This window comes from Cyrtonyx montezumae, unplaced genomic scaffold (assembly GCF_038088225.1).
Source record: "Cyrtonyx montezumae isolate F1298 unplaced genomic scaffold, pur_monq_1.0 scaffold_61, whole genome shotgun sequence".
Taxonomy (NCBI): domain Eukaryota; kingdom Metazoa; phylum Chordata; class Aves; order Galliformes; family Odontophoridae; genus Cyrtonyx; species Cyrtonyx montezumae.
The window spans coordinates 930,965-1,059,962 of NW_027072069.1; the positions used below are offsets into that span (position 1 = coordinate 930,965).

At 60.4% G+C, this 128,998-nt stretch overlaps 8 protein-coding genes across 9 annotated transcripts; 4 read left to right on the top strand and 4 right to left on the bottom strand.

The window, feature by feature from the left end:
- The first annotated feature begins 47,498 nt into the window (after positions 1-47,498).
- On the top strand, positions 47,499-50,464 carry DLX4 (distal-less homeobox 4). The gene is made up of 3 exons (XM_065749972.1): positions 47,499-47,902; positions 48,957-49,150; positions 49,914-50,464. Exons 1-3 carry the CDS (start codon positions 47,620-47,622, stop codon positions 50,163-50,165), a joined length of 729 nt encoding a protein of 242 aa, XP_065606044.1. The 5' UTR covers positions 47,499-47,619; the 3' UTR covers positions 50,166-50,464.
- A 3,826-nt stretch (positions 50,465-54,290) lies between these two features.
- DLX3 (distal-less homeobox 3) lies at positions 54,291-57,752 on the bottom strand. The gene is given in 4 exon segments (XM_065749954.1): positions 54,291-54,553; positions 54,555-54,632; positions 56,323-56,513; positions 57,200-57,752. Coding segments are annotated over 4 exon segments (837 nt in total). The 5' UTR covers positions 57,519-57,752; the 3' UTR covers positions 54,291-54,304.
- Positions 57,753-61,691: 3,939 nt separating this feature from the next.
- Positions 61,692-74,114, top strand: ITGA3 (integrin subunit alpha 3). The gene is given in 40 exon segments (XM_065749973.1): positions 61,692-61,864; positions 65,419-65,540; positions 65,666-65,691; positions 65,693-65,749; positions 66,500-66,749; positions 67,153-67,236; positions 67,390-67,504; positions 67,506-67,577; positions 68,331-68,469; positions 68,471-68,525; positions 68,863-68,879; positions 68,881-68,954; positions 69,044-69,122; positions 69,124-69,160; positions 69,254-69,312; positions 69,314-69,372; positions 69,486-69,498; positions 69,500-69,532; positions 69,534-69,555; positions 69,795-69,820; positions 69,822-69,872; positions 69,874-69,933; positions 70,076-70,222; positions 70,302-70,399; positions 70,890-71,055; positions 71,149-71,217; positions 71,306-71,385; positions 71,916-71,993; positions 72,110-72,212; positions 72,309-72,494; positions 72,594-72,635; positions 72,637-72,699; positions 73,157-73,213; positions 73,215-73,271; positions 73,366-73,431; positions 73,433-73,465; positions 73,540-73,575; positions 73,577-73,666; positions 73,963-73,968; positions 73,970-74,114. Coding segments are annotated over 40 exon segments (3,105 nt in total). The 3' UTR covers positions 74,075-74,114.
- A 1,796-nt stretch (positions 74,115-75,910) lies between these two features.
- On the top strand, positions 75,911-81,787 carry PDK2 (pyruvate dehydrogenase kinase 2). The gene is made up of 11 exons (XM_065749968.1): positions 75,911-76,031; positions 77,073-77,214; positions 77,902-77,973; positions 78,165-78,349; positions 78,909-78,998; positions 79,291-79,368; positions 79,496-79,572; positions 80,033-80,131; positions 80,242-80,364; positions 81,369-81,482; positions 81,582-81,787. The coding sequence occupies exons 1-11, from the start codon at positions 75,914-75,916 to the stop codon at positions 81,720-81,722; spliced, it is 1,239 nt and encodes a 412-aa protein (XP_065606040.1). The 5' UTR covers positions 75,911-75,913; the 3' UTR covers positions 81,723-81,787.
- A 583-nt stretch (positions 81,788-82,370) lies between these two features.
- On the bottom strand, positions 82,371-87,947 carry SAMD14 (sterile alpha motif domain containing 14). Of its 2 annotated transcripts, none has more exons than XM_065749971.1 (10): positions 87,854-87,947; positions 87,447-87,498; positions 85,899-86,056; positions 85,414-85,513; positions 85,236-85,323; positions 84,843-84,917; positions 84,597-84,753; positions 83,920-84,033; positions 83,680-83,835; positions 82,371-83,034 (listed from the first exon to the last, which is right to left on the bottom strand). In XM_065749971.1, the coding sequence occupies exons 2-10, from the start codon at positions 87,484-87,486 to the stop codon at positions 82,879-82,881; spliced, it is 1,044 nt and encodes a 347-aa protein (XP_065606043.1). In that variant the 5' UTR covers positions 87,487-87,498; positions 87,854-87,947; the 3' UTR covers positions 82,371-82,878. The 2 variants fall into 2 exon arrangements, with proteins under 2 accessions (XP_065606043.1, XP_065606041.1); XM_065749969.1 differs by having other exon boundaries at positions 85,414-85,705.
- A 1,902-nt stretch (positions 87,948-89,849) lies between these two features.
- Positions 89,850-98,079, bottom strand: PPP1R9B (protein phosphatase 1 regulatory subunit 9B). The gene is made up of 10 exons (XM_065749967.1): positions 96,514-98,079; positions 94,186-94,318; positions 93,946-94,066; positions 93,708-93,812; positions 93,282-93,417; positions 92,989-93,141; positions 92,846-92,899; positions 92,286-92,515; positions 91,334-91,430; positions 89,850-90,304 (listed from the first exon to the last, which is right to left on the bottom strand). Exons 1-10 carry the CDS (start codon positions 97,801-97,803, stop codon positions 90,251-90,253), a joined length of 2,373 nt encoding a protein of 790 aa, XP_065606039.1. The 5' UTR covers positions 97,804-98,079; the 3' UTR covers positions 89,850-90,250.
- Positions 98,080-99,961: 1,882 nt separating this feature from the next.
- SGCA (sarcoglycan alpha) lies at positions 99,962-103,683 on the top strand. The gene is made up of 10 exons (XM_065749943.1): positions 99,962-100,010; positions 100,392-100,547; positions 101,279-101,424; positions 101,544-101,616; positions 101,705-101,903; positions 101,988-102,150; positions 102,347-102,552; positions 102,716-102,742; positions 103,177-103,374; positions 103,632-103,683. Exons 1-10 carry the CDS (start codon positions 99,971-99,973, stop codon positions 103,633-103,635), a joined length of 1,212 nt encoding a protein of 403 aa, XP_065606015.1. The 5' UTR covers positions 99,962-99,970; the 3' UTR covers positions 103,636-103,683.
- A 2,937-nt stretch (positions 103,684-106,620) lies between these two features.
- Positions 106,621-121,637, bottom strand: COL1A1 (collagen type I alpha 1 chain). Its single transcript, XM_065749963.1, is given in 56 exon segments — positions 106,621-106,986; positions 107,838-108,080; positions 108,162-108,352; positions 108,976-109,258; positions 109,339-109,446; positions 109,557-109,610; positions 109,697-109,804; positions 109,909-109,962; positions 110,143-110,250; positions 110,345-110,398; positions 110,540-110,647; positions 110,763-110,870; positions 110,983-111,144; positions 111,348-111,401; positions 111,751-111,804; positions 111,888-111,995; positions 112,078-112,131; positions 112,284-112,337; positions 112,414-112,521; positions 112,802-112,909; positions 113,053-113,151; positions 113,238-113,282; positions 113,365-113,418; positions 113,513-113,566; positions 113,661-113,714; positions 114,225-114,278; positions 114,472-114,570; positions 114,662-114,715; positions 114,806-114,904; positions 114,990-115,043; positions 115,287-115,394; positions 115,478-115,531; positions 115,796-115,894; positions 115,980-116,024; positions 116,128-116,226; positions 116,417-116,449; positions 116,451-116,471; positions 116,611-116,655; positions 116,751-116,804; positions 117,028-117,072; positions 117,180-117,233; positions 117,386-117,439; positions 117,554-117,607; positions 117,726-117,779; positions 117,899-117,952; positions 118,243-118,354; positions 119,125-119,192; positions 119,295-119,387; positions 119,485-119,520; positions 119,642-119,676; positions 119,779-119,833; positions 119,836-119,889; positions 119,891-119,911; positions 119,913-119,969; positions 119,971-119,976; positions 121,450-121,637. Coding segments are annotated over 56 exon segments (4,425 nt in total). The 5' UTR covers positions 121,531-121,637; the 3' UTR covers positions 106,621-106,839.
- Positions 121,638-128,998: the final 7,361 nt, after the last annotated feature.

The window sequence follows — 128,998 nt, forward strand, 5'->3', positions numbered from 1 at the left end:
TACTCCATTTCCATTTCTGTACCCCAAACCAGATGCTGAGCTTTCTGCTGTGTCCTCTCAGCAGTGGACGTGCACACGGCCGAGATGAGCTCTGCTGCTGCTGGTTAGCAGCAGCCAACACCCCTCTCCCACATCTTTCCAATAGCAGTAATGATTGGGATGCTTCGGAGATGCCTTCAGGCCCCTGAGTCTGCACTGACACAGAGGACAGAACCGTGCAATCTGTGTTCTGAATTGGGGTTCTGAATTGGAGCAGTCTCACATAACACGAGGCGATCGGGGGGGATATGTAGGAGAGTGCCTGGCACCTTTTCATTAACCTCAAAGCAGGTAACGTTAAGAAATATTCAATTTTTAGTGTAGAAAATCACCATGGACTCTCACACTGGTACCTTTCTCTTTGCTTCTGTCCATGTCACTGTGATGCCGATGGGACCAGAGACAAAGAATGCTCCCCAACATGTTCCCACGGCGCTCCTGAAAGCTTCAGCACCCATCTAACTCCACCTGTTGGGGAATTGTTATTATATAGATATATTTGGGATCTAGCATCTCAGTATTTCTTGCCAGCATCTTACTGGGGTGGCTGTTTCTTGCTGGCACAGCTGCTGGATGCAGTCTGTGGGTGGAGAAAGGAAAACACACGGTGCCTTGGTGCTGTCCCGATGGAGTCTGGATGCTGAGCCCCCTTTGTAGCCCCCTCCTATCCGTTCTCCATTGCCATTATGAGGAGATAAGGGCTCAGTGTAGTGTCCCATCGGTCACGGGAGGGGAATTTTGCAGGGTGACTGAGTGCAGGGGAAGGCAGCACTGCGGGAGGGCATCCCTTGGCCTCGTGTGTTTTCCAGCTGAGTTGTCTATCCTCAGCGCCTGAACAGCTCCGAGTCCTCATCCCATGTCTATCTCTTCCAGATCCAGCTTCTGTCTTGCCCCACCAGCAAGGAAGGGTGCGAGGTCCTCAAGCATTGCAGACCCCGACCCCAACACCAGACCCCGATTGCCGCTATTTACCCCATCAGCATCATTTCTCCCCGCGGGCAGCATGTCCATTCCCCCAGCCAGGATGCACTGCCCCGACCGACGGTTCTGCTCCCACCTCCCGGGGCCCCGGGGAAGGTTTTCCGTCCCATAGCGACGTCGAGATGCGGTTCACCGCCAGATGGCCCCGTTCCGCCGCGCTGAGAACCGGGACACTGCCGTGTTCCGCGGGGATGGATGGGGTGGGGGGTGGGAGATGGGATAGGGAGGGATGAGGAGAGACAGGGAGGGGGACGAAGGGGGTGGGGTGCAGTGGAATGCTGTTGGATGCGATGGGAGGCAGTGGGATGCAGTGGGATGCAGTGGGATGCGATGGGATGCAATGGGACGCAATGAGATGTGATGAGATGAAATGGGACACAGTGGGACGTAATGGGATGCAATGGGCTGAGGAGCTGCAGCCAGATGAGGGAGATCTTGTTCGGTTTGCATGGAATTAGGGTCAAAATATCTCAAGGGCTTCCTCAAGATCTCTCTGGCATCCACCTTCACCTGCTGCTAAGCCCCTCAGTGGGCTGCAGCCTTCTCCAGAGCTGTGCACCCGCTGGCACCAGGCTGGGGTTCCTTTCAAAAGACTTTTCTGAGGCCTCAGAGCAAGCTCCTTGCTGGAGGATCCCACTGCCCTGGGTACCTTTGCATCTCCTTACGTGCCCAAGAAGCTGCAGAAGATCCCACCCAGACTAAAATCATTCCGCAGGAGGGTCTCAGTGCCTTGAGATCCGAGGGTCCCTGCCCTGTCCCCAAGGAAGGTACACTTTGATGGGTGGCTCCAGTACCTGTAGTTCTGCAATCCCAGAGGCAAGAGCCAGGACAGGGGACAGAGAAGGCAAAACAAATAGGCAAAACAAACCTCTCCCATCATCACTGCAAGCCAAAAAAGCCATGAATGTGGAGTTTTCATCCCCCTGGCAAAGCAGCACCCACCTGAGTTTACTGCGCAGCCCTAAAGCAGCTCCTGCACCGTTCCCATATGTCACTGCTGCACGCAGAGCTCAGACCCCAGAGCTTCTCAAGGGACAGAGCCTGGCTGGGTGAAAAGGACACAGGGCATGCTGCCATGAGGCTGTGTCATTTGCCTGGCTCCAGCCACGCTCATGTGGGTGGGTGGCAGAAGGAGGAGGTGTGCAGCTGGCAGGGGGAGCAGGGGGGAGGGTCAGCTTGGATCCCACTAATTAGGTCCTTGGGGACAATGGGCAGCATAACGTTATCTGGCAGGAGGCAGTGGTCGGTTCAGCAGGTGCCACCTCTGCTGAGAGTGCCTGCAAGTGAGGAAAGTGACTTTGGTTTTGCTGCTCCTCTGCCAGCAACCAGAGAGACCAGGTCCATCTCAGTTCTGTGCTCACTTGTGAGCTGAACATCAATGAATGTGACCAGAGTGCAGCTGAAGGATGTGGATGAGGGCCCTCGTGTCTCAGGGTTTTTGGTCACCCTTGCTTCAGGAGAAGTCTGCAAGCAAACTGTGTTTGTTTCCGTTTTTCCACCTTGGCTTTAAGCCTCTCCATGGAGAAGAGCCATTGAGAAATAAATCCAAAACTGGAGATGATGACCTTTGCAATCCCAGTTTGGATGTCAGCCCTTGCTCTGCAGCACTCAGCTGGGGATGGACACAGAGAAGCTTTCTGGCTCAGAGATATTGCATCCCACAGGAGCACTCATCCCCTGCAAGTTGCAGCTGTTGGGATGGGGGATCTGTTTTGCTCTTTTTTCCTCTTGCTGGGGAGGGTTTCCTGTTTTCTCTTTGGGATAAGCATTTGCCAGCCCTTCTCCTTCCTACAGAAAGGTGTGGTCAGAGCTGTCTCTCTGTCCCCTTGCAGGCTCTGCCTGAGTAGCTGTGTTCCTGGGACAGCAGTGGAGACGGTGGTGAGCAGGGACATGGGAATGATGGGCATCCCAGGACTTAACCCTTCACGGAGCCATGACAGCAGAGCTGCTGCTGTTTGTCACACCACTCCACTACAGAGATCCACAGGCACATCAGCAGTGTCAGAATTAGCTTCATTGTGGGTGGCTGTGAATACACACAGAGTGACATTTCTGCTCCATCCCTGAAGGCTCCAGAGCTCTTCTGGATGCTTTGGGAGGTTGGGGATGAGCACAGGTTTCGTGGTTCCCCAAGCTGGCACCTTCCTCTGCCCATCCAAGAGCTGTGTTCCTCTATTGGCTTCATGGGGCAGCCTCAGGCAGCTTCACCACCCCATTTCTGGGTCATCCTGACTCCATCTCAGCTCCAGCACAGCACCACTCATCAACAGGCTTCAGAGCAACTCCAGGATGCCAAAGCATTGCAAAGGAAGAGGTGATGCACTCAGGGACAACACAAGCAGCAGTGGAAGTGCTGAAGCCAACACTAGGCTGTAACCATTGAGTGACACTGTCACAGTGTTTGTTCCCTGCGTGCCTCAGTTTCCCCCATGTGACACAGACCCCTTGGAGGGAGCTCCTTTGGGAACAGATCCTCCCAGCCTCTGAGACAAGGGGATGCAAGCAGAGGGTGCAGCTCCGTCTGGAGTGATGTTTGCATCCCTGCACGGTGGGAAAACCTCAATAGGTGGCCCCGCTGGGGTGGAGAGGTGCTGGAGAGGTGAGAGGTGCTGAGAGCTCCCAGCAGCAGAGCAAGGAAGTGTGAGCAAACACCGTGCTGGGGAGAGGAGCCAGGGAAAACGCTCTGATGGCTGCATGTTAAAGCCGCGTGGTGCCGAAACCCTTATTAGCACATACAATCCTAATTGTGTTGTTTGCATGTGCTGTTCTGTACTTGCCTTTCTAACAACAAGGGAACTGACAGGAAAAGCAATAGGGATGCCCACGGCAGTCTGGGCTTGGATCAGCTGCAGAGATTTTGATTTCTGATAAGGTGGAGCCGGGGTGATTTATACCCCCTCCACTTCCTTCCTTGTGGGATGAAGACATCCCGGAGGAGCCCTCTTCTTCCCAGGACATTCTTGGGTGATCTCATCTCGCTCTGCCCGTGCCTGTGCCGGCACCAGCAGAACCAATGCATGTGTTTTGCACATGTGCCCATCTCAGTGGTGGCAGGGAAACTGAGTCACAACAAAGTTACCCCAGGTATCCCTCGGGGGTATGTCCGAGGGACCTGAGCCACCGTGAGCTGAGCTCCACGCAAGCTGAGCATGGTGACTTTGGAAGGCTTCAGATGGGGTATTTGGGCAACCTTTCTGGCCCACGTTGTGCAGCAGGAGACAGAGGACTTCCCTTCGGCTCGTGGCATCCATGCAGCTCAGCGCAGCCACAACACTTGGGATCTGAGCACAGGCTGAAGGTGGGAGCCCTCCGTGACCCCAGGCACTTCCCCCCTGCTCTGCTCCTCAAAGTGGGGGTGAAGGGGATAATAATATTCCCTTTGTGTAGCCAGGCTGGAAGCCCTGCAGGGCTGGGCTCTCTCTGAGCATGTCTGTGCAGTGCTGAGCGCAGTGGGGCTTGGAGCTGGGTGAGGGCCCCCAGGGCGCTATCCTCATATAAATAATAATGAAACATGGCAAGAGATAAAGTTGAATCAAGAACACACCGGGGTGAAAACAATGCACGGGGCTCATTAGGAGGCAGTGGAGCCCCGGAGAAGATGAGATTGAGAACGATCTTCCTGATTTCTGACTCATCTTAAAATAGTGAGGGTTTCTTCAGCTCCACAAAACTCCGTGATCTCTGCTTTGCATCACTGCTTGAATGTTTTTCCTGGGATATATCACTCCAGTGTTGTCTGCCCATCTTTGCCAAATTCCCTCTGAGTGCTTCTCTGACGGATGCGCCTCTGTCTGGAGATAGACAGGATCAAAACCCACGATCAAACTCCTCCAGAAGTCCTTACATCATTTGTTTTCTTATGAATTTCGATCACTCCAACTCTGCTGCTGTACCACCACCGTTTGGGGACTTCGTGCTACACTGTCCCTATAAGAGCCACCCTGGTGCTCTGAATAGCATTGGGATGTCAGAGCTCTGAAAGCAGTCCCAGCTGGCCATGGTATCGTGGTATCACAACATCCACTGCACAGAATCAGCTGCTTGGCTGAGTATGTGTGGTCTTCTACCAATGTCAGCAGCCCAGCACTGGACCAGCTAACTTTGCTGAGCTTTGGGCTGGATGCAGGGATGCATGGCCCCTGTTATTTGCTCGTCAGTATGGGGATGAGCATGCCATGTCTCTCTGGATGTAGGGCATGACAGTCCCCACCAGCTCCGTGTGTCAGAGCAAGTTGTACGCGGGGAAATGCTGTTGGTAACATCAGGATCTCTGGCAGAGATATTTCTTGAGAACCAAACAAAACCTTTTTGGTGAAAGCGAATGATGTTGCAGGGCATGACGATCAGAAGAGAGACCAAAACTGCTCATGAATTTGGATTGAATTTGGCAGTTTCGTTTGGAGAAGGCAGGAGGGGAAATCTGGAGGAAGTTCAAATGTTTCCTTTGCTTCAAAAAGATCAGAAATGAAATTAAACTTTGGGGAGGGGAGGCAGGAGAAGGGGTTCAAAGCAGTATTATGATTTCAAAATATTTCTTCTTTTTTTTTCAAGGAGAACGAGACAATAAAACAGCTTCAAATGAAGGTTATGCTCCAACACAGAGAGTGTTTCCTTTTTGTTCAGCCAGCAAGCACACAAATCCGGTGCATGGACTGAGCTGCAGGAAAGCGGAGGGGGCACATGGCCATCTTCTGCTCAAAGTTAATGCAAGAAACTACCAATGCCTCTGCAAACAGCAGGAGCTGAGGCCGTAGGATTTCATAGTGCTTGAGCTGGGAGCCTCATGGCACAGCCAATCACGTTGTATTTGAATATCCAGCCAACATAGAAGTGGTTGAGTCATAGACTCATTAAGATAGGAAAAGACCACCAAGAACATCTAGCCCAACCACGTCCATTTGGGTGAGAGGAGGAGCTGGGGGAGGTGTGTTTGGGGACATAGAGCAGCTGGAAGGACTTGCGAAGGAGGCAGCTGCCTCACCTGGAGCTCCATAGACAACTTGTGTTGTACCAAAGGGTTGTCCTCCCAACATCTTGGTCCATCTGTGCTCTTGGTTTATCTGTGCATCCTACAGGAGATAGAGAAAGGTTCTCCTTGGTTGACAGTTTTGAGATGTTGTCCTTGGTTGATACCAAGTGTTTGTTGCTGAAGTCTTAGGGCTGGGGAGTGGGTCCAGAGCCGGGCTCAGTCCTTCTACCAATCTTATCCACTACTAACCACTCAGAAACTTGACTTCATGCCTCCAAGCATGCCAGCCACAAAGCCACCTCCATCCTAAAAGCCTTGCTAGTGAGTTAGCATGATCTCAAGACACAGTAAATGCAGCCAGGTGGGTTAACCTGGGCTTAATCCTGCGCTGTCATCTCAGAGTACGCGTGCTGTGCACCAGACCCTTTGCATCCTCCCCCATTCCTTGGTTCATCCCAACCCTATGCTGTCTGGGGAAGGGCTGTGCTTGGAGCTCCTCCACTGGTCCCCATGCTCCCCCCTCCTCCTCTCTCACATCCTCTCCTCTTTCCCAACCTCTGGGCTGGCTGTTCTCTGCTCCTCGCCCCAGCAGCCCGTCCCCATGCTCCCATTCCGGCAGCCCCGACCTGTTCTTCCAACCCACATCGCTCTGGCACCTTTGGGATTTAGGAGTGGTCTGGCCCGAGGCCTTCCCACTTCACAGGGCATCTTGTGCCCTGGAATGTGGCTCAGCTGGCTCTCAGCTCCCTATGAGCCCAGGGCTGAGCTCCCTTCCCTGCTCAACTGAGGCATCTACAAGAGACGCTGAGCCCCGAGCTGGGAGCCAGGGGCACCTCGTTACTCTCCCCGTCCTATTTCCACAGGAATGAGGTCCAGAGGTTGGGGCTCAATGGGAGATGGGAGTCCCAGGCTCATGAGTGCTGATGGAGCAGCACTGTGCTGCAGCCCCAGGGAGTGCTGAGTACTGGTTGCTGCACTAATCCTGTCCCCATTGTGCTGCCATGCTCCATTAGGGTTGGTGTGTGTACAAGGGAAAGGCAGTTTCTGCGTGATCACATCAGCAGAACACCAGCAGCCCTTGTAGGTAGAAAGGTCTGAGCTGTAGCATGGATCAGGTCAGCACGTGGGGTTGATTTATTGCTCCCAACAAGGCGCTGCAGAGACATTCCCCAATGCTGATGCAAGGTCAGGTCATGGAAACTTGAGTGACTTTTCATCCTGCTGGAATGAGAAGCAGCATGTCAGCTCCCCCAGGCCAGGGTGGACACCAGGGGCTGCGGACACGGGGTGCTGTGGGCACAGGGTTATGTGGGAATGGGATGCTGGTATAGCTCAGTGTAGGGCAAAGGGTTATGGAGGTCCCCACAGGGATGTGGCACCTCTGAGGTGAACGATGAATGCCTCTTGCAGAGCCTGGAGGGTGGTTTGGGTGGTACAGAGCCCAGCTGGTGGAGGGATGGAGAGTTGTTGGTGCTGTCCTGTAAAGCATCGGAGCAATGAATAAGGGCACAGCCCAGCCCTTACGTGTGGTTTCCACTGGGGAAATGGGGACACAATGAGGCATGGTGTTTCCGTCACAAACATCCACCTGCAAACAAAAGGATTGGGATGTTGGATGTGAGGAGGAAATCCTTTGCACAGAGGGTGGTGAGGTGCAGGAATTGCTGCCCAGAGCTGGGGGTGCCCTATCCCTGGAGGTGCCTACAGCCATGAATGGGACCCTGGGCTGCCTGAGCTGGTGGAGGGCACCACGGCAGAAGGTTGGAGCTTGATGATATTTAAGATCCCTTCCAATCCAACCATTCCAAGATTCTATGATCTGCAAATTCAACTGCAAATCCTGGTTGTCAGCAGTGACAGGGTCTGCAGGGATCAGACCTGTTTTTCGCTCTGCTCTCACTCACCCTTCAGCACTTTACCACAGTATCAGCAGCAGGAACCACCAGATCCTGGCTGATAAAGATCTCCTCTCCTAATTACTCAGCAGACCACAAATCCAGCCTCAGCAAAGCCCCTGAGAAGTACTCTGGACTACCTCTACCTGCCCTCCAACCCCTCCTCCTTGCTTAGGTGGGCAGATGGGGCTGAGCTCAGGGTTTTGGGTCAGTAATGCCATTTCCCAAACACCATCAGTACAGAGATTCTGTGCTGCAATCTATGAGCTCGGGGTGCAGCCAAGGGAAAAGACCACAGGGTGAGAACTTCCCTGTTCCTTAAGGGATAGACAGGGTGGAGAGGCTTGGGAAGGAGGGTTTGGGGTCCCGAGGGGTGCACTGTGTGCCTGGCTGGGGGCTTACACACACCAGCATTACACAGGTGTGCAAAGCACTTCACGCATTGACTGCAAAGGGTTGATGGGGGTGGGACCTGAGCAGGGGTCAGCAGCAGCCGTGTGCTGTGAAAGCAGCCCCAGGGCAGCTGAGAAGGAGCAGCCTTGGTCCACTTTCAGCTCAGCTTTGGCAGAGCTCTGTCGGTGCTCCGGTTTCAGCTCCGATCCGACACTGGCGGCTGCCGTTCCCCTCCTGGGATTCCTTCTGTGCAGCCTGAAAGGGAAAGGTAATGTGCGGGCAATTAATGGCATTAGCTGCTGAATGCGGAGCTATTATTTGTGTGTGGGGTTAAGTACACACTGGCGCAAAATCACCGCGAAGCTCCGTGCATGGGAAGCAGCTTGGCGTTGAGCCCGGGTTGGATGTGCAACGGACTCAGCCCCGGACATTGCTTTCCTTCTCTGATGGAGAAAGGATCCGGGGGTTGGGGGGCTGAGGATCCAGGGGGGATCCCCACTCCGTTGGCCCCATGAGTCAGCCACGGGAACAAACCACGGGAGAGGTTCAGCATCAGAAATGTCCCTCGCGTGGCTCCTGGCTCAACCATGGGTCCTATGGGATGGATTTTGTTTTGTAAGGACTGCAGCTTACCGGACAAATGTCCCAGGAGAAGATTTTTCTTCTCGAAAGTGTGCAGGGCTGAATGTTTGACGCCGCTGCCCCATCCTTGGTGAACAGATGATGTCCCTGCAGGGGACAACCCAGCACCTCGGTCCCGTGGGCTGCAGCCCTCTGGAGTCCTACAGCTTCTGCAGCCCCCCCTGAATTGCAGCTACAGAGATGCAGTCAGAGCTGGAGCTGCAGCGTGGACATATCTGAGAGAGCACTGCAAACGAGGGCTTGGTCCCCGTCCAGATCAGAACTCTCCATCGGTTCTGTTGGTGGACTCTAATTCCATCTTTGCTTCCTATCACAAGGTTTGCCTACCTGGGGACATCGGGGAAGGTTCATCTGCATTCACTTTGAAAGCGGGTAAATTAAACCACATTAAACACGCTCACGGTGAATTAAAATCGCTTTCATGTGGTTTCGTTTAATTTACTTTGAGAGTGCGTTGAACTAGATTAAATTAAAACCATTTTAATTCTGAAATCTGAATCATGAGTTTAACGGGCTTTAACTGATCGACTTCAAATTCATCCTTTTAATTAATTTGAGTTAATTTTCCCTGAGCAGCTCCAGGTCAGCAAGCCTGGTGGCAATGGGGAAACTTCAGAGACACGGCTGGGCACCACAGAACAGCAGTCTCTATCGGTGGGGACATTGATGGAGCAGCAAAGAGGCACTGCCAGTGGTCTTCCACCACTTACTTCCCATTTTCCCATCATCATCTTCATCATGGAGGCTTTGGGCTGAACTGGAGCTGTTTTTTTTCCCCAGTTTGGGAAGCTTTCATTTCTTGTTAGGCCGCGATGAGCAACTTTCTATCTCAGTGCACTCTAATCCAAAGCGATATAGGAGGAATGTGAGGAAGGAGTCCTTGCTTCTGATGGGTGCAAAGAGAGAAACGAGGCTGCTCACACACCAAGCAAGGCTGAAATGGGAAGTTTAAGTGCTAGCACTCATCGATTCCTTTTGCTAAACAGATATATTGCTCCTTAAACTAATACATGGATCCCCAGTGCTGAACAAACCAGCCTGCATCACCTGGAGGAGCGTGAAGATAAACAGTTAGATGGGCAGTGTAAGAGTTAATTGATGTTTGATTGGTCCTTCAGGCTGATAAAACAACCAGATAATAATTAAGGATGATGATAACCCAGTTTTCCTTAGTGTTGGTTATGTCTCCGTGCTATTTCTCGGTGTTCCAGGTAGAATTTAGCACTGGAACAAAGGGCAGGAAACCAAAGGTCATTCCCCGCTCTGCTCAGCTTTTCCAGCATGGATGGAAACCCCTGGGACAGGAAAACTGAGGCTGGGAAAACCCCTTACCCCTGGGACTTAGTCACTAGGGCCTTGTTTGGGTTGACGGCAGAGTTAGCACAGCGTGGACATCTGGGACTGAGAAGCAGTACCCAGAGGAGCAGTGCTATTATTTCCTGGTTCTGAAGGAGGAGATCTAGGTTCCATCAACATCATCATAAGGCCCTCCTCCGCCTCCTCCTCCTCATCCTTCTGCTCAGAGGTATTTGCTCAACGCCTGGCTCACAGTGACCTTTGTTTTCAGTGTCCCAATCCTCCCCATCTCGGTCCTTTTGTCAATCTCTGTGTTCTCCCTTTGCCTCATTTGGATGACAAGGCCTTCCAGGCAGGAACAGTATCCTCCTTAATCTCTCTGAAACACCAGCCATTAGTTACAACGCTAGATAAATATTTAATGATAATAATTGAACTCGGCAGTAACAATACTCAGCCACACTTGCATTTTCTAAGCCCTTTCAGACACCGGCTAATTAATTAATTGCAAATTTACAAACAAGATAATTAGAGGATGCCCCAGCTGAGCAAGAAAACATGCTGAAAGCAGCACAGGGCTGTTGGAGGGATCACCATAAATCACAGAAGGGAACGGTGCAAAGGGTGCACCCTTCTCCCAGAGCTGCATTAAAGCCATGGAGGAGGAGGTCCGAGGATATTTGGTTCACAAAACAGGATCCAGCTCATGATCCTACCCCTCTCCCGTGTGTAGTTGCATCACTCATCCTCCCTCCCCTAAGGGAGAGTCAATTAAAATAGTTGGGCTTGATTCTTATTTTTTTTTTCTTTTCTTCTTTGAAAGGCATCTCGTGCCCTCGATTTGATGTAAAAGTTGTCTTCATTGGAACAGCAGAAATGAGCTCCTCTCATCGGAGCAGCTCCCAGAGTTCTGCCATGGGGGGACCCTCGTGGAGGAGCTCGCTGGGCCGTGTGAGTGGTGGGGAGCATCCACACCGTGGCCAGAAATCTCATCCTTTCGTTGCATCTTGCCATTGCAATGCCTTTCCTTCTTCACCCACTCAGCGTTTTCCACCTCATTTCTCAGGCTTCTCTGCCTGGGTTGGATGCCCCCAAGACAAACGGGAAACCTTCTGCCTTGGGACCACCCGTACCCATCCCCTTTCCATAGCCTCCCCTGCAGGATGTGTTGAAAATTCAGCCCCCAGCAATTGCTGCACCACTCAAACCAAACCCTATTCACCCATCTATTAACAAATACAAGAAACAAAAGCAGCTCTCACTGAACGCCGGGATCATTGTGTTGTTGTTTCTCGCTCGGATTTGGATGTCAATCAGATATTTATGCAGATGTTCATCATCTGTGTCATTTTTCTCTCATTTCAATGCTAGCGTTTATTCACTTGAAAATATATTTCCGGAAAGTAATGGGGGAAAGTGAGTTGCCCAGGGCCACTCTCAGAGTCAGCAGCAGAGCCAGGAACATATCTCTCACTTCCCGCTCCTGTGTTTTAACCACAAGATAATCTTAATGAATAATAATAATTCATGTAAACACTCGGCCAACTCCAAACTGGGAGCAGCTCTGGTGCAGCAATTGGCGTTGTATCAGAAGAGAAGCGAGCTGGTGCGTGGATGCTCACCCTGCCTCCTACACAGGAGGAAGGAGGTGAGTGTTTGTGGTGGATTTCCTCCTCTGTCCTCCTCCCTCTGTCCCAGTTCGTGGGGATGAGTGAGGCCCAGGCAGGGTGGATGGGATGGAGCTCCCAGCCAAGCCACTCCCACGTCAGCTGCTCTGAGCCTGCACTAATTATTATTTATCGTTTGTGTTGGGGCAGCAAGAGGAAGGCTCAGCCACTGAGTGGGGTCACGTTGCTCCATGTGCCACGTGGGTCTGACGTGGGCATCCTGGAGAGTGCTCAATGGGAGCTGGAGGTGACAGAGGGTGATGGATGGTGGGAGCATCCGCGTGGCAGCATCCACACTGCCACCAGGAGCTGACTGCAGCTCCACTCATGTCAATGAGTGCTGCTCAGTGCGTGGTGGTATCACCATCCCTGGAGGTGTTCCTGAATTGAGGAGATGTGACATCGAGGAACATGCTTAGAGGGCACGGTGGGATGGGTTGGGGTTGGACGTGGGGATCTGAGAGGGCTTTTCCCAACATAAGGATTCTGTGATGCCATGGCACTGAGATGGCACTGGGGGAAGGATTAAGCCAACATGATGCCTGCTGCAGCTGATCACTGAATTTGGTGGCCCAAGAGGTCTGTTCTCACGTGCCCTCCCACCCTGTGGTTTGCTCATGGGACTCTTCCCTCTGCCTCCACCGGGATGTTTTCTCCTCGTATCTGCCTGAGGGATCATTCTAGCCGGGAAGGCAAGATTCCCCATGGCACCAATGCGTGTGTCTCCCCCTTCTTATTAAAATCCTGAGGGACCTACAGGAGATTGAGAAGCCCTGCACCGGGCAGGGTTGTGTAAGCCTCTTGCAGAACATGTTCCCTGGCTCCTCCTTCGCCCACCCCAACGCTCCCATTCCCTCTCCACAGCACTGCTCTGCACCACTGCAGTTGAGGTGTTGGTGTGGGTGATTTCAACTCCATTGTCCTACTGTGGTCTGCACGTAAACAGAAGCAAAGCTGCATGGAGAATGTCATTGCACGAGTGCCAAAGTGGCCCTGGTGGCCTCCACGTAGGGCTGGTCCATGCAACAGCAACAGGGAGCTGCAGGACCATGCTGTGTATGGTGGCCCTGAGCTTCTCCCTTTGATCCAAGCTTACACTGACATGTATGAAATGCTCCATGGAAGCAGCAGTAGCTGCTGTAGGATTTCTCTGATCTCCTCCAAGACCCATGCAACTCCAGGGCCACATGCTTCTGCTTGAGGGCCCAGCACGATGGAGATGGGGTGGGAGCAGTGCCTGTCTGCATCGTGCAAGCAGCACCAGGAGCTCTGCAAACCCTTTCCCACTGCAGCAATCAGGCACAAATCCGGCTCTTCAGCCGGCCGTGTTTCAGCCCAACCTTCCCTTACCTCTTTGCCATGCCTGGGTGAACACCTGGACTGCAGGATCAGGCCCTGGGGCAGTGCAGCATGTGCTCAATGCAGCCCAGCCCGGAGCTGCTATCAGGGCACCGGACCAGGATCCAAAGTGCTGCTCCTGGGGTGAGACAGCCACAGCAACACCGCACAGGGCCAAGTTTTGCAGACCTAATGGAAAAAGCAGGGCACTCTATGAGAGTCTTTCTGTGAGTGTTGATGCACCCTGGGCCAGGCCTTTGATTCCGGAGCTAGCCCCAGACTTATCCAGCTTTTTCAGGTGTTTGCAGCTGGTATTTGGTTTCAGCTCTGCTTCCAGCCTGATTCATTTGGGTAGGCACCTCCATCTGCACTATGCTGAGCTCAGGCTTCCACCCTCTGCAGCAAGTGCTCAGCACCTGCAGGGAAGCAGCGTCCCCTGCTTCCCCTATGGCCCAACCTGTCCCAGAGTGTCCGGCACTGAGCTTTTTTCAGTGAAAAAGGGAATTGCAGGCATGTTGGGACACACGCTTATGCATGAACTCGCCTCCTGAGGATGCGCATTAGCTGAGCGCTGCTGCTGAACAACAATGATTAAGGGCTCAGAGGAAAAGCTGAGTCACCCCAAGGGCATGCTGCTACTCCTTACCAGCGAGGGAGCTGCGTGGGGAATTTGCCTGGCACCGGTGCACACAGTGCTTGAACTTCCATCCTCATGTGACACCGTATGGCAAGCAGCGTGCTGCTTCCTAGGTCCCTGACCCAGACCAAAGGAGATGGCAAGAGACCCCAGGTGCCCCTCTCTGGGGTCACACAGAGCTCTGCATCCTCAGATAAGTCCACGAGATCCTGCTCTGAATCCCAAGAGACCAGAAAATCCACCCGCTGCAGGGCCTTGGTTTAAAGTCCTCCTGACTGTGTCCGAACGCTGCTGTAGCCCCAGTGCACGTGTTCTCAGGTTGGAATGGACACCAGTCCCCACGTGCTGCACAGTGCCCAGCATTGCTCCTCGCGGTAGAGCTGAGGCTCCATCCTGGTAAATCCACATTGCTGCAGCAGCTCCCATAGCGTGCATGCCCTGCTCCATCGCAGCACCACGGAGCAGCAAACAGAGGTGGAGGAGAGGGGGCAGGGAGGCAGAATTTATGTAATTACCTGCAGGAACCTTTCTGCCTCTGCACTCAATGGAGAAACCAGAACACAGCCAAGGTTTCTGCAAGCTGGGCAAACATCCCGACCAGAGAAGGCTTTCTTGAAACTCCACTCTTCCAGGCGGTGCCTTTCTTGGCTGTTGCTTTGGCAGCACCCGGCCAGAATGTCTGGAGGCTGTTACAGGGCAGGACTGCTGCCTCCTCTGTTTTCTTATGAAATACACCCACAAAGCAACCTGCAGAGGCTCCAGTCTGCCAAATCAAAGGGATCGCAGTTGTCCCAGGGCTACACACTCAGCAGCATTCCAAGCAAAGCTACATTTCTAAAACCTGGGCTGCAGAAATTAAAGGCGCAGGCAACCTTTCCTTCCCCCATCACCACTGACTGCATCCTGTCCCACCTTCCCTCTGCTTCCCCTTTTCCCCACGTTGACAAGAACGGAACAGATGAACTTTTCCAGCCCACATCCACGTCCCAGACCCCGTAGCACAGTGGCTATCCAACCTTTGGCACCGGCTTCCTCGTGATTATGCTCTCCCACACCGTGACGTTCATCCTGTCTCTTCTCCAATTCCAGACTGATGGATGTGAATATTCATTTCTTATTATTTTTTAGTGCATCTCTCTCTTCCCCTTGAGATCATCCTGTATCACCTCCGCTGGCCAAGGGACAGGAGGGTGTCCCTTCTAGGGCCAGCAGAGATGGGGATGTTGCAGCACTGTTCTCTGAGCCCCACTGAATCCCTTATGTGAACAGGCAGACACCTCTCCCTAAGCCAAAGAACCAGGAGAGAGTGGGGAAGTGCTCTCACATGGGATCCACGTGCAGGCTGGGCCCATTGCTCCCTGCTTTTATTTGTGCAGACAGCTTTCTAGCTGAAAAAGGGCACCTTCTGAGCATCGAACACTGTATACCCACTCCTGGACACCAGAAGAAGCATTTCTCACTACATGGGACAGCTCTCAGGCTTTCTCCTTCTCCTGTCGAGGTCTGCAGGCTAAGAGCCCCGGGGCTGCTGCTCCACCACCATTTCTGACCATTTTAGTAGGGCTGGGCTGTGCCATTCTGCCCCACAAATCTTCCCTTTCCTTCACCTCTGCAACAATAGCACTTTTCAGCCTCTGCGCCCAAGGCCAGCTGGCAGTTTCTGGCATGAGGACACACAGAATCTTTCCTTGTACACTGTGCTCTCTTAATCCCCTTTGTTGTTTGTGTTGTCTTTTCAGATTCACTTATACAGTCTCTTAAACTGCACTGCCCAGAAGTGGAGGCACGAAAAGTGTACACTTGCTCAAAATCAGTCTTTGTTGAGGAAAAAAGACCACTTCTGAGGGAAATGCATCACCTGGAGGGGCTTTACCAGTACAAAAAGTTGACTTTCTGTTACTTTAATATCTGACACAGTGAGAGATTTCTCCAATGAGATCTGCCACACTACGATGGCTGTTGCAGAATGACAGAGGCATTGCAACGATGCTGATCTCCAAGCAGATCCCACCACACTGAGAAGACCCAAGCTGACCATGGCTCGAGTTTAAAGCAGATAAAGCAACAGGAAGCTCATGTTGCCAAAAAAAGCCCAAAGGACGCAGAGTATTCACCCCATATTGACCCAGATGGTTCCAGCTCTCTTGTTTGGAGTGGCACTGGTGGAGTATCCAACCATTTGCTAGTTAACAAGGAAGTTAAAAAAAAAAAAGCCCAAAAGAGAAACCTTTCAGTGCCTTAAAGCAGCCACGAGCACTGCATATCCCGGGAGAGCTGGGCTGTAATTCCTGCTAGCTCAGCATCAAAGGATGCTCCGAAACTTTACCTTCCTGGTGACGTCTCTTCTTCCCAATGAAAGATGACCCAGGTGACCTCTGATTGAATTTCTCGATAGTCCAGAAGGCAGGGAGCAAGATAATTAGAGCCACAGCTCTGATCACAGGAGGGAGGTGAAGCTCAGGTAGGGGCTGAACAAAGCTCCTTTCAATAGTGGGTGTGACGGCGGCGATGGTCACAGAGGGGCTGGGGAGGGGGCAGGAGTGGGCTTTAAAGGGGGGTTAAGGAGCTTATTTTTGAATAAAGGGTGCAGGAAGCTGGTTGTTATCTTCCTAGTGCCATTCAGGTTGCAGGTGTGACTTAATCTCCTGGCTGGGTGCTGTGGGCGTCCACATCGTCCAGAGCTCACTGCTCACCTTGCACACGCTTCTCACACCACTGTGGGCATTCAGAAACCCCTACATCTTTTACTTCTCCACATCTTTGGGGCTCGTGGTACTTTCACAGCATGATCAAGCTTCGGAGATCCTCCTCTCAGCAGAATGACATGAGATTCATAACCCAATGTCAAGAGATAGCAGCAATCTGCCCTGTGCTCACTGTCCCAGCACTGATTTCCCACAGACATTCTTCCACCCTTCCTCCTTAAAACTCATCTTCCTCCATAGTTCCTCTGACAGTTCCCACTTCTCCAGCTCCCATGGAGCTCTCATGGGCAGCACAGCGTATTTGCAATGCTGGATCAAGGCTGCTATTAGCCCTCACCTGGACCCTCACTATCTCATTCATTCACATCCAATCTCTTTAGATCCTTGTTTCCCTCTCCCAGACAAGGAGCATTAAGGAGAAAAATGATGAAAAGCCACAGCCATCCAACTCAAAGCTCCCGCTTCCTCTCCGCTGCTTCTTTTCCCCAATTTTTTTGCCAGAGCCCCAGGAAGCACCCACACAAGTGTAAAATTGTTTCCATGCCGGGCTCTGCTCACGTTAAAGCCCTATGACTGCTGGTGCACAAGTCCCTACACAGCTCTTGAACAAATTGGACCAATTTGGAGCGATTAGAGAAGAATTCACATATGGTGCCCAGCCAGCACCGAGGACTGATCGCCTCCTGCAGCCCATTAAGAGCCATTTATGGTGATGGGCCCATTTGTCTTTGTTGTTAGTTCTGGCATGGCCGGTGACAGCTCTTTGGCTGGCCACTGAGCCAACCTCTCCCTGACATCGTCTCGGGGGTAGGAGGGCAAAGCTGAGACACACATTGAAGCTGACACCGGCTGATGGATGTCCCCAGCAGCCATGCCAGGCAGGAGCAGCAGGAGGAACTACCAGTTGGGGTTGTGCGTTGGGTCCAGTGGCCATGCAGAGGACGAAGCTGTGTTTATATGCAATGGTTGAACTGAGATGATGGCACCAATTGGGTGACGTGGACAGAGTGCTGTCCATCCCCTGGGGAAATGCTTATGGACTTCCAGCAGAAAGCTTGTATAGAAAGCTTCACGTCTTCCAACCATCGTTCAAACAAAGTTGAAGCCCACGGGAATTGAAGGCCAAAGAGTGGATGCTGGGGACAAAATAAACTGGGCACAACTCTGAGTTTCCTGCAGCTCCAGAAAGAATGGGAAAAGAAAGAATCAGCAAAGGAGACACTGATGTGTGCCCTTGAAACATATTTTACAACGGCCGGAGTTGAGCGGTGCCCTTGAAATGTAATTCTTTGGGGCTGGAGTAAGACATTTGCCCAGGTGAATGTGGATTCACTTCCAGTAGCAAAAAGATGCCTTCTGCTGCCATCATTCTTCTGGCAAAGCAAGGTGAATAGGATGAGGTATGTTTACATCGGTGTAATGATAACCAGACCGGTGATTATGCATACATGACTACAGAGCAAAAAAATTCATACCCTGTAACTGACACAGGTGTCACAGCTCAGAATTGTCAGCAGGGCTGGGGAGCACATCCAGCCCCAGGTTAAGTGTGGGCACATATTTAAGATCAGGCTGTGGAGATGTAGGATAGGTGACAGCCAACGTGGAGATGCCGCTCGTAATTCGGCTTTGCCAAAGCATGGTGTTCTCACTCTGTTCGAGGACTTCATTTGAGTGCTTTGGATTGACCCAAAGAGCAATTTTAGAGGGATGAAAGTGGGAAGCAAAAGGTGCCATGTGACTCTTTACTTTGGAAAATGAAGATTTTGAGGAGTTTGAAATTCGAAATCTCTGTTTCAAAATCAGTCCTTTAATGGCGCGTGAGATTAGATGGGAAGAAAACAAGTGGGGGACTTCAGTATCATAAATGAAATATTTCCATTCTTTGAACTACTATTCTGACCAAAGAATCACCCATAATAGCCATAAAATCCTATAATTGACCAAAATTTACAGTTCTTGGTAAAAAAAAAATAACAGAAAAAAAGACAAATTCAAACAAGTATTTTTGCCTCTTTTTGGCTCAGGCCCTCTTTGAAATGGCATTTATGAATCCTGACCTGTTTTTAACCTTCCAATAAAGGAAAAAACAGATCAACACGATCCCCCTCCCCAGCAGTCAACTTTCTCTGGTGGAGCTGAGCAGTATTTTAACACTTCAGTCCCTTTGACAACACCATCCTATGGGCTGCCGTGTGCTGACAGCCCCCATTGTGTCCGTCCGTGGTAATTAAGAATTTGATCCAGAGCTTTTAAGCCTCTTGGGCTGACAGATACTCTCTGGAGCAAGGCACTGTCACTCTTCGGGGTGCTAAAAGGTTTCTGTCCCAGGCCATGGCTCGCTGGGACACCTGGGTCCATTTCTGAGCTATTTAGCCATCTCCTTGTCAACTGGGGCTATTTGGGGAATTGGGGTCAATTATAACCAGCCCTCACCTGTCTTGCTTCTATGGAGAACTGGAGCCAGATGGCAATGCATAGGGTTGGCCTCTCCCTTTGTGCAGTGCTCAGCTCCTCTCATTCCCAGCAGGGAGATGGACGTGGAGCAAACCACCTCACAGCTTTGCTTTAAGTGTGGTGCTAGAGAATGAGTGGAAAAGGAGATGCTACTTCTGCTCCAAGTCTGTCATCTGCTGAACGTCTGACACAGCAGCGACCTCGGTGTATATTGGGAGGATGAAGCCAAGCATCCTCAAATCCACTCTCCTAAATCCCAAAGGCAGTGAGTTTCTGAGATCTTGGCAGGAATTTCATGATCACTTTGAGATTAAATCTGAAGTAAATCCTGTCACGTCCAACCTGCAGCTTCACAGAGGGTTTCCCAGATGCACAAGTGGATTTAGGGGCTTGGAGATGTGACTTAGACTCTGAACTGGCATTTCGGCCTTTGATAATCCCCCTGGCAGACTTCATCAGTGCATCTGTGTCTTGCCCACCTTCCATTATGTGATGTCGTCTTTTTCCTTATTGTTGTTCTGATTAATAATGTTTTTGGCATTGCATGAGAGAGTATGGTGAGACTCTCCTTCACTTCAGTGTCCTCTCTTTATTCACATGGGCATTTGGGGTGATGTTGGTCCAGAGTTAGTGCGTTAGGGCTTTCAGCCTTTTGTCAGTAATTTCAGAAAAAAAAATAAAGCACAAAATTTCAGCCATGTGTCTGATTTTCTCCTGCCCTCCTGCGTTGTCACCGCGCTCTTTGCGAATCTCCTTAACATGAGAAACGTTCGAAACGTCATGTCCACTTTTTCCCTGCTGCCAGAAGTGACGTGAGATGCAGCAGCCTTTGATGAATCCTCTGGGATTTGTCAGCTGCTGCCGGGGTGATTCAGCAACAGATCACACACTCATGGTGCCCTTCCAAAGTGATGCGCACAACAAATCAACAAAGCAAGCGAAACCAGCCATGCAAATAAAGATGTGCTCCCTGCTGAGGACCCGACCTACTCTTCCAACATGAGTGTGCAATGCACCTTCCCCGTGTCATCCAACCCAACAACCATTCTCCATTGCCTAAGAACACTGGAGTGGAAGAGGTGAAATGAGCACCTTCTTGCTCGCTGGATGTCCCGGTTGCAGTGGCACTGTTTGGACCCAGAGAAACTGTCTCTAATTTCTGGTCAAAAAAATGCAAGATGTTTGTTAGCTGATGGTTTTATATATGTCTTGGTTTGGGGGAAAATCTTTCAGCTTCTCTGTGTGAAGAAGCTTTTCCTGGCCCTTGAGTGCGTTGGTTGCCCCTTCTGTAACTCCACGTCTTGAAACACAGTGGCTGGAATGACACATAAAGTCAAAGAATTGCTCATGTTGGTAAAGACCTTCCAGATCATTAAGTCCAACCGCAACCAAACGATGCTGCCCTAAACAACTCACTGCTAAAACACGTCCCTGAGCACCACATCCAAGTGGATGATACCCCAAACTCGAGCGCACCAAGGTTTTATGGAGCAGCACAACGTTCCCCTCTGCATTCTCCTCAGTGTCCTTCAGGAGATATCCAGTTCTGTTGGCTGCTTTGGCTGTCACCACACATTAAGACAACAATATAGTAGGACTGCCAGTGGTGGCTCCAAGATCTCTTCCCTGAACTGTACCCACTTCTGAGTTCAGCACTGTGCAGGTGTGATTTTCGTTACCTTTTCCTCTATGTATTAATTACACTTGAGACAACTTGCCTGATTTTTGCCCACTCATTCAGTTGTGTGAGTGCCTTCTGGAGCCTCTCATTCCTGATGTAGTGTCTGTGCATCCACCAAAGCCCTCAAGCTCTCTGAATGAAGCACTTTGTTAAACAAGCATCAGTTTACTATTTTATTCCATGTTGTTATAAATTCTTCAGGTTTTTTGCCATCATTCCCTTTAGGAAGACAATTTATTTGTTCTTTTTTTTATTATTTTTATTTTTTGGTATCACTGTTTTCCATTAAACCAGGGAAAAAAAAAACCCAAACAACAAAACCACCAAACGGCCGTGCTGTGCTCTCCTTGTAAGGGTCTTGACATGATTCAACAGCAACAGATTTGGGGGTGAAGTTTCATTTTGGAATGCTTCCATTTTTCTTGTCATGTCTACACTGATCAGGAATGGGGAATTGAGGCATAAAAGGGAAGGGCTCGTGCTCTTCGGGCTGCTTCCCAGCAAACGATGTAATTTATGAGCATGGGGCCAGTCTTGCTCTCCTTGACAGTGTCCAGACCTCACCAGGAATCACAGGTGGAGTTAAAAAGTAATTGGATAAAACTACCCTATGGTCCCTGTGAGTCCCTTTGGCAAGGCGTTTTCCCTGAACGTGAATGAACTGAGGTCTGAAAGGAGAAGGGAAGCCAGAGGGGATACACGTTGCTGTGTTTGATGGGAAAAGCTGGAATCTGGGCTGGGATCCCCTCTGTCTGCCCAGGCTGCAGCAATGAGATGAAAGTGAGATGTCAGCTGGGTCCGCTGTTGGAGGGAGGATCACGGTGTTGGTGCAGGGTGGTGAAAGCTGTTTGTGCTGCCTTGTGCAAAACCACGTGGAGCAGATCTCCCCACCTGTGACAGCAGAAGACACTGTGTGGTCGGGAGGTCACCAGCCAAGGATATCTGACAGAGAGGATGAGGACTGTGGCACTTCTCTGCATGCAGAGCACGTACAAGGAAGGTCATTCGTCTCAGATCAGGACAGAACGTCTTCTGTGAGACCTAGACCTCAAACCAGTTGAGCAGTCCGAGAGCCACGTCTCTGCTGGGGTCCCTGTAGCCTTTGTTTCACCATGTCTTGGAATTCCCCATGGAGCCACCTTGGGTTTGGGACAGACTTCAGCATTTTTTGGGAGACATGGGCTGGTGGGCAGAGGTGGTGGGCTGATAGTTGGACTAGGTGATTTTAGAAGGCTTTTCCAACTCTAATGAATCTGTGATTCTATGATTCGAGAGTGATTGCTCCCTCCATTCCTCAGTGGATGTAGGCAGAGCAAACACGTCTGATGTGATGGGAGGAGACCTTGGCTTGCTGGCACCAGACCCCTCACATGGCAACGGGTCCTTGTGCTCCTGCAGGGCCAGGGTTCAGCATCCCCACTGCCAGGACCAGATGGTTTGAACCAGGACTGAACCAGATGGGTGCACTAATTGGCCTTAGTGACCCCAGGCAGCTGTACCTGAGGTCCCCACCCCTCAGCCCATAGGCCCAGAAGTTCCATTTGACCTCAGACCTTGGGCTGTGATCTGGCTGCTCTTCTTCCTCAGCGTTCCCCTTGTGATGAATGGTATTCAAGGAAGAGAAATGCTGCAGCAGTGAGTGGAGCTGCAGTGCTGGAGGGTCTGGTGCTCTAGTCTTGCATCTCTGATGGAGAAGATTGTAAAGATCTGAATGATCCACTGCTCCACGGATAGGATCTGCACTTCTTCTGTTATGCTGAGGAAAAGGAAGAATCAACTTCTGGTACTGAAGCAGTTATGAGAAAATTTGGAGGACCAAACCAGATTAGGAGTGCTTTTTGTCATCCAGTTCTGACTCTGAATATCTTATGAGTTTAAATAGATAAGAGAGACAAAAGGCAGGAAGGGGAAGTGTGCTCTGCTTGTCATCTGTATAAATCAAAGCATTTTAATCCACAGAAACTGACAACAGATTCACTACTTATGGAAGAAACTGAAACAAAACACGTTTTAAGACAATGTATGGAGGACTGTGAGTGATCAAATTACTGCAGTTGTTCCTATTTTGCATTCTAATGAACTGAGCTATCGTGGCACCACTGGTGATCAGTAACTCATTAAGCTGCACTAACAAGAGCATGGACCAGCATCCATCCATACCCTTAAAATATCATGGTTTGACCTTGGGATTCTTAATAGGATCAGCAAGATTCACATGGGTTTGTGTGCCCTGAGTGTGTTCTGCACCTGCAGCTGGGATGCACTGAGTGCTGGTGCTTGGGAGCAGAACTCTGGCAAAAGCACGGTGCTGCAGGGGTCTGGAGATGGGAGTCTCCAGGCTTTGCCAGGGCAGTGGTTCAGAGCCAGCTTTGTGGTTTCGATGAATGAGCAAACAGAAGGTGAGGACAGAGAGCTGGATGGATACCAGAGGGCGGGCAGTCCAGCCCTGGTCATTCCCAGGGCTGATGGAAACCATCTGGTGCTGCCTGTGTCTGCCCTAGAGCACCCACCGTGTGGTTCTGATGTCCTCACCAGCTGAGCTGCCTTCTTAACCCATGAGCCCATGGCCGTGAGCTGCTGCTGGCTCTAGCAGCAGTGGCTCCTGCTGTCCTCTCAGCTGGACCCTGTCTTTGAACCCAGGCAAGTGGCCTGAGAGCAGTGACTCTCCCACTTGGCTTCTCTTTGCAAACAGCGCCAGAAATGCTTCTGCTAAGCAAAAGTGAGGACTGATGTCATCCCAAGTCCCTGCGAGCCAGGGATCTGAGCAAAGGCCCTGGGTGCCTGTATCTTAATCCAGCTGCGGTTGTTCCTGCTTTCAAGCCCTTATTACCTGCCTAATTCTGAGCTAGGATATTGCTCAGACATCTAAGGAGATGCAAGCTGGCAATTTCAATGCGCTCCTCAACATCTCCAGCAAAACACCTGCCGGTGCCAAGCCCTCAGCTCCTCAGCCCATTTCTCCTAAGTAAGGAGATTTCCAGGGCGAGTCTGCCCTGGCCCTGCAGGAGGCACCTTCTTGCTGCCAGGGCTCTCTGGCTGTCGCTCAGGGAGCAGGAATGCAGGCGAGGCTGCCCTGTGGTTAGGAGGGCTCCACCCCACAGACAGAGGCAGGCGCCCAGGTACCAGCACAGAGACTTGGGGCACTTCCAGGGCTGCTGATGACAAGCACTGATCTGTTCCTTAACTCTTTGCGTGCTTGCTGGGTGCTGCTCCCATGTCCCCGCTGAGCTGGGGCAGCGGTTGCTGTGGGAGCAGCTGTTGGGTGGGAGATCTGTGATGGAAAGCTGGTGGGATTCAACCTCTCACCTCTGTTTTCTGGTACTGAAGGATGAGCCCCAGATGTGAAGAGGAAGAGAGGTTCCTCTGCTGTTGTCTTCCTGGAAGGCTTCGTGGTGATCACAAGCTCTTTTTTCACTTGAGCTCTGGGGTTTGGGTTGTATGACAGTGCTCTGCTGATGTCTCCTTGGAAGGCTGGAGTCAAGACAGAGCGTTATCCTCAGAGTACTGCACTTCAGAGGAATTAATTCTATGACTCTCATGTGTGCCTTCCTCCTTGGTAAGAGTTCTGGCCAGGAGTGTTGGGCAGCCTGACTTCCATAGCTCAGTAGTTTCTGAGTCTCAGCTCTCCACCTGCAAAGCAGCAATAGCTTCTGACTGCCCACTCAGTGCTAAGTACCAATACAAGCCCTCAGCTGGGACCTGGGGTCTCCACTGCTATCTGCACCCCACCAGTTGTGTTTCATCAACTTTTGTAGCTTCTGCCTGGAAGGATGGAGTTCATATACCTCTGTGCAAAGCAAAGCAGGACAGGTTTCCTGCTTGGTTCTCCCACTGAGTGCCTGCAAGCTGAATTCTGGGCTTTGGTCTGTTTTCCTGTTACTCTCTTTACGTGTTTGCTTAAGGTATCTATTGCTGGGAGATCAGGATCCTTGCAGGTGCCTCTGAGGACTGTTTCTTGGGACTGGCGTGGCTGGGGCAGGCTGAGGTGAGGCTGGAGCTGGACTCGATGATCCTCAGGGGTCCCCTCCAACTACATACTATGACTCAGGGAGATATGGCAGCAGCTCTCCTGCAGCTCTGCCCTTTTGGTCAATTGCTGCCTTCCCAGCAGTGCCCATGGGATGTTTCCCATCTGCTGAATCACTTTGCTTAGAACCCAGTGGGAATCTCTTGGAGCACAAATCTCCTTTTATTATTATTACTATTATTTTATGAAAATACCACTTTCATGAGTTTGTGGAGGAAGGTTGGAGGGTTTCTCCATGCTCAGTGTGGTTAGCAAGCATCTTATCAGCTTGCTGATCTGTGAGGGACTATATTGCAAAGAAAAGGACAGAAAAATAAAACCAACAAAGAGACCATCAACACAACAGGCCAAATCCTGGCCATTAGAAATAATAAAATAAGACTCTGGGGAGGTTCCAGCTCTTGGGAAGGTTGTTAAGAGCTTTATCTTCTTCATCCTGGCTTTCCACCGCTACCTCCTGCTGTGGCTCATGTTGAGGAAGAACAAGAGGTGATGCGCTGGATGTGGGCGAGAAGAGACAATGGGCACGAGCCAGTGACCTCAGGTCTGGGGCTGTAGGCATGTGGCTTCCCAAGGAAGCAGTCTGCGTGGGGCAGTCGATGTTGGCCACGTTCAGATGGGTGCTGAGCCATCCTGCTCCTCCCGCCACGCACCGTTGGGGTGCTGACCCTTACCCAGGGCTGCATGGACCAGTTCTGGTGCCTACGTTGCAATTTCCATCTCTTGTGGCATGACCTGCAGCATGGGTCTGGGTGATGCCACGGAGGCCGTTGCGATGTCGCCTCGTGCTGCAACACGCTTCTGCTGACACAGCCCGACGTCACGCGGGCACACAGGGATGAGTGCTCTGCCCTCAGCTGTGTGATGTCAGACAAGGTCCTGCCAGTGCCACCGGGGGCAGCGGAGCTGCATTTGGTCAGGCACTGGAGCAGATCCAGGGAGGTCCCATCCCTGAAGGTGTTCAGGATCTGGTGGAGATGTGGTTAGTGGGCATGGTGATCCATGGTATTCTCCAACCTTAAGGATTCTGTGATTCATGGAATGTTTGGCTTGGGAGGGGTCTTAGAAGCCTATTTAATTCCAATCCCCCTCCATAGGCTTGGACAACCCCCCAGCTCAGGCAGCCCAGGGCCCATCCACGGCCTTAGGCACCTCCAGAGATGGATACCCCCAGCTCTGGCATCACCGCCTCTGGGTAAAGAATGTCCTCTTCACATCTGATCTAAATTTCCCCTCTTTTAGCTTAAAGCCATCCTCCCTTGTCCTGTCACTATCTGCTCATTACAGGCAATTATCTGCCAATAATTACTATGTTGAACAATTCCAGAAAGTGTTTATTTAACATAAACATTTAGAAAATGAATTACTATGGATAAAATGCAGCCCGAGGGTGGGGGACCTCTGGGCTATATTTCCAGCCTTGCCATTGAGCTGTATGACCATGGCGTGGAACAGAGGCGACTGCTGTATTTTGACTTTAAAGGAAGGAGCCTCGCTCTCTTCCATCAAATTAGCCAAAATTATGTCAAGAAAAAGGAGGTGAGCCCTCAGTGAAGATAATCCTTGCCTTGGATGCTGCCTGGACCTAAAGGAAAACCTCATGGCTGCATATATCCCGCCTCCAAACTCTTGAGGTCCCCAGGATCGCTGCTAGAGGGGGGCGGTATGTTTTAACCAGGAGCAAAATCACAGAGAATCACTGAGGTTTGGAAAATATCTCTCAGATCCCAAGCCCACCCCACTGTCCCCACGGACCACCTTCCTCAGTGCCACATCTCCACATTCTGGGACACCTCCAGCCATGGGGGACTCCACCACCTCCCGGGGCAGCCTGTGTCAATGCATCACTGCTCTTCAGAGAAGAGATTGCTCCTAATATCCAACCTGAGCTCTGGTCTCTGCTGCTGGAGCCTTTTGGAGCAGCAAAGCAAAACCCCAAATCCCATATCACAAAGATGAGCTGGTGTGGGGTGTAGGGGTGCATCCTTACTGATGGGCAGTGGGAGTGACAGCAGCACAAGCTGCCCCCACATGCGATCACATGGCATCCTTGCATCCCCAGGCCCTTTCCTCCCCGGATCACATCACATCCACCAGCTGCTGTGCAGCGATTCCTCTGCATCAGGGACTGGGGGGAGGAGCAGGCTCAGAGCAGGGCAGCTCCCTCGTGGTGGCCTCTGGGGTGGGGCAGGTTGCAGCAGCGTGCCAGGAGATGGGGCTGTCCTTGGATACGTTGAACTTCCCATCATCTCAGCACTGGGAGCACTCAAATCGCCCTTCAGCGGTTGGGCACAGAAGGAGAAAGATCATTAGCATACAAAGGGCTCCTCTTTCAACACCAGCGTTGCAAACTTTCGTGATGTTTCTGCCTCGGCGCATTCATTCTGTGTTGCGCTATAGTTCTTTATAATTTTTTTCTTCAAAAATAAAAAGAGAAAAGTGCTCTTTCTTGCAATTGGGCGAACACTCCGCAATCTCAGTTTTTGGTAAAGGTTCCTGATGACTACAGAGGAAAACAAGAGCTCCTAAAAGCCCCAGAAATGGTGGCCCAGCACAAGGACTGCACCTTCTCTATTTATTTCTGACTCTTGCAGTATTCAAGCCCATTTTTTAAGGGGGAGATCAGAGGAAAGTCGCTGCTCTGGATGCTTGGTGCCGGCAGATGGAATGGTGCTGGGGCTGCTCTGCTTGTTGCAGAAGGGGATGCCCACCTCAGCAACATGGGGAGGAATGAGAAGTGCAACATCCCGAGGCCCAGCACTTGGCTTTTGCTCCTGGGAGCACAGATTGGGGGCAGTTTGGGGAACTGCTGCCCCTCTTGGTTCACACAGAGCAAATGCTTCCCGAGGTGTGAGATGATTTCCCTGTGGGTGGGATCTGTTCATTGCAGGGGCAAGTGGTGGGAGCTTGAATCTCGTGCTGGCATTCAGGCAGTGAAATTGAAGGTCCTGATATGGTCCCATTGCTCATTTCTGGATGTGACCCACTTGCAATGGGGTGAGCTGTGGGTATGGCTGAAGCTATTCGGGTTAAAGACCTCTGTTGGTTCTCCAGGCTGCTCTGACTATGGGCCTCGGGGGAAATAGGTCAGGCGCTTTGTGATCTGTGTCACTGTGTTGGCTTCAAGCATTCCTCAGTGCTGTCTGCGAGGAGATGCCATAACTCTGACCCATGGCCTGCTGGCACTGCAGCCTTCTCCTTCGGGTGCTTTGTGTTCTTCCTCAGCAAAACAGTGCTGAGTTCTTCTACGACACAGGAGCACCTCCCCCTTCTCTTTTCCCTTACATAAATTGTAGTTTTCGTGGGGCGGGGTGAAAGGATGGTTGTCACGCTCTTCTCTTTGATGCCCGTCTCTGATAGACTCCTTGCACCCTGATCTGCCTTTGATATCCATTAAAAATAGCCGTTTTCTACAAAGAGGATGGATTGTGATTGAAATACGTAACAAGCCAGACACAACAAACCCAGTATTTCTTTGATCTCACCTGAACCCAAACATTTTAGCACCAATACTCATTGCCTCTCTTCTGTCCCCCCTTCCTTGTGTGGTTATGCACCATCTCAGTGATGACATGAAAACTGGTTTAAAAAAATAACACCAAAACCTTAAAAACAGAGGCGTGAGAATTTTGAGTCGATTTTCTGAGCAGAAATTTAGAGAGAATGCCCTTACGTTTGGCTCTGCTCTTTTAACCAGAGCCTGGAAGCAGAAGATCCATCCAGGCAGGGAGTGCAGGTGAGTCCCGTGGCTCTCCTCCCACGTGGACCTGCATGGTGTGCTGCTCCCTGTCTCCACACAGGGTCTCCCTCTCCTCGGACAAGGCAGTGACTGGGAGACGTGAGTTAATCCCAGTTCAGACCTGGTGCTTTGGCTTTGGTGGGTGGGATTGGGATATAACCGTGTGGGAATCCGATGGCTCGCAGTGTATGTGCTCATGGAGGTGCTTAATTCCATAGCAATGGATCATTAGAATCATAAAATCACCAAGGTTGGAAAAGACCTCTAAGATCATCCAGTCCCACCTTCCACTTACCACCAATATTTCCCACTGAACCACGTCCCTCGTTACAAGTAAGATCTCAGATATCCCAGCCATCTTTGGGCTGGACAGGGCTGCGAGCACCTGGAGGAGCTGTGGGTGTGCCCATTCATTGCAGGGGTGTTGGACCAGGTGGCCTCTAAGGGTCCCTTCCAACTCAAACCATTCCATGTTTCTATGATAAATCAGGAGAAATATGAGTGCCAGCACTGGGGTCCTGCAACCATGAGATTGTCCAGGGCTCGGGTCCACTCAGGAGCCCACTGACCCAGCTCTCCAGGAGGAGCACCCACTTCTTCCGCAGTGCTTGGGGTCCACATGGGAACAGCTCTCCAGGGGATCTGGTCATCGTGGGGACATGAGTTGGAGCTAAGCTGACCTTATGCTCCAGTCTTGGGAAGATGGAAAGGGAGACTGGGGAGAGCAATGAAGCATGCCAAGTCATTCCTGAAGGAATTTGCCTCTCCTTCAGTGAGGGGTTTGAAGAAAACCAACTCTTTCAGGGGATCAGTGCCATGTGCACCTCTTTGGGAGCAGGAAACATGTGCTTCCCATTTTTCTTGTTTGTTCCAAAGGGGTCTGTTTCCCATTGACTCCTGACCCACGAGAATAGAGGGAAAACCAACAGAAATATCTGACCAACCTGGTCCATGGCATAAGTCCCACCAGCTTCAATAAGGCCACGGTTCAACCTAAAGAAATAAAAAATAATAATTAAATTCTAACATGAAAAATACCACCTTGTTCTGGGGGACTGTTGAGACTGGAGGTCACTGCTTTCCCAGTTATCACAGAGCTGGATCAGACCCACTGCTGTGAGGCAGTGGGATAAATTCCTCTCCCAGTCTTTCTCTTGGGACGTATGCTCAGTGCCTGGTGCAACAGGCCGGGTGTTGAGGAGGTCCTCAGTGGGGCACGGGTTTTCTCTCCGAATAATACTCTGAGATTTAAAAATAAGTACATAAATAAAATCAAAAACCTTTTGTTGTTGAAACAAAACTGCAGGAAGGGAAATCGGACCAGCAGAAAGTGGTCTTCATTCAATACGTTGGAAGGGTTTAATTTGGGGTGATCTTCTTTGTTATGAATGAACGACCAAATGAGAAACTGTCAAAAGGAGAGAAAAGAAAAGAAAACCAACGCTTTTTATCTCCCATTTGGGACATTCTTTTGTGATCAATCCATTGCATCGTTTTCGGTCTCCTCTGAAAGGAGCGTAAGTGTTGAAGGGTTGATCTCCATTTCTTCTCAGCAGAGAAGCTCCCTGCGACCTGCACCTTTCTTTGGCCCAACATCCTACCTCGCTGCGATGAAATAACTGCCTCCAAGTTGAGCACTGTTGCCCTTTGTGCCCTGCTGACCCTTTGTGCAGGGTTGTATGGCACCTCCCACCCCACTCGCTGTGCTCTAGGTGGGATTGTCCATGTTCCCTTTGCCTGGAGTTTGTGGTTTTTATCAAAGCTTTCTGGTGAGTCTGGCTCCATCCTCCCCTTCTGTGTTTTATTCCAATTTCCATTTCTTACTCTTTTATTATTATTATTACTCTGACATAGGATAATATTTACCTCCATCCATGGGTTTTCTGAGGCACGAGTTGCAATCTGAACACTGCTTCAGTCTCCATACAGCCACTTAGGTTTTCCCCTTCACAGTGTTGATTTAGCATTATCCTTACTGGTGTAAATTACAGAATTTATTAGGAATAAGCCCCAGATTTGTGATCTCTAATCCTCCTTATACCGCGATCCCACATCTTCTCTCCAAATCCCCACCCTTCCCCACCTCCTGAGCAGAATTTCCTCCCAGCAAGGTGTAGAACTCTACTTATTCCTAAAACACTTCTTTGGGATGGCTGGGCAGGGTTACCGAAGCTGCTCAAAGCCTTTTCCCTGCTCGTTTCCACACTTCTCCCCATAAGAAAACACGAGTTCCATCCCTTCAGAGCACACAACAGCGACAGCCTAAGAGAGGAGACCTCTTCCTTCCCAAAATGCCAGCTTGCATGGCTGTAGCCATAGCCGGCTCCTTCCCCCGTCACTGTGCTGGGTGAGTGGGTGCATGCCGGTGTCAGGCGGACCACGCGCTGCTCTGTGCCCGGTTCTGCTGATGCCAGGTGACTCAGTGCCTCAAGGCTCGCGAGGCATCCAGAGAGCAGCATCTGATGAAAGAGCCCAGTGGAGAGAGGTGTGAGGGGAGAGAGGAAAGGAGAAACCTTGCGGGATGTGATGGAAGTGAGTCATCTGACAGGTACAGCCACCGGGCCAGCCTGTAATTAAATCCAACCTACCCCAGTGTCTCCACCAGAGCATATGCCAATCATTCCCCGTGGCATTTTCACACTTCTTATCTGTCAGCCCCGAAATTACTTTTTTAGATCAACTTTGAAGGCTTAATTCTGGCAGGGAGACGCAGGGGGACAGACTGTCTGTGCTGCCGCAGTGCTGCACGAGGGGAGAAGCCGTGCTGCTTTGTGAGGACCAGATTTTCAGGAGATGGGAGCTGGTTTTTCAAGATGGGGCCAGGTTTTCCAAAGAGCTTGGGTCCTGGCAACTCCCAGCGTGTTTTTCAACATGTATCTGATGGATTGTGGCTGCTGCTTCAAAACGTCAGCGGGAGACACTTCCTAAAAATGTTGGGACCCCCTAGAATGTGCAGAAAGAAATGATGGTGAGAACATAGGTGTAAAATCTGTCCCTCACCAACTGGTGCTGAGTCCTCAGACCCAGTTAGATCTCACGTTTTCTGGTAAACCAACTTCTGCAGGCAGCTTTGCCCATCAGCAGAGGGGTCACAATTTGTGCCAATGCAAACAAAGCCAGTTAGTGAGACTTGTAATCCATTAGGACAGCAGTTGTTGGATTGGGTTCTTCTCTTTTGCGGTATCCAGGGGATGCACCTTCGATAACACCATTGGGAATCCTGGCGTGAGTTAGGGATCAAATTGAGGTCCTTATGACTCTGAAATTGGAACTGAGTGACCGTCTCCTACATCTCCAAAGCCTCCTAGGTGCTGTTAACTTTATGAAATGGGAGTTTTCTCTGATTTCCCACAGGAGGGGCTGTAGGAGAACATGCTAGCAAGTTCATGCTCCCATCCCCTGCGTATTCTGGGACAGAGCAGGATAAGGTGCCCTTTTCCATCTCATCCCAAGGTGAGAGGGCATCGTGCATCCCCCGGAGCCGCATGCAGCCCGTGCTCACCCATTGCTTGCTGCCATGTGCCCCACACCAACGTGTGGGGCTCCGTGCTGGCACCCAGCGCTCCCCCACACAGAGTGCCCTCTTCCAGAGCTTTGTGTGAGCAGCCCATGACTCCGTGCCCAGGAATGCTGCCGCCGGCCGCCCGCTGGGGATTGCATCAAGCCCATAAACTCGTTCCACACAGGATGGGGCAGCTTGGTGACACCTGCTTGTGTGCAATGTGGCACTTCTGGGGACGCCCGCTCGCTGTGGGCTCAGGAAGAGGGAGGGGAGGGCTGGTGCCTCATCCTGGAGCCAGGTGGCACGGAGTGCCCACGGCCTCACTGCGGCTTTCGGGACCTCTTCTGCTCCCATGCAAGCTTCCCATGTCTCAATTCTGCAGTTTTCCAAATTTGCAAGTTTTTTTTTCCAGTTCTCCAGCCAGGAAGAATCCCAGCTGTAAAGAAGACAGTTCTGTGCTAATGGCAACCTGCACCCTTCAGGTTTCTTGTCCTTACTACTCCAAGCCCTTATTTTTTTGCCTTAAAAACCAAAGGGGGTTCTCCGTATCCTCCTCAGCATCACCAGGCCGTGTTCCCACTTGGTTTGTGCCTCTGGGCCTTTCTCCCTAGAGGCAAGTGAAGGGATAGGGCTGTGCCTTCCTCTCTGCTGCTGTGGGGTACCAGGGCTCACCTCTCCCTGCACGGCGCCTGCATTAGGCTGGGTGCATTACTGGAGCCATCTCTCCATGGACTGTAGACAGAGCCCCAGGTGCTCTGCTCTCTGATGCAGACATCTTCACTCTGAACATCTGAAGCTGGGCGAAACAAACACCACCCTTGACGTTTCTCACATACATTAAAGGCTGAGTGGCTGATAAGGAACCTGCTGGTTTCTAGCCTAAATTTATTAATGTCCATTGTATATAAACTCATCCTTGTCGTCACATTGTCTGTCCTTCAAGTCCACGTTGCCTTTCCACCTCATGAGTATTTAGGCAGAGCCTCTCCTTAGGCAGAACAAGACTGTACCCATACACCTGGAAGAGACAAGCTCTTGTAGCCTCCTCTAGTTTCCCTCGTGGTGCTGCTTCTCGATGGAAATAGTGCACTGTATTCCAGGTGAGATTCCATGAAGCCATGAACAAGGAATACCCAATTTCTGCTGGAAACGCTGAGGAGAACGATCCTAGGATTGTATAACCCATACTCATGCATTCTGCCACATCCCATCGGCAGCTCATGGTCATCCCAGGGCTCTGTAACACACTCGGGTGTTTCTCTCTGCTGGAGGCAATCACTGTCTGACCCAATCTGAAATGTTCAATCTTTCTGACTGAAGCCATGTGCCCAGACAACTTCTCTCTTCAGGTGGAAAGCCTTATCTCAAGAGTTACTCAACGAGGTGAGGGAAATCAATAGGATTCATCCAGCTCCAGGTCTTCCTGGGGAAGAAACTCGCGATGCAAAATGTGTTGAGAAGCTGGAAAGAAATAATATCTTTTCAAAACCTTATGACCTCTGAGATGAAGTCATTCCAGAACAGAAAATGGGGCAGCGTAGATGGAGGCGGGCAGTGAATTTGGGCAAACTTTGAACCAAAATATTTGGGCAGCCCTTGAGTTTCTGGGCTCCCCATGGGGTTGGGAACAAGACCCTCTTCTCTTCTGTTCATCCAACTTTGGATGGTGGGAAACATCGACATCACTTTTTGTTTTCTTCCTTTTCTGAAAGAGTTGGAAATTTCAAAATCCTGAAACTCTTCCCAAAATGAAACAGCTGGTGGTTGCTCAACGCTCTCTGTTCCTACCTCCGCCCTCCCGATGAGTTACACGGAGGGTGTGACATCTGGGATCACGCTGATCCCCAGGTGCTGGAAGGAGCCACTTCCAGCAGCTTCTCCCTAAGTAGGGCTCAGTCCCTGTCAGCTGGTAAACCCATCCCAGCCATAAGGAACGGCCCATTCCCTTGGCTCACCTCTGTCCCAGCACCACGCGGGGCAGCATCGCAGGATGCCACAGCTTCTCCTCATCCCACGTTGTTTTCCTCCGTGGATCTCCATGGGGAAATCTATTGCTTCTCGTTTAAATGAGAGCCAGATCAAGCTATGAGAGTCTCGCACTTCAAGCATTAGGGCTTTCTCTGTACTCATGGAAAAGGCTGGAGTTATTACCGGAGAGGTGAAAATTAGTTAATAGCTGATGTCTCAAGGGTGCCAGCCATCCTGGTCCGGAGCGATTCTTAGTTCCGAGTGCATCATAATTCCCCAGTGACTGCTGGCTGGAGCCTGGTGTCTTACTTGCATTTATGGGCTGCGAGTGGATGATTATAGAAAATGCAGTAATTAAATAAGTACTTTGGCTGAATAGGTTTGGCCTGGGAAAGAGTAAAATTAGACAAGGCAGCATGAGCTGTTCCAAATCGTGAACTCCGATTAATTTCACTTTCTTTTCTTGTGATGTGTGCAGTAATATGCAGGAGGAGGAGCTGTCACCCGTGGAATTCTTCAGCTGGTGAATTAGAGCCAATAATCCAAAACACCCCCATGTTATCGCAATGCATGGCAGTCCCATTCTGCACAGGGCAGTGCAAGGAGACCTGCGAGCTTTGGGTCCGTGGGAAAGCCACAAGGAGACTTCAGCTCTCTGGTCTCCATCAGCTGGGTGATGCTGCCCTTCCTGTTGCCTGCTGTCTTGCTTAGGTATCTGCATGGGCTCGAGAGGGAAGGTGATTTTGGGGCCACCTGCTTACAATATTTTCATGATAGCATCTCCAGTGGAAGCTCTCAGCTCTTCCCCCTGCGCTTTGCATGCAGTGCTCCTCTCCAGCACAACAACTTCCAGCAGAGCTGAGGCAGGGGTTGAACTGGCTCCAGCCACGCAGCAACCTGCAATTACCCAAGCATCTCTGGGATGCCATCAACACAGGATTCCCTTTGATGAAGCGTCGTATCCAGGTAACCTGTTCCTAATCAAACAAGACACCTGGGTGCACAGGAAAGGGCACTGCCGGCCATTCCAGGAGAGCTGTGGGCAGAGCAAACAGGAAACCGAGGGCCGGAGCACGGCGGGCACTCCACCTTGGCCCAGGGGTGTTGGGCAGGTGACGAGTCACCTAGAGCAGGTCCCTCTCCTGCTCCAGGAGTGACGCATTGTTTTGAATGAGAAATTCCAGGAGCGTTGATAGTGCTTTTGCTTGAAGGATGGCAGCATAGCTTGAGGTTTTTGGGGTTAAATCCACAAAGGTGCTGACCTTCCTCGCTCTCCAGAGCCCTACGGGATCTGGGGCCAGGGCTCAACCCAACGAGGAGGTGCCAAGGGAAGGATGGTCACCACTTCAGGGTGAGTTTGGAGTGCTGGATGTGCCAAGGTGGGGATGGTCACCTCTTGAGCAAATGGAGAGCAGCCATTCCAAGCCATAACTCACTGTGCTAGGTTATGAAGCACACTCCTTGGTGGAGGCCACTCTCCCTCTTTCCTCATCCTGTAGAGGGAGCTGGTGGTGCTTTGAATTGTTTGCCATTAAATCTGGTCCTGGTGCTTGCATAAGAGTGAGATGCCGAAATACCCACATGGCTTGGGCTGCTGGAGCCACCCATGGGGCCTTCGGCCTTTCCGTGCCACGTGGCTCTTGCAGCATCTCCTGGTGCTGGAGCTGGAGGTTGGATAGGGTAACTCAAGAAGGTGTTAAAGAGAGTGCCTGCAGTAGACACTCTCTGGAGTTCCTTTGTCTCTTTGGGTTGCCTTCCTCTTCTTCCCCATCAGATCAAAAGATGAATTCTTGACTGAACCTTTCAGAGCTTTTCAGTCTAGGGAGAAGAGGTCTTCCAGATCCCGTGAGTGGATAGATATCTGAATCCCATCGCTGCTGGAGTGTGGATAGATTCCCTTCAGACACGTAGCCACTGAAAGTGCTCAAGTTGAGGCACAAGGCTGCAACCTTAGGAGCATTTCCAACAGATCTCCTCTTGGGCCAGCACACAGGGAACAGAGCTGGGGCCCACCAGGGCTGAGCCGAGCAGCCACGGCCCCTTCTGGGGGCAATGGGCTCTGCAGCACTGACAGCAACCAAGGTCTTCCATGGACTCCTCAGGGAACGCTGCTCTGGGCCTCTTTCACTCGTCGATGCTTTGCTGTTCTCAGCGACTTGTGAGGGAAGGGCAGACATCAAAAGCTTGATGGGAGCATCCAAAAGTTCATCTGAAGCACGCAGACCTTTAGCATTTGTAACGGGAAGTTGGAGAGATTTCAAGCACTCTCATCCCACCTCCTGGCGCTTCTGTTTCTGGTTAGGGCCAGACATAACCACAAGAACAAGCTTTCTCACGGTGTTTCAGCACATTTCCTATTGGTCCTGGAAGAAAACTGGAAGAACGTTTGAAATTAAGAGGACATCCAGCCTTTGTAGAACCACAGGCTGTTTTGGAAACAGGCACAGGCTCTGAGTGTTGATGGGTTGAGCAAATTTACTCTCTTGAACTGGTTTGCGCCATCCCAGCTAATAAGTATCCCCCCAGACGAGAAGAGCTGACTTTTTTTGTCTCATAGAGCAACGAGTCATGGTTCTGCAGTGGGATCCTGGGGTTCTCCAGGAGACTGGGAAGGACTGGTTCACCCCTTGGCCCCAACAGCCCATGGAGAATCCTTCCAATAGGAAGAGACCAAGAAGTCCCAGTGCCTTGCTGCCACCGTGGGAGATAAAGCTTTGTCCGTGTAGATATTCAACCACATATTTCTCATTGCATCGAGTGCATGCTGCGCGTCAGGGTTTAGCTGGGGATCGTGAATTGCTTTTAGCCATTTTCCATGTATTTTGTTTGGGATTCGAGTCCTCATGGTCAAACAGTTTTCTATCTGTTTTGAAGATTCAAAAGCACCATGACAGGAAGAAGCAGCCAGCTGGAGAGTGCTGGGGCATATCGGGAGAAGGGTGAAAACCACAGAGCTGCACCTGCCTTTGGCATTGGCTCCCTGTGAAGCGCAGTTAGAGTTTACTTTCCCTGTTTTATCTTCGCTAAGCCTTAATCATGGAGTTGCTGCAACTCCTTCCATAAGGTTAACTCAGAGGAAATCCCCAGATCAGTTCATCCTCTGCACTCAGGCCCTTGTTGTCCAACCAGAGGTCCCTTCCAACCTCTGTTCCAACCTCCCATGTTTGAATGTGGCTAAATCCAGACATAAGTGCACTGATATCTACCAAGACAGGGGGACAGGTAAGGGAACTTGACCAAGACCACACAGCAGCCTTGCTTGGAGCACATCCCAAATCCCCAGGCAGGCTTGCCACCCATGGGGCCGTGCTACCTCCCTGGGCAACAGGAAGTTTCCTGGGACAACCCTTTCTTCTCGTCAGCCTTTTTTTTTTTTTTTTTTAATTAAATTTTGGTAGCATCTTTATTTTATTCTTCTTCTTCTGTACCTTAGGCATTGCTCTGAGTCCACTGGGGCACGTTGCATGCCCGCTCCTCCCCTCCTCTCCTCGGCCACCCTACAGCTACGCTGCCGTCAACGTGCCTCGGTTTCATCAATCCCCAAGCTGCACATCAAAGGCTGCATTTGCTTAGCTGCGCGCTTCCCTGGCAGGCTTCAGGGATTAATCACACCCAGCCCTGCGTGAAAAGCGTGACCATGTCACGGTTGTTTGTCTCAGATGGGTGCTCTCCTGGTTATCACACAGCAGTGCCACCTTTCGCCGCCATGGATGCGCCGTTTCCATCTTTATTTCTTTGGGTTGGTTGGAGGCGTACAACAGAAGTGCCAGCACGTGTCGTTAATGGACAGGTTGGATATTAGGAGCAATTTCTTCTTAGAAAGAGTGCTCAGGCACAGGCTGCCCAGGGAGGTGGGAGAGTCACCATCCCCAGAGGTGTTCCAGAACCATGGGGATGTGGCACTTGGGGACATGGTCACTGGGCATGGTGGGGATGGGGTTGGGCTTGGGGATCTGAGGGGTCTATTCCAGCCTTCGTGATTCGATGGCATCCTTGATTTATTCAGGTTGGCGATGCAGTCAGGAGTCCCTGGTGCAAAGCTGCATCCTGCCATGCTGGGTGCCGTGCAAGCAGCAATTATTTCTGCCCCTAGAGCTTCGTCGTTTGGTAGAAAATGAGAAAAATTAGTGGATAACTCCAAGGGAGACTGAAAAAAAACACCCATGGGACAATACCATGATTGCTGTCTGTCCCCATCCACTCCCAGTTGGGAGCTGCCAGTTTTGGAGGCCACCACGAGAAGATTCAAAGCAGCCTTGGGAGGAGAGGACAGGCTCCACTGGCATCCAGAGTGGACACTGGGGAATTGCTGGTGAGCTGGTGACTGCTTCACATGGGCTGTGCTTGTCCCCTCAGAGAATGAGGGTCAGGAGCCAAAGCTGAGTCTGGATGGGACTGGGGATTGCTCACGGGCTTCAGCTGCTGATTGGGTGTGCACTGAGCTCTGGGAGCTGCGTGCCAAGGGATCTTTCACAGCTTTCTGGGATAGAAGACATGAGGTTATAGGGTGGGGAAATCTCAGCTTCGCTCAGCGTGTGCCGTTCGGTCAGAGCTTTCCTGGAGTTGGATTCTGTGCAAGCAGAAGTACTCGTGGATCAGCAATGCAATCCTGGCTGGAGTGGGATCGTAGCTCAGATCCTGGAATTTTGGGCGCTATCGCCAACAAAAGCTCGCATTGGCAGAAAGAAGCTGCGGGAGAGAGCAGCGCTATTGAGAAACAGGCGCTGCCCCGAGGAGCTTGCAAAAAAAGCTGGGAGGGGAAGTAAACAGAACAGGGCAGGATTGCAGCACCCTGCCCTGGCCCTGTCCAGCAGCCTACATGCCCTGCGCTCTGCTGCCGTCACACCCAGCACTGCCCTGCTGCACCACGGCCCAGGGATGCAGTGGGAAGAGAGGATGCCACACTGCGTTGCAGCTAAGGGACATGTGGCACCTTCACATGGAGAGCACCTGGAACTCCAGGGGTTGGGGTTGACAGCACTGATGGGGAGGGCAATTGTGGGGTGGAGTGTGGGGCAGTGCAGCTGTAGGGTCCCCAGGAGGATGCCCTGGTATGCAGGCAAGGGATGGCTGCAGCAGACGATGCGATACCGAAGGCTGTGCAGGGATGATCTTGTTCCCCCCCACTAACTTGAGGATCTCAGCTTCAATCCTTCGCATTCACCTTCCTCTTTCCCTTGGCAAGATAAGGATCCTGGGCACTCGGGGGTGAACACCCTGCGTTGCATCCTCTTCCACAATCAGTGAGTGTCACCACCCGCTGCACGCCACGGGAACGGGGAGGTGGCAGGGGACAGGGGAGGTGGCTGCCTTCCTGTGGGTGTGTTTTCCAGAGCGGGAGAGAAACCCGGAGGATCCGACGGCAGCCAAACAAGGTGACTCCGTGGTGAGGAATGCAGGCACAGGCTCCGTGCATGTGAGATGCAGAGAGCAGATAGAAAGGCAGCTGCAAAAAGCTTTGGCTTCGGAGCTTTTGCCAGCACAGCCACAACACTGGCAGCTGGGGGGGAGGAAGGGTCGGTCCCAGCATCTCTGAACGGGGTGTAGTGGTGTGGATGTGGTGCTCAGTTAATGGGCAAAGTTCATTGCCACGAGATTATTGCTGCTGGTGGCTTGGCAAGAGCAGTAACGCTCACAGGGAGGCACTGAGACAGTGAGAGTTTTAAAAGAAGTTGTTTTAAAATGATAAAGGTGAGCGGGTGCAGAGAAAATCTTAACGCTTGTGAGTGTGAGAAGACAAACGCACAAAGCAGGAGCTCACTGCAGGGACAGGCAATCCCCAGACCACTGCCTTTGGGGTTTCCAGGAATTGAGGGAATCACAAAGCCAAGCACTCATGCTCCCAGTGTGCAGGGCCATCGGGGTGGTGGTGGCCCTGTGACAAGCAGAGCTTTGCGTCTGGGTACCAGGCCTGCCCTGCTTCTCCTCTCTCACGCTTCTGGAGTGCAAATGGCACGGGCAGAGCCACAGGTGATGCGACGTGGAGAGGTGGTGGGAACAGGAAACGGTTCTCCCCTGATGTGGTGGCTCCATGGGACCCTGTGCTGGAAAAACAGGGAAAGATCTGTGCCCTGCTGGGATGAGGATGCTGGGAAAGCTCTCTGCATGAACACAGCACATCACTGCATCCCTCATTACGTGGGTATTTTTGCCCCCGTGCATGCAGCCACGCTCTGGCTGGGGGCTGCTGGGACCCTCCTGCACTGAGTTCCAGCACGGGGCCGAGCCGCACACGTACTCAGCCCCATCCACCTTTGATCTTAAGCCCTGTCAAGAAGGATGCTGCACAGGAATCTCACCCATCAGGTACCATCCAGAGGCGGCTGCTATGTCACCGCTGTGACCAAGCCCTGACAGCTCCGGGTGCGGAGCTCCACCTTCTGCCCCCGGGCTGGAGGCAGCGAGCGAGGGCTCCGGGTTCTGCTCCCCATCCATGGGCATCAGCTGGCACAGCTGCCCCGTGGCTGCGTGTTGGAGCTGCCATGCGCTCCAAGTTTGATGGGTAGAGAGGCTGGAGGTGGTCCGTCACATCCCCCGGTGGTGCCCACGGTACGGCGGGGGCATCACTGGGTGCCACCCGGTGCCAACGCTGCTGCTTGGCCTTTTCCATCCTTCTCCGCCCGAATATCCCGAGCTCCTCATCCCGGCTCGAGGTGGGGAAGCCACTAGATGGCAACGTTACCTGCAGCCCGGCCGCGCTGCTTGGGGACGGAGCCCCTGCAGCCTGAAAAGCTCTGAACGGATTTCTCAGGTGATGCCCGAAGTGACGCATCCTAAGAGGGGTCCCGCGGCAGTGTGGTCCCTCCTCCGCTCATCACAGTTTCTGCACGTGTCCATCTCACTGCTGGTCGCACTGAGGCTCTCACACGGAGCCTGGCTCTGACCCAGCAGGAGCACACTGGGAAACACTCATGCCTTCCTCTCTGCCTTTGGTTATCGGCTCTGCCCGTGTGGTCGAACCCTGTTACGTGAAATGCTAAACCCAGCACAGACCCCACGTGGCCCTAAAATAAGGAGGAGGATGCGGGAAGGTGGCAGCACGCTTCTCCAAGGCATGGAAATGCTGTTGGATTCGCTATCACGTCGGGGACATGATGTGCAAGGAGGTGAAACTACAGCAGAAACAGGATGTACTGCACACCCAGGGAGAGATTGATGGGAGCCTCACGCTGGAGGTGCAGCAGTGCAACCAGTGAAATAACAAAGAGAGGACAGTGCAGATCCTGGGGATGATGGAGTGTAGTGAGGAGGCTCAGCCCTGCCGATGGCTTTGCCCTCAAACCCTCCCCTCCCTGGTGTCTCCAGGTGCTCGGTTTTATTTTTCTTGCTGTTTTTAGGGCTTCTGTGCCTCCCCACCCACAGCCCTTTGAGCTTGGAAAGCAGCCTTTGTCCCCACACGGCCCGCAAACCTCTGCCCTGTGTGCCCCAAAGTTGAAGGGACACAGAGGAGTCCCCAGGGTGGGATGACACACACTGAGTGGTGCCACCAGCACACTGCGGGCAGAATCAGCGGGCAAGACATAGAGACCACCAAGGGACCCTCCAGGACATGAGATTGAGGGCTGGAGGTCCCGAGTCCCATCTTTCCCCTTGTATCTCCTCTGTGGCACGGAGCACGATGGCTCCGGGCCGAGGCGTGCTGCCTGCCCTGGCAGTGGGGCTGCAGGTCTTTCCAGCCTTCCCGCCTCCCTCCATGACTAACGGGGCTGGCTGGCTCCCAGCAGTGTAAGGACGGGACCCTGAACCACGCCGGGTGGCCAAGAGGAACAGGAGAGCCCAGCGTTGCCTTCCTCATCCCCCTCCTCCTCCTCCTCATCTCTTGCCAGGGCCAAGGGTGGCCGTGGTGGCCCCATCCCCGTTGGCCCGGACAGGACGGCCGCTCCCTATTACTCATGGGGATGATGTGGGGGGATGCAGGGGCGGAAAGTCGGAGCGAATGGAAAGTGGGCATCGGCCGCCGGCCTCGGTGTCCCATGGCTGCAGCTGGGCTGAGCTCAGCCCCACGCCACGGCCACCCTGCAGCGAGGGGACACAGCTCGTCCTACCCAACCCCAGGGCTCCCCATGAGCGGGTTGGAGCAGAGCGTAGGCTCCTTGGTCGTGTGTTTTTACAGAAAAAGGGTATTTCGAGAAAAACCTTCCAACGTGAAGGATCTGTGCTGGTTACGACTCCGAGAGCACGCAGGATGGGGACCCTCACCCATTTCCAGACTCATTTTCTGCATCGTCTCCATCCGAATCACTCCGCACGCGGACCGTTATCTCCACGACCCAACGCTGTCCGCAGGGCCGGCTCCTCACTCCTGTGCCACGCATCCAGGCAGCCCCGCGTCCTTTCCTCCACCACTCGGCCTCTGAGGTCATGGAAAGAAGGTGTGGGTGAGCACTGGGAGCTCTGGCACTGGAGGAGCCCACGGGCAGCGCTTCCCCGGCCCATGTGGCCATGAGCTCATCTCCATTGGCCCTGGGATGCGGTCCACTGGGGCAGGGGGGTGAAGACGAATGCAAAGTGTGGCTGCTGCTCCAGCACGCTCCCAGATGCAGTGGGATGAGCTGTGAGAAGCGGAGCAAACCCCACAGCTCCAACGCGCCCCAACTGGTAGTTATTATGGGATGGATGGGCGCATCTCTGCGATGTTTTAATGAGAAATTCTGCCCGGGTCAAAGCGAGAAGAGACGAAAGAAATCATTCTTTCCAATGAATCAACATTTTCCTCTGAAAAAAAAAAAACAACCAAACCACCACAGTTCCAAAATCTCCCTCAGTCCCTTTTAATGTTCAGCGCTGAGCAGCTCCAACCCAGCAGCACTTCTGCTCTCCCAAATGGGACTTTGGGAACACCCAACCGCAACCAGGTGGGATTTCCCAAACAAAGGCTCCGCTGGGAGCAGAGGGCAGTGAGACCCCAGCTGTGCAGCACGGGGTGATGCCTGGCTTTGTGTAGGGTGGGATTGGGTTACGGGGCTCCGGCTGGGAAAGCTCATCCGCAGGGCACAGGTGGATTAAGGAATTCCAGTCCCCATTCAGCGCCCGGTGAAGCACGACTAATGGGGAGATGCAAAGAACTGGGGTGGCTCGGGATGGGAGGGTGGTGTGAGCAGTGGGGTTTCTCACCAGCACTGGCCTCAAACTGTGTGGTCCCACCTTTGGATTAGGGTCAGGTTGGTTTATGGGGCAGTGTCGGCACAGCTGAGGGCAGGGGAATGTTGTGCGTCAACTTCGGAATGGGGACACTTCCAGTGGGAGAGGAAATAATCCTCCTGGGTTGCTGAGCCAGGTCAAAGCCTGGGGGTGGGTACGGGATGGGGGTGGAGAAGGATGGGATGGGATGGAATAGTGATAGAAGGGGATGAGATGGGGATGGGGTGGGATGGGGTGGGATGGGATGGGATGGGATGGGATGGGATGGGATGGGATGGGATGGGATGGGATGGGATGGGATGGGATGTCACGGATGCCATGGGATGGGATATCATGGGATGGGATGGGACAGAATGGGATGGAATGGGATGGGATGAGATTCCATGGGATGGAATGGGATTGGGATGGGACAATCCTCCCGCACCAGAGCCTGGCTTGGGATTACACAGCATCACAGAGACCCCAGCAATGCCACATTCCCCAGGGGAACCCCCCCTGGCTGTTCCTGGGGACATTTTTGCACCTGAAAGCCATCGGGGAAGCAGCGATCCCGTCCACCCTGCTCCCTCAGAGACTCGTAGACGCCTTTTAATGGGACTTTAATTATACATTTACTGTCACCATTTTTTTTTCTCCTTCTGTCTCTCTTCAGAGCTCAGCTCCTCAACGATGTAAATACTCCATGTGTGCCGTGGGGACCATCAGCTCCACTAATGACCACCTACGAGCCTGCCGGTGGCGTGGGGACACACGGGTGACACCACCCCGTCTGGCTCAGCAGTGTCCCCAAGCCCGGGGCAGCAGCTCTTCCTCCAGCCCCCAGGGAGATGCTGTCAGACGAGCAGAGCCCATGTCCTGCACGAGGACCACGATGCTGGGCTGGTGCTCTGCAGCAGGATGATGACATGAGGTGGCTGCTAGCCCGAAGCAGGCAGCAGACATCCCCAGCAGAGCATCCTACATGCCTGAGGTGATGCCTGATGCTCACGGTCAGGTTGCATCCCAAAGCTGTGCATCCTTCCCTTGGAGCCCGGGCCGAGCTGAACACTGTTCAGCATCACTGTGCCCATGAGGGTCACGGCTCTGTACGCTGCAGGCGCAGCTCGGGGTGCTACCCCAAGCAAACCAGAATCAGCCCTATGGGAAGAACCATCCCCATGACCACTCATTTTGTCTCTGTTGCTTAAGAAGAGTACGAGGTCACCCACCAGAATGCTGCCAGTGCCTCTCCAAACCCACACGTCCCATTGGGGCCATGGAGCGACCACACAGTGCAGAGCATCAGTGGGTCCTGACCTCCAGGTCCTGCATGGGAAGTGCAGAGCACCGGGACCCCATCACTGCCCCTCTCGGGGTGGGCAGAGCATGCAGGTGATGGCTTTGCATGGGGCACGGCCTGATGTCTGCTCCTGCTGCAGCTCATAGGAAAGCAGCTGTCAGCACAGGGATCCTCATCGCCGTGGGAATATGGGGCCAGGGATTGGGATGCAATGGCTCTGGCACTGGGGGTGCTCCGTGCCCCCCAGTGTAATGCTGCAGAGATGGGCTGAGACCCTCACCTCCCTGCTGGGTGTGTGTGCGTGTCACGCTGATATGTGTAACCCTACCCCCCAATTACTCCCAGGCACTTCATTAATGGCACTGGGTCTCCCTTACCCAGAGGTGGACAGGGGGTGGGGGGGGCTTTGAAATTTTAGGGAAAAAAACTCTCGTTTTCAGCATTGTGGGCGTCTGTGTGGCATGTCTGCAGATGTGTCCTGCTGGGGGGAGATGAGCACCGCTGCTGCCAAGCCTCCAAATCCACTGCAAGGATCTGTCATGGGAAAAAGGGGCACGCACTGAAAGCAGACATCCCCTTCCCTGTGCAACTGTGTCCCCCTGCCCCCATATTCCCATGTCCCTGTGTCCCCATGTCTCCGTGTCCCCATATCCCCATGTCCTTGTGTCCCTATGCCCCCATGTTCCTGTGTCTCTGTGCCCTCATGTCCTTGTGTTGCTATGTCCCCATGTCTCTGTGTGCCCATGTTCTGTTTCCTGTGTTCCCATGTCCCCCTGTCCTCATGTCCCCATATCCCCACATCCCAGCCAGGTGTGATATCCCCCCCCAGCAAATCCCCCCACATCCCCTTCCACCCCAACCCTCACCAAACACCCCCCCACCCCCCCATCCCCATAAGTCCTCCTATTGCATCCCCCTCAAAAAAACCCACACAACCACCCAAATTAAATCCAAAGTCGAGCCCGGATCGGCGCGGCAATGCCTTCGGAGGGCACAGGGCCCGAGGTTCATTAGCACGGCGTTCGTTAGCACGGCGGCAGGGCAGCATGGCGTGTGGGAGGGCAGACGCCAGGCTGTCTGCTCCCACTCGGTTCGGCGTGTTATTAACTTCTCCCCGGGCTGCTGCTCACCCGCAGCTCCTGCGCTTGGCTTCGGGCTTTCCCCGCGCCGCTCTATCTGCAGCGCCGTAATTACAGCTGCTGGGATCTCCCTTTATCTGGGAGATCTTGGAGGTTTGTTACCTGGCACATGCTCTTCTCCCCACCCCCCCACCCCCCCTCTTCCATCCTCATACACACATACCCCTCCCTCCCTGCACCCCTTTAATCCTTCCTGCTTTCATCAGCTACAAACCCGAACTCCGCGCTTCTCCTTGGAAGGGTATTCCAGGGAAGGTCGGCCCTCATCCCAAAGGTCAGCAGAGCCCCTCCCAGAGTTGACGGGACCACACGGGGACGTGGCCGTGCTCTCCCTGCCACCGTGCGGGTCCTGGCGTGTGTCAGCACTTCCCAACCCCGACACCGAGGTTTGGAATTGGCCCCGAGCGCGGCTGTGATTTATTTTTTTAATTTAATCTGAGTTGACTTGATGTATTTGCTTTGGCACCGGGCTCTCCTAAAACCCCAAACCCCGCTCAGGAGGTGTGTGCTGCACCTCGCCGTCCCAGTGGAGGGGATGGGGCTGCCCCCACGTGCCCGCTGCAGGTGTCGGAGCCACCGGGGCTGTGGGGTTTTGGGGGGGATGTTGGTCTCCATCCCAAAGGGGGAGCAGACAGACCGCAGAGTTTGGGTGGGCAGCTGTGGGTGCCTGACCCCAAATCCTGTTTGTGTGATACTGGGTTCTGCACCCACTGTGCCTTGGTGCTGTCCCACTGGGACACCCCAGACTTGGGGGACCCATAGGGCGCAGTGGGGCTGGTCACCACTGTGGCATCCTCGCCCGAGGGAGGACTTGGCTCTCCTTCCACCCTAAGCTCCAAAACACACATGGGGATGCCAGCACCCAGCACAGGGTGCAGCCGTGCCGGGCACTTCTTGTCCCCCAAGGGGAGAAAATGCCACCAGGGCCCCTTTGACCCAAACTGTCCCTAAAACATGCAAGCAGAGAGGTGGCTACGGCCCATGGGAGCCTTCATCCTTTGGAGCCCCCACCCAACCAAGCAGCCCACCCTGAGGGCTCACGTGTGGGCCCGAGCCCACCCTTCCCCTGGGCACTGCATCCGGGTCCACGCTCCTTATAGAGAACCCAGAGCCTGTGTCAGTGGGGCTGCACTATGGGTCCAGCTGTGCTGAGCACAGTCCTGAGCTCGGGATGGGGGCGGATGGCAGAAGGCCAGAGGAGGATGGGAGGGGGGCAGGAGCTGTTTGGTTCGGAGCCTGGGGCAGCAGTGGGGTCCCAGCACACCCGGGGCTCAGCGAGGAGCTCAGCTATTTATATCGGAGCTGCTGAGTGACTCAGAGCCGTCGCGATGGCGAGATGGAAACATGTTTTGTAGATGGTCTAATGGGAGGGTGGGGATGGGGGGACCCTCCCTGCCAGCATCCCCGGCCGCTGCCACCTCCTCCCAGGCAAAAAGCCCTCGTGGGGCGGTGCTGAGACCGGGAGCACTCGTGGCTGATGTGAACCACCCAGCTCTGTGCTGCGATGTCCCCAAACGCATCGCTGTGGTGCACGGGGGTGCTCAGTGGTGCCTGAGATGTGAGATCCCTGTCCGTCCCTCCACCCGGTGTCTGTCCATCCTGAGCCCACCTCTCTACCTTCTCCCATCTGTGCTGTGTCCCCACGTCCCCAAACCGGTGACCCCAGCTGCTCTTTGTCCTTCCATGCCCAGGGCCAAGGGGCCGCGTCCACTCGTGCGCTGCACCCCTCTAAGGAGGAGGAGGCCCCCGTACAAAGCAGCGCCCCATATTGAGGACAAGACCCCCCCCACCCCGGGGAGGTCCAGGACCCAGGGGGTGGTCACAGTGTCCCCCGTTCCCATCTCCCCGCCTGGGGCGCACACCCGGTCCGGCGGACCCCGCGCTGGGAGGGGGCACGGAGGGGATACCCTCGAGGAGAGGGCATCCAGGGGGCTGCCCCCAGAGGGTGGGGGGTGGGAGTGACGTCCCGGGGCGGGGCTCAGGGGGCGGGGCGGGGCGGGCAGGGGATCCCCCGGGCTCGGGTCCGCGGTGCGGCAGCGCGGAGCCCGGCGGGGGGGGCTGCGGGGCGCGGTGCTGCGGGCTCCGAGGGCTGCCCGGCCCGGCCCGGCCCGGCTCGGCCCGGCCATGACCATGAGCTCCGTCACCGAGAGCTTATTGGGCTCCGACCCATCCAAAACTTCTTTCCTGGAGCTCGGCCACCCCTCTCCTCCGCACTACCCGCTGCACGGCCTCCACCCCGCCGGCCACCCCCAGCACGACCCGTCGCCCTTCGCCTCCTACAGCCGGCCCGGTTCCTATCCTTACTCCGGCGGTCCCCCCCCGCCGCCCCACGGCGGCCCCTACCTGCCCTACCCGCCCCAGCATCCCCCGGCCGGGCTGGCCCACGGCGCCGGGCTGCAGGACGCAGGTAAGGCGGCCGCGGGGGATCCGGTCCCGGCTCCATCGCTGTTTCCGTCGCTGTCCCGTCCCGTCCCGCCCCGTCGAGGCACCGCGGCGCCGCCGCTCCCCGCCCCGCAGCCGTCGGAAGCGCTCCGGGACTGTCCGTGGGCAGCGCGGCCGGGCGGGGGTTCGGACATCTGTTGGGAGGGGGATCCCTAAAAGGGGGGGCAGGCACGGCGATGGGTGGGTGTGAGGCTGCGGGAAGCCCCCGGGGGGGTGCAGAGCCCCGGCCCCGCAGCTCCTGCCCTCGGTCCTGCTGCACGCATCCCAATTGTTGTCTGTTTTCCCCCAAAGCTGAAAGCTGAGCCCCACGCGCTCCATTCCCACACCCCCCGCACCCCCACAGGACTCACAGCAGAGGGGACCCCCGCACTCAGCTGAGCCCTTCCCCACGGACACGGGGCTGTGCACTCACTTCTGGTTCCCAGTGTCTCTCTGAGAGCAGGGACTGTGCTGTCACCATCATCTGCCCCCACCTTGCCCCGTGTCCCCAAAAGACCTTCGGATGCTCAGAGCCACCACCGGGGTAGGAGGTGATCTGGAGGTGGCACAGACCCCACAGCACGGGTCAGCCCAGGAGATTGGGGTCTCACTGCCCTCCATCACCTCACAGGGCCCCCCCACACACATCCCCCCCCCCCACACACACACACAGTGTGCGTGGCACGGGGTCCTGTCACCTTCCCACTGTGGGGATTGAACAGCAATGAATGAACGGCCCCGTTCCTCCACCTCATTCATTTTGCTTTATTTATGTCTTTATTTCTGAATGAAGCAGCAGAGCAGACACAGATCCCTTCACAGAGCACCTCCACGAGCAGAGCCCAGTGATGGGACACCCCCAGGGACAGCATAACCCCCAGCGACGGGGCAGGGCAGCCCCCAGGGCCACCACAGCCCCCATTAACCACAGCGCAGCCCCCAGCGACGGGACAGCACAGCCCTCAGGGACAGCACAGCCACAGCACTGAGGTTCCCCTCCTGCCCCCACTGACTCTCCTCTCCTTTTCCCCCCCCCCAAGAACCCAACAAACCCCCACCAGTGGCCAACGGTGAGCTGCGCCTCAACGGCAAGGGCAAGAAGCTGCGCAAACCCCGCACCATTTACTCCAGCCTGCAGCTGCAGGCCCTCAACCAGCGCTTCCAGCAGACCCAGTACCTGGCACTGCCCGAGCGCGCCGAGCTGGCCGCCCAGCTGGGGCTCACCCAGACCCAGGTAGGGCTGAGCCCCCCCCCTCCCCAAAACCCAGAGCGTCCCCACGGTGCGGGGGGGACGTGTGTGGCCCATTCGGGATCGGGGCGCGGTGGAGCGCAGCCGGCGCCGTTGGGGCCCCGCGGGTGGGATTTGGGGTGCCCCTACTCGCACCTCCCAGAGGCAGAGGGACTTTCCCAGCCCCGGAGCCTGGCTGCTGGCCCAGCCGTGCCCGGCGTTGGGCGGCCCCGCGCCGTGGGACGGGGTGAGTGGGTTTTTGAAGGCGATGGGGGAGAGACAGGCAGGCGGCAGCGGTGCAGCCCGGAGCCAGGGGCGAAGCGAGCTCATAAAGACGGGGAAGAGGAGGCAAGTGGGAACCTGCCGGCAGCGCGGGGGGGGGGGGGGGGGGGGCTGCAGGGAGGAATGAGTGGGGCCACCACCCCGAGCAGAGCACTGCGGGCCCCACCGCACCGCGCCCCAGCGATGCTCCGCTGCCCAGGTTGGGCTGCAGAGGGCACAGCTGGGGGGGACATATGGGGACACGTGGGGACGCACAGGGACGGAGGCTCTTTGAGTTGCTCTCTCTGTTTCCCTTTCTGTCTCCTCCTCCAGCTCCCTGTAGAGGATTCTCTAGGGTTGGGTCCATCCCGTGGACCCTCACGCGGGTGTACTCGTATGAGGATGAAAGGGCTGCAAAATAACGGCACCTGGGGGGGCCATCGTGGGACACTGCCCACCCGGTGCCACCCTCCCCGTGTCCCCTACTCACCCCCACTCTCCCCTGCAGGTCAAGATCTGGTTCCAGAACAAGCGCTCCAAGTACAAGAAGATCATGAAGCAAGGCACGAGCGTGCCCGACGGGGAGCACCTGCACACCTCCTCCTCGCTGTCCCCCTGCTCCCCCAGCATCCCCCCGCTCTGGGACATCCCTGTGCCGAGCAAAGGGCCCCCACTGCCCCCCAGCAACTACATCAGCAGCTTCGGAGCCTGGTACCAGCCGCACCCGCAGGACGCCGTGTCCCGTGGTCCCATGATGTGACACCACTGTGGCTGCAGCACCCAGAGGCTCTGGGAGGGCCAGTGAGGGGGGGGGGGACACCCGCCGAGCCCTGAGGAGCAGTGCCATGGGGGACCCCAGCCAATGGAGGATGAGGAAGAGGAGGAGGAAGGTGACCGCTGTCTGCAGGGACCCCCATTGAGGGCTGAAGTGAGATGTCTCCAGCATGGAGCCCCGCTGTGGATGGGACAGGACTTGGCCAAGCTGCAGCCCCAGCTCCATGGGCACAGAGGGGTTTGGAGGGGACCCCAGGCCCCCCAACCCCCCGGACTTGGCTGTATTTATAACCCCCCTGTTATAAATAGGCTGTACAATTGTAAAGTAAAGACTGCTCCTCGGTACCTGCTGCCACGTGCTGAGGGTCTCCGCGGGCTGGGGAGGATGCTCCCGTGGGGTGGGGGACCCCCCCCCAACCCAACATCTGCGCAGGACCCACCGCTATTTTCAGACCCGCCTCTATTTTCAGATCCACCGCTCCCAAATGGAGGCACAATTACCGTAATTGTGGGAGCCGGGCTCCTCGGTGAGGGGCTTCTCGCCACCTCCTCGGGGTAATTACGGGCAATTTGCGGCTGTTGAAGACATCTCTCTTAATAGGGGCGGGGGGGGGGAGGGGTTGGAGACCCCTGGCCCGAGCAGTTGGCACTGGGGGGGGTCATATCCTGCACTTGAGATCCGTGCTCTGTCCCACTGTGCACAGAGTGGAGGTGATCCCTTCGGTGGTAAAACGTTGCTCTCGTGTTGTGCTGCAGAGAAGGGGATGGGGCTTTGCACCCTGAGGCGGGGGGGGGGGGGGGGGGGGGAGGGGGGAGTTGGGGGCTCTGCTGCCCTTTCTGCTGCAGCACAACCCAATTTTCCTGCTCTGAGCCAGGAGAAGGGCTGCACCTCCAGCCCCACATCGCTGCAGCTGCTCCGTGCTCCTCTCCATGGGTCGGGAGCATCCTCTGTGGGGCCGGGGACCCTCAGACAGCCCGCTCCGGTCGGGATTAACCCGAGGGAGGGGGAGGAAATCCGCTCTGGATGTCCTTCCCCGGGATCTGTTGGTGTCTCCCCCTTCCTCCGCCAGCACCGGCCCTCTACGCAGTGACAAAGCAGCTTAGGCATCCCGAGCTGCCCCCCCCCCAATCACAACGGGGCACGCAGCGAGCTGAGATGTCCCCATCCATCCCATATCCCACCCCACAGCACTGCTCTCTGCACTGACAGTGGCTGCAGCAACAACGTGTTGCAGTGGGGCAGGGAGGAGGATCTGGGGGGGGGGGGGCTGCACGCTGGGGCTTGTGCAGGGGTTTGTGCCGTGCCCCCCCCCCCCTCACACCTATGGGGTTGGGGAACATCCCCGTCCCGGTGCCATGGGGTGGTGGTGGAGGATATTGGGGTGCAGCACTGTTATGTCCGTCTGTGGTGTGAGGAAGGGGGGTTATTCTATTCCCAGGATGGGTGAGGGGTGAGGGGGGGGACAGGCAATGGGGGGGCTCACCCCACGCTGCGCCGTCCCATCTGTGGAAGATGGAAGAGGGGGAGAAAGGGGGAGGGTTACCCAGGTCCTCCTGGGAGCTCTGGGGGTCTCGGGCACCTCCAGGCCCTGCACTGCTGGGGCTGCAGGTGGAGGGGGAGGGGGGAGGGCAGCCAGGAGGTGTCACCTGCTGCTCCCATGAACCCCCCCCCCATCCCCCCGGACCCACAGGGATCCTCCAGGACGGAGCAGTGGGGCAGGAGGGACCACAACAGCACAGTGTTTCTCTGTGCACAGCCCCAGGGCCGTGGGGGCAGAGGAGGGGGGGGAAAGGGAGGGGGGGGGGGGGGGGGGGGGTTGCTCAGTGCCGGGCAGGGATGCACCCCCAGCATTTATATAACCTACAGAGAGACGTCATCTTCCTTCTCTTTCTTTTTCTTCTAAACTGACAAAGAAAACAACACCAACCACCCCAAAGTGCCGGCAGCCTGCGGCACGCTGCTCCCTTCCCCCCTGCTCCCCCTTTCCCCCCTCCTCCATCCCCCCCCACCCCCCCCCCCCCCCTCCACCTCCGCCCCACTCCTGGCAGCCTCTCCCCCCCCACACACAGCGCTGTGTCTCCAGCATGTCTGCCCGCTGCGGTGTGCACGCAGCCCCAACCCAACCCCCAAACCCAACCCCAAGCGCTGGGGGCAGGGGGCTGGCAGCTCCCCTTAACCCTTTGCAGCCACCGGGGGTGGATGTGGTGGGGGGTTGTGTGTGTGGGGGGGGGGGGGAGGGGGGGGATGGGCGCGTTTGGGACGTTCCCGTTGTCCCCACGCGTATCGTTGAGTGGGGACAGCGGTGTGCACTGACCCACGGGCAGAGGGACAGTGGGGCGCAGGTGAGGGGCTGCGTGGGGGGACCCCCATCGTGGAGGTGGCCGGGGAGGGGTGTGGGGGGGTGCATTTGGGGTTTGTTCCCCAGGTGGTGGGGTCAGAATGCAGTCAGTGAGCAGGAACTCAACCCCCTCCTCCTGCCCCCCCCCCCAAAATCCCTCCCTACAAACCGACACTCTCAAAGAGTCCACGTCTGTGTGCATCCATCCCCAACACCCCCTCCCCCCCTCCCCCCAGGTCCCCAAATTCCCCTCCATCAAACGAGGGCTGGGAGGTCAGGCCCTTCCCTCCCCCCACCCCACAGACAGCGGTGGGGCACCCACAATAAAAGCTCAAAGTACTTTTATTCTGCCCCCCCCCCCCCCCCCCCCCACCCCAAAAAGCAGCAGAAGGGGCTGAGAAGAACCCCAACAAACAGGGAAGGAAATCACAAAGCAGAACAGAGCACTTCGGGTTTGATCAGCTTTATACAAACGAACCTTTATGTACACCCCTCCCCCCCCTCCCCCCCCCACACACCCCCTATATATATATACGCATTTATATATATATATATAAGGCAACATAAATAAGGTCCTCGGGGCTGTACAACGCAGAGGGACACATCTTTAAAACGGCACTTCTGTTAAAAAAATAGCGTCGCTCTCTTAAAAAATAGTAAAGAGGATTTGGGGGGGAGCGGGGGGGGGGTGTTTTTTGTCACTGGGGGTGTGTGTGTGTGTGTGTGTGTGTGTGTGTGTGTGTGTGTGTGTGTGTGTGTTAAATGCACTGAAACGACCCCGGCGGAGGCGTTCCTCGGGCACGGACACTTCGCACCATTTCTCTTTGGAAAATAACTTATATGCCATCCCCGAATGCTTTAAATATTAAAATATTTTTTTTCTCCCCGCCCCCACCCCCTTTTTTATTTTATTTTTTGTATTTAATTATTATTATTATTTCATTATTATTATTATTTGTTAAATAACCGCCTCTTTGTCTGAGCATCGTCCCCAGGGTTGGGGGTCTTGTGAAGCTGCCCGTGGCCCCATGGAGCATCCGCGGCCCTGTGGAACATTTGCAGCCCATGGAGAAACCATGGAGAACCCATGGAGCACCCACGGCCCCATGGAAAACCCACGAAGAACCCACAGCCCCATGGAGCACCCACGGCCCCATGGAGCACCCACGGCCCCATGGAGCACCCATGGAGAATCCACGACCCCAAGGAGTACCCACGGAGATCCCATGGTCCCACGGAGCTCCCACAGCCCCATGGAGAACCCATGGAGAACCCACACCCCACGGAGATCCCATCATCCGCAGACCACTCTTGGTCCCTGCACGGTGCCGTGGATTTTGGGTGCCACGAGGGGCGTCCCCCGCTCCTGGTGGGCATGGCACCCTGCTCCTGGCTTTGGTCCACGTGTCTCCATCCCACGCTGCGTCCCACGGGCTCCACGGCGACCCCAACATGGGGTGACAGTCGCCCAAATGTCTCTCCTGTAGGGACACAGCCGGCGGGCGGGGGGGGGGGCACAACGTCTTTGGGGGTTGGGTGGTGGGGAGTGGCGGTGTCCCCCGGGGCGCAGAGCTCACGAGTTTAACCCTTTGCAGTCCTGTTGTTCCTGAGATGAGCTGGGAGAGGATCTAGAAGTGGCTATATAGGGGGTGTGTGTGTACATGAGCGTCCTGGGACACTTTAAAAAATAATGGAAGAGGTTGTGGGGGGGGATGGTGGGGGGAAAGAGGGGGGAGGAGAAAGGGAAAGGGAGAAAGAGTCCCGCACTGTCTCTGTCCCATGGCGGTTAATAGACGGAGCCCGGGTTGGGGGGCGGCCCCGGCGAGGTGTGGTGCATGGTGGTGGGCGCCTGGTGGGGGGCGGCGAGGTTCTGCGGGTGGTACCAGGGGCTGTGCTCCTCCAGGAAGGCGGGTGAGGGGCTGTAGGGCAGCGGTTGTGGGAGCGGGGTCCGGCCCGGTGCGCTGCCGTGCGAGGCACTGTCCCAGACGGCGGGCGACGGCGGGGAGTTGCACGCCATGGAGTCGCTGTTGTTTGGGGCTGTGCTCCAGAGGCACCTCGCCGTTCTTGTAGAGCTTCTTGAACTTGGAGCGGCGGTTCTGGAACCAGATCTTCACCTGGAGGGGGGAGGGGAGAGGGTGAGGGGATGGTGGGCGGAGTGGGTGGGGAGGGACAGTGGGATTTGGGGTGCGGGGAATGAGGGAAGGGAACTGTGGTGCGGGGCTGGGGGTGTCACGGGGACCCTGGACCCCATGGGAAGCCACCTGTGATACAGGTGCCACGGGGATCCTACACGTGCCACGTGCTGTAGGGTGCCACCTATGATATGGGAGTCATGGAGACGCCAGACCCCATGGGAAGCCACCCGTGATGTAGGTGCCATGGGGACCCCAGACCCCATGGGGAAGCCATGTATGATGTGGACAGCATGGGGACCCCACACCTCATGAGGAGCCACATGTGATGTGGGTGCCATGGGGACCCAGCACACACCACGTGCCATAAAGGAGGTCACCCATGATGTCCGTGATGTGGCACCACCGGGGACCCCACATGGCACCGCACACCACGGGAAGTCAGCGCTGCTAATCACATTTCGGACACCCCAGGGGAAGCAATCTATGGCACCCATGTTGTAGGGCCCTCAAAGACACCGCACGCCACGGGAAGTCAACCATATAACGTGGGTGTTTCGGAGACCCCCCAACACACCCCACGCACTGGAGGGCCCATGGTAGGGGTGTCACGGGGTCCCTATGGGGCCAGCACTGGATGTCACCAACGCTGTGGGTGCCACGGGGTCCCTGGCCCTGCCTCCGGGCCCACGGGTGTTGCGTGCAGCCGTCACGCCACGCATCACGGGACGCTGGCCCGGCACGTCGGGAGCGTCCTCGGCGTTGGGTGAGGCCGTGCGCCTTTGGGGACGGGGCACGGGGAGTGGCGGTGTCACCCAAACAGGATGTCCCTCTGGGAGCGGGTGACGCGCTCCGTCAGCCCTTTGCCGAGTGTCCCCGATTGCTTCATCGCCCAAGGGAGGAGGAGGAAGGCTGCGCTGGGGAGCGCCCGCCAAGGGCGGCACAAGGGCGCCGGCGCCGGCCCGCAGGCAGGGAGGGCACCGGGACGGGATGGGGCGGGTTTTGGGGCGGCTGTCACGCCAGTATGGTCGGGTTTGTCTCCGTGGACGGAAAGCCCCAAAAGCGAGGCTTTTGTCCCCAAAGCTTGGAGGAAGATCTGGAAGCGTGGGGAAGGGGAAACTCAATCTTTGCGGCGTTCAACCCGAGGCGGGTTGTCCCGAATTCCTGATTCTGAGCTTGGAGGCAGGCAGCAAGCCAGGAGGGCAGACATGGGAAGCTCGGTCGGGAGGAGTGGGGCCGGGGGCAACAGAGCTGAGGTGGGGGGGAGTCCAGAGAGCGCTGTCTGCAGCCCCCAGCCCACCTGCAGCACCCCCATCCCTCATGGGGCTGCGTGTGGGTGCTGAGCGGGGTGAGGGACGGAGCTGGCTCAGAGGGGCGGAGGGGTGAAGCCCCACACATCCCCACACTGCACACAGGGGCACAGTCTGTCCCCTCCCTCAGCACCACAGATCAGCTCTGCACGGGGCAACCTGGGGGTCCCCGCACCCTACAAGCAGCAGACACCCACCCCAGGGTCCCCCCCATCCCTGTGGTCCCCTAAACCCTCCCAGCTGCCACCCAATGGATTTTTAACCGAGACGCATTGACCCCACACCGACACGGGGCTCACGCAGCCCCGACCCCAACCCCGCTGCCCCCCAGGTGGGATCGGGGAGGGGGGGCTCGGCCCTACCTGGGTCTGGGTGAGCCCCAGCTGGGCCGCCAGCTCGGCGCGCTCGGGCAGTGCCAGGTACTGGGCTTTCTGGAAGCGGCGTTGTAGGGCGGCCAGTTGGTAACTGGAGTAGATGGTGCGGGGTTTGCGGATCTTCTTGGGTTTCCCGTTGACCATCCGCACCTCGGGCTCTGGCTCTTCCTTCACCGACACTGCACACAGAGCGGGAGGGTGAGGACGGGGCAGGCAAAGGGTCCCCACGTGGCCCCCACCCCACGGCAAACCGGGGTCACCCCACAGCACAGCTGGAGAGACCTGGCCCTAAACCTGATACATTGGGATCCCTACAGAAACACGTTGGGATTCGGTACAAAAATACATTGGGATCCCTACGACGACACATTGGGATTCTTACAACAAAACGTCGGGATGCCCTATGATAATGAGTTGGGATTCCCTGTGACCATCCACTGTGATCCCTAAAAAATAACCACGCTGGGATCTGCACGAAAATATATTAGGATCCCTATGAAAATACGTTGGGATCTGTATGACAATACATCGGGATCACTATGACAATACGTTGGGAACCCTATGACAACAAGTTGGGATCCCTGCGACGATCCCTCTAACTATATGCTGGGATTCCCTACAGAAAATGAATCGAGATCCCCCACAACACGAAACTGGGGACCCTACAACCACACACTGGGATCCCCACGACAGCGCGTTGCGATCCTACAACGATCCATTGGGAGAATCACCGCTGTGATCGCTCCATCCCCCAACTTCTGTCACTGAATGGGGCGGGAGGGGGGGGAGGAGGGGGTCGCAGCTTTTCCCATCCGCTCTCAAGGGGTGGGGGGAGGGGGATCCAACACTGCGGCCAGCCCCATACCTGCATCCTGCGCCGGGAGCTGCTGGTCCCTGAAGTGTCCGTACTGGCGGTAGGACGGGCTGTAGGAATAGTCGGATTTGGGGGAGTAGGTCCCGCCGGCGCCGATGGCGTTGAGGTTGAATTGGGGGTAGGGGTAGTGGGCGACGGGCTGCCCGTAGGACTGGCCCGGGTAGTAGTCGTGCTGGCCGCTGTAGTAGCCCAGGTCGGTGACGGAGGACTCGGGCAGCGTCGGAGAGTCCTTGGAGGCGGCATGGCAGCTGAGCGAGCCCGACAGGTCGGTGAGGATGCTGGAGAGCTTCTTGTCGAAAGAGCCGCTCATCGCTGCCACGCGGGGGGCTGCCGCCCGCCCGGGACCCCCCCCCACTACCCACAGCGTACCCCGATCTGCTCCTGCTGAGCAGCGACCCAGAGTGTGTGCCCAGAGCTGCGGGCGGCCCTGCTCCAAAGCCTTTAATTAGGGAGCGGGGCAGGGTGGGTGCGCATTCCGATTGGCTCCAGAAATATTGCCTGGGAGGCAAAACAGGCTCCTGCCTCCTGGTTTGGGGTTTGGCTTCTCTCTCTCTCTCTCTCTCTCTCTTTTTTTTTTTTTCCCTCTCTCAAGAAACAACAAAGAGTGGGTGAAGGAGAGACGGAAGGGATAGGAGCTGATGGGGGGGTGTGGGGGGACACCGTGGGGCCGCGTGGTTGCAGCAGCTCAGTGTATGGGGGTCGGTCGGTGGTCCCCGGGGGGTGAGCTGGGAGGTGTTTGCTGGGGGTCACAGTGGGAGAAGGGTTGGGGTCAGGGAGGGGGCTGCTTTATTCTCTTCTCCCAGCAGTTCCCAGTGTCCCCATCCATCCCCAGAGCACGGGGTGAACCCTACCCCCACACCCCACAACTTGACACCCCCTTCCCTCCAGCACATTGCCCCCCAGCCCTAAACCCATGGCCCATCACAGCAACGAGGAGATGGAAGGGACTTGGGGGGAGGGGGGGGGGGGACGACGACTTGTATTTCGGTTGGGGGGAGGGGTCTCCCCTCTGCTGGCAGATCCTTGTCCCTGAGAGGTGCTAGGGGGCTCGAGCACCGGTGGGCAGATGTTTGAGCCCCGCTGCGGCTTTTTAGGGGTTTAAAAGAAATGTTGTGTGTGCCCCCCACACTACCCCCCCCCCCCGGCTCACAAGTTGTGCCCTCCCGCCGCGGTGCGGTGCAATGGCGCCACCTGGCGGCCGCTATGGGATACTGCGAGAGCAGAGAGACGCGGGTTCGAGTCCCGGCGCTGCCAGCAGCGAGCTGCGATGGGGTGGGATGGGGTGGGATGGGATGGGATGGGATGGGATGGGATGGGATGGGATGGGATGGGATGGGATGGGATGGGATGGGATGGGATGGGATGGGATGGGATGGGATGGGATGGGATGGGATGGGATGGGATGGGATGGGATGGGATGGGATGGGATGGGATGGGATGGGATGGGTCCCATGAGCTCTGTTTTGAACGGTGCAGCCATTCATGGAGATACAGGTGTGACCCAGATGCTGCTCGCGAGGCCCAAGCTCATCTCCCCACATGGGAACTGCAATTTGAGCTGGGGGAATTAATTCCTTGGGGACTGAGGTGCCTGGGTGCTGCCCAGCCCCGCCGTCTGCCCTCCCCGGGGGGGGTTCCCAAGGTCCTGAGGAGCCGCTGGGACACCCCCCCAGGTCCGGTCCTGTCCGTCGGTCCGGCCGGGCTGCCGGCGGGGCTGGGTGCCGCTGCGGGACGGATCCTGCAGCAGGAAAAGCCGGTCCGGGAGCTGCGTGCTGAGCGCGGTGCGGGGCGCCAGCAGGAGCGAGTCTGTGCAGTGCTGAACCAGTTTAGGACTGGGACGTACTGGTGCCTGCGGACCGGGCTGAAGCCCCGAAGTGAGGAGCCCGTGGGGAGGGCTGGGGGGGTCGGGGGGGGTCCAGTTGGGGGTTCTCTGTGCTGACGTGGGGCACCCGGGGGTCGTCCTCACTGCCCCCCCCCAGCACCCCCAGCCCGGAGCATCCTTTATCAGATGGCGCCATCTAGCGGCTATTCGGGGCATGACCGCCCCCCATACACCACCACGACCCCCCCCCAAGTTAACACGCCTTCCCACCCCCACCCCCCCGGGGTTGGGAGCGATAATATCAACCCCCGACGGTAATGCCCCCACCCCCCAACCTGGTTGTAAGCATCCCTCCTTTGGGTGCAAACCCCTTTCTTTCGGGGGGGGGGGGGGGGTGTTAAATACCTTTCCTGCAGTGCACCACGCGGGGGGGGACCCCGGGCATAAAGGGGGGGTGTGCCCGGGGGGAGGAGGACACGGGTGGGGGCTGCGCTGGCAGTTCTGCGCGTGGGATTGTCCCCTGCTGCCGTCACACGTTCCGGTGACATCGTGCAGTGCCGGGGGAGCGGGTGACAGCAGTGCGGGGGGGGGCGGGGGGGGGGGGAGGAGGACATCCTGCGCCCTTTTCCCGTTGGAGGGATGGGTTTCCTGGCGCACGGGTGGGAGCGAGGGCTCCCGGTGACATCTGTGTGTGGTTGGGGGACCAGGTGACACGGACACCGGGTGGGAGGGACGCTGTGTCCCTGTCCCCACCCCCACTATGTCCCCATCCCCAGAGTGACCCTATCCCTAGAGTGACCCCATTTCCAGTGTGTCCCCATTCCCACTGCGTCCCCATCCCCACCGTGTCCCCGTCCCGACTCTGTCCCCCATCCTCAGAGTGACCCCATTGTCACTGTGTCCCCATTGCCACTGTGTCCCCAACCCCACAGCGTCCCCACCCCCTCTGTGTCCCCACCCCTGCTCTTCCATCAGGGTTCGGGACCGACCCCTGCCCTCACCGTGTGTGTGTGTGGGGGGGGGGGGGGGGGCGTCTCCGTCTGTCCCTTTGCTCCGTCCGTCCCGTGCCCACCCCCCGCCCAAATCCCCCCCCCCCCCCCGCAGCACGCAGCCCCCACGCGTGGGCTCCGGGCGGCTCCGAGCAATTCCCGGGGCTGGAATTTGGCTCCCGCAGCACAAACAAACCTCGAGGCCCCGTGCAGCCACGGGGGGAGGGGGGGGGGGGAAGGAGGGGGAAATTAGGACCGAGTGGGGGGGTGACACCGAGCACCCCATGATCCTCAGGACCTACGGAAACAGCGGGGATGAGGGACGATGGGGGGAACGGGGAGGGGGGCAGTGGGGGAAGTTCTGAGGTGCCCCCCCCCGCGTGGGTGGGGGCTCGCGGGGGCCGCTGTCGGGCAGAGAGCCCACGGGATGGGAGCCGGCACCGGGCACGCAGCCGACACATTCCCGGCGTTCCGCCGTGGGAGGCCGGGGATTTTCTGCACCCCCCCACCCCCCACCCCCCACCCCCATCCCGGTCCCAGCAGCTCCGACCCCCCCCGCAGCGGCCGAGCTCCGCTCCCTCGTGCCTCAGTTTCCCCCGCACACAGCAGCGGGGCCCTGGGACACCCCTCAGGGTGCCCCCCCCCCCGCCCCATAGCTCGCCAAGCTCGTGGCTATGGGGGGGTCCTGCTGCTGGGGGAGGGGGGGGGGGGTCTAACGCGGGTGGTCCTATCCCTGCCTGGAGGGGTTATGCGTGGGGGGGCGTGCCGTGGAGGTCCGGGTTTGGACGTCGCGCGTTGGGAGTGTCGTCCCGGGGGTCCCAAAGGGGAGGGGCGCGCACTGCTGCAAGGGAGCGCGCAGCGCGTGGCCGCGTCTGTACCTCTTCCTGTGTGTGTGCACGGCGGGGGGGGGGGGGAGGATCGGCCGTGCAGCAGCGTGCACGCGCCTGCGGTGTGCGCACAGCTGGGGGACTGCACAAGCGCGTGCACGCCCAGGTGGGTGCTTGCGCGGGAGTGCGCGTGTACAGGTGTACAGTGCACGGGTCTGTGCACACCCAGGTGCGTGTTCGTACGCGAGGGCGCCTGCACGGGAGCGCGCACACCCAAGTGTGTGCTTGCACAGCCATCACACGCACAGGTGTGCGCTTGCACGGTCGCGTGCACGCCGAGGGCGATGCTCGTACGGCTCGCACAGGTGCGCGCACGCAAAGGTGCGTTCGAGCTTGCGCGTGTGCTCGCACGAGAGCGTGCACGCGCAAGTATGCAGCCCCCGTGCGCACGCACACCCAAGCATACGCGTGCACGGCGGGCTGCTTGCACGGGCGCGCGCGCTTGCCAGCCACCTCCTTGCGCGCTCAGGTTTTGTGCTTGTGCGCGTGCACACCCAGGTGTGCGCGCCAGCCCACGTACCCACCCTAGCGCACGCTTCCACGCTTCCACGCCCGCTCCCTCACCCCCACCCACGCGCATGCGCACACCGCCCCCTCCGCAGGTACGGGCGGGGGAAGGTGCGGGCGCGCGGCCCCTTTAAGGGGAGTGCCCGGAAGCGCGCGCCCCTCCCGGCCCCGCCCCTCTCCATACCCCGCGCGCACCGCGGGGCGCGTCCGCACCGCACCGGGACCGCGCTGTCCCGCAGCGGGAGGGGCGGGGGGGGGTGGGGGGGGTCGGCCCGGCCATGGCGCGGCGGTGCGCGGTGCTGCTGCTGCTGATGTGCGCGGGGCTCCGCTCCGCTGCCGCCTTTAACGTGGACACCGCGTTCCCCGTGCTCAAGGAGGGCTCCGCCCCGCGCGGCTTCTTCGGTTTCTCCGTAGCGCTGCACCGGCAGAGCGAGCGGGGGGAGCGGTACCTGTACGTGGGGGGGGGTGGGGGGGGGGGAGGGTGTCTGGAGGGGTTTGATGTGGGGGGGGTATCGGTGCTTGCATGTGGAGGAGGTACTGGGGTGTGGGGGTCGGTGGATGGGGGGGCTTGGGGTGTGTTTTCTTGCACTTGGGGGGGGTTGAGGGGTGAGGTTTGGGGTTTAGGTGCATGGGGTGGGGGGGTCCGGTGCTCGGAGCTTAGGGCGGGGTGTGGGGTTGTCCTAAAATCACCTCCGCTCTCGGGGGGGGGGGGGGCTGTCTGCTCTGCTCTGTGCCTCTTTGGTGAGTTGGGGGGGGGTCCCGCTCGGCTGCGTCCCAGCAGAGTGCTGACCCGGGGTGCTGGTTGTCCCCTCATCATCACCCCTCCGTGTGCCCCCCCCCCTCCAGCGGCCGTTCCCCATTGCTCCCTATGAACGGTCTCCAAATCCCTTCTGTTGTCCCCAAATCCCCTCTGCTTCTGTCCTGGGGGGGCGCCGGATGTTCCCACGGGGACGCGGTGGTGACAGCGGCTGTCACTGTGTCCCTATAGGTTTCATACTGGGTGGGGGTTGGCTCTGTGAGCCCCCACCTTTGGGATGGGAAGCCCCAGGGGTTGTGTGCTCTGTTCCGATCCCCCCACTGCCCTTGGGGGGGGGGGCCTGGAAGTCCCCCCACCCCCCTCATCCCGTTGGTGGGGGGCATTTTTCCGTTGGGATTTTTGGGGCGGGGGGGCTGCATGCCCTGCTTCCCTGCAGAGTTTGTGTGGGGGGTGGCAATGCTATGGGGCAGGATGGGGGGGGGAAGGAAGCAGGGCGAGTTGCAGACAGGTTTGGGGAGGAATCTGTATTTTGAGCAAAATCCTCAAACCCTGAGCACCTCCCCCACAATCCTCCCCCGGGGGGGGGGGGGTGTCCCATGGTTACCTCTTGCCCCCTGCTTCTTTTTAGGGGGGGGGGAGGGGGGTACATGCAGTGGGACCCCCCACCTCCTCCTGCAGCCCTGTGGTTGCAGTGATGGCCCCCATCCCCCCCTCCCCGTACACGCACAGTGCTGCAGCCCCGTAGCGGAGGGGGGGGGGGGGGGCTCCTGCTGTGTGGCCCCCACTGCTGTGCATCGCCGGGGTGTGGGCTCCTGCCCCGCAGCCTTTGCTCAGCGCCGGCTCCAAAGGGCAGGTGCAGAGGGTGGGGACAGCAAGGGAACTCTTCCTGACCCCATCCTCCCCGTGCAATGGGGTATTTCAGATCGGGGTGCTTACACCATCCTCCCCGTCACTGGGTGAGGGTGCCCAGAGCGTGCCCCTCTTCCCCCCCCCCCCCCACCCCTTACCCTCCCATCCCCCTCTCCCCAGTCCTTAATTTGGGGACACAGCCCTATTTCCAGGTGTCCCCGTGGCTGTGGGGTGGTTGTTCCCAGCTCAGGTCTGTTTGCTCGCTGCGTGCCTGCGGCCTTATCGGTGTTAGCCAGGAGATTAGGGAGCTGCTTTGGCCAGGGAGTGACGTGGGTGCCCCCCCTCTCCCCCCCCCCCCCCCAATCACTGTGCCTCAGTTTCCCCTTTGGGGGCTGTTTCACTCCAGCTCAGGGCTCCCTGTGTGCTCCCCCCCCCTTTCCTCCCCTGCTCAGTGCCAGAGCCATATGGTTCCTCTCATATGGGAGCTGTGCTGCGGGGGGGGGGGGGCAGCACTTGGCAGGGCTGCAGTGCTTCTGGCGGGGGCTGTGCCCAGGGATGATGCTCTGGGAGCTGCCCCCCCCCCCCCTTCATGTCTGCATCAGCACACTCAGCTGCTGGGGGCTGTATGGGGAGGGGTATAAGTCCTCATTGCAAGTGTGGCAATCCTTTAGGTTTAAGGGGTGTTGAAGACAGCCCCCCCCCCCCTCCCCTTACTGACCCAGACAGACAGATTAGTTTGGGGCACAGCTCCTGCATTCCTCACCCCCCCCCCACCCCCCCCACCATTTCCCAGCCTCCCCCTCCTTGGCCATCCCTGCTCCCTCGGCTGGAAAGGCCGAGCACGAGGCCTTGGCTCAGCCCCATTGCGGCCCCCGCCTGCACTGGGACCCCCCCCCCCCTCCAACTTATTGCCTGGAGCTGTGCCACAGCTGACCCTGACCCCCCCCCCCCATCCCCAGCTCTGTGTGTGCCCTTCCAAAGTGGTCTGCTGTGGGTTACAGCACTGGAGACAGTGAGGTGGGGTGGGTGCTTTGCCCCCCCTTTCCCCCCCCCTTCAGTTTCCCAAGGTGGGGGTGTATCAGTGGTACCCCCAGGGCTCGGCAGTGACAGCATCTTCCTGCCCCCCCCCCCCCGGAGTCACCACCCAACACACTGAATCACTTCTGTGGAGGTGCCCTGTGCCCCCCCCCCTCCCCCCAAATATCCTTCCCCAAAATAGAGGCAGTGGGGCCGGAATTAGGTGCCCCCCTCTCCTTGGAGCCGAGCATCCCCATGCGCCCTCAGGTGATGTGACCCCCCTCCAGCCCTCATTTTGGGGGCTGTCCCTCAGCCAGCCAGCTCTGCCCCCCCCCCCCCCCAGCATCCCGCTGGCTCCCTGCCTGTCCCAGCGTGCCGGGGCCGGGGCCGCCTGGGGCTCCACATTCCTCCTGTGTTTGGGCTTTGAGTCAGCACACAGCCTGGGTGCGCCCGCACTGCACTGCCAGTCTGGGGGGGGGTGGAATTGGGGGGGGGGGGGGGGGGGGGGAGAAGACAGCAGCTGTGCTCCCATTGTGTGTCCCCCGTGCCACTCCCTGTCCCGGGATGTGCGGGGCTGCAGAGGACGGTGTAGCTCATTGCGTGAGTGCTTGGGGGGGGGGGAGGGGAGGGGCGGGGGGGGGGGGGTGGCACCTGTGTGCTGCTGTCACCCCCGTGCCGTCCCCACCCTCGGGGACACCGCTTCCTGCACTGGCACTGCGTGGCTGTGCCTCCTCCTCACCCATTGTCCTCAGCACTTCCCAGCGGAAGGGCTGCCCTTCCGCAGGCCCCCCCCCTTCCCCCCACCCCCCCCCCTCCCCAAAATTAGGGCTGGGTGCTGCACCCCACCCATCCCCTCCTTGCGGTGGGCTCTGATTCTGCTTTATTGCTACGGCACCTGGGGGAGCGTGTTGCATACCAATGTGCCCCCCCCCCCCCCCCTTGTGTGGCATCACTGTGACTCAGCTGTGATGCTTGAGAGCCGGGAGGGGGGCCTGACTCACCCCCCAAGTGCCCCCCCCAGGAGCTCTCCGTGGGGTGAGGGAATAATGGCAGAGGGGGGGGTTGGCACAGCCTGTGGGATGGCACACAGCTGTGATGCTTGAGAACCGGGGGGGGGGGGGAGGTGCTGAATCACCCCAAAGTGCCCCCCAGCCAGGAGCTGTCGATGGGGTGGGGGCTGATGGGAGTGTGGGGGTGGGGATGGCACACAGCTGTGGCTGAGTTTGGCGGGGGGGGGGGGGGGGGGTTGGTCTGTGCCCCTCTGGGATCTCCCAGTGCACACAAAGTGAAGCAGGGAGCATCAGGGTCAGGCGAACCCCCCCTCCCTGATCCCGCATCATTACTACCCACCCCTTTTCCTTCTGCCCCCCCCCCCCCCCCAGGCTGCTGGTGGGGGCCCCCCAGGATGAGGAGCCCCAGAACGGCACGAGGACGGGGGCTGTCTACGCCTGTCCCCTCTCCTCCTCCACAAACGACTGCGAGCGGCTCGACCTCGGGCTCAGAAGTATGTGAGCCCCCTCCCTGCACCCCCCAGGATGTGCCCCCCCCCCCCCCCCCACATCGACCTCCCCTGCCCTGGGGGGGGGGGGGGGGGTGGCGGGGGTCCTCACGCTGTGCCTTGCTCTCAAGGTGAGCCTGACAAGTTCATCATCGAGGGACATGTGGCTGGGGGTGACGGTGGCCAGCCAGCGGCAGCCGGCCGGCAGGGTGCTGGTGAGTGCACGCGCACACGGCTCCTTGCACGTCTGCACCGTGCCTGCTCACCTGTATGCACCACAGCTCCTCGCACGTACACACCGTGGCTCCTTGCACGCTTGCAGTGCAGCTCCTTGCACTTATGCACCTTGGCTTCTTGCCCCGTGGCTCCTTGCACGTGCACTGTGGCTCCTTGCACGCTTGGCTCTGCAGTTCCTTGCAGATGTGTATTGTGTCTCCTTACACACCTGCACCACAGCTCCTTGTGTGCACCACAGCTCCTTGCACACCTGCACCACGGTTCTCGGTGTGCGTGCTTCCTGTGGTGGGAAATGGGGTGAGAGCTGGGGAGGCCTCTGACTCACTGGTTCCGGGGAGGGAGGGGGTGGGGGGTGGAAAAGAGGAAGAGCTACGGTCCCCCAAGCTGGGGGAGGGGGTGCTGGGGAGGGGGGGGTGCTGGGGAGGGGGGGGGGAGGGTCACTGTGCTTGGGTGCTGGGAGGAGGGAGGGGCTATCGTGCACTGCCGCCCTTGGCTGCTGTTGCATTGAAGGGGTTGGGGGAGCTGGGCTCAAACTACAGCCCCCAGCATGCATTGCGGGTGGGAGGGGCTTGGGGGCTGCTGCAGCGGTGCATGCTGGGAGTTGTAGTCTGCAAAGACGATGGTGACAGCGCGCAGACTTTCATCTGCAAGAGCCAGGACCTCCCCCCCCCCCCCAGCTGTGGGTTGGGGGGGGGGGAACCCTCCATATTGTGCGGGTGTCCCTGCAGGCGTGTGCGCACCGTTACACCAAGGTGCTGTGGTCGGGCAGTGAGGATCAGCGCCGCATGGTCGGCCGCTGCTACGTGCGGGGGAACGACCTGAGCCTCGACCTGAACGACGAGTGGCAGACGTACCACAACGAGATGTGCAACTCCAACATGGACGCTGAGGAGACGGGCATGTGCCAGATGGGCGCCAGCGCCGGCTTCACCGCCAACATCATCTACTTCGGGGCGCCCGGGGCCTACAACTGGCAGGGTGCGTATGGGGGGCGGGGGGGGTCCGAAGCCCCCTCTGTGTGTGTGTGCGTGTGTGTGTGTGTGCCCCGGGTGGTGTTGCTGTGTGGGGTCCTGCGCGTGTGTTCTGCGGCGTGGGGTGTTGCTGTGCGCGTGTGGCTCTGCGCAGGAGTGGGAAGGTCTCGTGCAAATAAGTGTGTTCTGGTGCACCCGTGGGGGGAGGTGCACGGCCTGCTGCCTTCCTGCACTTCTGCGTGCCGTGTCAGTGCGTGAGCACGCAGGTTGTGAGCGCGTTCTGGTGCGCAGTTGCACCTCTGCGCAGTGACTGCTCGCGTCGTGGTGCACGTGCACGCTTGCACACTGGATACGGGCGTGCAAGGGCGGCTGGGGGGAGGGGGCAGGCAGCGAGCTGAGCGCCGTTGCAGGTACCAACTACATGCTGCGGCGGGAGACGTGGGACCTGCACGACTTCTACTACCCCAACGAGAGGAACGGCAACACCTACATAGGTGGGGGCAGCCCCCAGTGCTTGGAGAGGGGGGGAGGGGAGGGGGTGGTGTGCACAGGGGCTGTGGGACCCCTCCCCGGGGCTGGCAGGAGGGGGATGGGGGGGTCGGGGGGGGGGGCCTTAGGGGGATGTGGCAGCGGTGCTTTGGCCGCAGGGTATGCGGCGGAGGTGGGCAGCGGCGTGCTGCAGAAGGAGGCGGTGACGGTGGTGGCGGGGGCCCCGCGGTACCAGCACACCGGGGCCGTGTACCTGCTCCTGCAGAGGAGCGGGCTGCTGCGCGGGCCGCCAGGTCGGCTCCTACTTCGGCAGCGCCGTGGCCCTGGCGGACCTCAATAGTGATGGGTGAGAGTTGGGGGGTGTTGGGGGGGGAGGGGGAGGGGGGTGGTGGCTTGGGGTATGCTACGGTGTAGGGGGGATTCTGTGGGTCCACAGTGTGGGGGGAGACTTGGAAGTATGGGGGTCAGTCTTAGGGAGCCCCCAGCTCAAAGGGGTCTCTGTGGGTTACAGTGTGGGTGGGGGGTCAGTCTTGGGGAATCCTCAGCTCAGAGGGGTCTTTTGTGGGTCACAAAGTGGGGGGGGGTCAGTCCTTGAGGAACCCCAGCTCAGAGGGGTCTCTGTGGGTCACAGTGTTGGGTGGGGGGGGGGGTCAGTCCTAGGGAAGTCCCAGAGCAGAGGGGCTTCTGTGGGTCACAGCATAGGGAGAGTTGAGGGGGGATCAGTCCTAGGGAACCCCCAGCACAGAGGGGTCTCTGGGTCACAGCGTGGGGGTGTCAGTCTTGGGGAACCCCCAGACCTGGTAGTATTGTGGGGTTAGTTTTCGGGAGCCCTCAGATCAGGGGAGGTCTCTGTGTGTGTGTGTGTGTGGGGGAGGGGGTTGGGGGGTCAGTCCTGGGGCACCCACAGCTCAGAGCAGTCACAGTGTCAAGGAGGTTTGCAGCTTTGGGTACTGGGGGGTCTTCCAGCCTGCTTTTTTTGGGGGGGGGGAGGAGAGAGGGGTTATTTTCTTAAGGCTGGTGGGAGTTTCTCAGCTCTTCTGGGGAGGGGTCTTCTTCCCCTTGGGGTGCTGGCCTGCGTCGCAGCCCCTTGTCCCCGCAGGTGGCAGGACCTGGTGGTGGGAGCCCCCTACTACTTCAAGCGGAAGCAGGAGGTGGGGGGGGCTGTCTACGTGTACATGAATGAGGCGGGGGGCTTCCAGCCCGAGCCCAGCCTGGAGCTCACTGGGCCCAGCTACTCCCGCCTTCGGCTTTGCCATCGCCAGCATTGGGGACATCAACCAGGACGGCTTCCAGGGTGAGGGGGGGGGGGAGATAAGACCATGGGTGGGGGGTCAGCTGGGTCTGGGGGCACACTTTTGCGTTGTGGGGGGGAGTTTGGTTGGGAGGGGGACTTTGGTTTTAAGGGCTATCTCGGGTTTGGGGGTCACCATAGGTGGGAGCACTGTGGTTGGGGTGGGGGGGGGGTGTTTGAGGAGGGGCTGGGTGCAGATTGGATGGGGGGTTGGGGGGTTAAATGGGGCAAATTGGGTGTGGTGTTGGAGTTAAAGAGGGGGGGTGAGGAGATGAGGCAGCTCCCTCCCCATCCCTGTGGGGCTGACCCCTGTGCACCCTCCCCCCCCCCCCCCCCCCAGACATCGCCGTGGGGGCCCCCTTTTGAGGGGCCGGGCAAGGTGTACATCTACCACAGCAGCGCCGAAGGACTGCAGCGCACCCCCAGCCAGGTGTGAACCCCCCCCCGACCCCCCCAGCAGAAAGGTACATGGGCTGGAGACCCACTTCCATGGGGCTGACACTCACACCCCCCCCCCCCAGGTGATCAGTGGGGGCAGAGCTGGGCCCCGCCAGCATGCAGACCTTCGGGTACGCGCTGAGTGGGGGGCTGGACGTGGATGGCAAACTCCTACCCCGACCTGCTGGTGGGCAGCCTGGGCTGAGCGCGTGGTGCTGCTCCGGTACGGGGACACTGCAACCCCCCCCCCTCCCCCCCCATGGGGACAGCTCTGCTGCTGCAGTGATGCTCAGCCCCCCCCCCCCTCCACCCCCCAACCCTTCAGGCTCGCCCCGTCATCAACATCCTCGACAAAAACCTTCACCGTCACCCCCAGCAAAGTGGACCCCGCGCGTTGCACGCCCGACTCCTGGTGAGCAGCGTGCGTGGGGGGGGGGGGTCCTAGTGTTGCAGCGTGGATTCACAAGTCCACTCAGTGCCCCCACCCTCTCTGACCCCTTATTCCCCCCCCCTCACACCCATCAGCATCACTGTGGACCGTCTGCTTCGCCTACAACCAGAGCGCTGGTGACCCCCGAGTACAAGGAGAGGATCAGTGAGTGTGCACGTGGGGGTGTTGGTGCAAGGGGAGCGTGCACGGTGGGGGAGGGGGGAGGGATAAGGGGTTGGGGGAGGGTACGTGTGCATCGTTGACCTCCAATGGGTGGGGGGAATCTGTGTGTGTGCAGATGGATGGGGGGCATTGATGCGTGTGCAAAGAGTGTGTGTGTTTTTTGGGGGGGGGGGGGGGCACGTGAGCGTGCTGCACATGCATTGCTGTGCCCCCCCCCCCAGCTCTGGAGTACACCCTGGAGGCGGATAAGGGAGCGGCACCCCCCCAGGGTGAGGTTTTTGGGGACACACTCGGCCACGTTTTCGTGGCTCCTTCCCCATGCCCGACACGCGCTGCGAGAGCAAGGAGCTGCTGCTGCTGGTGAGCGCACGAGCGCGTGCACACCGTGTTGCACCAGGGGACCCAGAGCTCCGGCTGCAATTGGGGACAGTTGTGCATCGATGCTGTGGGGGGGGGTTTTGGCTGCAATTTGCCCCCCCCCCCCCCCCCGACCCTGCTGCAGGATAACATCCGTGATAAGCTGCACCCCATCGTGCTCTCCATGAACTACTCGCTGCTGGAGCAGCCCCGCAGCTTCCAGCTCGGCCCACGCTCCCTCAACGCCTTCCCTGTCCTCAACCAGGACCAGTCCCACCAGAACGAGACCAAGGTGGTACGGGAGGAGGGGGGGTGAGGATAGGGGGGGGGAGGGTGTGGGGAGGGTGTGACCGGGGTTGTCCCCATCTCAGGTGGAGTTCCAGAAGGAGTGTGGCTCTGACAACAAGTGCTACAGCAACCTGCAGCTGCAGAGCGCCTTCGTCACCGAGCAGAACCAGCCCCTGCCCAGGTGCTCTGCCCCCCCCCCTCCCCCCCCCCCAGCCCTCATCTGTGCCACACCATGAACTGGACTCAGTGGTCCCTAAGGGTTTTTTTTCCAACTTGGGATGTTGTATGATCCCGCGATGTTGGGGTTGTGCTGAGCCGTGCTCATGCTGTGCCATCCCAAATCCGTGCCACCCCATCTGTACTGTGCCAGGAGCTGATCCTTACGAACCCTTTCCAGTTTATGGGGTTCTGTGATTACACAATGCCAGGCTTGTGCTTTGCCATCCCCTACCTGTGCTGCCCTGTCCTGTTTCCCATCCCATGTTTCCATCCCTCCCCATTCTCCCTTCCCCCACCCACCCTCTGCTGTTCTACCCCATTCCCACACTGTACCCCCTCTTGGCCACAGCATTCCGATCCTGCCCCACTCTGTCCCCACAGTGTTGACCCCACACAGGCCCCACCCTGCTGAGCAATCCCCCCTCTTTCCCCCCCCCCCCCCTTCCCCACAGGTTGAACGGCACTCAGGTGCTGCACTACAGCCGGGACACACGCAAGCTGCACCTGAGCATCAACATCACCAACGTGCCCACCTCTGCTTCCAATGGGGAGGATGCCCACGAGGCTCTGCTCAACGTCACGGTGCCCAGCAGCCTCCTGCCCTCCTCTGTGCGCCCTGTGAGTGCTGTCCCCCCACCCTGTTTGGAAGGGGGGGATCTGGGGGGGGACACTGAGCCCCTTTCCTCATGCTCCCCCCATCCGTCTCTGCAGAGCGGTGCGTGCACCTTTGCGGAGACGGTGCTGTGTGAGCTGGGCAACCCCTTCAAGAGGAACCAGAGGGTGAGTGCTGCCCTGGGAGGGGGGGGGGAAGGGGGCTTTGGGGGTTGTCCTGCAGTGCCCCACACCTAAAGAGGGGGCGGTGTTGCAGGCAGAGCTGATCATCACCTTCGAGGCCATTGGCATCACGCTGGACACGCGGGAGGTGGCAGTGTGGCTGGACCTGTCCACGTGAGTTTTCAGGATGGGGGGGGGAGAGGATGGGGCAAATGGTGCTGGGGGGGGGGGGGGGGCTCTGGGGAATCCTGCTCTTGGTGGAGGGGTGTTGGTGTTGAATCCGTCAGCTGGGAGGGGCTCAGTGCAGTGGGGGTTGTGAGCAGAGTGAGGTACACAGAGGGTGGGGACATGGCTGGGTGGGGGGGGGGTGGGGTGCAACGGGATGGGGAAAGTAGCACTGGGGGGGGGGGACAGTGGGGTCTCCTGCACTTGGTGGAAACGTGTCGGTGTCCACATCCATCAGTGCTGCAGCTCCGGGGGGGGCTGGAGCCAGGTGTGTGAGCAGGATGGTGCACCCCGGGGTGGGGGGGGGGGCATCGCTGGGTGCCAGTGAGGATGGGAGGAGGGGGACATCACCTTCTGTGCTTGGGTGGAAATGCATCTAAGCACGTGTTGGTGCCCTGCAGAGGGTTGTGGGCACGATGCACACCAGGCTGGGGGGCACGGGGATGGCAGTGGGGGCTGACACAGTGCACCGCGCACAGGCAGAGCACGCAGGACGACCTGCAGCCCGTGCTGGCCCAGCTGCTGGTGGACTACAGCCTGCAGTCCTCACTGAGCGTGTGAGCACAAGCCCCCCAGCCCCCTCACCACCCCATCCCACAGCGCTGCCTCACCCACCCCCTCCCCCTGTGGACCCCTCCCTCCCCTCTTCCCCCCCCAAAAATTGTCCCCCCAGAGCCCCCACACACGTGCAGTCCCACTTCAGCGGGACGGTGCTGGGCGAGTCGGCCATGCGCAGGGAGCAGGATGTGGGCAGCCCACTGACCTTCGACTTCCAGGTGAAGGGGGGTGGGGGGGACATCGGGGGGGGGGTGACACTGGTGGGCTGGGAGGGCTCTGTCCCCCAGTGCCACCCCATGTGCTGTGCCCTACAGGTGATGACCAAGGGCGAGGCGCTGGGGACGCTGGGCACCATCGTGCTGGGCTTTGAGTGGCCCTATGAGATCCCCAATGGCAAATGGCTGCTGTACCCCACTGAGATCCTAATCAACAGCAACAGCAGCTGCCACCCCCCCGGGGGGGTCATCAACCCCCTCAACCTCACTGTGAGTGCCCACCGGGTGCGGGATACCCATACTCTGTGATGGGTTTTTTGCTCGCCCCGTGGGGCTGTGCCCACACGGATGGATTTGGGGTTTTTGCCCCACCAGCTGCTGGAGGATGGGACCCCCACCCGGCACCGACGGGAGCTGGGGGGGGGCTGAGCCCGCAGAGCCCCCCATCACCTTGGCCACAGGCAAGAAGGCAAAGTCAGAGGTGCTGCTGGTGAGTGAGTGGGGGCTGCGGGGGGGGCTGGGGCTGAATGAGGGGCTGCGGGGGGGGCTGGGGCTGCAGGAGGGGCTGCGGGGGGGGCTGGGGGGCTGTGTGTTGGGGATGCAGCTGGATGCATGTATGCTGCTGGCTGCAGCCGCTGGGAGGCAGCTGTGTGCAGAGCAGAGTGTGCGTGGAGCAGGAGGCAGAGTGCAGCTGTTTGCATGCCCTGACCGTGCCTGCAAGTGACCCCAAACTGTTGTGTGGGGGGGGGGGGGGGGTGCAGTGACCCCAAACTGTCCACACAATGGCCTCAAACTGCACATCTGTGTGTGCAATGACCCCAACCCATCACCCCACCCCCACGCATACGCTTCCTCCATATCCCAACCCCTGTTTGGGCTCTGTGGGGCCGTGTCCCCCCCCCCCCCCACACACACACACCCTGAAGACCCCCTCCCCCTCCCCCCAGAGCTGCTCCCAGGGCACTGCACGCTGCGTTTGGTTCGAGTGCCCGGTCCCCACAGCGCAGCAACCCCATCACCTTCCGTGTCCGTGCTCGGGTGTGGAACAGCACCTTCATCGAGGTCAGTGCTCCGTGGAAAGGGGGGTAGGTGTGTGTGGGGGGGGTGGGGGGGTCAGCCCTGTCCCCATGTCCCCCACGGTGCTTGCTGTCCCCAGGAGTACCACGGCTTCGACCGGGTGAAGGTGGACGGCACCGCCACGCTGTTCCTCCGCACCCACGTCCCCCACCATCAACATGAGGAACCACACGGTGCGGGTGAGTGCTGGGGGGTGGGTCTTTGGGGGGGGGGGTGTCTCCCCTCCCCTCCATCCCAACTGCTGTCCCCCCAGTTCTCGGTGGACGTGGACTCGGAGCTGACGGAGGAGCAGGCCGCCGCAGGTCGCGCTGTGGTTGGTGCTGGTGGCAGCGGCTGCGGGGCTGCTGCTGCTGGGGCTGATCATCCTGCTGCTGTGGAAGGTGAGCTGGGGTGGGGGGGGGGGAGGAAAGTGGGGTGTGGGGGACATCCTCCCCCTCCCCCTTAATTCCTCCTGCAGACAGAAAGGGTGCAGAGCTCGCAGCCTCACCGTGGGGATGCTCGGGGACAGTGAGCAGCAACAGCTCCTCCAACCTCCATCCCCAAAACCCCGCCTGGGATCGCTCCGCGGGGGTCTACCCGCGTGGGTGGAGGGGGGGGGGTCCTCAAAGGGCTCAGGGTCCCCCGAGGCGCTCTGAGCCGTGTTCCCCATCCCCCCCCCCCCCACCCCCCCCCGCAGTGCGGTTTTCTTCCGGCGGGCCAGCACCCGTGCCATGTACGAGGCCAAGGGCCAGAAGGCGGAGATGCGCATCCAGCCGTCGGAAACCGAGCGGCTGACGGACGACTACTAACGGGGTGGGGGGGGGACACACAGCCCCACTGTCCCCCACCCCCGGCGCCCGCGGCCGCCCGTCGGGGTAATGCCCCACACTCCTACGGGTGGGACGTGACGGCCTCCTCCTCTTCTTCCTCTTCTTCTTCTTCAGCCTCACCGCTCCTCCTCGCTTTCTAGGGAAGGGGGGGGTGGGTCCGGCGCAGCCCCCCCGGCGCTGCTCCCCCTCCCCCCCACCCGGGCTCTGCTCTTCACTCCGGAGCCTCTCTCCGCCGTCTCCGCTCCCCACGCTCATCCATCCCCCCCCCCCCCCAACCCACAACCACCACTACCGCTGTATTTATTTTCACTCCCCCACCCCCCCCCCCCCCCCTTTACCCCGCAGTGTGACTTCTTCCAGCGGACGCGCTATTACCGGGTGATGCCGAAGTACCACGCGGTGCGGATCCGGCAGGAGCAGCGCTGCCCGCCCGCCGGCCCCCGGCGCAAGAAACACTGGGTGACGAGCTGGCAGCAGCCAGACAAGTACTACTGACCCCCCCCCCCCCCCCCCCCCTCCTCTCCCCTCCCCCCTCCCCTCCCCTCCCCCCCTTCGCCATCCCCGCGATGGGATGCGGTGTGACTTTGCCCGGGCACAGCATCGCCCCTTCCCCGCGGCTCGCGTGCTCCTCGCACGCCCCTGTGCCTCTTGCACGCTTGGGGGTGGGGGGGAGCCTCATGTTTTGCCCCCCCGCCCCCATTCGGTCCACCTGAGTGCCTTTCTCGTGGTCCCTGTGCTGACGCTCTCCCTCCTCCTGGCGGTGGATCCCCGCGGTGGGACATGTTGTTGCACGTGGGGACACGTTCTTGCACACGGGGACACGCTTCTTGCCCCCACCCCCCAGTGCACTGCCCCCCTCCCCCACCTTCACCCGTGCGCTGGGTTTGGGGCTCCCCCCAGCTTTGTGCTTCTGGGGGACTCGTGCCTTTCTCCCCTGCTTCCTCCTCCTCCTCATCCTGCACCTTCAGCCCTTGCTGCGGGGGGGGGGGGGGGGGTGCAGAATGAGAGCTTGTCGTTTCACACCCTCCCCCCCCAATCAGCAGCTGCAGCCCCTATGGGGGCTCTGGGGGCTGTCCCCCCCCCCCCCCCCCCAGCCCCTCCCCCATGCACACAGCTCTGGGGGTTAAATTATTCCATGTCTCTCTGTGCGTTTTGGTGTCAAGCCCCAGAGCAGAATCGGTACTGGGGTTTGGGGAGGGGTCTGTGTCGTTCCCCCCCCCCCACCACCCATGCTCACCCCCGTTTGCTGGGGCCCCAATAAAGCCTCGCTCTGGGATTTGTAACCTGTCTTCTGTCTCATGTCTGCCGGGGGGTGGGGGTAAAAAAAAAAAGGATGGGGGGGGTGGAATTTGTTGTGTGGGAAGGGCAGGAGGTACCCCAAAAACGCAGAGGATACCCCAGAAGGGGAAAGGGTACACCAAAAGGGGGTGAGGGGGAGAAATACCCCACAGGAGGAAAATGCCCCGGGTGGGCAGTGACAGCAGGAGAGCTGCTTCTCTGTGCGTGGGGGCAGAACCCCACCCCCGTGGGTGTAGGATTGAGGAGAACCGGGGCGGCTTACACCGTGAGAAAGGGCGGCGGGAGCGCGACGGGCACGAAGGGGTTAACGAGAAGGGGCGTGGCCAGACTAGGGGGGCGTGTCGAACGCGAGCCACATGGGCGGGGCCGGCAGGAGAGTTGGCTCTGATTGGCGGACGGGCGCTGGTTGGCAGGGCGGGGTGAAAGGGGGGGCGGGTTGTTTACGCGCGGCCGTTGGGGCGTGGCCTGGGGGCGCGGGGTCGGGGGGCGCGGGCGCGGGGTCGGGGGCGCGGAGCGGCCATGCGGCTGCTGCGCTGCCTGCGGAAGCGGGCGGCCCTGGCCGGGGTGCCCACCTACATTGAGCACTTCAGCAAGTTCTCGCCATCGCCCCTTTCCATGAAGCAGTTCCTGGACTTTGGTGAGCACCGCCCCTCTTTTTTCCCCCTCCACCCCCCCCCGTTGGTTACGGCCCCCCCTCCCGGGGTACTGCAGCCCCCCCCCCCCTCCCCCGTCAGGTTGATGTAGCCGTGTCCGTACCCCTCTGCCGGTAAACAGCTGGGCCGGGGTGGGGCGGTGATTAACACGCCCCCCGTAATTGGCACGCCCCCCCCCCCCATACTGTCACCATGCCGACGTCGGGAAACACCGGAGGTGGATGGGGATGCCCCCAGCTTGGACTGCTCCCCCCCCGCCCCCCCCCCCCTCGTGTTTTGTCTGTCGCAGTATGGGGCGCAAAACCTGGTGTTAATTTTTGGGAGCCCCTCCCTGCTCAGTTCGGGATTAAACACTCCCCCCCGCCCCCCCCCCCCCCGCTTTTCCGTGAGTATTTGGGCTGCGGGCTCTGCCCTGCCAGCACCTCCTGGGGGAGGGGGGGGTCTGATCCTTCCGATCTCCCATGATCCACATGTAAACCCCTCCCCCAGGGCCGTTCCCACCCTGGGGGACCCCAGGTGACCCCGGCGAGGTGACAGCATCCCGCGGAGCTCTGCTGTCACCGCTGTCCCGCGGTGACAATGTCACCATCCCACCCCCCCCCCCCCCGGCGCGGTTAAGGTCAGGGCTATATTTACCCGCGTGTCACCACTGCTGTGGTTGGCAGTGGGGGTCCCTCTCCTCGTTCTGCCCCCATCCCCCCTCCCCGTGTCCCCCTGGGCTGTAGTGCTGTCCCCATTCCCTGGGGTCTGTCCCTGTGCCACCCCTCGGTTGGGGACAGCATGTCGGTGCAGTGAACCCTGCTCTGATGGCACCCTATGTTCTCAGTGCCTATGATAAGGGGGACACTGGTTATACTGGGCTGTACTGGTCACGCTCCTGGCAAGCTGCCTTCAGTGCTCCCAATACTGGAGAAGAACATGTAGGTTTGGGGCGGGGGGGGGGAGAGGGGGGAGAAGGGGGTCATCCAGCTATGGGGTTGGGGCTGACCCCCTGCTGCCCCCCTCCCCCATCCTCCTCCTCCCAGGCTCCAGCAATGCCTGCGAGAAGACGTCCTTCGCCTTCCTGCGGCAGGAGCTGCCCGTGCGCCTCTCCAACATCATGAAGGAGATCAACCTGCTCCCCGACCGTGTGCTGCACACCCCCTCCGTGCAGCTGGTGCAGAGCTGGTGAGCAGGGAGCGTGGGGCATCACCCCCCAACCCCCCCCCCCCCCCCCCACCACCACCACTGCCAGCTCTGTGCGTCCCGCTGCCGCCACACGGCTTGTCACCCTGCTCCCATCATTGCCACCTGCGTGGGTCGTGGGGTGTGGGGGGTCGTGGGTCTGGGGGGTGTGCAGGGACAGGACAGAGGCATCCTGCAGAGCAGCACCCATCTCTCATCCTGGGGGGGTCCTCCTCTCCCTGATGTCCCTTTGTCACTCGGTGGTGGTGGTGGGGGGGGGGGGGGGCTGTGTTGGCAGGGTGGGGGGCAGACTCTGGGTGTCCCTTTAAGGGCGGTGCTGGCAGCCTGGCCCTGCTCCCGGCTGCCACGTGATGAGTTGTTTGTGTCCTCGGGTCTCGTGCCAGCGCTGCCAGTGGCAGTGGGGTGGGGGCTGGGGGGGCAGCACTGCCCCTCTGTCAAAGCAGAGGAGGGGGGGACGTTGTTTTGGCCTCCTGGGGTCACGCTGGAGGAGCTGTGCCTCCATTGTCCCCATGGTCACTGTGCCGTGGGGTGGGGGGACAAGTATGCACCCCCTCCCCGTAAGCATAAGGTGGTTATGTAAGGGGTGTGGGGGGGTCCACTGAGCCCTTCGCTCTGTGTGGGTGTCCCCTCCGTTTGGGGTGACCTTGGGGTGTCCGTCTCCTCCCCCAGGTACGTGCAGAGCCTGCTGGACATCATGGAGTTCCTAGACAAGGACCCTGAGGACCAGGCCACGCTGGGGCAGTGAGTGTGTGTGTGTGTGTGGGGGGGGGGGGTGACCACGTTGTGACACCCCTACTACACCCCCCCCTCCCCCCCCTTCCCCTCAGTGCCACCTCTGTCACCACAACCCCCGCTTCCCCGTGCCACCTTTGGGGAAACCCAGCCCAGATCGCACCCCCCCCTCCTCCCCAATCGCATCCCACCCCCCCCAGGTTCACCAACGCTTTGGTCACCATCCGCAACCGCCACAACGACGTGGTGCCCACCATGGCACAGGGCATCATCGAGTACAAGGACACCTACGGGGACGACCCGGTGTCCAACCAGAACATCCAATACTTCCTCGACCGCTTCTACCTGAGCCGGATCTCCATCCGTATGCTCATCAACCAGCACAGTGAGTCCTGGGGTGTCCCCTCCCCCCCCGGCAGCCTCCATTGTTGTTCCCCTCCCCCCCCCAGGTTGTGCTCTACCAGCACTGGGCATCCCTGAAGTCCCCAGTGGTCCTGAGTGTCCCATTCCCCCCCCCCCCCCCCAGTGTTCCCATCAGCTCTGGGTGACCCAGTCCTTCTCTGGGTCCCCTTGTCAGCCCTGAGCATCTCTGGTCTCCCCCAGTGTCCCCCCCAAACCCCAGATATCTCCCTCAGGACCTGAGTGTCCCCACCAGCCCCAGACACATCCTGACCCAGGGGTGCCCAAGCATTCTGCTGCACCCCCAGGGTGTACCCCCCCACACCCCCATGTGTACCCCCCCTCACCCCCACGTGTCCCTAGCCATGCCCCCAGCCCCTGCACGTATCCCTGTCCTGCCCCCCATCCCCCCCCCCATCACCATAAAGCCCCTCTTTGGGAACAGATGTTTGCAGGGTGGGGCAGATCTGGGGAGGTCCTGCAGGGATTATATGTGGGCTTCCTTCCCCCCCCCCCCCCCCCCAAAACCCCTCGTGTCCCCCCAGCACTGCTCTTTGACGGCAGCACCAACCCAGCACATCCCAAACACATCGGGAGCATCGACCCCCACTGCAACGTGGCCGGCGTGGTGAAAGGTGTGTGGGGCAGGAGGGGAGGGGGGCAGGATGGAGGATTGGGGCTGGGGGAGGGGGAGGGGGGGCTTTCCAGGATCTGTTGCCCCCACTGATCTCCCTGCTATGGGATCTTCCCATCTGGGAGCCATCCGTGTCACGAGTTGGGTCATCCCTCAGCCTTGCTGTGTTTTTAGGGTCGAAAAATGTGAAATGTTTGGGGAGAGTGGGGGGGAGGAGGGGGGGGGGATGCAAAAAATGAGTCCCCCATCTCTCAAACCTCCCTGTGCCCACCCCTCTGCGCTGCCCTCTGCAGATGCCTACAACATGGCCAAGCTGCTGTGTGACAAATACTACATGGCCTCCCCTGACCTGGAGATCGAGGAGGTGAATGGTGAGGGGGAAGGGGGGGGAGGGGCAGAATTGGGAAGAGGGGGGCGGGGGGGGGGGTGTGGGGAGGATTTTAGGGTGTCTCTTATGGGGTTGGGGGTAGGATGGTGAGGCCTCTCTGTGCCCTGCAGGCAGCAGTGCCCAGCAGCCCATCAGCATCGTCTACGTCCCCTCGCACCTCTACCATATGCTGTTCGAGCTCTTCAAGGTAGAGCTGTGCTGCCAGCAGAATTGGGGGGGGGGGGGGGTCGGGGGGGGGGGTGGGATGTCTATGGTGGTGGGATATCCAGTGATGTCCTAAGGGGTGTCTGGATGTTGTGTGGTGGGGGAAGGGGGTGTCTGGGGGGGGGGGGGGAATCCAGTGCGTGTTTGGGGAGATGTGCAGTGGGGTGTCCTGGGTGGTGTCCAGGGGGGTGTCCAATAGGATATCTTGGGGGGGTGTCTGGGGGGTGTCCAGATGTCCAGCAGGTGTCTGGGGGGGGGGCGTCTGATGGGCATCCGGGGATGTCCTGTGGGCTGTCTGGGTGGGTGTCCTGATGGGTGTCTAATTGAGTGCCTAAGGGTGTCCTGCAGGGTGTCTGGGGGGGTGTCAGATAGATGTCTATGGTATGGGTTTCCTGTGGTTGGGGGGGTCTCCAGGGGGGTCCCTAAAGCCCCCCTCCCCACAGAACGCCATGAGAGCCACCGTGGAGAGCCACGAGAACAGCCCTCAGCTGCCGGCCATCCGAGTGTTGGTGGCCCTGGGACAGGAGGACCTCTCCATCAGGGTATGTGCAGGGGACACCCCCCCTTTCCCCCCCCCCCGCCCCCCCCCCAGCCTTCCTTCACCCCAGCTTGTCGCACGGGGCTCGTTGTCACCGCGTGTCACCTCCCGCAGATGAGTGACCGGGGTATGGGTGTCCCCCTGCGTAAGATCGAGCGTCTCTTCAGCTACATGTACTCCACCGCACCCGCCCCACAGCTCGGGGTGGGGGGGGCCCCCATGATCGGTGCCCCCCTGGTAGGTGACCTGGTGTGCTGCTGGGGGGGGGGGGGGGCGGGGTATGGTATCTGGGATGTGGCACGGGGAGATTTGGGGGAGGTGTGGTGACATCTGGGGGCACTTGGAGTGGCACTGGGGACATTTGGGGGCACATGGGAGGTGACACTGTAGTTATTTGGGGTCACTCGGTATTGTGGGGACATTTGGGGACATGGGAGGTGGCACAGGGGGGGACATTTGGGGGTGCCTGGGGCGGTGTGGGCAGGTTCATTTTGGGGCACTTTGCTGTGTCGTGGTGGGGTTTGGGGTCAATTGGGATTACATGGGGGCATTTTGGAGGCGACGTGGTGTGATTTGGGGTCAGCATGGTGAAGTTTTGGGGTTATGTGAGGTATTTGGGGTTGGTGTGGTGAGGGTTTTGGGGTTACATGGGAATATTTTGGGTCACCGTGGTGAGGCTTTGGGGTTATGTGGGGGTATTTGGGGTCACCGTGGTGAGGCTTTGGGGTTATGTGGGGGTATTTGGGGTCACCGTGGTGAGGCTTTGGGGTCACGTGGGGGTATTTGGGGTTGGTACAGTGAGGGGTTGGTACAGTGAGGTTTTGGGGTTACGTGGGGTATTTGGGGTTGGTACAGTGAGGTTTTGGGGTTACGTGGGGGTATTTGGGGTTGGTACAGTGAGGTTTTGGGGTTACGTGGGGTATTTGGGGTCACCATGGTGAGGCTTTGGGGTTACATGGGGTATTTGGGGGGTGTAGGGTCAGCTGGGTGACAGTGAGGCCAACACGGGGTTATTCTGGGATGCCACGTGGACCCTTAGGGCTGACATGGGTCCATCTCGGGGTGCATGGGGACAGCACGGTGACCTCGGGGGACGTGGCACAGGGGTGGACAGCACGGTGACCTCGGGGGACGTGGCACAGGGGTGGCACACAGACAGCTGCATGCGTGCGGTGGCACCGCGGGGGGGGGGGGGGGGGGGGGGGCAGTTTGGGTGCTGACCCCATAACCTCACCCCACAGGCCGGCTTCGGGTACGGCCTGCCCATCTCCCGCCTGTACGCCAAGTACTTCCAGGGTGACCTGCAGCTCTTCTCCATGGAGGGCTTCGGGACCGATGCCGTCATCTACCTGAAGGTGGGGGCCACCCCGATGCTCCCCCCCCCCCCTCCCCCTCCCCCTCTTCGTTCTGCGGGACCCCTGTGGGGTCTCACCTCTCTCCCCTGCGTCCCGTAGGCGCTCTCCACGGACTCGGTGGAGCGGTTGCCGGTGTACAACAAGTCGGCGTGGCGGCACTACCAGGCCAGCCAGGAGGCCGGGGACTGGTGCGTGCCCAGCACCGAACCCAAGAACACCTCCACCTACCGCGTGCCCTAGGGTGGGGGGCACCGCCGGGACCCCCACCGCGATAGCACTTGGGTATGGGGCCTAGGGGTAGGGGAAGGGAGGGCTGCCCCCCCACCCCCCCCCCCCCACCCCCAACCAGTTTGAGCAGCAGCACTTTGTGCCCCCCCCCCCCCCCTCCCCACTTCCAGCTGTGGCTGTGGGAGGGGTACCCTCCCCCCCCCCCCCCCCCAACTCCTTGCATTGCACTACTGAGCTGTCCTCCCCCGTGTGTGCCCCCTGCAAGGGGTCAACCCCCCCCCCCCCGGCATGCCCCGACCTGCTAGGGAATCCGTCCCCTCTCCCCCCGATGCTGACAGTAAATTGGGTGTTGACTGAGCGCCTGTTGTGGCTTTTTGGGACCTCACCCCCCCCCGCTTTGTGTCTTCCCCATGACAAGGTCCTGTCTCCTGCTCCGTGCCTCAGTTTCCCCACCCTGCGGTCCCCCTGGGTTTAGTGGTGTCGTGTGGTGGCACCTGGGGGTGATGGTGACCAGGGGCCAGGTTTGGGGGCAGGAGCTGCTTTTTGCATCCCCCTCAATTCCAGCACAGAGCCCCCCCCACCCCTCCTCGCCCCACCAGTCAGGCTCACACTGGTTGCACTGCTTTGCACTGGCCCTTTGAGACCCTTTTATTTCCTGGGGGGTGTCCCGTGCCGCCAGCGGGCCGGGGGCTGAAGAGAGGGGGGGTCAGCATTTGCTTACCACACCCCAACTGGGGATGTGTGTGTCTGGGGGGGTGGGGGAGGTCAGGCCATGCACTGTCCTCGGTTGGTGCCACACCACACCAGGGGCTGAGGGGTGGACGAGGGGTGGCAGTGACCCCCCCTGACCCCTTGGGGTGGGGGGGAGCTTAGGGTTGGAAGGGGGGTGGGGAAGAATGAGATGAAGGGGGAGGGCATCCAACGTGCTGTTTGCATCCGGAATAGGGGCCCGTGGGGGGAGGGCCGTTCTGTGCCTGTGGTGTGCAGGGGTGCAGGCGGGGGGGGTGGGGGGGGGACACCCGTGTCACTCTGTGCCCATCTCAGCCTGGCACCGCGGTCCCTTGACCATGGTGTGTCCCATGCCAGGGCCAGATGCCCCCTGGGAGGGGGTGGCTGTGGGCAAGGGAAGGGGTCTGGGGGCTCTCTTGCCCCACCCCCCCATTCCCTCCTAGCTCCGCCGCTGCTCCTGGTCCCTCTTCTTCTGCTTCTCCCGCTGCTTCTCCGCCTTCTCCTGGGCTTTGCGTTCCTTCTCCACTGCCAGGCTCAGCTCCTTCAGCTTACGCTTGATCACGGCACGGTCCTGAGAGCTGCCCACACCCAGCGCCTGCCACACGGCCCCCCCAGCTCAGCGTTGGGGTCTGGGCCCCCTGCCCCGTGCACCAGCCCCACAAGAGGTCTAGAAGCCGGGCCGTTGTGCTTCCTGAAACCCATCCCGCCTTCTGCCCCATGGAGCAGCTTGTTGGGGTGTGTAGGACTGGTGGTCCTTTGAGCGCAACGATGTACCTAGGGCCTACCCACAGCTGTCCCATGGAGAAGGCTGTTGGGGTACCTAGAACTTGTTGTCCTTGGGTGAGCCCATTGGTGAACCTAGAACGTGCCCCATGGAGCTGCCCGTTGGGTTATCTAGCACCAGTTGCCTTCTGCATCCATTGGGTTACCTAGAACCTGCTCCGACCTCCTGCCCCATGGAGCTGCCTGTTGTGGTACTTAGACCCCAACTAAACCTGCCCCATCAAAGCAGCCCATTAAGGGATCTAGAACCTGCTCAGTCATCCTGTCCCATAGAGTCACTTGTTGGGTTACCTAGGGCCTGTTATCTTCTAATGAGTCGGTTGTGGTACCTAGAACCCGCACAGACACCCTACCCCATGGAGCACCCTGTTGGCATGCCTAGGAGCTCTTGCCTCATGCCTGAGCCTATCAGCACCCCTACAAACCCCCCCCCCCAGAGGTGCGGGCACCCGCTCACCTTGAGCTTGGCCCCATCGAGGTGCAGAAGCCGGGGGCCATCGATGCCATGGGCTGAGAACTCCTCCACGTACTGCTCCAGGCTGAGGCTCTCCAGCCACTGCCCGACCTGGTGGCACGTCCAGCCCATGGCCGCGCCGGGGGGCTCGTCCAGGAACTGGGTGCAGGATTCAGATGTTAGCGAGGGACGCGTGGCCCTGAGGATGACTTCCAAGCACGTGCCCCCACCCCTGGGCCTCACCTCGTCCGAGGACTGTGACAGTGTGTGGTAGGGGTAGGAGCACTTGGTGGCAGCGGGGCCGGGCAGGCGCGGGCTGGAGCTGGGAGGTGGGGAGTCCTCACTCAGCGTCGAGTCCTAGGGCAGAGGGAAGAGCAAGGGCTGGGCCCCCAGAGCAGCATGCAGCCCCCCCCCCAGCCCCCTTCCTGCGGGACTCGGACATCCCAGGTGGCCACCAGACCCCTGGGGCTTTGGCACCCCAGTACTTATCTCCACCCAACAGAGCTCTGTTTCCCTTTCCTCCAGAAATCCCATCCTCTGCTGTTTCCATCCTCCCCCCATAGGTGTCATGACTCTGCAGGGCTCTGATCCCCTCCCCTAGAGTTAGCTTTACCCTATAGGTCTTTGATTCCCCCCTTTGCTATAGCAATCTTGACCCCATGGAGCTTTGATTCCCCCCTTTCCCATAACTTTCTTTACTGTACAGCGCTTTGAACTTCTCCCCCATGGCTATTTTGGCCCTTTGGGTCTTGGTCCCTATAGCAACCCAAACCCAAGGGGCTTTGACCTCTTTCCCTATAACTACGTCACCCACAGGGGCACTGAGCTCATTCTCTGCAGGATCCCAGCTCCATAAGGGTCCCGTGTCCCCTCCCCTATAACCACCCCCCCAGTGGAGATCGGAGACCCCTGGCACTGACCTGGGAGGCAGATTTGGCGGGGCTGAACCCCTCGTGCCGGGGGGAGCCGGTGGGTGATGCAGAGCCGGGGGAGGCTGAGCCCCTGGCAGCATCTGAGAACCAGGAGAAGGGCAGGAAGGGTGACCCCGAGGGGCGGCCGGGACCTTCTGACACCTCCCTGGGGACATAGCCATGTTAGGGTCCCGGGGCCGCCCCCCTGTGCTGCACAGGGCCTGGCAGCCCCCTGTGTGGGGTGGGGGTCCTGACCTGCTGCCCATGGACAGGCGGTTGCTGCCCTTCTCCTTGCGGCTCTTGCTGGAGGATGCCCGGCGCAGGGTGACCCTGTGTGGGAGAGGGCTGCTCTCACAGACAGCTGAGTTCCCTGCAGCCCCCAGCCTGACCTCCCACCCTCCATCCATCCATCCATCCATCTGCAGAGACCCTCCCCATCCATCCATCCATCCATGTAGAGATCCTGCCCATCCATCCATCCCTCCCTCCATCCCTCCTTCCATCTTCACACCTCCTCCTTCCATCCATTTTCAGAGACACCCATCTATCCTCCAAGACCCATCCGTCCCCCCCCCCACACCTCTATGGAGACCCCTCCTCTCCGTTCCCACCGCCATTCCTTCATCCCTCCCCCACTTTCGATCTCACCCCAAATCCAGGAACTTTCTCCGTGTCTTCTTATCCAGCCCCACAGTGGGGCTGGCCGGCTCGGGGGGGCTCATGTCCCTGCTGTCATCTGTGGGATGAGAAGGACGGGGTGTCACCCCATGTCCCCCCCACACCGGGATGTGGGCAGAGGGCTGGGGAGGGGGGGGGGGGGTCTCACCTTCACTGTGGCGCTGGGGCCACGCATCGCGGCGGGCGAAGCCGGGCGAGCTGTCGGAGCTGGGGCAGGACTTGGGCGAGGGGGTGCCCGCCAGCCCCTCCTGGGACGAGGCGTTGGTGAGGGGTCGGTAGCGGCCGAGGGACGGCGAGGGAGCCGGGGGGGGGTCCCCCAGCACCCTGCAAACCGCCCCCGCCTCGAAGGAGAACTCGGAGCGCGAGGAGGGCGAGGGGGCCAGGAGCAGCGGCGCGGCGGGGGGCGAGCAGCCGGGGGCTGCGGGGCTGCCCTCAGCTCCCTGGGTGGGGGCACAGGGCAGGGTGGTGGGAGGAGGGGGGTGGGGGGGGGGTGTCCATCCCCCATCACATCCCCCCCTCCGGCGGCCTCCAAGCCCAGTCCCCCATTCCCATGAGTTATCTCCTTCCTCCCGCTCTCCCCTTCCCCAAGATGATTCTTTGGGGTGCGGGGTGTGTCCCCCCCCCGGCTCTCACCGCCGCCTCCAGCCCCTCCTCGCCCTCGGTGGAGCTGGCGCTGTCTCGCAGGCGGGAGCGCGAGGGCCGGTGCCGCCGGCTCTTGGCTAGCAGGCGGGCGCGCGCCTTCTGCAAGCTGCTGTCCAAGCGAGGCGTCTCTGGAACCACAGCGGTAAAATCTGGGGGTGAAAGAGAGACCGGGGCAGAGAGAGAGAGACGGATGGACAGAGGGGGGGGATGGGGGATGGGGTGGGTGGGGAGGGAGGGGTGGAGGGATCGGGAGTGGTGTGGATGGGTAGAGGTGGAATGGAGGGATGGGGTTGGAGGGGTGCAGGTGTAGGGATGGGTAGAGATGGATGGGTAGGGGTGGATGGAGGGATGGGGAGTGGTAGGGATGAGGAGGGATGGAATGGAGGGATGAATGGAGAGATGGAGGGATGGGGATTGGTGGGAATGGGTAGGGACGGGTGGGGATGGAGGGATGGGGATGGAGGGATGGACAGATGGATGAATGAATGGATGGGGATGGATGGAGATGGGTGGATGGATGGATAAATGAATAGATGGAGGATGTTCGGTGGGGTTGGGTGGGGATGGATAGGTGTGGGTGGATGAGGATTGGTGAGGTTGGATGGGGAAGGGTGGATGGACGGATGGATGGATGGGTGGGGATGGGTGGGTAGGAAATAGGAGATAGAGATGGGTGGGGAAGGACAGAGAGATTGTGGAGGGAGGGAGGGATGGATAAGGTCAGGTTAGGACATGGAATGGGACAGCCGTGGAGGGGCAGATGGGCAGGCAATCAGGAAGAGAACAGCCCAGTGCAGAAGGGACAGAGGAACAGCAGGGCATGGGGGTAGGGCAGGAATCAGAGGATGGACAGGATCCCAGTGGGAAGGGCAACAGGGGAGGGGAGTGTTGGGGACACGGGTGGGTGGGGCACCGCGGTGGGGTGGGACAGGGGAAGGAGGGACAGAGAGAAGTGTTGAAAGAAACGCCCGGTGCGTGCGGCACAGGGAGCAGAGCTGGGGGTGTCCCCGACAACTGAGCATCCCCCGGGTGACTCCTGGACACACATGTGCATAGGGTCACCCCGTGGTGGGGGGGTAAGGGGGCTGCGTGCCGCCCTGCTGTGCCCCGACCCCCCGCGTGGCTCTGTGCCATGTCCCCTGGTGCGTCCCCGTCCCCACACGTCCCACATACGTCCCCGTGTCATTGTCTGCACGGATCCTGAGCACATCCCTGTGCCCATCAATGTGTCTTTGTGCCTCCTTACATCCCCACGTCCCCCTGCCCTATGTGTCCCCACGTCTCTGTCCTGCATGAATTCTTACACCCATCCCAAGGTGTCCATGTGCCCCACGTCCCTCTGCCCCACACACATCTCCACCCCCCTGCTGCCCTATGGGCCCCATGCGTGTGCCCCCGTCCCAGTGCCCACGCCCACTCTGTCCCCACAAGCTGACCCCCCGCTGGCAGGCAGGAGGACACCAAGAGGGCCTGGGGGGGCCGTGGGGGGACAGCCCCCATCACTGGAGTGCTGCACCCCACAGCCCCCAGGGAACTCACCGAAAACCTCATCTGCATCCTGCAGCTTGGAGACCGACATGGTGGGACCGGGCTGGGGGGGACAGGCAGGGACCGGAGTGGGGGTGGGGGTTGATAATGATGTCAGTATTTATGTACCAGTCAGGAAAGGGTTAAATCCCCCAATGTTTGGGGGATGTCTCAGCGGGGGGGGGGGCTCCTAATGGTGGCATCGGGGAGGGGAGAGGGGGGGATGGATGCGAACCCGGCTCCTCCCTACCCCCGGGGGAGGCCAATGCTTGAGGAGGGGGGGGAGGGGGGCGGGGGGGAATGCTCGGTGGGAGTAGGGGTGTACCGGGGATGGGGCGTACCGGGGATGGGGTGTACCGGGGATGCTCTATAGGGATGGGCCCTCCCGGGGGTTACGCCCTGCTCCCCTCCCCACTCACCCGCGCTCCTCGGGCATCCTGGGCGCTTCGCCCCCCCCCCCCCGCCGGGTCGGGGCCGAACCGGGCCGAGCTGGGCCGGGTCGGGGACGTTGGGAATCGGGCGGACCGGGCCGAGCAGAGCGGCGGGCGCTGCGGAGCGGGGCCACCCCGCCGGGCCGGGGGCCGCGGGGGGGGGGGGGCGGGGAGCGGGGGGGGAGATGGTGCGGGGGGAGGACAGGAACCCGGAAGCGGCCGTGGAGGTGGGGGGGGCGGGGGGGCTGGGTGGGTGGGGGGAGGGGAAAGGTGGGGGCAGGGATCCGCCGCCCCGCCCCGCCCCTCCCTGTCCGGTGCGGTGCTCGTGGTGCTGAACGGACAGCGCCCGGCACCGCCGCGGGCACGCGCACGGCTTGCACGCCACTTGCACGCACGCACTCGGCTTGCACGTGCACCCCCCCCCCCCCCTTAATCTTCCCATATCCCCCCGTGGAGGCACGGGTCTCCCAATGCCCCCCCCCTCATGTGCCCCTCATCCGGATCAGTCCTCCCAGTATCGCTCGCACTCCTCCCAGTGCCTCCCTCCATCCTTCCTTGTCCTCCCAGTGCCCCTCCCCCGCCTCCCACCCCTCCCCGTGACCCGCCCCAGTGCTCCCAGTATCCCCCCATACTTCCCAGTTCTCCCAGTGCCCCCCCAAATCCTTCTTTGTCCTCCCCACCCTTCCCAGTCCACCCAGTGACCCCCACTTCTCCCTCCCCATCGCCCCCATCCCACCCGGTCCTCCCAGTGCCCTCCCCCAGTCCTCCCAGTGCCTCCACCCTGCCCAGTTCCCCCAGTGACAACCCCCCCCCCCCACACACACTCCATCCTTCCCAGTCCTCCCAGTAACCCCCCCCCCCACCCCATCCCTCCCATTTCCCATCCGGCGGGGCAATGAGGAGCTGGGGGGGGACAATGAGGTGCGTTTATCGGCGGGGAGGGGGGGAGGTTGGGGGGGTGGTTGGAGGGTATTTGGGGGGGGGGGGGGGAGATGCGAGGACGTTGCGTTACAAAACGAGGACCGGTACATACATACGTACATATATATATAGTATATACACCCACAGGTATACGTGTGAGATTAAATAACCCCAGCACCCCCCCGGGGCTCGCGCTCCCCGACCCCCCCCCTTAAATACTTCCCTCCCCCCCTCCCCCCTCCCCCAAGTGGCTCCAATCCAGTCGGACCCCCCCCTCCCCGCCACCCCGCTGCCCCTCCCCCTTTCTCCCTCCCTCCGCCCCTTCCCAGTATAACCACCGCTGGCTCCCAGTTGCCCCCACATCCAGTTACTGTCGGAGACTCAGTACTTTGAGGGGGGGGGGGGGAGGGGAGGGGGCAAATAGAAACGAAAACCAAAGGGGTTCCCCCACCACCACCGCCGCCCCAGGCTGAGGGGAGATGGGGGGCTGCCAGTGGGGGTTGCCCCAGAGAAATACTGTGATTTACTGGGGGTGTATTTACAATTAAAGGGGGGGGGGGGGTCACTGCCTCCTGGCACTGCTCCCCCCCACTGGAGGGGGTTCCCCGTTCCCACACACTCCACCCAGGGAAAGGCAATGCCCTGGGATGGGGGAGGATGTGGAGGTGCTGGGGGCACCCCCTGGCCGTGCCCCCCCCTCTCTCCCCCCGTGCCAGCTGCATGGGTTGGCAAGGGCTGAGCTTGGCAAAGGCTCGGTGTGTGTCCCCCCCCCCCCCAGCACCTCAGTGGTGGCAGTGGGTGTGTATGGGGCGGGGGGGGGGCAGTGAAACCCCCCCCAGTACTGAAGGATGGAGGGGTCCCAGCACTGAGTGCAGTGCGGGGGGGGGGAAGGGTGGGCACTGATTCCATGTGGGGGCACACAAAGGCGACCAGCCCCCCCCTCGACAGTGCTCCAATGGAGTCCCAAAAAGAGGAGATAGGGATTGGGGGAGGGGGGGGGGAAGAGGGGTAGCTTCCCCTCCCCTTTTTGCTCCCGATCATGGTTCACATTTTGGGGGGGGGGGGGGGGGGAGAGATGATTTTTGTTTGCCTCCCTCACCAATGTCTGGAGTGGGGGAGGAGGTCACATTGAGAGGAGGGTGCGTTTGAGGAGGGGTGGCCTGGGGGGGGGGGTCGTGCCACTTTCACCCCTCCCCCAGTCAATCCACCACGTTATTACGAGACTCACACTGGACAGACACGAATGTGGGGTGTCCGCCCCCCCAAAATTAAACCCTGTTTGCGTCCCCTCCCCTTCTCTCTGTACCCCAATGGGAGGTGGGGGGCACCAGGAGGCCATGGTGGGATCTCGCCTCCCCCCCCCCCCCGTGGAGAAGGGATGAAAAAGGGGGGAGAGAGGGGCTTGGGGGAGAGGGGCAGAGCCCCCCCGGGCCCCCCCCAAAATCGCTGCGGTTTGAGGGTGGTTTAAGTCGGGTTGGAATTTTTCAAGGTCTGCAGCTTGGCCTCCAGTTCGGAGATCTGAAAAACAGCAAAGGGGAGAGGTCTCAGCGGGGGGGGGGGGGGGGGGCACGGGTAGGGGATATGGGGACGTAGGGTGCAAACGTGGGGCTCGGGGGGGAACAAGAGGAGGGGGGGCACCGTGAGTTGAAGGCGTGGGATGGGGATGTGGGGATGGGGGGACAGAACGTGGGGGACGTGACACGGAGATGCTGGGGGGTGGAGGGGGGGGAAAGGATGGGGACACGAGTGGGGGGTGGACAGCACGGACAGGGGAATGGGATGGGGTGCTGGGGGGACAGTGTGGGGAGGGGGGGGAGGGGACAGGGGGCTGCAGCCAGCTGGTGGGTGAGAGGCTTTGCATTGTCTGGGGGTGGCTGTGGAAGGGAGGGGCACACGGAGGGTCCCCCTGGTGCCCCCCGGCCCCACACCGCGACCCACAGCTCTTCCCAGGCGCTCCGGGCTCCCGGGGATGTGGTGACCCCATAGGGGATCTGCTATGACCCAGCACAGCTCTCTGATCCCTGGTGAGTTGTGGGGAGGGGGGATCTGGTGGAGGCAGCGTGGAATCCAGTGTGACCCGCGGTGGGATCCAGCATGACCAGCGTGGGCCCCGGCTCCCAGCCGAGGATCAGGCGTGACCCAGCGCCTCGTGCGCATCTGCCAGGACCCGCTGCGGGATCCCCCACGCTCAGCCCACGATCTGATGCCCAAGACAATTTCTTTCGGTCCGTCAGGGGAACGTCAGACCCGGCACGGCCCAACGCGTGGGCAGATCCACCACGATCCGACACGGAGAGGAGGATCGGGCGCACGGCAGCGCCCGCACGGATCCCCTCAATCCGGGGCAACGGGAGCAGAATCCGATGGCGTGGGCAGATCCACTGCTGCCCGACGTGGGATCCGGAGCAGAGAGGAATTCCTGTGATCCATCGGTGGGAGCGGCGGCGGAGCGGGACCGGGCAGCGGTGGGGCCGTGGCCGGATCCGGCCGTGCCCATGGGGGCCCCGGGGCTCAGGGGCAGCCCGCATCCCGGCGCCCGGTGCCCACCTTCTCCTGCAGCTTCTCCATCTCCTCCTTGTGTGCCAGCTCCGACTCCTCCAGCACCCGCCGCTGCGCCGTCTCCTTCTTCAGGAACTCGATTTCCCTGTGGGGAGACAGAGTGTGGGTATCTGTGCCCCCTCCGTGGGGTAGGGAGGTGGGGAGGGGGATGCTGGGGTGTTGAGGAGAATCTGTGCCCACGGGTGGTGGTGCCGTGGGTGGTTTCTCCTCAGGGTTTGTCTCTAGGGTATGCTCAGGGTGGGTTTGGTGTCCTGAAGAGGAGTGGGTGCCCAAGGGATGCTCCATGCCCAGGAACAAGGGGTACCCAGGAAAGGTTTGGTGCCCTGAAGAGGGATCAATGCCCAGGGGATGCCCCATGCTTAGGGGGTGGGTGCTCTGTGCCCAAGGGATGCTCCATGCCTAGAAGATGCTCCATGCTCAGGAACAAGGGGCACTCAGAAAGGGTTTGGTGCCCCGAGGAGAACTCAATGCCCAAGGGATTCTCCATGTTTAGGGGATGCATGATCCACACCCAGGGGATGAATGGTCCATGCCCAAGTGATGCTCTGTGCCCAGGAAAAGAAGGATGCCCAGGAAGGGTTTGGTGCCCTGAAGAGAGATCAGTGCCCAGGGGATGCTCCATGCACAGGGGATGGATGGTCCGTGCCCAGGGGATGGTCCAAGCCCAACAGATGGTCCATGCCCAGGAACGAGGGCTGCCCAGGACAGCTTTGGTGCCCCAGGGAGGAGCTGATGCTCCCCTGATTGTGGCAAAGGACAGCGTGTGCCTGGCAAGGACACGGTGCCCCACATGGTGCACACCAAGGGCACGGTCTGTGCCCAGGAGAGGGACTGCTCCCAGGGAGTGGGTCCCCAGGGATGGTGCGTATCCAGGACGAGGGGTACCCGGGAGGCGATGGGTGCCCAGGGGGAGGATGAGCACCCAGGGCCCTGCCCTCACTTTTGCTGGTACTCCTTGATGAGCCGCTTGGCCTTGCTGTACTTGCGCTCCAGGGTCTGGTACTGGGCCTGGGTCTCCTTGAGGTGCTCATCCACCGCCTGGCACAGGTTCTGTGCCTCCATCCAGTACCCCTCCAGCTTCTCCATGCGCTCCTTGTTCTCCTCCACGCTCTGCTCCAGTTGGGCCTTCTCAGCCCTCCACCGTGCCTTCTCCTGCTCGAGGCACTGCAGCTGGGGGACAGCAGGGTCAGGGCACAGCACGGGATGGCATGGCACGGCGTGGGATGGAACAGTGTGGCATGGGATGGCTTGACTTGGCCCAAGAGCGGGTATGGCACAGACTGGGATGGGATGGGATGGGATGGGATGGGATGGGATGGGATGGGATGGGATGGGATGGGATGGGATGGGATGGGATGGGATGGCATGGCATGGGATGGCATGGTTTGGCCAAAGAGCAGGTATAGTATGGCATAGTGTGGCACAAAACCTCTTGGTGGGCCATGGGAGAGAGCTGTGCGGATCTGGAGAGGATGTGGGGAGATGGAGGAATCTGCTCACCTTCCTCTTCAGCTGCTGGATCTCCGCCTCGGTGACAGCGTGCTTGATTTGGAGCTGCAAGAGGAGCCGGGCATCCTCAGGGCATGGCAACGTGGTGGGACTCCCCTGCTCTGCTCCCACGTGCCCCCCCGGCCCCTCCTCACCTCCTTGAACTTATGCACCAGCTTCTCAGGGTCCATCTCAACTGGAGAGAGCGTGTCCTCGTTCTCAGCCAGCTCGAACACCTCGATGGCCATCTCACCACTGGGAAACATGGGGCTCATCTCCTCCTCCTCATCTGTGGCGTATTCCCCTGTCTGTGCAGGCACAGAGCAACGTTGGCACACATCACCCGCCCCCTCCACGCAGGGAAACCGAGTCAGCATCCCCACGGTGGTTTGGGGAGCCCAGGCAGTGAGGGCCACGTCTGTACTCCCTCACTGAGTGCTGCCTTCACCTCCTCATCATCCTCGGTGTACTGCGTGTAGCGCTGCTCAATCATCTCCCGCTGCCACCTCTCCTGCTCCAGTGTCTGCTGGATCAGCTGGGCCACCTCGCTCTGCTCACCTGGCTTCTCCCTCCCGATGAGGAACCTGCAGGGACAGCGGGCACTCACGTGGGGACGGTGTGGGCAGCAGGGAACTGAGGGTGGGGGACGTGCAGGGGGCTCAGCCGGGGGCAATGGAGGGGCTCAGGTGGGGGACACTCCGTGACAAATGTGGTAGGACATCACGGGAACTGTGTTGGAGATAGAGGGGCACTCTACCCTGTTCTGGGGGGGGAGTGGGCATGGGACAGGAGGCGGCAGGGAGTGCTGTGGGGCAGGGAGTGCTGTGGGGCAGGGAGTGCTGCGGGGGCTGCTCGCCCCAGCCCTGGGCCCTACCGGACACGGCCCTTGGTGTTCCTGAGCACGGAGGCAGCGAAGCTCTGCGTCACTCCCACCAGGCTGGTGCCATCCACCTCCACGATGAGGTCGTTCACCTGGATCCTGAGGACAAGGGGACCATCACAGCACGACCACCCCCCCACCCCACCCCACCCCACCCCACCCAGAGCCCAGCTCCTCCATCACCACCACAGCCCACCAGCAGGCACCCAGGTGGAGTTTGGGCATCCCATACCTGCCGTCCCGGTGGGCTGCCCCTCCCTCCGTCACCGTCTTGACGAAGATGCCCAGCTTCTCCAGGCCCATGTCGGCCCCCGCGCCCATGCCGATGATGCTGATCCCCAACCCCGCTGCATCTATGGGGACAGCGAGCCGTGTCCCAATGGGGTGGCAACAAAACACCAATGGGGTCACCTCAAGGCCATCCCCAAGGTGCCGAGGGAGCCCCCGGGAATGGGATCGGGGTGAGACCCACCTTTCTCCAGCTCCACGGGGAAGAGGTCGAGCCGCTCCACCCTTTTCTCCAGCTCATACTCCGCTGACGCGGCCATGGGGTCAACATCTTCATTGCGGCGGTCGTAGTCCTCATTGGAGTAAGTGCTGAAGACCTGAGGTGGGGGGAGATGGTGAAAGGGACAGGGAGTGGGGATGTGGAGCCCAGGAGATGGGGAACCCACGGCACGGCGTGCGATGAGGAGTATGAGGAAGGCTGGGGGGTCTGGGATGTGCTGGGAGAGGGGGGTGGTCTGTGCTCTGCATCCCAGGATGGACGGAGGGATGGAGGAAAGGATAGATGGAGGAAGGGATGGAGGGATGGATGGGAGCAGAAAGAGGGAGAGGGACGAATGGATGGATGGATGGTTTGGTGGAGGGATGGATGGATGGATGGATGGATGGATGGATGGATGGTTGGCCAGACAGATGGACCAAGCATAGATGGGGATGGATGAATGGATATGCAGAGGGATGTGTGGATGGATGGCAGGAGGATGGGGTGTTCAAGCAGTGGCTGTTCCAAGTCAGGCAACGTGGGGGCACAGACGTGACTGTTTCCCTGCTCCTTCCTCATCTTCCCCCCTTCCCCAGTGAGGGAGTCCCCAGCTCCCTGCCCTGCATCTCTTCAAGAGCCAGGGAGGGGACAGCTCTGCCTTTCCCTGCACCCCATGAGAGCTGGGCACACCCACACAATCCTGTGCTCCCAGCCTGGGGGGGGTCACCCAGGCTCTGAGCTGTGGCAGATGTCCCCAGAGGGGCCACAGTGCTCCAGGGCGAGTGGATTAGGGCTAACACCGTGCCACTAAAGCCTTGCACAAAGGGTATTAGGGATGAGTGTCAAGGGCCATCGCACAAAGCCTGGTGACACCGAGACAGGCGGGACCCTCCCGGGTGGCACCGCCGGGGACAAGACGGGCACCTGCCCCACATCTGCACAGGGACCCCAGGGGGGATCCAGGCTTGTCCCACTGTGCACCTGAGCGCTGTCCCCAGGTCCTTGGGGTGCTGGAGACGTGCAGGGGACCTGGAGCAATTCCCAGAGGAGACACAGAAGGAGGCAGCAAATGTGCCAAGGGAGGGGGCTAGCCGCAGGGACCCCCATCCCCGAGCACAGGGTGCACCCTGAGGGTTCTGGTGCTGGGGGTGTCCCCAGGTGCCCACACTCTGGGCCGATTCAGGACTAGGGATGCTGACAGGCGTTGGGAAAGGCCCCGCAGCACCCCACGGAGGGACAGGGCAGGGGACAAACACCAGAGGCACCCCTCAAAGCGCATCTGCACGTCCACAGCAGCGATTCCTTCTCGGGGCCGGGACGGCCGATCCCCGTGGTGCAAAACCCTCCGGTGCACACCCAGCGGTGCACGGCCACCGTGGGACCCCATCCCCACGCGGTGCCACCACGGTGCCCATGTCCCATCCCAGGTGGGGCCACCCACCCGCCGCTGACTCAGAGCCAGAATATAGGCCGTGCCTCTAAAAATAACCCAGCGAGGCACAAAGCAATTTCTGTTCCTCCAGCCGGGGGGATACGAGCACGAGAGAAAGCTCTGAAATAACGGCACGGCCTCGTCGCCCTCCGCTGGCAACGCTGGCACCGGGTGGGGGTGATGTGGGGACCCCAAATCCCGGAGCTGTCCCCATGTGGGGATGAGGGGTGGGGGGGGGATGAGCAGATGTCACCGCTGGCACCCACCCGCCCATGAGGCACTTCCCTTTCCTCCACTTCCTGAAACAGCCCTGTGCTGAGCCCGGGGGGGGGAGGTGGGCACCATCCTTCCCTGCGGGGGTCCCAGCTCTGGAAGGGGTCCCAGCACTGATGGGACGTGGGGACCAGGGCTGGCCCGGTGGCACCTGGCAGGAGCTGGGGCCCAGCTGAATATTTTGGCCACCCTCTCCCAAAATGCACGGTGAGCCCAGGCCCGCTCCGCGTGGTGTGGCAGTGTGTGCCATCAGGTCCTGGCCTCACCCCGTCCACGTGCCACCAACACAACATCTCACGGCCGAGGTCTCCACCCCACGCTGCATCCCTTTCCCCTCCCCACGTGGCCAAGTGTCCCCAGCAGCACTGCTCCCAGCTGGCGGCTGATCCCAGGGGCTCATGTTGGGGTACAGGGGCACCCTGAAGACCCTCTGCCCTCCTCCACACCGGGCCACCAGCACTGCATGGAGGTGGCCCAAGCTTGGCCATGGCCAATGGGGAAGGAGGTTGCCCACTTCCACGGCCTCCAATCTCACTGCCGGATGGATGAGGACCCCCAAAACTCCCCTCTTCTCCTCCCTTCTTTGGGGACCCCACGGCTGGGCTCACCTGGATGGGCGCCGTGCTGAACTGGATCTTGCGGTTGGGGACGGGCTCCTCTTCCTCGGACAGCCCCGGGATCTCCATGCAGCCGGATTCGGGCTCGTAGAGCCCATCCGCCTCCTCATCCTCATCCAGCCCACTGCCCCCCGAGTCCTCCCCGAGCCCACTGTAGGCACTTATGTCCACCAGGTCCGCCTCGGAGAAGTCCTCCTTCTTGGACTCATCATACAGCTCGCCTTCCTCCACCCGCTCACCCTTGCTGCCCTCCTTGGCGTCGGGGGGTTCCTCTCCCCCATCCAGGCACGGTTCGGGGACCACCATCCCCTCGTCCCCTTTGGCCACCTCCGGTGCAGGCGTGGGCTCCTTGACCTCCCCTTCCACCTCCGACTCTCCGCTCTCCTCCACCTCCACCGGTTTGATCTTGCACACCTCCTGCACCCGCGCGACGCTCCCATCCTTCTCCGCCGACCTCGGGGCTTTGCCCATCACCTTCTCCTCCTCCGCAGGACGCGGCCGGGCGGGCGCAGCGCTGCCTTCCACGCCGCCCTCGGCTTTGCCACCCTCTCCTCCCTGCAGGAAGACGCGGGACCTCTTGCTCACCAGCTTGGAGTTGAGCGGCCCCGCGCGCCCCGGCGCCTTGTGCAGGTTGTTCCGCAGGTCGGCCTTCTCGAACACGGCGCTCAGCTGGCTGACGGTGGGCGACACGGCCTCGGTGTCCAGCTTATCCAAGGACTCGGTGCTGCCGTTGAACTTCACCACCACGTCCAGCTTGCGGTCCTGGAAGCCGGCGCGCTCCTTGCGCAGCAGCAGCTTGGTGGTGGTCTCCTTCTCCTGGGGGCTCCGCTCGAAGATCTTGCGCGTCTCCTGCAGCTTGGAGAAGGGTTTGTCGGGCTTGGAGTCGAAGCGGCTCACCCGCTCGGACACGCTGGTGCCCAGCTTCAGGGGGCTGCCCTGCTCCATGCTATCGCTCAGGCTGCCGGCGCGGGGCAGGGAGAGGCGGACGGGCTTCTCCTTGCCCTTGGCCAAGTCGCAGGAGCCCTCGGGGCCCGGAGCCGTCCCCATCTGCAGGAACATGTTCTTGATGCGATGGACGTTGGAGCCATACTTCTTGCTGCGGGCTTTCTTGCCGTCCTCGCCCTCGGCATCCTTTGTGGGTTTCAGGGCCTGGATGGTGGCCTCGTAAGCGTTGCGGTGCGGGGACGCGCTCCTCAACCCCCCGCTGCCCGCCCCGCCGCCGGGGACCCCCCCGCTGCCCCCCGGGGCTGCCGCCCCGCTCGCTGCCTCCGTCCTCAGCATCCTGCCCCGAAACCTCCGTCACCGCCGCACCGCATCGCCCGCCGCCCGCTGGGCACGGGGAGGGGGCCGTGCTGGGGGGCCGCGGGGACCCGGTCAGGCCATCGCCAGCCTGGGGGGGCCCAGCGTGCCCCCCCCCTCCGCCCCGGCCCTCCTTCCTTCCTTCCTCCTTTCTCCTCCTCCTCTTCCCCTTTCTCTCTGCGCTGGTGATGGAGCGCTGCCGCCCGCGATCCGCCCGCCCCGCTGCCCGCAGAGCCCTCTGGGTCTTAGCGACGCTCTCTTGCTCTTCCTCTTCCTCGCCGCTGCGCTTCGGCCTCACCGCTGGATGCCCCCAGCTCTGTGTGTGTCCCCCCCACGACCCCCCTCCCCTCGAGAGCTGCTGGTGGCACCGCCGTCCCCTCCCCACAGACCCCGCTCTCCCCCTCCATCCCCTCCACATGGTTGGGACCGCATTGTCGTTCCTCCCCCCCCCCCCCCCCCGAGCTTGGGCATTGTCCCCACAGCCCAGCGCTGTCCCCATGCCCCCCCCCCCCCCTCCGGGTCTGTCCCCTCCTCCCAAAGACCCCACAGCAGCCCCCGGGAACCCCCTCCCTCCCAGCACTGCCCCACACACACGCTGCTTCTGCCCCTCTGCATCCCGCAGCCCCCAGGATGGACCCTGAGTCCCCCCAGATCTGGTGTCCCCCACCTTCTTAAACGCACCCCCTGTCCCCACGTCCTTCCCCCCCCACACACACTCCACTCATCCCTCCAGTTTTGCACCCCTATGCCCCATCCCATATCCTCTCACTGTTATCCCCACATCCCCCACTCTTTTCTCCCTGTCCCCCCAGTTTCACACACCCAGTTGTCCCCCCCCCATCCCTGTGCCCCTGCTGGCTGTCCCCGCAACCCCCTGCTCCCACCCCTGTGTGCCCCCCCAGGTTTGTCCCCCCTTTAGTCCCCATGACCCCAGCACTCCACCATAGGGTCCCCATTTATTTTCTCCCCCCATAAACCCAACCCATCTCCCCAGGGCATTACCCACCCACTCACACCTCGACCAGTGGGTCAGGTGGGGGAATATCTGGGGGGGGGGGGGTATTCCTGGGGGCCCACAGCCCTCCCAGTGCACGGGGACACCTCAGGGGAACCGGAGCATTCAGCGCAGCACCACTTTGGGACACTTCTGAGACCAGCACCCCCCAAAAAAAAAACCCCCACACACCACGCAGGCTGGAGGCCAGCACGGGGACACCGTTCCCCCCCCCCCCACCACCAATTGCCATCCCCACGGGCCCCCCACGCGGGTGCAGTCGCGGGCAGCAGGACCCTGCAGCGTCCGCAGCGCCCGACGCAGCGCCGGCCCTTTGTGCGTGACGCGGCGTGACGCGGCGCAGAGCGACAGCCCCCCCCCGCCCCAACCCCCCCTTCCCCTTCCGCTGCAGGGCCTGCTCACCCCCCCCCCCAGCCCTACAACATCCCCCCCCCCCCCCTCGCCCTCCAGTCCCACTCAGTGCTGGGAGACCTTGGCTCCCCACCCTGTGCGTGCACGTGTGCGCACACGCGTGTTCCCCGTCCCCCCCTCCCCACCCCTGTGCACACGTATGTGCACTGCACCACTTCTGGCCGCGGTGCCGTGCTGTCCCCAAGTGTCCCCATGCCCCGAGGTGACATGTTGTGCCTCACGGTGTCCCGTCGTGCCCCATGGTGCCCCGTCGTGCCCCATCACATCCTATTGTGCCCCATCACGGCCCTTCGTCCCCACTGCATTCTGCTGGGCCCCACTGTGCCCTGTTGTGACCCACTGTGCCCCATCGTGCCCCATGGTGCCTGCTTATATCCTACGAGTGCCCCATTGTGTGGCACTGTGCCCCACTGTGCCCCCCCTGCGTCCTATTGTGCCCCACTGTGCCCCACTGTGTCCTGTTGCACTCTGGTGCTCAGTTATATCCTATTGTGTCCCACTTATATCCCACTGGGCTCTGTTGTGCCCCATGGTCACCCCCACGGTGCTCTGGGCCCCCCCAACCCCATCCCACAGCCCAGCTGCCATCCAGGAGCGGTGGCACAGGGATGGGATAGCAGGAGGTGGGCCCACCCCGTCCCCGTGACCCCCCCCAGGAGGGGCCCCCCTCCAGGCCACCCTGCTGTCACTGTCACTCAGGCACTGGCAGAGCTCCCAGTGAAGATGGAGGCGGCCACGCTGCTGCAGCTCTGGGCACTGGCAGGCGAGTGGCACCAGTGTGGGGACACGGCTGGGGGGTACCCCTATGGGGAGGGGGCGGGGAGACCCTCGGGGGTGGGGGGTAACAGTGGGAAAGCTGGGTGAAACCTACTGTTCTTCAGGGCAGGGAGTTGGGGACAGGGGGACAGAGGGGATCTCTCTGCTCAGCGGGTGTGGGGTGAGGGGAAGGAGCTGGCCCTGTCCCCATCCCTGTCCCCGTTGTTGTCCCCCTCCCCATCCCCAACACCTCCTAAATATAACTGGCACTGCTGGGACCCGTGTCCTGGGGGAGGCCGTGTGCACTGTGGGGGTGCTGGAAATGGGGAAACTGAGGCAGGGAGGAGCTGTGCCCCCACTGAGGCTCCAGCCCCGTTCCTGAACGCAGCCCTGGCCCTGGGGGGCACCTGGACCACCCTGGGGGGCACCCAGACCACCCTCCCTGACCACCGCATCTCCCTCGAAACTGGAACCATCTTTGTCCACGAACTGGAGCGGGAGCTGTTCCAGGCGGCCTTCCTCAGCGAGAGCGAGGAGGAGGATGGTGAGGACCGGGCTGAGGGGAGGGGGGCAGAGGGTGTCCTACAGGACTGGGCTGGGGGGGTTGGGGGGGTCCAGGACTGATGACGGGGAGCACTGGCTTACACTTGTCCCTGACAGGCATAACCGAGGTGGGCTATACATCCATTCTTCCTCCCCTCCATCCATCTGCCCACCTATCTGCCCATCCACCCATCTGTCCATCCATCCATCCATTTGTTCATATATCCATCCATCCATCCATCCATTTACCCATCCACCCCTCCATCTGTCCATCCATCCATCCATCTGTTCATTTGTCCATGTGTCTCTCCACTCACCCATCCATCCATCCACCCATCCCCCCTCCATCCACCCATCCCCACTCTCTCCATCCATCCATCCATCCACATATCCACACATCCATCCCTCCATATCTCCATCCCTCCATCCATCCAACCAACCATCCATCCATTTACCCCTCCATCTGTCCATCCATCCATCCATCCATCCCCCCCTCTATTTACCCCTCCATCCACATATCCACACATCCAACCCTCCATACCTCCATCCCTTCATCCCTCCATCCCTCCACCTCTCCACACATCCATCCCCCCCTCCCTCCCTCCACCCATCCCACCCCCCCCACCCCCATCCCCCCCCGCCCCCCGGTTCCCTCCATCCCGCACACACCACACCACACCACACGGGGTCAGCGCATCCCACGCCCTCGTGTCCCCACGCGTGTCCACCCAGGAGCCGTCCCCATCACGTTCCGTGCCCAGCTCCGTTCCCACCCCGACCTCCCGCGGTGGCTGCGCTGTGCGCAGCGTGGGCCGCACCGCTCCGCGTTCCTCTACGGCAGTGCCACCGCCGCGGAGCTGGGGACACACGTCATCGAGGTGAGTGCCAGGGCACGGCCCCGAGCAGCCCTGGTGTGACCTCTGTGCAAGCCCTTGGCACGGGGCTGTGTCACCAACCTCCTGGGGCTGCCCCCCCACCCCCCGCCCCCCCCGTGCAGGTGCTGGCATCCAACCGTCTCACCTACGAGACAGCATCACAGCGCCTCATCATCTCCATCACCCCCTCCCCAGGTGAGGACCACCCCTCCCCCGCAATGGCTCTGTCCCTGAGCCCCACGCGGTCACGCAGCGTCCCCCACGGGTTCCCCGCATCCCGCAGAGGGGGATCCTCCGTACCAGGCTGAGTTCCTGGTGGGGAACCGCGACGTGGAGGAGCTGCTGCCGGCGGCCGCGCGGGAGCAGTTTGTGCAGGCGCTGTCCGACATCTGGGAGCACGACGAGCTCCGCATCATCAACATCACCTCCGCTCTGCACCGGGGGGGCCGCGTCCCGCTGCCCATCGAGGGGCGCAAGGAGGGGTACGGGGTCGGTACGGGATGGGGGGGGAGGGGGGAATCCCATCCGGAGGATTTAGGGGCGGTGTGGGGGTGTCGGTGCCGCAGGGTGTACGTGTCGGTGGGCTCGCACGCCGCCTTCTCGCCGTGCCTGCTGGACGCCAGCTCCGAGCAGAGCCGCTTCCGCTGCCGCCTGGGCCAGCAGCCCCTCGCCTCGTGCTACGACACCTTCACCCCACAATTCGTCATCCGTTGGTGCAACCTCACCCTGGTGAGAGCCAACCCCCCCCCCCCCAATCCCTCCCCACTGCCCCCCCTCGGCGATGCCCCCGTGTTGACCCCCATTTCAGGGTCAGCGGAGGGTGGTTATTATTGGGGTGGAGTGGTTGGGTCGCAGTTGGACTCGATGAGTTTTTAAGGTCTTTTCCAACCCGAGTGATTTCGTGATTCGATGATCTCCTTTCCAGCTGAGGGTGCTGCCCACCCCCACGGCCCCAGGACCGGTGTGGGGTCCCGGGGTGCTGGAGGGGAGCGGGGATTTCCAGCCCCCCACCGAGTCCCCCCCCCAGGACCTGCTGCCCTCTTTCCTGGTGACGCTGTTGGTGCCGTTGGCCGTGGCCGCGGTGCTCTGCGTGGTGCTGGGTCACCTCATGTGCTGCCGCCGGGAGGGAGTGTGAGTCAGGCACCGGGAGGAGGGGGGGGGGTCACGTCCCAGACCCCCCCCTGGGTGGGGCGTGGGGTGCCCCTCTTCCGTGGGGACAGAGTGTGGGTGAGTGCTTCTCATCGCCTGCTTTGTTGGTTGTTTCTTTGCCCCCCATCTTGGATCCGTTCCATAGGGCAAAGAGGGACTTGGAGACATCTGAGTAAGTCCCTGGGGTGAGATGGGGGGGGAGAGGGGGAAGAGGGGGGCTGGGGAGTGGGCTGGGCCCAGGGGAGGGCAGTGGGACTGGAACCAGAACCACAGAGCGACAGAACCAATGCATCACGGATTCAGATCCACAGAGTGGTGTTGGTCAGAGGGGACCCTAAGGACCCTCCAGGGTGGGGCAGAATGAGGAAAATGGGGCTGGGGGAGGCGGGGGGGGGAGTGGGGGAAGAGGATGACGGCGAGGTGCCCCCACCCCAAAGTGTCCCTACTCCCCAACCCCCATAACCCCCCAGCAGACAGGGCTCGGAGCGCAGCAGCCCTTTGACATCTTCACCATCACGCGGGGGTCTTTCTGGCGAGAAACACCCCCAGGACACCCCCTTCTTTCCCCCCCCCCCCCCTTCCCCCCAACCCCCCCTCCCTCGGCAGCATCCAGCTGGTTCACCACTCCAGCATCCACGGTGACACGGCGGAGCTGAGGAGCATGGCCCGCAGCCGCGACGTCCCCCGCCCGCTCTCCACGCTGCCCATGTTCAACGTGCGCACGGGGCAGCGCACCAACCCCATCACCCACCCCATGGGGGGGCCCCCCGACGGGGCGCGGGACCCCCTGATCCCACAGCAGCGGTGAGCTGGAGTGGGGGTGACGTGGGGGTGGGGGGGGAGGGGACAATTTGGGGATATCACAGTGATTTTGGGGGTTCTTTGGGATAGCCAGCACCCAGCTGTGCTGATGGGGCAAACGCAGCTCGCACCCACCCGAGTCCACCCCCCCCCAGCTCGTTGTGGGGGGGTTAAAACCCTTCCATAGCCATAGGGGAAGCCCCTCTCTTTTTATTGTTGGGGTTTTTTTAGAGGAATGACCTTTTTCTCCCCATTTCCAGGTAACGGGCTGTGTGGCTGTGTGTGTGTGTCCCCCCCCCAGGATGAGTTTGCTCCGAGCTCCCTTCTGCAAGCAGTCGGGGGGGGGGGGGGGGGGGGGGGGCTGTTGGGGGCAGTATTTTGCTGATAAAATTTGTCTGTTTGCAACGAGATGTGGTTCCTCAGCTTTATTTCCCGGCACCAACAGCCCAACCTGGCCGCACCGCAGCGGCTTTGGGGGTGCAGCCCTATACACCGCGGTCACCCCGCAACCCCTTACCCCCCTCCTCACTCCTTTACCCCCACCTCCATCTCCTCTCCCCGTTTCTTTTTGCAGTGAGCCCAAAAGATCTGAACGGGGGGGGGCGGGAGCACCCAGAAAGCATATTTTGGGGGCGGGGGGGTGTCCCCAAAGCTGGGTGCGCCCCGACACCCCCAGCTCTCACCTGCAGTCCTGGGCAGCTCCTTCTGCTCGCTCCTGCTCCACGCTCTCCTGTGCATCCCCCCCAGCCCCCCCGGGGGGGACACCGCAGCCCCCAGCCCCGAAGAAAGGGCCTCTTTCAGTGCAGCCGGGGGGGGGGGGGGGGTTAGGAAAACACGGGGGCGTGTTCGGGGGGAACAAGGGGAGGCATTGATGGGACAGGACGGAGAGGAGAAAGGGCCCTTTCAGCCCCGCGCAGCGTGAAGGTGTCCGTGCTGAGCTGCGTGCCACCGTTCCACACCCGAGCGTACCCCCAACTTGTGGGGGAGGGGGGGGGGGAAGGGGGGGCACCCCTTTGCTGCCCCTCGCTCTGTGCGTGCGAACGTTTGTGCTGTGTCGTGCCGTGGCACACTCACCCCCCGTGGCACGGTTTTTGCACAAGTGGGTGCAAACTCCCCACACACCCCCCCCCGTTTCCATCCCTCTTCTTGTCCCCCCCCTCACCCAACGTCTGTGCCCCCTCCAGCTCACTGAACCCCCCCCGACGTGTGTGTGTGTGTGTGTGTATGTAAGGGGGGGCTCCCCCAGCTATGTGCACCCCCACCTTGTGCCAACAGCCCCCTATTCTCCCCCTCATTGCCCCCTCCCCATCCTTCCCCCCCCCCCTCCTTGGCCTCCCAGCCCCATCCCACTCCCCCCACTCTCTGGGGGTGGCTCCCTGTCCCCTCTCTCCCCACCTATGGGCTGACCAAGGGGGAGGAGGAAGAGTGGGGGGAGGAGGGGGGGTGGGCAGCACGGAGCACAGTAGCGTGGCAGAAGGAGAGCAGGGAGGACACGCAGGGGCTGCGGTGCCCCCAACCCCATCCCTGACCCCCATTCCCTGGCAACGCGGGAAGAGACGAGGGCGCAGGCGGCAGCAGGTGGGTCGGATCATTTCACATGCTTTATTTCAGCAGTCGACAGAAATTATTTATAAGAAAAAAAAAAAATAGAAAAAAAAAAAAAAAAGAAGGAAAAAAGACATCATCTCCAATCCTTTCTCATACACAGACCAAAAAAATAATATATATATATATATATATATCCCAAAAAAGTTTAGGTACGGATGCGCAGAGATGAGCTGGGAGGCGCGGGACGGAGCGGGGGTGGGCTCGGGGAGGACAGCGTGGGCTGGAGGGAGGGGGGGGGTTAATGAGGGGTTGGGTGGGTGATAGGGTGGGTGGTTGGGTCTTGAGTGTAGTTAGTTGGGTCGTTGAGCGGATGGTTGGGTCGTTGAGCGGATGGTTGGGTCGTTGAGTAGTTGAGTGATGGTTGGGTGGGTGGATGGATGGTTGGGTGGGTGAGTGGGTGGTTGGGTGAGTGGGTGAGTGGGTGAGTGGGCAGTTAGGTGGATGGAAGGTTAAGCAGATGGATGGGAGGGTGGGTGGGTGGATGGGTGGAGAAGCTGCTGGGAGATGTGGGCAGAAATGAGGCACCTGCTGAGCGCGGGGGCTCAACGCCCATGCTTCGCTCTCCTTCCCCTTCCGAAGCCGCTAGGTTTGACCCAGCATTTATTTGCTCCGGGGATGTGCTGGGGGCACGGGGTGAAATAGCACCTTTAGGAGATTCGTGAGTGGACTCGGTCCGTGAAAGAGGTGAATTGAGAATAATAATAATAATAATAATAATTAAGAAGAAGAAGAATGATAACAGAAAGTCAAAATTCAGCGCAGGACGCGTGCGGTCGCAGCGCTGTGTCTATAGCACCACAGGTCCCAGCACGGAGCCACTGAGATGGGACCAACAGAAAAGAGAGAGAACATGGAGGACAGGAGTGGGGGAGGGGGGGGACATGGGATGAGGGGGGGAAAAATGAGAAAAAAATAGAAAAACTTAATAATAATAAAAAACGGGAGAAAACATAGCACCTTTGCTCTGAACCTGGCAGGAAAGTCCCGGCACGGCTGAAAAAAAGGGGGAAAAAAAAATATACAACCCCACCACGAACCTGAAAAAAAAAAAAAATTAAAAAGATAGGGAAAAAAAAGAAGAAAAAAAATAGAAATAAAAAAAAACCCTTCATGAAGCAAAACCACAGCTGTGAGGTAGCCTTCCCAAAAGGAGGATATGCGCTGGCGGGTCCCGATCGCTCCGCTCCGGGGTTGGGGCTGATGGGTGCGAGCGGCTCCGGGGTGGGGGTCCGCAGAGTGCTCGGGCTGTGCTGTGTGTGACAAAAAGAGAGGGGAAAACGGGGGGAAAAAACCCGAAAAAAATAACAGCAACGCACGCAAAGGGACAGAGAGCAGCAGTGACAGAGGAGCGGTCGGCAACCGAAAGGTCCTGGCAGGTGCATAAAGCAGAGAGCGCAGCGGGGGAGGGGCAGGGGGAGGGTGGGTGCACCCCACACACCACTATGGGGCAGCCCTGGGTGGGGGGGCAAGCAAGCGGACCCACTTCCTGGCGTTATGGTTTGAAAAGTCATTTATTTATTATTATTATTATTATTATTACTATTTTGGGCTCTTTTTTTTTTTCTGTTTGTTTCAATGCCTTTTTTTTTTTCTTTCTTTTTTTCTTTTTTTTCCGCTTGGTTTTCATTTCTTTGGGGTCGATTTTTTGTCACTTATTTTTTCTTTTTCCTCATTACGGGAACGCAAACGATCTCGGAGGCGCTGCATAGAAAACCGACACGAATTTGAGTCCATGTGAAATTTTTCTCCTTTTTTTTTTTTTTTCTCCTTTTTTTTTTCTTTTTTTTTTTTTTTTTTATTATTAATTATTATAATTATTACTCTCTCCTGTCGCGCGTGGGGGGGGCTTTGCTTTCTGCTTTACAAAAAGCAGACGGGGCCGATGTCAATGCCGAATTCCTGATCCGGAGCGCCGACGTCCATAGGAGCCAGGTCAATGATGGGCAGGCGTGAGGTCTTCGTCGTCTTGTACTCGATGACTGTCTTGCCCCATGCTCCGGTGTGACTCTGTGGGGGAAAGAGGAGTTCAGGTACCGTGTCCCCATCCCCACGTCCCCATCTTCCCATGTCCTCGCGGCCCCGTACCCCCAATCCCTGTGTCTCCCACCCCCACGTCCCCATGCTTCTTCCTATGTTCCCATTCCCTCATCCCGTGTCCCCCATCCCCATGTTCCCTATCCAGACATCTTCCATCCCATTTCTGTGTCCCCATGTCCTTCACCCTCATGTCCCCCATCCCCACATCCCTATTGTCACGCCCTCCCACCCCATGTCCCCATCCATGCGTCCCCCATCCCCACGTTCCCATCTTCCCATGTCCTCGCGGCCCTGTGCCCCCAATCCCTGTGTCTCCCACCCCCACGTCCCCATGCTTCTTCCAGTGTCCCCCCTCCCCATGTCCCCATCCATGTGCCCTCCATCCCCAAGTCCCCACATCCCCCATCCCCACGTGTCCTGCCCAAATATTTCCCATCCCCACGTCCCTATGTCCTTCACTCTCACGTCCCCCACCCCCACATCCCTATTTTCACGTCCCCCCACCCCATGTCCCCATCCATGCGTCCCCCATCCCCACATCCTCCATCCCCATGTGCCCTGCCCAAGTGTTCCCCACCCCATGTCCCTAAGTCCCCCATTCCCAAGTCCCCACATCCCCCTCCCAAAAGCTTCCCATCCCCATATCCCCTCACCCCCATGCCCGAGTGCCCCATTCCCATGACCCCCATCCATGTGTCCCCCACCTCCATGTCCCCACACCCCTACGTCCTCCATTCCCACATCCTCCATCCCTCCATCCCCATATCCCCCTCCCTACCATTTCCCACCCCCATATCCCCACATCCCCCACCCCCGCTCACCGTGCAGCCGTCCTCGGTGACCCCATAAGTGAAGCGGCTGTTCCCTTCGGCCCTGATCTCGATCTCGTTGGCGCCCTGGAGCAGCAGAGCCTTCTTCAGGTTGCCGGTGTCCTGGTCCATGTAGGCGACGCTGTTCTTGCAGTGGTAGGTGACGTTCTGCGTGGCCTCGGTGGACATCAGGCGCAGGAAGGTCAGCTGGATGGCGACGTCGGCCGGGTTGGAGCCCTCACCGCCGTACTCGAACTGCGGGGGAAGCGGCGTTAGGAACCGTGCGGCGCTGCATCGCTCCGCCCCACATCCCGACCCCCCCCGCCCCGCGCCCACCTGGAAGCCGTCGCTCATCGTCTCGCCGAACCAGACGTGTTTCTTCTCCTTGGGGTTCTTGCTGAGGTACCAGTTCTTCTGGGCAATGGTGGCTTGCGTGGGGTAGACGCACGTCTCGCCCGTCTCCATGTTGCAGTAGACCTTGATGGCGTCCAGGTTGCAGCCCTGGTTGGGGTCGATCCAGTACTCGCCTGCAGGGCAACGGATGGGGTCAGGGGGGCGGCAACGGGGCGAGGAGGGACGCGGGAGGATTATGGGGAGGGGCGTGAGGAGGAGGAACGAGGGATGGGGATGGCGAGGGGCAGCCACGGGAGATGAGGATGGAGGCGAGGATTGGCCAAAAGGGATGGGGAGTGGAGGGGGGGGAGGAACAGGGGATGGGGGTGAGGGGGAGGAACAGGGGATGGAGGTGAGGGGGAGGAACAGGGGATGGAGGTGAGGGGGAGGAACAGGGGATGGAGGTGAGGGGGAGCCACCAGATGTGGGCACAGGGGTGAGGAATAGCCCGTGGGGATGGGGATGGAGGTGAGGCAGCCACGAGGAACAGAGGACGGAGAAATAAGAAGTGAGAGGTAGAAGATGGGAGGAAGAACCTTGAGAGAGGGAGAAAGGAGGTGAGAAACGGCCGTGGGGGGGGGATAAATAAGGAACAGCCCTGAGAGGGAGAGGATGGAAGGATGAAGGTGAGGAAGAGACAGACAGCGAGGGGTGAGAGCATCCAGGTGGATGGGAAGGACAGAGGGGAGGACCCATGGGTGATGAAGGATGGAGGGATGGAGGTGGGGACCCCGGAGGCGCCGGTGGGGGCACTGACCGCTCTTCCAGTCGCCGTGGCACATCTTCAGGTCGCGGCAGGTGCGGGCCGGGTTCTTGCGGGTGCCCTCGGGGCTGCGGATGTTCTCGATCTGTTGGCTCAGGCTCTTCAGGGTGGTGTCCACCTCCAGGTCACGGTCACGCATCACGTTGGCGTCGTCGGCCCGGTAGTAGCGGCCGCCGTCGTGCGCCTTCTCTTGGGGAGGTTGAGGCAGGAAGCTGAAGTCGAAACCGCCGCTGGGGGGACCGGGAGGACCTGGGGGGCCGGGAGGGCCGGGGGGACCCTGGAGGAGGAGGAGGACGGTGAGCACGGGGTGAAGGTGGCAGCTCCGGGAGGGTGGGCAGAGCTGGGGTGGATACATACGACGGGGCCGACTTCACCGGTGCGACCGCGGGGGCCGGGGGGGCCGATGGGGCCGGGCAGCCCGTTGAGACCGTCCTTGCCGGCGGCACCGGCGGAGCCAGGAGGACCCTATGGAGAGGAGAGGTGAGCGTGGATGGGTCACCAGCGCCGTGGGGTGGGGGGAACGTGTCCCCCATGGTGCTCAGCCCGGGGTGGACGTCTGTGCGCTGCGGACTTACACGTGGACCCGCGGGACCAGAAGCACCAGAAGGACCTTGTTCACCAGGAGCACCCTGTGCAAAGTGATAAAGTCCCGTGAGCATCTCGGGCTGTGGGGCAGTGCCCCACTGCTGCTGTCCCCCCACGTGGTGGCACTTACGGGAGGACCAGGTGGGCCCTGGAGACCGGAGAAGCCTCTGTGTCCCTTCATGCCTCTGTCACCCTGCTCGCCAGTTTCACCTTTGTCACCACGAGGACCTTGGGGACCCTACGGGAGGAGATGCGCTGAGCACGACCTGAGCTGCACGCCATCCCCACGTCCCCACGGGGACGTGGACAGGGGGGGGTCGGAGGAGGGGGACACCGACTTACAGCAGGACCACGAGCACCAGCGGGACCGGGGGGGCCGGCGGGACCAGCAGGGCCCTGCGACAGGAGGGGGGGGGGGATGGTCAGAGCATCCTGAAGTGCCCAATGGGGCATCACCGCGAGTGGGACATGGGGTGACCCCCCCGCGGCGGGGGGGGGGCTGAGCACAGGGGCGGTTCGGACCCAGCCCTCGCTGCTGTCTCCGGGAGAGAGAGGATGGGGCGGAGCATCACTTACGGTCTCACCGCGATCTCCGTTTTTGCCAGCAGGACCGACGGGGCCGGGGGCACCGGGGGCACCGGGAGCACCAGGGGGGCCGGCGGGGCCGGTCTCACCACGGTCACCCTGCGAGGAGGAGGAGGAGGAAGGGCAGATGTAAGCATGGACCAGCACAGCCCCACCATCCCGTCCCACTCCCCCCCCACCCGTGGGCACTCACCTTGGGACCAGCAGCACCATCGCGACCGGGGGCACCTTCAGCACCGGGAGCACCCTATAGAACAGCAACCCCCCCGCCCCCAAAGCCCCTCGTTAGGATGAAGGGGGATGCTAACGAGGGGGGGGGCCCTTCGCTGAGCCCAGCACCCACGGGTGCCACGAGCAGATCCAACCTTCACCCTACGCCGACGCTCACCTCACGTCCAGCTTCACCAGGGGGGCCAGCCAGGCCGGGGGGGCCCATGGGGCCGGGAGGACCACGTTCACCGGGGGAACCTGAGGGACCCTGCTTGCCGGGTTCACCCTACAGAGCACGGAGGGGTCAGACACCGGGAGCACCCACCGGCCCGGGGTGGGGCCACACGGTGAGCTGGGAAGCAGAGGGGGGGTCTCAAAGTGGGGGGGGGAGGGGTACTCACAGAGGGGCCGGGCAGGCCGGGGAAGCCTCTCTCGCCTCTCTGTCCGGGGAGACCGACCACACCGCGCTGACCAGCGATTCCTTGGGGTCCGGGGGTACCGGGAGCACCCTGGGGGGGACGAGCAGCACGTCGGTGTGAGCACCTCCCGATGGAGGACACAACCACGCGGGGGGGGAGGGGTTGCACTGGAGGGGGGGGGGGGGGGGGGGAAGTTACTTACAATGGGGCCATCAGCGCCGGGGGAGCCTTTCTCGCCGGGGGGGCCGGGGGGACCAGCGGGGCCGGGTTCACCGGGGCGGCCAGCGGGGCCGGTCTCACCGCGGGGTCCTTTGCCGCCTTCCTTACCGCTGGGGCCGGGGGGGCCGGGAAGGCCGATGTTACCCTAAACAACGAGGGGGGGGGGGGGGGGTGATGCAGTCAGGTCCTCCTCCCCCCCCCGCCGTCAGCAGGAGCGCGGTGCCGGGAGCGTCCGGTGCCAAATGGGTCACGGTGTCCACGCGGAGCCGGCGGGAGCTCTGCCCGGCATCCTCACACCCCCCCACACCACCCCCCCCCCGTGTCCCACCGCCGCTGGGGGGCACTCACGGAGGGGCCGGGGGGGCCGACTCTTCCAGCAGCACCAGGGAAACCAGTAGCACCCTGCGAGGGAGAAAAGCTGCAGTCAGGGGGGGGGGGGAACCTCCTGCCGACCCCTGGACCGGCGGCCAGGAGGGGGAAGTGCTCACTCCGAGAGGGGGGGGGGGGGAAGGGGGGGGTCGGGTTTTAATTCGGGGGAGAAATGAGCAGTCTTCACCCACAGCATCCCCCCCTCCCCACCCGGACAGCTTTTGGGGTGCACTCCCATGGTTTGGGGGCAAGATGCGGGAGGGGCTGAGCCACCCATGGGTGCACGCATTCACCTCCACCCGCAACCCGGGGGAGGAGGGGGTCACGCAACCCCCCCCCCCCACCCCCACCCCCACCCCTCCACGACAGCCGTGTTACTTACAGGAGGTCCAGCGCTTCCGCGAGCGCCTTTGGGACCGGGAGCACCAACAGCGCCCTATAGGGGGAGATGGGGGTCAGCCGCACCGCGGGGACAGCTCCGCGGGGGGGGGGACCTTTGAGATGGGGGTGGGAACTTACGGCAGGGCCGGGAGCACCAGTGGGGCCGGCGGGGCCGGGGGGGCCAGCGTCACCTTTGGCTCCAGCATCCCCAGTTTCACCTTTAGCACCAGGCTGGCCGTCAGCGCCCTGCGGGACAGCGCGTGGGGTGAGTGGGGGGGGGGGAAGCGTGGGGTGAGGTGGGAGCACCGGAGTCTGCAAGGACACTTACAGGAGGGCCAGCAAATCCAGCAGGACCGGGGGGGCCGGGCTCGCCACGGTCACCCTAAGGGGGAGGAGGAGAGGGGAGGGGGGGTGGAGAGGGAGAGAGCGGCCGTCACGTCTCGCGTGGGGTGTCCGTGGGTGGCCGCCATCGTCACGGCAGCAGTGCCACGGGGTGCGGGGACACGGCGTCACGGCGGCCGTGGGGACACTTACGGGAGCACCACGAGCACCAGTGGGTCCGGCAGGGCCGGGGGGGCCAGCTTCACCCTGCGGGAGGAAAGGGGTCGGAGCGGCGCTTATGGGGTCGGTGGGGGGAGGGGGGGGCAGGGGGACGTGTCCCCACCTTGTCACCAGGAGCGCCGGCGGGGCCGGGGGGGCCGATGGGACCCGTTAAACCACGGAGACCGTCTTTGCCAGGAGCGCCGTCAGCACCTTTGGGACCGGGGTCACCCTGCGTGGGGGGAGAAGGCACGGAGGGTCACCCGTGGGGGCACGGCCCCACTGCTCTGCGCCCCACAGCACCTGAGACCGCCCCCCCCCCCCCACCCCCCCCGGCGTGGGGAGGAGCTGCACTCGCAGCCACGGATTGTCCCCGGGTGGGCGGGGGGGACGGGGACATGAGTGGGATGGGTGTCCCCGTCCCATCACCACGCGACTGTGGGAGGTGGGGGGGCTGCAGGCAGAGGGGAGGGGGGGATGGGCGTGGTGGGGGGGGGGGGGGGGGCACGCACTCTGTCACCCTTGGCGCCTGGCAGGCCGGCAGCACCACGCTCTCCGGGCATCCCCTGCAGACCGGGGGGGCCTTGGTTTCCGGGGGCACCGGGAGCACCGGCATCGCCCTAAAAGGGGGGAGGAGGGGGGGGAAAAAAAACACAAACGTGGGTTAGTGAGAAATCAGCACTCCCTCCGCAGAGAGAAACCCATTCCGGAGCCAACCCCCCTCCCCCCCCAAGAAAAAAGCCCCCCACGAAGCAGCACCCACCTTAGCACCATCGTTACCGGGAGCACCGTTAGCACCACGAGGGCCCTGGGGGCCGGGGGGGCCCTGCACACCGCGCTCACCGGGGAAGCCTCTCTCTCCCTGCGGGGGGGGAGCACAACTGAGCACCATCGGTTCAGAACGAGATGTGGGGGGGGGGAAAAAGGGCGGGGGGGGCTTCAACTCACCCTGGCACCAGCGGGACCGGGGGCACCGGCGTCTCCGGGGACACCCTATGGATGGGGATGGAGTTATGGGAAGGTGTTTTTGGGGTGGGGGTGGGCGTGGGGGGGCACGCTGTGGTGCAGCACTCACCTGCTCGCCGGGCTTGCCTGCTTCTCCGGGGGGGCCGGCGGGGCCGGGCAGACCCTGCGGGGGAAGGGGAGGGGAGGTTGGATGTGGGGATGGGGGACATCGGGGGGGGGGGGGGGACCGCTGTCACCGCGCGGTGTTGTCCCCTCACCTGGAAGCCGGGGGCTCCGGCGGGACCTTGTTCACCTCTCTCTCCAGCGGGACCCTGCGGGGGGGGGGGGGGGAAGAGTGAGGGGGGGGGAATTGGGGGAATAGCACACAGTGGGGGGGGGGGGGGGAAGGGGGGCACGGATACTCACGGTGGGGCCGGGGGGACCCTGGGCACCGGCTTCGCCATCTTTACCAGCAGCACCCTGCAGGGAGAGGGGGGGTCAGAGCGCTGCACCCACCCCTGGGTGATGCTAACACGTGGGGCTGAGAGCTGTGGGGCTGAGCTGCGAGCTTATGGGGCTGAGAGCTGTGAGTTTATGGGGCCGAGAGCTGTGAGTTTATGGGGCCACGCACTGTTAATCTATGGGGTAGTGATGTGCTGTGAGCCTATAGGGCTGTACTTTGAGCTTATGGGGCCAGTCTCTGTAAGTCTACGGGGCCGCACTGCGCTGTGAGCTTATGGGGCTGTGCCGTGACCCTACAGGGCTGGGTTGTGAGCTTATGGGGCCACGCACTGTAATCCTATGGGGCTGTGCTGTGTGGGGCGGGATAGGACGGCAGCATCCCTGCGAGGAACTTGCTGCCACGTCACCACCCCACGGTCCCTGGATCCGGAGCTGCTGACGGCCACCAGTCCGGACCAGTGCAGACCAGTGGCCACTGGAACCACCGCCCCCAAACCCCGTGTGCTTTTCCGACCCATGGATACTCACGACAGCGCCGGGGGGGCCGGGAGCACCCCTCTCTCCGGGTTTGCCGGGCTCACCCTGAAAGCCAAAGAGTGGGGTGAGACATTGCAGCACCGTGGGATGTCACTCCCCCCCCACATCCCACTCCCACCCCCGCTGTGGGGCTCTGTGTGAGCTTTGTGCCGTGGATCTCTGCACCACCACAACTGTGTGCCCCCCCCCGCCCCCCCCCCGCCCCAAAATCCAGAGCATCCCATCCATGCGTACTCACCGCAGCACCTTTGGGACCGGGGAAACCCATCACTCCAGCTTGACCTCGGGCTCCGGGGGGGCCGGGGGGGCCGGGGCGGCCATCCTGACCGGCGGGGCCCTGCGGGGGGGGAGGGGGGGGGGCAAAGAGCCCGTCAGCGAACGGCGTGCTGAGGGGGTGAGGGGTGGGGGGTCTGTGGGGGGGTACTCACCGGGGGTCCGGTTTTGCCGTCGGGACCGGGGCTGCCGGGGCTTCCAGTCAGACCCTGGGAAGAACGGGGGCCGGGTTAGGGCGTGGGATGTGGGGGGGGGGGGGGAGTGAGGCGGGGGGGGGTCCGAGGTGCGGCTCTGCTCACCTTAGCACCGGGGAGTCCGGGTTCTCCGGGGCGTCCCGCTTCACCGGGAGATCCTTTGGGGCCGACGGCACCGGGGGAACCGCGCTCACCGGGGGGACCCTGCGGGGGGGGGCGGGGGGGGAGGTTATCCCTCTCCGAGGTTGCGGGGGGGGGAGGGAGCTGTGACACGGGAGGGAGCACCCACCTTGGGACCGGCGATGCCGTCAGCACCGGGGAAACCGCGGCTGCCGGGAGCACCCTGAGAGGGGCGGAGAGAGCGGTCAGTGCGGGGGGGGGGGATGAAGATGGGGGGGGGTTAAGCGATGGGGCACAGCTGTGGGGCTGAGCCGTCCGAGGGGACCGCTTCGGGCCCCCGAGATGCTCCAGCGGAGACCTCGAGGTGCGTGGGGACAGCGGAGTGTCACCGCGCCGGCGTGGGGGTAGGGGCGGGGGGAGGGGGGGGGGGGACAGCGTGGGGCCACGCGGCGTGGCCGTGACTCACTCGTTCGCCCGCGGGACCGGGCAGCCCAGCGGGGCCGGGCTCCCCACGCGCTCCTCTCTTTCCTTCCTCGCCGGCGGGGCCGGGGGGGCCTTGCACACCAGCGGGACCCTGGGGAGGGAGAGGGGGGTGAGCGGCAGAGCCGGGGCTCGTTGAGCTGCGGGGGGGGCGGGATAGGGGGGGGGGGAACTTACAGGTTCGCCTTTGGCACCGGTGTCACCTTTGTTGCCCGGAGCACCGGGTTCACCCTGGAAAGAAAGGAGAGGGGGGGGATGCTCAGTACCGGGTCAGTGTGCGCGGGGGGGGGGGAGTGGGTGCTAATTCCCCCCCCTTCCCGAGTGCTGGCGGCTCATGGGGGTGCGGAGAAGTCCCTGGAGGGGGGGGGGGTGCAACGATGGGCCGAAGGACAGAGCCATCATCTTCTCGGTGCCACATCTCCATCTCAGCACCGGAGCGGAGCGGGGGGGGGGCGCTGAAGGAGGGGTAAGGGGGGGGGGGGCAGTGGTACTCACGCTGTTTCCTTTGGGTCCGGGGGCACCGCTGGGACCTTGGGGTCCGGAGGGACCGCGAGCACCGGGGAAGCCGGGGGCACCGGCGATGCCAGGAGCGCCCTGCGGGACAGCGAGAGGGGCGGGGTGTGGGTGCGGGGACCCACGGGCCGGGGGCACCCACGCGTGGCACTGAGCCAGCACTCACCGTGGCACCTTTGGCACCGGGCTGACCGTCGGCTCCGGGGTTGCCCTGGCGGAGAGAAAGAGGAGGAAGAGGAGGGGGTCACACCGGAGCCCGCGGGATGTGAGGCTGAAGGGCGGTGCGGCTTCGGGGGGGGGGGGGGGGCACTCACGGCGGGACCAGCGGCGCCAGCGGGGCCGGGGGGGCCGGGTTCACCACGGGCACCCTGGGGACCTTCGCTGCCGCGAGCACCTTGAGGACCCGTTTCTCCCTGGGGAGGAAGAGGAGGGAGGAAGAGTCACGGGAGGGATGCATTCCTCTTCTCCGCTGTCAACCGGGGCCGTTCCCGCACTGCGGCCACCGCGGAGCTTTGGGACCAGGCGGGATGAAACCCCCCCCCAACACGTCCCACCGCCCCCAGGACCCCCCCTAGTGGGGCGGCCGAGGGGCAGAGGTGTTACCTTAGCACCGGCAGCGCCGGGGAAGCCGGGGGGGACCCGCGGGACCCGTCGGACCCTACATGGGGGAGAGGATGGGTCCGTCAGACGAGAACCGAGCGGCACACGGGGCAGCGCGGCTCTGGGGAGCGGCCCTTGGGAGGAGGACCCCCCCCCAGGACGGGCCTGGGGGAGCTCGGAGGGGTGGGGGCACTCACGGGGGGACCGGCGGCACCGGGAGCACCGTCGTTGCCGCGAGCGCCCTGCGGGAGAGAGAGCGGCCGTGAGCTGAGGCCGTGGAGGGGGGGGGGGTTAGTGGGGGGGAGGGTGTATCGGGGGTGCGCTCCCCAATACTCACAGCGGGTCCGGATGGACCGGGGCGGCCTCTCTCGCCGGGAAGACCGCGAGGACCCTGCGGAGGATGGAAAAGTTGGTGGGGGGGGGGGGGTCAGGGGGAGATGTTTTCCCCTCGTCCACCATCTCTGTGCCCCCCCCTCACACCTCGCGATGCTCTCGTTGCTGTGCCCCCCTCCCCGCAGCGCCCCTATAGGGACGCAGGCCCGCAGGGGGCACCGTGCCCTCACCCTTTGCCGTGCATCCCCCCCCCCTCCCCGTGCCCCCCACCCAGCACTCACCATCTGCCCGGGTGCACCGTTCTCTCCAGGGCTGCCAGGCTCACCCTATAGAACAATAACCACAACAATAGGCAAAATTGGGTTTCCTGCCCCAAAGTGACCCCGCGGTTGGGGGGGGGGGGAGGGGGGGCCGCCCCCTCAGCGCCGCTCACCTTGGGACCGGCGGGGCCGGGCTCACCCTTGGCACCATCCAAACCGCTGAAACCCTATGGGGCAGAGGAGCGGGGTCAGCAGCAGCGCTCGCTGTGCCCCCCCAACTCCCGGCTCCTCTGGGGTAGCACGGGGTTCCCCGAGATTTTTGGGGTGTCGGGGGGTGCTCCCAGGTAGAGGGTGAAGGTGGAGGGGATGCAGCACTCACTCTGTGTCCCTTCATGCCCGGCAGGCCGGCAGTTCCGGGGAGACCACGTGCACCCTATAAGGAAAAGCCATGGGGTGACACGGAGCCGCGGGGGGGGGGGGGTCCCCGTACCCCATCGCCTGCGTGCTGTGCACGCTGTGGGTCCCCCCACCGTGGGGAGCAGCTCACCTGAGGGCCAGGGGGGCCACGCTCACCAGGACGGCCGGGCTTGCCAGCTTCACCCTATAGACCAGGATGTGGTTGGGGGCATGTCCCCAGAGCGTTGAGCCCTATGGGGGGCACTGCCAATGGGCTGGGGGGTGGGGGGGGGGAAGGGGGGGTCTGTTTTGTTGTTGCTTACATCATCACCGTTCTTGCCAGGGGGGCCAGCGGGGCCGCGGGGGCCCATGGGTCCCTAGGAGAGAGGAAAGAGGTGTGGGGGTTGTGGGGGTGCAGGGCTCCCCACTGCCCCCTCCCAGCAGTACTGGGGGTGTGTTTGGGGGGGGGGTGGGGGGTTATAGCCCCCGTACTTACAGAGGCACCGGGCTCGCCGGGTTCACCAGGGGGACCTTGGAAACCTTGAGGGCCCTAAGGTTCAAGGGGGGAAAAAAGGGGAAAAGTGGGTTAGAAAAGAGAAAGATTGGGCTGAAGAGCCCAGTGAGGAATTCTGACCCCCCCCCTCCACCCCATATGGAGTCCCAGCACTGTGGGCCCCATGACACATCCGGGGGGGGGGGGGGGGGGGGGGGGGTGAGGGAGGGATGCTGCATCCTGCCCTCATCCAACCTGTGCCCACCTCCAAGGACACCCACACCACAGGGTCCCTGGGGGGGGGATCATCCCCAAAAACGAACTGAGGAGGAGGAGGAGATACTCACAGGAGCACCAGGAGGACCGGGGAGACCGCGGGGTCCAGCAGGGCCCTGGGGGGGGGGGGGGACAAGGAGACAGAGCTGAGTGTGTGCCACCCCCCTCCCCATCCCTTCCCCACTGCTGCATCGGCCTGCCCCCACCCCACCCTATTCCCACCCTACTGACATCTCCACTGCTGCCCCATCTGGCCCCAGCACGGCCCTACACCTGTCCCAGCACCTTGTCTCTTCGCCGTCCTGATGATGTCCCTCTCGTCCGTCTCTGTCCCCAGCACCCCCCGATTTCTGTCCCCACCATCCTTATTTTATTGCCGCCATACAGACACCCCCACTGCTGCTGCCCCCATCACCAGCCCATCCCACTGCCACCCCTCTGATGTCCCCCATCACCACTCCATCCTTTTCCCACTGCCACCCACCCTCAGCTCTGTCCCCTTCACCGCCCTTCTTGTCCCCACTGCCACCCCAACCCTGCCTGCATTCTTACCCTACTGACGTCCCTATTGCTCCCTAACCCCTTTCCCCTTCACCACCCTATTCCTGTTCTCATCACTACCCCTTGTTGTCCCCATTGCCACCCCATCCCTACCCCTATTGCCACCATACTGATGCCCCCATTGTTACCCAATCCCTTTCCCTGTCACCACTCCTTGCTGTCCCCATTGCCACCCTATCCCAGTCCTGAATGGCACCCATCCCTACCCCATCCCCATCACCACCCCTTGCTGTCCCCACTGCCACCCCATCCCTGTCCCCACTGCCACCCCCATCCCTGTCCCCACTGCCACCCCCATCCCTGTCCTCACCATTACCCCACTGATGTCCCCATCTCCCTCCCCCCGCAGGCCGTACCCCACCTGCACCCCCCACCCCCCCCCCCCCTCTCACCATGGGCCGGGCACCGCCATGCCACCCGATTTCTCGTCGTAGCCGTAAGACATTTGAGGAGCGAAGTTCTGTGGGGCAGAAGGAGAGAAGGGGCTGAGCGACTGTGGGGGGGCGGGGGGGGGATCCCCACAATGGGGGTGTGCAGACATGGACCCCCCTGCAGTACTCACTCCGCCGAGGCCTGGAGGTCCTGGAGGGCCTGGGGGTCCCGGGAGGCCAGGCTGTCCAGGGATGCCATCTCTGCCGGGGGGGCCGGGGAGTCCCTATGGGGGGGGGGGGGGGGGGGAGGGGAAAGGGGGGTGAGCCACAGTGGGGCACCCAGTGCCAGTGTGTGTAGGGTCGGGTGCCCGGGATACGCACCCTGTCTCCTCTGGGGCCGGTGTCTCCTTTAGGACCCTGTGGGGGGAGAGGCAAGGGGATTTGGGGGGGGGGGGGGAAGGGAAGCGGTTAGGGCATGAAGGGAGACCCGAGGTGGGGGTTTGGGGCGACCAGAGGGATTTGGGGCGGCGGTGGTTACCTCTACTCCAGCGCTCTCTGGGTAGACTGGGGAGGCTGAGGGAGGAAGGAGCAGCGTTTAGAGGGGGGGGGGGAAGGACATCACCCCACACCCACCCGGGTGGGAAGCGGGTTTGGGGGCGGGGGGGAGCGCGGTACCATCGACGTCGGGGCAGATGGGGCAGCACTCTCCGAAGGGGATTTCGGCGTTGGGGGGCAGTCCGAGGTGTCCTCGCAGATCACCTCGTCGCAGAGGATGTTGCCGCTGTCCGCACACGCAGATCTGGCACGGTTTCGGGTTTCCACACATCTTTGTCGTTGTACGTCAGCCCGTCCTGCACGCAGCTCCGGTTTGGACTGGGGGGGGGTGGGGGGGAAACCGTTGTGGGGTCAGGGGGGGCACTGAGGCGCTCCCCCCCATCCCGCAGCGCTCCCTCTCCCTTCATCTGGTTCTCATCAGCCCGGCGCGGTGACGCGGGGGGGGAAAAAGCACCGCCGCCGTCGGCTCTTCCCACTTACATTGGAATTTAAACAAACCCCCGTCCGCCTCCGCGTCCCCGAAGCCGGGGGGCCAAGGAAAATAGCAGGGGGGGTGCGGGGCGGTGCCGGGATCCGGGGTCCCCCCCTCGTCCTGGGTTGAAATTAGAGCCGGGATGGGGCGGGATGAAGCCAGATGTGGGAGCTGCCGAGTGTGGGGCGGCTGCCAGGGCGTGGGGCGGCCCATAGCGGGGCTAGGGGGGGGGGCCGGGAAGGGAGAGGAGGAGTTGGGGATGATGGGGGGGGAGGGGGGGAACTGGGGGGTCGCAGCGCTGCGCTGCAGCAAAGGGGGACATGGGGAGAAACGGAGCACGCAGGCTCAGAAAGAAGCGAGGGCCGAAAAGAAACATGAAATAAAAAATGAAATGAAATAAAAATCAAACGCAGACGCTGCGTGTGTGTCCCCATACATACACACACAAATAAATGCAAAACCGCCCAACCCCCTTCCCCCCCCCCCCCAAAAAAAAATGCGGCCCCGCCGACCCCGAAACTGCAAAATCCGCCCCGAAAGAGAGCAAAGCGCCGACGCCCCCATAAGAATGCACGGCCTCGGCCCGCCCCAAAACGCAGCGCCCACCCCCGAGAAATGCAGAACGGACCCCCCCCCCCAAATCCAAAAACCAAAAAAGTGGGAAACCGAGGCCCCAAAGTGCCGCTCCTCCTCCGGATGGGAATGGGCCCGGGAGGAAAACGGCACCGAAAAAACCCCACTAAATCCATAAATCCGACCCCAAGGAACCGCCCGGGAACGGCCGAGCCCCGGGGGACCGCGCCTGGCACCGTCCCAGTGCCGCCCCGGTGCCGCCCCAGTGCCATCCCAGTGCCATCCCAGTGGCCCTGACCGGCGGCTCTCGGGGTGCAGAGTGACCCCATCCGTCCCCCCCCCCCCCTCCGCCCGCCCCACGCTGCGCCCCACAGACGGACGGTTCGAAGGGACGCTGCTCTCCCCCCCCCGCCCCTATGTCTGGGCAGCGCTATGGGGCGGCCGGAACGTTTTCCTTATGAATCATCTGAGACTTTTCTAATGCTTTCCTGATGGCTTTCCGCAGAGCCCTGGGCCGGGCCCCCCACCCCCTTCTCCGCGCTCCCCCCCCCTCTCTCTCCTCTCTTTCCCCCCATCCCACCTCCTCCATCCCTCTCCTCGCTCCCTCCACCCTTTCTGCCTTCCTCCTTTTGGCCGCAGCCCCACGCGCCCCACACTCCTCCTCCCCTCCCCCCCTCATTCCCCCCCCCCAGTCCGATTTAACTCCGTTTTCTTTCCCATAGGACGCAACCCGCCCCGCTACTCACTGTCCTCTTCTCCTTGCCCGCGGTGAGTAGTACAGTCGCTGCTATCAACAGCAGTAACCGAGAATCCACAAAGCTGAACATGTCTAATATTAGACATGTAGACTCTTTGGGGCTCTTTGTCTTAGGGTCGGGTCATTCAGGGCCGATCTCACTCCGCAGCTCCAATCCAGACCCCAGCAGAAACTTCCTACTGCCTTCCCACCGCTCCTCCTGCCCTTATATATGGTCCGGCAGCGCCGAGAGGTGGGACCCGGCGCGGGCTTGCGCGGGAGCGCACGGGGGATTTTGGACGGCCCCTCGGCCAATCCGAGAGGACCCGCCGTCCCCACAGCCCCCCCCCCCCCACCCCCACCCCCCCCCCGGTCTGCACACGCATACATGGCACCCCCAGAGCGGGGAGAGCGGGTGGGATGGGGATCCTGAAGAGATTGGGATGGGGGATCCCAAAGAGGATGGGATCTCAAAGCGATTGGAATGGGGACCCCAAAGCACCTGGAATGGGGACCCCAAAGCACCTGGAATGGGGACCCCAAAGCGTATGGAATGGGGACCCCAAAGAGTATGGAATGGGGACCCCAAAGAGTATGGAATGAGGACCCCAAAGCACCTGGAATGGAGACCCCAAAGAGTATGGAATGGGGACCCCAAAGAGTATGGAATGAGGACCCCAAAGCACCTGGAATGGAGACCCCAAAGCACCTGGAATGGGGACCCCAAAGCGTATGGAATGGGGACCCCAAAGCATATGGAATGGGGACCCCAAAGCACCTGGAATGGGGACCCCAAAGAATATGGAATGGGGACCCCAAAGCACCCGGAATGGGGACCCCAAAGAAATATGGAATAGGGAACCCAAACAGTTGGGATGGGGACAACAAAGCATCTGAGTTGCAGTGCACCAAAGGATGTGGAATGCGGACCCCAAAGTAGCCAAGTTGGGGATGCAAAACTATTTGAGATGGGTCCCCAAAACTCCTGGAATGGGGTCCCCAAGTGGTCAAGACAGAGACGTCGAAGTAGTTGAGTTGCGGATCCATAATCGAGTTGGAAACACGTAACTATTTGAGATGGGGATCCAAAGTAAGTGGAATGGGGACCCCGAAGTAGCTGAGCTGCGGACCCCAAAATAGTTGAGTTGGGGACCCAAAATAGTTGAGTTAGGGACCCCAAAACACACGGAATGAGGATCCCAAAGCACTTGGGATGGGGACCCCAGAGTTGTTGTGATGGAAACCCCGAAGAGGTTGAGTTGGGGACCCCAAAGCACTTGGATGGGGACTCCAAAGTATTTGGATGGGGACACCAAAGTGTTTGAAATGGGGAATCCAACACAGTTGGGATGGGGACCCCAAAATGTCTGGGAGGGGGACCCTGAAACCAATTGGCGCTGGGACACCAAAGCTGGAATGGGAGCCCTGAACCTCTTGGGAACGGGACAGCAGTGAGGTTGGGATGGGGACCTCGAAGCGGATGGGATGGAGACCCTGAAGTATTCAGGATGAAGAGCCCGAATTATTTGGGATGAAGAGCCCGAAGTATTTGGGATGGGGACCCCAGAGCCCTTTAGGGGTGTGGGAGGAAGCGGGTGTTTTTAGGGCTGTGTGCTGCGGATGTGTCCGGGCGGGGGTGGGGATGGGCGCTCTGTGGGTCCAGGTGCCACGCAGCCCTATGCAGCACTGTGTGCCCCCATCCGGGGCCGTGAGATCCCCCTCCCACCTCCGCCCCACACCGTGCCCCCACCCACGGCCCGGAGCTGCCCCTATCGCCCCATGGGGTCCCTCGGTACCCCACAGGCCGAGCTGCCCCCTCTGCACCCACTGGGAGACACCACCACCCCGAGAAGTGCAGCGCAGAGCCCCAAATTCATTATTGGGGATTGGGGTTTTTTTGCCCCCTCTTCCCATTCTTTCAGCCCATTCTTCCTCCCCTTCTCCTCCCTCTCCCTTTCTTCCTCCCCCCCCTGGCACGCCTCCCACCGCTGTTTCCACATTTGCAGAAGCCACGTTGGTTGGAAAAAGCAAAAGCTCTCCGACAACAATCCGCAGCGCACCGTGCAATTTGGGGACGCTGTTAATTACGCACCCAAAAAAACAACAAAGCGGACAGATCCCCGTCCTCGTGAGACAGAGCCCCGCGAGAGCGATGTGGCACCGAGCAGAGACCCCACGGGGGATGTGGGGAGGGGGATGGGGGGGGGGGCAAAAGCAGAGCGCGCACGGTGGGGATGGACGGAGGGAGTCGCGCGAGGAGCGGAGAGGGTGGGGGTTGGGAGGAGAGAAGGGGGGTAAAGAGAGAGAAGAGACACGTCGAATGGGCGAGGTAAAGAAAAAAACCAGTCGAACTAAACGCCGCCGACCTCTCCAGGTCTTTTTTTTTTCCGGGCTGCAACGAAACTCGAAGAGAAAAAAAAAAAAAAAACCCCAACCAGCAAAGCGGCGGTGACGGGGAGCGCGCGTTGCGCCGCGGAGACGTTGGCCGCCGTTCAGCGCTGTATCTGTGCATCCGAGACACGTTGCAGGCGAAGGGTCTGGCCCGCTCCAGCCCCGAGATGTGTCTTTAATTTTTGCAGCATGACAGAAAAGAAAAGAATGTCATTCGCTCGTTGGGTTTTTTATTTTTTTTTCTTTCTTCTTTTTTTTTTTTTTTTATTTTTTGGTTTTTTTTTTTTTTTTTATTATTATTTTTTTGCTGCTTTTCGTGCGCGTGGAAGGGAGAACGGGGAATGGGGCGGTTATGGGGGGGGGGGGCGAAAAGGGGAGGGGGGGGGTGGGGGAGGTGGATGGTGCCACCTCATCAGCCGCCCGCCCCAGGAATGCAGGCTTTTGGGAGGGAGGGAAGAGCCCCCCCCCCACACACACACCCCTTTATAAAAGAAATAGAATAATATAATATATATATATATATATATTAAAAAAGGATCATCCGAATATAAGACTGGAAAAGCCATCAGGACGGAGGAGCTGCGGGCCTGCTGCTGCGGGCAGCCCCTCTGTGTGTGTGTATGTGGGAGGGGGGAGGGTCCCCAGCCCCCCCCACACCCCCACACCCCCACACCCCAGCACCCATACTGCCCCCATGGGCCGCGCTCTGATATACACCGCCCCGCACCCCAAAAAAAGGCGCTTTTTTCCACCCCCAAAACGTCGAACGGTCGCAGCTTCGCCCCACGGGGGTGAGGGGGGGTCGGGGGGGGGGGGGCTGGGTTTCGGGTAGGACCGACAGAAGCGCTGCGCGGATGGGGCGGGGGGCTCCGGCTTTGGGCTTTGTGTGCCGGCTCCGCATCTGGAGCGCGTTAACTCCCCTCGGCAGCGCGCACACATGGAGCGGATTAAGTCCCTTCTCGCTTTCCTCCCCCCCCACCCCAACCCCACAACCCACGGGCCCCGCCGTGCTCTCGGCCGTCCGTCCCCCCCCCCCCCTCCCCTTTCTCCCCCCCTCTGACCCGACCCGGTGCGCTGCGGTGCCCCGAACCCCAAATCTTCAACATAGAGGGGGTCCAAAGGATGGGGAGGTGCCAGAAATGCAGGCTCCTCATGGGTGAGGGCATCCCGTGAGTGGGGGGATCCTAAAGGACGGGGAGGGGGGGGATCCCAAAGGTGAGGAGCTCCGAACCCTAAATCTCACCGGGGGGTCCCCCCCCACCCCTCAAAGTGGGGTTGGGGAGTGCAGGTGTGTGTGACCCCGCTGCTGTCCCATGGGGGATGCATGGCATCCCCAGAAAGATGCAGGGGGGGTATTCCCCCCCCAAAAAGATGTTGGTGGGGAGTATTTCCCCCATAAAGATGAGGGGGGGGGGCGGTATTTCCTCAAAAAGATGGCGGGGGGGAAGGGGGTGGATATTATCCTAAAAATGAGAGTGGAGGTGTGATATTGCCCCATAAGAATGGTGAGGAGGGGATATTCCTCCATAACGGTGCTGAGTGGGGAGGGGGAATGTTCCCCTTAATAGATAGCAAAGGGGGGGGGGGATATTCCCCCATGAGGATGCTGTGGGGGGATGTTGCCTCCGTACAGACCCTGAGGTAGGGGGGTGTTCCACCCTATAGGTGCTTAGGGGTCCTTCCCCACATCCCACCGGGGTCTGCCCCCAAATCTCTTCCCCATGGGGAGGGTGGGGGTCCTCGTGCCTCAGTTTCTCTCCCCCCCCCACCCCCCCCCGCGGCCGCAGCCCGCAGTCCGCCCCACCCCGGCTATTCCTGAACCCCGGGCACCCCTCCAATTGTGGCCGGCGGAGCAGAACCCCATAATCACGGGCACCGCTATTTCCAGCCCCGCTCAAAGCGGCCGCGGCCATGGGCGTAATTGGCCCTGGGGCCGCCAGGGAGACGTGGCTCCTCACCCCAAAATAGGACCCGCGTGTCCCACCGGGGACCCCCCGGCCCCGGGGGGGGGGTGCAGGTGGATGGGGTGGGGGCAGCAGGGTGGCCCCGCTCCGTGTCCCGCACGTGGGACAGGGCTGTGGGGTCGGGGTGATGGAGGGGCAATGCTAAGGTGGGAGTGTGAGCTGAATGAGGGGTGGGGGTCTTTAGGATGGGGGCATCCCAAGAGTGGGGGCACTCCTGTGGGAGGGGTATCCCCAGGGTGGGCAGGTCCCGTAGGTAGGGGCGCCCCAAGGGGATCCTTGGCATGGGGGCACCCAAAGGGTGGGGGGATTCCCAACAGCCCAAGGGTGGGGGTGTCCAAGAATGAAGGTTCCCCAAGGGTGAGGGAATCCCAAGAGTGGGGGGGTCCCAAAGGTGGGAGTACCCCAAGGGTGAGGGCATCCCAAGAGTGGGGTCACTCTAAGATAGAGTATCCCCAATATAAGGAGGTCCCAAAGGTGGGGGCACCCCAAGGGTTGAGGGGACCCCAAGGACGGGAGGATCTCTAGGATGGGGGTGTCCCAGCTAGAGGGGGTTACATGGATGGGGGGGATCCCAAAGACTGGGGGGGTCCCAGGAAGGAGGATGCCCCAAGGATGAGAGCATCCCAGGAGTGCAGAGATCCCAAGGGTTGAAGTAACCCCAACATGAGGAGATCCCGAAGGTTGGGGTACATGGGGGGGGGAAGGGGGTGGGGATCCCCAACACGGGGATATCCCAAGGATGAAGACACCCAGAGGATCCCAAGGATGGGTTGGGGGGGGCGATCCCAAGAACGGGGACGCTCTGAGGGCGAGGACATCCCAAGAGCGAGGTGGAACCCGTGGATTGGGGGATCCCAAGGATGGGGGCACCCCCCAGGGTGGGGCAGCCCCGGGGGCAGGGCCGTGCCCCCCCAGTTGAGCAGCAGCAGCCGCCCAGCCCGGGCCCCCGCCGTCTCAGCTTGCAGAGCCTGAGATGGAAATTCTGAGGGCCGAGGTACACGCTGAATATTTTCCATTGCCCGTTTTCTTTTCTTCTCTCTCTTTTTTAAGGGTTTTTTTTTTTCTCTCTCTCTCCTTTTTTTTTTTATTTTTTTTTCCTGCTTTATTCCACTCTTCGATTTCATGGAAGAATCCCCACCCCCAACCGCGGCCCACGCGCACCCCACGGCCGCAGTGCTGCCCCCAAATCGAACCACGGGGATGGGAGGGATGGGGGGGACCCCTGCACCCACCCCAAAACCCCCAGGTCCCCGCAGAGGGGTTCTCAACACACATCCCCCACAAGGGGCTGGGATGGGAAGAGGGATGGGGTGGGATGGGATTGGATGAGGATGGGGATGGGGTGGGAATGGGAATAGGGATGAGAATGGGATAGGAGCGGGATGGGGTGGGGATGGGGATGGGATAGGATGAGGATGGGGATGGGAATGGGGATGGGAGGAGGAGGGAGGAGGACAAGATCAGGAAGGGGATGAGGATGAAGATGGGGATGGGGTAGAAAGGGGATGGGGAATGAGAAGGGGTTGGGGGGGGGAATGGGGATAGGAATGGAGTGGAAAGAGGATGGGGATGAGAATGAGGATAGGGATGGAGACGGGACGGGAACGGCGCTGCAGACAAGGGCGAGGACACCTCGCTGCCGGCCGGCTCCAGAGCCTGGCTGGGATTTCTCCGAGTGAGCTCATCCCGAGGGTTGGGCCGGTGCCCGGGGCCCGGGGCCGGCTGGGACGGTGCTCCCGGTGCCACGTGGCCGAGGCGTGGGGCTGCCGGTGCCTTCCTCGCACCATCCTCATCCCCAGCGTGTGAGCTGCTGAGCCCCAGGACCCCAGAAGCTCCCAGGGGGGGCTGCAGGGACCCCCGGTGCCTGTGGGGTTGAAAGCTTGTGTGGGGGCAGAGCTGTAGGGTCCCCCCTGTGAGAAGGGGTGACATCCTCTGGTTTCCAAAGGGCACTGGGAGCGCTCAGCACCGCACTGTCTCGGTTTTGGGGTTTCTTGGTGCTGGGAGGGAGTTTGAAGCTGAGTGGGGAGTTTTGGGGAAGCCGTTGTGGGGGAATGTGGGGCAGTGAAATTGAGAACGGAGCAGTGCGTGCCCAGAGCTCGAGCAGAAGTGCCACGGGGTGGCTTAGGGCTGCTGGGGTGCAGGCGTTGGTGACTGGGGTGGTTGGGTTGGGGTGGTTGGGTTGGGGTGGTTGGGGTTATTGGATTGGGGTGGTTGGGTTGGGGTTGGGTTGGGGTGGTTGGGTTGGGGTTATTGGGTTGGGGTGGTTGGGTTGGGGTTATTGGGTTGGGGTGGTTGGATTTGGGGTTGTTGGGTTGGGTTGGGGTCAGTTGGATTGGGGTTATTGGGTTGGGGTGGTTGGATTTGGGGTTGTTGGGTTGGGTTGGGGTCAGTTGGATTGGGGTTATTGGGTTGGGGACTGTTGGGTTGGGATTATTGGGTTGGGGTTGGTAGGTTGGAGTTAGGGGTATTTGGGGTAGTTGTGTTGGGGTTGGTGGTGGTTGGATTGGGGTTATTGGGCTGGGGTGGATGGGTTAGGGTTAGTGGTATTGGGGTGGTTGGGTTAGGGTTTGTGGTGGTTTGGGCTGTTGGGTTGGGGATACGGGTGGTTGGGGTTGTTGGTGGGTTAAGGTTTGTGGCATTTGGGGTGGTTGGAGTGGGGCTGTTGTTGGGTTGAGGTGTTCAGTGATAGATGGGGCTGTAGGATTTGGGTGGCTGAGGGTATTGGGTTGGGGGGGGTTGGGTTGGGGGGGCTGGGATAGGTCTGTGGGGCTATGGCTGACGCTGCTGGGTGGTGGACTTGGGGTCACCGTGCCGTTGTTTAGTGGTTGCCCTCCTGTCTTAGATTTTGGGGCCGGGGTCCCCCAAGCTCACAGGCAGGAGGGGGTGGGTGGAAGGACAGGCGGAGCGTAAGGACACAGAAGGGCTCCCCCAAACTTTCCCCTCTCCAACCTCAAACCCCCAGGGGCCACAGAGTGGGATCTGGGGCTCCTTGGGGTCGGAGGATGGCAGTGGGGTGAGGCTGCACCACCCCCACCCCCCCATTCTAGCTCCACAGAGCCCCACTCTACAGTGCCCAAACCCGGCCTCTGCTCTTCCTCCTCCTCCTCCTCCTCCTCCTCCTCCTCCTCCTCCTCCTCCTCTCCTCTCCTCCAGCTGCTTCCCACCGCTCCCAGCCCCACGTCAGCACCGCTCCCCCCAGTTCAT

Bases quoted from the DNA above. Each gene is read 5' to 3' on its own strand.
- SGCA (XM_065749943.1), top strand. From the start codon at position 99,971: ATGGAGGCGGCCACGCTGCTGCAGCTCTGGGCACTGGCAG. The intron at 101,904-101,987 runs GTACGGGGTCGG...TCGGTGCCGCAG, and splicing joins ATCGAGGGGCGCAAGGAGGG to GGTGTACGTGTCGGTGGGCT. The intron at 102,553-102,715 runs GTGAGTCAGGCA...TCCGTTCCATAG, and splicing joins TGCTGCCGCCGGGAGGGAGT to GGCAAAGAGGGACTTGGAGA.
- PPP1R9B (XM_065749967.1), bottom strand. From the start codon at position 97,803: ATGCTGAGGACGGAGGCAGCGAGCGGGGCGGCAGCCCCGGGGGGCAGC. The intron at 93,418-93,707 runs GTAGGGCCCAGG...CTGTCCCTGCAG, and splicing joins AACACCAAGGGCCGTGTCCG to GTTCCTCATCGGGAGGGAGA. The intron at 93,142-93,281 runs GTGAAGGCAGCA...GTGCCTGCACAG, and splicing joins ACACCGAGGATGATGAGGAG to ACAGGGGAATACGCCACAGA.
- DLX4 (XM_065749972.1), top strand. From the start codon at position 47,620: ATGACCATGAGCTCCGTCACCGAGAGCTTATTGGGCTCCGACCCATCC. The intron at 47,903-48,956 runs GTAAGGCGGCCG...CCCCCCCCCAAG, and splicing joins CGCCGGGCTGCAGGACGCAG to AACCCAACAAACCCCCACCA. The intron at 49,151-49,913 runs GTAGGGCTGAGC...TCTCCCCTGCAG, and splicing joins TGGGGCTCACCCAGACCCAG to GTCAAGATCTGGTTCCAGAA.
- PDK2 (XM_065749968.1), top strand. From the start codon at position 75,914: ATGCGGCTGCTGCGCTGCCTGCGGAAGCGGGCGGCCCTGGCCGGGGTG. The intron at 77,974-78,164 runs GTGAGTGTGTGT...CACCCCCCCCAG, and splicing joins GACCAGGCCACGCTGGGGCA to GTTCACCAACGCTTTGGTCA. The intron at 79,369-79,495 runs GTGAGGGGGAAG...TGTGCCCTGCAG, and splicing joins GGAGATCGAGGAGGTGAATG to GCAGCAGTGCCCAGCAGCCC.
- SAMD14 (XM_065749969.1), bottom strand. From the start codon at position 87,486: ATGTCGGTCTCCAAGCTGCAGGATGCAGATGAGGTTTTCG. The intron at 86,057-87,446 runs GTGAGTTCCCTG...TTTCACCCCCAG, and splicing joins GGATGCAGATGAGGTTTTCG to ATTTTACCGCTGTGGTTCCA. The intron at 84,034-84,596 runs GTCAGTGCCAGG...CCTCTGCCCTAG, and splicing joins CCGCCAAATCTGCCTCCCAG to GACTCGACGCTGAGTGAGGA.